This window comes from Rhineura floridana, chromosome 1 (genome assembly GCF_030035675.1).
Source record: "Rhineura floridana isolate rRhiFlo1 chromosome 1, rRhiFlo1.hap2, whole genome shotgun sequence".
NCBI lineage: Eukaryota > Metazoa > Chordata > Lepidosauria > Squamata > Rhineuridae > Rhineura > Rhineura floridana.
This window is the reverse complement of record NC_084480.1, coordinates 18681375-18803270: the sequence shown is the minus strand read 5'-3', so window position 1 is coordinate 18803270 and position 121896 is coordinate 18681375. Positions and strand designations below refer to the sequence as shown.

General features: G+C 44.0%; 1 protein-coding gene across 1 annotated transcript; it reads left to right on the top strand.

Annotated features, from left to right (window-relative positions):
- The first annotated feature begins 466 nt into the window (after positions 1-466).
- Positions 467-70897, top strand: MBD2 (methyl-CpG binding domain protein 2). Its single transcript, XM_061614684.1, has 7 exons — positions 467-1125; positions 40804-40963; positions 42892-43029; positions 51385-51475; positions 54738-54915; positions 66910-67054; positions 69796-70897. Exons 1-6 carry the CDS (start codon positions 1010-1012, stop codon positions 67037-67039), a joined length of 813 nt encoding a protein of 270 aa, XP_061470668.1. The 5' UTR covers positions 467-1009; the 3' UTR covers positions 67040-67054; positions 69796-70897.
- Positions 70898-121896: the final 50999 nt, after the last annotated feature.

Here is a 121896-nt window from a genome sequence, read left to right as displayed (position 1 = left end):
AACCATGGATGGGGGCCTGTGGCCCTCCAGATGTCGCTGGACTCCACCTCCCATCACCCCGACCACTTGCCGAACCGGCGGGGCTAATGAGAGTTGTAGCCCCGCAACATCTGGAGGGCCACAGAATCCCCAGCCTGGCTCTAACCCAGGGACAGACTACTAGGTGCGCTCCCGATGCTGTCGGGCTGTGGTCAGGAATGATGGGCTTTGTGGTCCAGCAGCAACCTCTGGCGGGCACCACGTTGGCTACCCCTGCTCTGGACCCCACTGGACGGCGGCGCGGTCAAGAATCAAGCCTTGGGAGGGGCGGAGAGCCGGGGGGGGTCCGTTTGCCGCTGCGCTTGTCCCCAGCAGAGGGGAGCGCACAAAGTTTGAGCGGCTCCAGCCGAAAGCGCGGAGGGAACAGGAGGCGGTCTCAAGGGCGACGCCGGGTGGGTCCGCCTGGCTTGGCTGGCTGCCGGCTGGCTGGCCGGCGCGCCGTCATCCATCCTCCCTCCCCAAGCACCCCGCCTCCCTTGGCTGCGGCGCGCGGGCTCTATGACCCCGAGGTTCTGAGCGCCGATGACACGGATTCCGAGGCTCAGTTACGGAAGCAGGAGGAGGAGGAGGAGAAGGCACTGCCGCCGCAGCCGCTGTCGCCGTCGCCACCGGGCAAAAGGAGAGCGCTGCGCGCGCAGCCCCAACTCTGCCTCCCAGCTCTGGCCGAGAGAGTTCAGCGGTGGCCGCGGCGGTAGCAGCAGAAGAGAAGGAGGCGACGGCGGTGGCGAGTGTAGTTGCTGCTCCTGCTGCGGCTGCTGGACAGTCGCCCCGGCGTGCTCCCGCTAGCGCCCCTCGCCGGCCGCGCCCCTCGCCGGCCGCGCCGCGCTCCGCCGCTCTCGCTCTTGTCCGCTCTCCACCCGTGCCCCGGACTAAGGTGGTGGGGAACCGGCCGGCGGGCAGCAGGCCTCGGCTCCGGAGCAACGCTCGCCCTGCCTTGGCTCCGTCGGAGGGGCCCCGCCGAGCCCCGCGGATGGAGAAGCGGGGGAAGAGGGTGGACTGCCCGGCGTTGCCCCCCGGGTGGAAGAAAGAGGAGGTTATCCGGAAATCGGGGCTCAGCGCAGGGAAGAGCGATGTCTACTATTTCAGGTAAGCCCCCGACGGCGGGGAACTTCGAAGACCAGGGTGGTGGTGGTGGTGGAAGAGGGGTCAGTCGAAGAAGAGGAGTAGGGAGCAAAAAAGGGGGGATTCTCTCCTCCCTTCCTTCTCGCTCCCTCGGAAGTGCAAGCTTCACGGCTGAAGTCAGGGCGTCACCCCGGAGGCTGTTTCGTAATGCTCGGGAGCCAAAACTTCCAAGAGGAGAAGCGGAGGTGCCCCTGAGCATGAGGAGAGGGACTTATGTGCAAAACTGCAAAAGAGGTCACACGATGGATCTAGAAGGGAAGGTTGAAAGGGCGGAAAGAGTTGTGACTTTTTGGCGGTGCCTCCTGAGCATGTGTGGAGGGGCTTCCAACTCCCCAGGCCTTCTGGATTCCCCGCTGTGGACAATAGGGGAGAAAGAGCTGTCACTTGTAGGCAGTGCCTCTGAACATGTGCTGAGTGGCTCCTCCTCCTCTTCCTGATTTCTGGAGAACTCTAGGCTCCACACCTCTAGATTTTAGGAATGCATGTTTCTGTAGGACAGAAAGTTCTAACTTTCTGAGGAATTTGAAACCCAGCACAGCTAATTTTAGAAACAAAAGACAGTCTGCATAAATCATATTGGCTTCAGGAGATAGGCCAATCCCGTGAGTTGGCTTAAAGTGTAGGGTAGCATTCTGTGACCTCTTCTCCACCCTTATTTGCTTCCCAGCATACATCCTGGCACTATTATATTTGGGTGCCTCTTCCTAGTCTCTCTCTTTTCCATCTAGTCTCCTTGCATGGAGAGAGCCACCTCTTCCTTTTTCCAAACTTACAGCAGGATGGCTGACTGGTGAATCCAGCCCAGTCTCCCAATTGGCTTGAACTGGCCTCTGGTGACCCTACCTTGTTTTCTATATTTATTATGCTGGTATCTTGGCCTCCCTTTCTGGGGCTCAGAGCAGCACTTTAGCCTGATGAGTACTCTGGGGAGGTGTGATAAAACTTCTGCCTGCAGTTCCACTCGCCAGGCAAGGGAAACATGTGTTTTCAAAGTTTCTAGGCAGGAAAAATACACCTCCCTTGAACATTAATCTCTCTCTCTCTCTCCCTGGATTGTGTACATCATACTCTGAGTGCGTGTGGTTCCCACCTGCTGGGCGGGATGACTGGATCTTGCAGCCTGGCTGATAGAAAGGGCTTGCTTTGTTTGGCCATATCCATTTACCCACTGCCTGGAAAAGTGACCCCAGAAAGCAAAGAGGTTGGCCCTTCCTGCCCTGTAAAGTGGACTTGGGTATCTCTATCTGGCAGGGGTAGCCAACTGGGGGGTGCCCTCTAGATGTTATGGCCTGCAGCTCCCATTCTCCATGAGCATTGGCCGTGCTGGCTGAGGAACATGGGAGTTGTCGTCCAAAAGATCTGGAGGGCACCAGTTGACTCCCCCTGCTTTACAGAGTGATGTTTTTCTTCTGGCCACATGTATTCCTGTGCCACCCACGCAGCAAACTCATGCCTTTGCTGCTCCCTCTTTAAGCTGTCCTCTCAAATCATGTCTGCTTCAGATTTTTGGAGGACAAGAAGCCCTGAGTGGTTCCCCGCTCCTTTCTCTTGTGACCGCTGCATGTTCACTTGGCCTCTCCTTCCGGGCCTGAGATGAACCACTTTCCTGAAGAAGCAAATACAGGTAGCTGCTTGTCCTTGCTTGCATTTGAGAGGTCAGGTGAACAAGCAGCAGCAGTGAGAAAGAGGAGGAACAGGACCAGCAGTTTCTGGTGGGGGTCACTGGTGGGGGTCCCCTGCTTCACTGAGGGCTTTTGCCGAAGCCTGATTATACCAGCCTCTGGCACTGGCCATGCCCTTATGAAAGTGGCATGTACTTGAGTCCATAATCTGGTGCCATCTCCCCTCGCAGAGGAGACCCTGCAGACCGGCACTGCCCTGCCTACGCAGCTTAAAAGGGCAGTTTAGGGCATAGTATTCTGAGGGCAGTTTAGGGCATAAAATTGCTACTTGTTCCCATTCCCTGGTGGGGGAGCATGAAGGATTTCTTCCTGATGTCAGATCCCCAAGATGAAAACAGAGTACTCCGCCTCCTAGGCTGGTAGAATCATAGAATAGTAGAGTTGGAAGGGGCCTATAAGGCCATCAAGTCCAACTCCCTGCGCAATGCAAGAATCCAAATCAAAGCATTCCCAACAGATGGCTGTCCAGCTGCCTCTTGAATGCCTCCAGTGTCAGAGAGCCCACTACCTCTCTAGGTAATTGATTCCATTGTCATATGGCTCTAACAGTTAGGAAGTTTTTCCTGATGTCCAGTCGAAATCTGGCTTCCTGCAACTTGCTGTATACTCGCAGCTTCCTCCCTCCACCAGTGCAGTGCGCTGCCCCTGATGTCCTGAGCCGGGACACAACAGGTAGTGATGGGCAGCAATGTGGATGGTTTTAAAAGAGGATTAGACACATTCAGTGGCTACGCCAAGATGGCTGCGTTCTGCCTCTGCTGTCAGAGGTAATATGGGCCTGAATTGCAGGTGTGGAGTGTGTTGTTGTGTTTAGGTCCTGCTTGTGGGCTTCTCAGAGTGGCCAGCCAGATGCCCATGGGGGCAGGATGCTGGACTACATGGGCCATAGCCCTGATCCAGCAGGGCTGTTCTTATGTTTACGCTGGCACTTTCCGGTTTTGTTGGGCAAGTTGCACCTGGAACTTTTCCTCTCTGTGGGCCTGGCAAAACCACACAGCCTAGCTCTCTCATTTCTACTGGGAGAGAACAGCATATACAGTAGGCTTCTGTGAATCCCTCTGTTTGCTTGAGTGTGCCGGGAAACCAGGCAGGCTGTTCCTCCTTGTGCATTGCCTGCTTTGAACATGCACACCGTAGACCAGCTCCCTTCCATGGATAGGATCTCCTTGCAGGCTTTCAACTGTTTTCGCGTCTCCCTCCCCTCCCTGTCTTTTTCCCCAGGTGACAGACATAATCATTCCCCACACCCTTTTCTTCCTTCTGCCATTATAGTACTTTTTTTTCTTGCTGCTGCTGTTGTTGCTACTGTTTCCACCGCTGCTTGTTACAACTGCTGTGTTAACAGGCCCTTTCAAATTGCAAGCTTTTAAAAACCTTTTTCTTCAATATATTGAGGCTGTTGCAAAATTCCTGTGAGTTTATGAGCTCCATGCTACAAGTTACACAAAGTTTTTTGTGACTCTTTCCTGACACTTTTTTTTTACAGTAAAAATAAAAAAGTACTGGAGGCTGCAATTGTTGTTGTTATATGCCTTCAGGTCGAGACCTCCAGTAGCATCTGTTATAAGCCACCCTGTTCAGATCTTGTAAGTTCAGGTCTGTGGCTTCCTTTATGGAATCAATCCGTCTCTTGTTTGGCCTTCCTCATTTTCTACTCCTGTCTGTTTTTCCCAGCATTATTGTCTTCTCATTAAGTGTCCAAAGTATGATAACCTCAGTTTCATCATTTTAGCTTCTAGTGATGGTTCTGGTTTAATCTGTTCTAACATCCGATTATTTGGGTGCAATTAGAAGCAGAGAATGAGCGCATGGGGAGGGGATGTTTGACCCTTACCAGTTGTTCTTACATTCCCCCCCCATGTTTTTTTCTCCTCCAAAAGGGGAAAGAAAACAAAGTGAGAGTACCTTTTATGTAAAAGGAAAATCTGTGTGTATGTGTGGGGATGTTTAGAACCGGGGTGGGGGGAACTGTTGGACCGTGGCCAGTTGTGGCCCATGGTGGTTTTGGATCCAGCCTGTGACCTCTCCTCCTCACCCTCCCCTTAATATATAAAAACCTTTCGTTCATGTAAGGAAGACCATTTCCCCACTGATTGCTGCGCAGGGGGATTTTCAGCAGAGAGAGAAAGGTGGAGACGGAGGGAGGGGAGCAGAAAGAATATGGGTGAGCCACTGCCAGCTCTGTCCTGGCCCAGTTTGGGCTTCTGCCCCATGGCCATCTCTACCCCTGGTATTTATTTACTAAATTTATATCCCGCCCTTCCTCCCAAGGAGCTCAGGGTGGCAAACACATCTATAATAATAATAGTAAAAAAAATTAAAAACTTTTTCAAAAACATTTAAAAAGAATAAAACACAATGAACATCTAAAACAAATTTAAGAACAGATGTAGGCAGATCATACTTCTGGATAGGTGGGCTGAAACACAAAAGCTTTCCGTATGCGACCTCAGAGAGATTTCCCCCAAAGGGATGCAGCCCTCAGCTAAAAAAAGGTTCCTTGTGCCTGGTTTGGAGGAGGAATGGCTGGTGGGGAAGAAGTTACACACCCCACATCAAACTCATTTCCCCTCTTTCTAATTGTAGCCCCCGACAGCCTGCTCTCATTATATATACATGAGCACACTTCCCCTGAAGTCATCTTCTTTTGTTTTTATGTCAAATACCATATAACATCCAGTTTGGCCTGAGTATTGCTTTAAAATATGGTTAGCAGATGATCAAGTACTGTCTGAACCAGAGCACTTCTGCAAGCTACTCCCCTGGACAAAAATTAGGGTGAGAGACAATGGTGTCTCTCCTTAATGCAACCGTCCGATCGGAGGTGAGCTTTGAAAGTGCAGATTGGACTGTGGGCTGGACATAATTAAGCTGTGGGCCAGGTCGGACCCATGTGCTTTAGGCTCCCCAATTGTGGTCTGAATTGACATCAATTGTATAATTCCATTTTACAGCAAGAAAGTGACTTCCCTGAAGTCACACAAGGAATAGATGGTAGACGTGAAACTTGAACTTGCTTCTCTGGATAGAAGTGAATTTCTTGCACTCTCTCTCTCTCTCTCCTCCCACGCCCTACAGCAAATATAGGGAACCTCAGGCCCAGGGCCTGAAAGCGGCCCTTCAGGCCTCTCTGTTTGGCCATCAGGACTCTCCCCCAGGCCACACCTCTCATCTGCCTTGCCTCAAGCCTTCCTTGAGTGTTTTGGCCTGGCTTGACTGTGTCGCTCAGTTCTGATGAGGACTCTTGCTTTCCTGGGTAGAGAATGGAAAGGGGTGTGTAAGTGTGTGCAGAAATTAGCCTGCTGTACGATGGGCAATATTTGAACTCAGTGCTCTGGCCAGCCCTGGCAAGTGGCCCTCAGGAAATTGCCCAGAAGGAAATGTGGCCCTTGAGCTGAAAAAAAGAGTTCTGTACCTCTGCCCTACTGTCAGGAAAAGGGGGATGCTTTTATAGGATTCCACCCCATCAAAATTACTTTTCTTGGTGTAAACACAAAACCTTTTAGCTGTTTAATGCCATGCTTTCCATGCTTTTTCAGATTTTTGGAATTTGTGTCATATGTGTGAATCATTCAGATGCATGCATTCTGGAATGAATCTTACCTACCAAACTGATGGTAGATGAGAGTTGCATGCTACTGCTTCATGTTACATACTCTCTCTCTTCCCTCCTGCCCCCAGATTTTGCATGGAGGGAAGCCACTCTCTTCTTTGCGTATGCAGGAGGGGGAAAGAGAAACATATCAGGCCACCTTGATTAAGGAGATACTTTCAGTTCTGTAGCTAGCTATTGAGAGGAAGTAGTAGAGGCAGGCGATAGCCACAGGCCCTCGCTTCCCCCATGCTACTTTGCATGTACAGAAGGCATGTACGGCTGATGTAAAGGCAGCTAGCTGTCTTGCCTGTGAATAGCAGGATATGACCCCTCCTGGCTTAGTACTCAAGTAGCCAGAGTTTCAGCATAAGTAGGTAGAGTGATGCAGTAATCAAGTCAGCTGTCTGAGGAAAGAACTATATGGCAGGAGCTGCCCTGTCCTCTTGGCCTGGATGCTGTCACCAACTCTGACCTTGGGGTGGGGTTGGGGGGAGAAGAGCATTTCAGGGCAGGGACTGCTCTTTAGCAAGAGCAGGATAGCTGAAACTGCCAATGACACTGGCTGTAGCTTTCAGAACTTATGCTTGAGCTTGCGTTTTCCCTCCTCCCTCCTGTTCCTTTTTCCTCAAGTGTCACATCTTTTTAGAATGTGAGCTGAGGGCAGAAACGGTCTTTTTACTGATTTTTTGTAAGCCACTCCAAGAGCCTATTTGGCTAAAGGAGTTGGGGTATAAATGCTGTAAGTAAACAAATAATTTAATTTAATTTTAGGCTCTGGACTTCATGATCTGATGCCCCCCCCCTTTAAGATGGTAATGTGTGATTTACTTAAATTAATTCGAAATGTGATAACCTCTCCCAGATGCATTTGGAGACGCTCCTGCTGAGTGGGGCCCTGGACGTCTGCCCCAAGTCCTAACCTGATGGCACCACTGTCTAGGAATGCGGACTTGTTAGGACAAAACATTCTACACCCCTCCTCTGAGTCAACCGTGCTTTGTTCTTGTTGATGATCTGCCTTGAACTCATTCACAACTCATGTTGTTGGCATCTGAGAATCAGGCTGCATTTATTTATTTATTTGCTAGTGGTAATATTTCATGCTCTTTAGAGACTAGGGTTATAGGGGATAAAGGCACATGTCACTTAGGAGTGAATCTAGATTTCATACAGGCCTTTGTGCCTTTGTCCTTGTGTGACCCCACAACGATTTAAGCTTGCATTTTGAGGTGAACTTACTGAATTTGCACTTTGTAAACCAACATGTGAACCAAAATACAGCCATCTGTCAAAATTCACACTTCTCCAAATTTTCCCATGCAGTCTTCCTGTCAAGCAGTGTGTACAAAAATGCATATATTATGGCAAAGTGTGCATACAAAGGGGTGTGTTAGTGCAAATAACATACAGAATTCATTATATTAGGGAAAAGTGCTTGCAAAAATGTGTATTTGTCAAAGCTGTACACAAAAAGAAGAAATTCTCACTGAAATGCAGAAATGTAGAAATGCTTCCTGATACATGCAAATACAGGTGTGGTTCCTGCCCTAAGTGGGAAGGGCTAGATGTGGCCCTGCCCACCTTTGCCAGAAGCCTCAACAATGGTGCATGAACTCAACACTGTTGGTGGAGCTTGATGCCAAAATGGAGGCAGGGATTATGGCCAGGGCACCGCAAGTGTGTACTTCGTCTAAAGGGAACTTGGATCCTCCAGATGCCATTGGACTTCAATTCCCATCAGCCCCAGCCACCATGGCCAGTGGTCGGGGATGATGGGAACTGGAGTCCTGCAACTCCTGTGGGGGTACGGGTTCCCCATACTTGGTCATTGCTTTTGCTGGATTCTCCTGGACGTCACTCAACCCACCACTGCTTCTTTTTGCCCTTTCTTTCTTTAAAAATATTGAATCTCAGCTTTCCATCAAATTGCCTGTGAGGTAGCTTTCATCGCGTTCAAAGCAAACTACATTAAAAGCCAGCTTAGCAGCAGTAACGGCACAGAACAATAAGACATTAACAAAGCTAAGAAAAAGCAGGAAGGATTTCTCCTTGAAACAGTCCCAAAACTGGTTGTCAATCTTTCTATATTTCTTTTTTATTTTATTTTAAGAATTTAATAAAATGGTTCAATAAAATTAAGAGGAATAAAACCATTCAACCAGCAAAAAATATGATGGAACATGGCTTGGAAAATACAAAAAGGTACTAACCTAGCACTGAAAAGAATACTTAGGGGGGCATTCCATAGTTAGGACATTACCACAGTGAAGGCCTTTACTTTTTTGTGCATACACAATATACTTTTCCTAGAGATGGGAGATGGATCCTCTGATTATTTTAGTGCAGGAGTAGCCAATGTGATGCCCTCCAGATGTTGTGAATGGAAACTCCCATCATCCCTGCTCATTGGCCATGCTGGCTGGGGATGATGGAAATTATAGTCCCTGACATCTGGAGGGCCTATGTTGGCTACCCTGGCTTAGTGCATGGGCAGGCTGTGATGGTGAGAGGCACTCCTTCAGGTATTTGGGCTCCAAGCCATTTAGGGCTTTAAAGGCACTTGCAAAAGTACTCCTGCATTGAGCAGGGGGTTGGGCTCAATGGTCTTCCATGCCCCTTCCAACACTGCTATCCTTTGATTCTTTTTGAATTGGGCTCAGTAGTGAATGGGGAGCCAATGCACTTTATAACTGATGTACTTCTACTGATCAAGAGCTGCTACTTCCCACATGAACCTGACTCTTCTATGAGGCCATCTATGGAGAGAGTTCTTCAGGCACCCTGACTACTGAGGTTCAGCGTATGGGGAACAAGGCTTGGATTTTCCCTGCAGTGGCAGCTGGGGCTGTGATTGCAATGCCTGTCCTTGTAAGTTGTGCAGTGTGATCCTAAGCATGCTAATTCAAAAGTAAGACCCACTGAGCCTTGGGCTGCAGTCCTGTGCACATTTACTTGGGAGTGTGTCCCATTGGGACTTACTTCAGGGTAGATATGGGTAGGATTGTGCTGTTAGCTATCAGTTAGGAAGTCTTGAGTTTGAATTTTGCCTCTGCTCAGAACTTGTTAGAAGGTCTTGAGCAAGGGGCACTGTCTCCATGTGTGCTGGTTGGTGTTGGTGGCTGTGCTGGGTGGGGATTTGAACCCTGGTCTCCCAGGTCCTAGTCCAACACCTTAACCACTACACCACACTGGCTCTCAAAAGATCTGGAGGGCATCACAAAGTTCAAAAGATCTGCAGGGCATCTGGTTGGCAAAGTATTATCTAAAGCAGGGGTGAGGCACCTGTGGCCCACCTGATGTTGCTGGAGCCACGAGCTGCCATCGCTTGCAGAAGAAAAGACTGGGTTTTTTTTTTCATGGTAACACTCTTCAAATGTATAGTTTCAGATTGTAGGAGCAGGCTGAATCTTATGTTTTAATGCCCCATTTGCAGTCTCAGTACTACAGTCCAGGAAAGACTCCATCATATGCTATTCCTCTAGGTTTGAATCAATTTATATTGGTAACTTAAGTTGTATATTATGTTAATACAGTAAAATGTGGAGTAACATGTACTGATGGACAATAATTAGTCCTTATCCCTTCTTTATCAAAGCAAGCAATGAAAGAAAAAGGCCATGAACCACCTCAGGTGTGTGAGCAGTGGTCCCAGATGTAGGTGCATATTCCCATATGCATCTGTTGGATCCATTACATTCAGTGGCGAACTAGGTGAGCATTGCAATGCACATCTGGCTGTATATCTCCATCAGTTGCACATGACAATCTCCACTGGTAGTTTTTTTTGGGGGGGATGTAAAAATTGCTATTAGTTAAAGCTAGGTCTAGTCATGCATACAACTTTGTACTTTAGAATCACTTAGTTCTGTGTTCCCAAATTTCACATGCAGTTTTATAGGTACTTTAAAGTACTCCATTTTTTATCTTGTAGACTTCAAAACATTTTAATAACTTCAGAAAAGTGGCTGCTAATAAATCATTGTTGCAATTCCTTTTGTGGCAAACCATGGGAAATTTCCACTCCCTTTGGGCTTTGGAGAATCATTTATTTTTAATGACAAGTAACATGAGAAAACTGCAAGAGGAGAGTTTTAATAATAATAAAAACCCTTTGAAATACTGCTAAAAACAAACAAACAAACAAACAAACAAAAAACAAATAAAAGAAGGGCTGTCCTGTAGAAGAGGGCAAAAATTTGTTCTCTGCTGCCTCCTCTTAACCCTAACCCTACTCCTTATAGAGTAGCTGCTCCAATCCCTTGATCATTTTGGTTCCTCTTTTCTATACCTTTCCCAGTCCCCCAGTATCTTTTGTGAGGCGCAGCGACCAGAACTGTATGCAGTATTCCAAGTGTGGTTGTGCCCTGGATTTGTACCTTGTTTCTGTGACCCTCTGCATGTTGGGGCTGAACATCGGCACTGGGGATCCTTTGCTTGTATAGGCTTCCAATTGCGGCTTAGAGCTTTGGAAGATTGGGCTGGCTCCAAGTTTGCAATTTAGAACCCTGGGAGATCAGGATTCTAAATCGTGCGGCAGGGCTGTATGCTTACACCTGGATCCCTGCAGCAAAAGTTAACTCTTAGAATACATGAGAGGCACACAGACCAGGTACTGAAGACATGACAGAGGGGTCGGGAAGTGCCACCCTAATCTCTTCCATTGCACGATTGTAACCATGAGAAGAGGAATGCCAAAATAAGTCTGCTGTTGCCTTGGAAAGATTGTAGGTTGCTCCTGGACACTGAGCACATCCCCTACTAGGAATCAGTGGCAACTGCTCAAATATTTATCCCGTATCCCAATGTCTTTGGTTAGAACAACTTGGAAGACAGGGTCAGCTTTATTTCTCTTGCACGCAGTGTCCTTAACAACAAGTCAGTAAGCTTTCCATATCTACATAAATAAAAACACCAAAGAACTGCTTTTTTTGGGGGGGGGAAGCTGAAAATTTGGGAACAGGCTTGGAATTTCCCTGTGGATGCTAGTCATCTGTAGCACAAACCTCCCCCTCCATGTCGGTTTGGTCCTTGATAACCTTGTCTGATGTGGACCTCGTGATTCCTCATCACACTCCTCATTTTTTAAAGGTGTACACTTTAAAAAAAATGGTTCACCTTCAGGCAGCTGAAAGGGAGCTGGGATTGGCTGCATGTTGAGTGGTTCTGTACCCAGTTGGTTCTGTAGAATGTGTGAAACTGCCCTTTATTCTTTAGGTAACATCCAACCAAAATGATTATATCATGGCTGTATACTATAGCCAGCGTGGATTTTTTGCATTCTGCAGTGTTAAATTGAAAATACCCCCCATGCCATTCTGTTGCTTCCCATAACCTCATCTTGAACAAAACCTTACAAAACTTATAGTCTTGAACTCAGAAAGGCTTGTTTAACCACCTTCTAAGTTTTCATGGTGATTCACAAAACACCCAGAGAGAATCTGCCTGAAACACAAGTTTAAAAAATCCAGACCCTTGTTGGACTTTTTTCTGTCAGTGGTCTCATAATCTGTTGAAATTAATTAAAAATCAGCCATGTTCACAGAGTACCTGTAATCCTGTTACTGACCTTGGCCCATACTCTGACCTTCATCTTCTGCAGTTTAAAAGTAAAAATAATAATAATGCATGGCTGATTTTTAATTAATTTAAGATTGATTGTGTAGGCATGCTTGGTCAGAAACAACTGTCAGTGTTCTAAAGCCAGACTCACAGCTGCTGGGCTTGGCTAATCAGGTGCCCACACACCCTGGACATTTATTCCACTTTAAACAGTCATGGCTTCCCCCAAAGAATCCTGGGAAGTATAGTTTGTGAAGGCAGCTGAGAGATGTCAGGAGACTCCTATTGCCCTGATAAAGCTCCAGTGGCTAGTGTGGTTTAACCGTAAGCCCCTCTTCCCAGAGATTTCTGGTGATTGTAACTCTCAGCACCCTTCGCTAACTAAACTTCCCGGGGATTCTTTGGGACTGTCCAAAGTGAAATAAAGGCCTGGTGTGGATGTGGCCAGCGACAGCTTTGGTTTAAATTTGGGTGGGAGGCTACGTGTGCCTGCTGTAGAATAAATGTTGCGCTGTGTGTAGCTGTGTTGCTTAATTTCATTTAAAAGCAGCGCCACAGCAGCAGAGAGTAACAGCAGATGTTGAAATGTGAGTGTGCCAGCGTGTGCGTGCGTTTGCCTAAGAAAGCAGGCTTTTACCCTGCAATGGCATCACTGAGACTGGAGACTTAGTAAAATAAGAAAAGCTACTTTATTTAGAGAAATACATAGTAGATAGAAAAGGCATACCTAGTTCTAACTAACTAGCTAAGTTGGAGGCATAACTCCCAGGTGTAGGAGTCAGCCCCATGCTCGGAGAGAGAGCAGAGACAAAGGGAGTCTCCTCTCTCCTGGACAGCCAGAGGACAAAGGAATGAAGTGGAAAGGGCGGAAGGAGGAGGGGCAGGTAAGATTCCCTAAAGGCGTCACAATCTAGCGACAGAAGGAAGTCAGTCAGAGCATCACAGGTAAAAGGTAAACAAAGCCTATCCATCTGGAGGACCCTAGCTCTATCTTCCCTCTGGAGCTTAAACAAAAGAACAAAACAGGAGTTGCTCTTGCCCCACTTCCAACAATAAAAAGGTGGGGGAACTCCCCCACCAAATACTGATACTGTTAACAGTGTTTTCGTTTTGGAAAGGAAAGGGGCTTTCCCTCTGCCCAGTGCCCACCTACCCAATCTCCTTACTCCCTGCTACTCCTCCCCCTCCCCTTCCTCCCCTAGGTCAATTTCACCTATCCTAACCGTGATTTCACAGGAGTAAATCCCATTGAACTCAGTAAGCATGCAGATAATCAAACCTGCTCTGCGCTTACCATGAGCTCAGAGGCACATGTTACCAAATTCTTCCAAGCGACACAGGAAGTGGATTGGACTGTGAAAGACCAACCCAAATGGTGTTTGCATTTTGACAAATTTGTAGGGCAGCACAGTATCTCAGAGAGGCGGTCAGGTCTCCTGCTCCCCTGGTGCATTCGCTATAGCTGCCCAGTTTCCCTGTTTTTAAAGTTTGATAGAAATATCTGTTGGCTATAGGTACCTTCTTAAACCACAACAGTTTTTTTTTTGCCGATTAGTGAATGTAGTCTGTCAGTCTAGACAGACACATAACTTTTTACCCCAGGGAAGACAAGCTTGGGAAAGGGGTGGGGGCAAATATATGTTGTTTGTGTCGCAAAAATGAGTCCTGAGATGTGCTTACAAATTCCATGTTGAGGAAGAGAATGGGAAGCGGTTTTACAATCTTAATGGATACTCAGCATTAAGAAACTGTTCTGGTTTTATTTTCACCTCTTCCTGTCCCCAGCAGCAAAGAAATCATGGTTTAGGGTGCTGTTTGGGTCTCCTTTATGTCAGTGATGTGACCAAGTTTTGGGAGTGTTGCCCCATTTCATTCTTTCATCTTCTGTAAAGAGCGGGAGGGAAGGAGGAGATAGAAACTACTTTGTAATTTTTGAGGGCTCTATCAGTTCAGTTTCCCTTTATTGCCCAAATTCCTTTTGCTCTGGCTCAAGTAATGAGCTGCAGCCAAAAGGCCCTTTGCTTGCTTTGTTTACTGTGTCCTGTTGGGTGTATTTAACAAGCAAAGGCATTTAGCCTTCCTCCCCCCCCTCTGCCCTGCCTTTGCTGTCTTGGGAAAAGGAATCTTTCATCCCGTTCACAATTGTCAGAACTGTCAGAAGGCGCCTGTGCGGTGGCTGCCTAACAAGAGAGCAAGAGGGAGCTGACAACAGTCTGTCGCAACTGGAGGGGGGGAGGAAAGGAGTCTATCTTTTGTCTCTAAACTACTTCTCACCATCAAAGCCCTCTCTTCCCCCCCATGAGTTGTTTCCGCATTACTGCCTTTGTTTGACCTCAGGTGCCACCCGTATGCAAATGCGCTGGCCTGCAATTGGCCAGCATTGGCCACCAGTTCTCAACTTTGCTCTTGATGTAACACAGGCTGGTTAGAAAGCCCGCCTTGAAACGTGAAGTCTCGGTGGTCCAGAAGGTTGTCCTAAGCCTGGAGTGATGATGAAGTGGCACATTTTTTTATACTTGTAGCAGTGTGATGTTTTTATGGTGAAGGTCAGGCCAGCCCTCTTGAATTCAGTGTGGCTTTTCCAAATAACTGCATAGGATATTCCCCTGACGTGACTTTAGTTCCCACCCTTTCATTTATTTTCTTCTTCTTCTGGAAACCTTGAGCCAAAGGAATGTTTCGTGAGTTCTGGAAGCCTCTGTTTAGTTTGGATCTGGATATTACAAAGGACACGGACCTCTGTCCAAACCAGAGGAAAGTGTCCTCTTTCCTGTCCATATCCAGTTCATCCTGCCCATGCCCCGATGTCACTGGGGCTATTCAGATCCCCCCCCAATGCATTTTCAGTGAAAGTACAACATGCAAGTAAGTTAGCAGAATGCTGCAGCGAGATTACTCAGTGGAGTGTCATATCGTGCGCGTGTTACACCGCTCCTAAAAGAGATATGTGCTAGCTGCTGATAAGCTAATGGGCCAAGTTCAAGGTTTGGGTATTAACCTATCAAGCCCTGGACAACTTGAGACCAGGATATGTGCAGGACTGCTTCTTTCCCTATTGCCCTGTCTGAGCATTGCCCTTGGCTGCAAAGGCTCCATGGGCATCTGTGGGGCGGGAGGGGGAAGGGGAGCAATTGCTCCTACTCCGGATGAACCGTAATCCTAAGATTCCCAGTTTCCTTCTTTGAAAAAGTTTCTAGCATTTGTAGAACCTGAGATAAGAGGCAAAATGTACAGGTGCAGTTTCTTGGTGAGAAACTAGCCTGCTCCTCGTGAATTTCATTGTTTTACTGTATCCCCAGGAAAACTTCCTGTGGACACTGGTGAGAAGCCCTCTTGGTTGCACCACAGTCTTGGTTAGTGGCAGCCAGGAGGGCTTTTTTTGTTGTGGCCCCCTTCTTTTGGAATTGCCTCTCCTTGGCACTTAAATAAGCAGCTATGCTGATGATATTTTGGTGCTCATTAACAACGTGCCTGCACACTCAAGGCTTTTCTGGCGTTTAATGTCAGGAATTAATTCATTAATGGTGCTCTTGCATTCTGTTTATTTTATTGTGATTTTACTGTTTTTATTAGGTTATCATTTTAACTTGTACACCACCTTGAGATGGATTGTAATGGGTGATATATATAAATGCTTTTTATAAAGCCCACAAATGAATTAAAACAAAATAAAAAATCACACCCACTAACTATGCTCCCTGAAACTGATGGGCTTGCTGGCTCTGTGCTGCCTGACTGGCTGCTGATCCATAGCAGTGCACACTGTTGTTCACATATAGGGCTCCTTCATGTGAGCAAGAAGTCTGATTGACCACTGCATGATGGGGGCAGGTGTTGTAAAACCAGTGTCCTTCAAGCCCCCCAGATGTTGTTGGACTCCCATAATTCCCAGTCAATATGACAAGTGGTCAGGGATGATGGGAGCTGTAGTCCAACAACATTCAAGGTTAAAAAATGTCAGTATAAGCAATCCTGTTGTGTGGCAGCTAATGATGTAGAACAGGGGTGATTTGAGGGCAGATTTGAGCAGCTTATGGAATGTGATTGGGAAGGGGGAAGTTGCTTGTCATTGATTTGCACTGAACAAGTTATGCTCTAGCCTAACTCACACGGTTGTTGGGTAAAAATAATCATGTGAACACTTGGGGGAAAAAGAAAGATATAAATGAAAAAAAAAATCCTGCTGTTCTCCCCTGTCCTGTAGAAACACATAGTAGTTTGCTGTCCTGGGCTCCTTGGAGAGTAAGGACAGGATCTAAATTCAATAAATAATAATAATAACCCCCCCCTGAAAGGTGGTCTCTCATCCACATGCTGATCAGAGTATCACTTCTATGTTAGTCACCTTCATTGGGTTTATTCTCTGCAACAATCTTGTGTAATAGATCACCATTATGTCCATTTTGCAGATAGGAAGCTGAGGCTTAGATGCTGTGACTTTCCCAAGACTACAAAAAAGAGCCCAAAGTAGGGATAGGTCTCTAGAGTCCCAGGTCTCCCAAACTCAAAAGTAAGTGTTACATAGGTTTGGGACCCTGGTGCTAATGCAACTCTCCCCAAAGTGTGCTTATGTGATTGGGAGCATTAGCATCTTCATTGGGCCTTGGAGATAGGGGTAAGGCAAGTGAAACCGAGGACGAGATTTTGAAAGCTTGTCAGTTACGAAGGAAATCTTATGTAAGCCCAGTAGATAAAAGGCAGACTTCACAAAATTAGTGTGTTGCAATCTGGTGTCATCTACATTTTGAAATTCTTTCAGGATTGCACGACATAATTTTCCCATTAAAATTATAGATGAGTTCACCATGTGGATGGGTGTAATAGGCTGTGTATAGAACCCTAAGGCAACGCAGAACAGGATAAACAGAATTTCCCAGCCTTCAGATATGAAACACTGATTAGGTTTACAATCCCGATAGTTGGGTTATCAGAGGCAGTGATCTGACGGTTATTAAAAGGTGGTTTTGGAATACTGCTAGACAAAAACTATCCAGGTTAGTTCTCCATGCTATAAATATGTGACGTTCATAGTCCTGAAAGCTTTAACCAGCACATTATTCAGTGAAAGTACTAGTTGATTGGTGGGACCAATTTTAAGTGGGTAAGGGCTCCCCATCATATCTGGGCCTATATTTGTTTGAAGCGTGTTGCAAGAATATGGAGTGGAAAAGATATTTTTAAAAATGGCCTTTCACTGCATTCCATCTCTCCACGTTGTACTTTTAGTAATACAGGAATTTAATTAATCCATGAAAAGGAAGATGACTGATCAAGTAAAAAGTATATGAACAAATATATATCCTGCTGCTACTTTACAGGAACCCTCTGAGTTGCTCCCAGGTGGTCTACCATCCACACAGCGGCCAAATCCAATTCCACTTAGCTTTGGAGATGACACTGTTATGTGTCAGGTTGACAGCTCTAGTTGTTCCCTGTTGTAGGTGGTGAAATCTGTCTAGTCCTGATTCTGCAAAGGCTTCCCCTTACTATTCTGTAGAGCTAAATAAGGGTGGTGGAGAAGACCAATGTGTTCTTCTGTCATGGCTGGAGGTGCACAGAACAAGACATTGTATTCAGCCAGTCCTTTTCTTAATCCTAGTGTTTCAGTCTTGGGGAGCAGTGTCTAACGATGTAGCCAATATGAAGCTCTTTTAAAAGAAGACCTTATTGATTTCAGTGGGAGAGCTTTAAATGTGTGCTTAGTGCTCCCACAGAAAAGTGCATTGCTTCGATCAGATCGTTGGCTTGTGCTTTTTGAAACAGTGATCCCGAAAGCTCAGGATCTTCACTTCAAACTGTATTCTGTGCTTGCATGGAATTGTGGAATACATACACGGGGCCTTAGTCATAACCTTAAAAGTACAGCGATAAAGTGCAGGACAAAGGCTTAGTGGTACTCCAGGTTCAGAGGCTGTGTGCATACACACACATTCAACACACATGCTCATTTAGGCTGCATCTGATTTGCTGGTCTGTTGTAAGAGAGAGACTTTAACCTTCTCCATCCCAGCAATTCCACTGAAGCCAAGATTATTGTTCCTGCACTATGGAGAGCAGGGATCTTTTCCCTACTGATGGCTGATCAGCTGAACTAAAAGGAAAATTTGATGGGGCCTACAGGGGGAAGCCAAGAACCACATGCAAAGTATGGGCTGCCCACTAGTGGCTTAAAACTGTAATCATGTACACTCTTGCCTGGGAGTAAGTCCCATTGTACTTTTGAATAAACATGCATAGCATTGAACTGTAAGATTGCAATCCTGTACACGCTTATTCAGGAGTAAGCCCCATGAAGCTGGATGGATCTTAACTTGCAAAGGTTTTGAGCAAGGCTGCCATTTTAAACAGGCGTGTTAGGGAGTAAGGGCCATTTTACTTCTGAGTAAATATGTTTAGGATTCCTGAGCAAGAGACCTTGAGAAACCACTTCTGAGCTGACTGTTGGTGTTTCACAATAAATGCAAACATTTCCCACTCAAGGAAGCTAATTTTTAATGCTTCTTAATATGTATTTTAAATCCTGGCCAAGATAATTTCTGATATTGGAATTCCTCATGGGAAAAAATGGGCAATGAATGGGTTCAACCCAAGGCCCTGAGCAATGAAGTCGGTCTTCTGCCAAAAAAAAAAATTGAAATGAAATGCAAGCTAGGCAGCTTGGGGCTTGTTGTTTGACATGTTCTTTTTCATCTATGCCAATATATCAGAGCGAAGGTCCTGATCTTGCAAAACATCTCTGTATATATTTAAATGCTAATTGTGAGTTAACCCAGGGAAGGTGCATAGAGAGCTATTGAGTGTGTGTGTGTATGTGAGGTTAGGGGGAAGCACACAACTGCTTAACTAGACAGAAAAGGGCATAGGATGGACGGATCATTATTTAATTAAATTTAAAATTCCACCACTATTTACCCCTTCTACAGGAAAGAATCCCATTAAAATGATTCGTCCAAAAAGATTATTAAATCCAACAACTTTTTTATCTACTGCTGAAAAACTCCTAGTTCCTCGACCTAACGAGTCTATTGTTGATCTAGTAGATTTCTGGAACAATACAATGTCCAGAACTATAGATATTATTGCTCCGTTACGCCCTCTCACACACTCTCGATCTAAAGTTGCCCCATGGTTCTCTAAGGAGTTGACTGATATGAAACGGACCTATAGGGGCTTGGAACGCCGTTGGCTGAAGACACGGAGCCCCTGCGACCATCTTCAGGCAAAAAATTTTCTGAAACACTATATGTCATCTAGAATTACGGCTCAAAGAACCTTTTTCTCGGCCACCATTGCATCTGCTGATGGCCGACCAAAAGAACTCTTCTGGGTGGTTAAGAATTTACTTGACCAAGACCAGCATAAGCCGAATCCTGATCATTCTGCTTCTCGCTGCCAAGAACTAGCCACGTACTTTAGTACTAAAATTGCTCAGATCCGTTTCGACCTTGACACTAAGAATATTATAATTTCCAACCCCTCCCTGCCACTCATGTCTGCGTTGCCACTTTAGACTCTTTTCAGATCGTACATCCAGCAGATATAAATAACCTTTTGGAAGGGATGAGACCTACCACTTGTCTACTTGACCCCTGCCCTTCCTGGATTATAAAACAGTCCAGAAAGGGACTCGCAATTTCGATCAGTGAGTTGATTAATGCCTCCCTCCAGCAAGGTCACCTTCCAGGAAGCTTAAAAGAAGCAATTGTTATTCCATTATTAAAAAAGCCTTCCTTGAACCCTTCCTGTTTAGACAGTTTTCGTCCTGTTTCTAACTTACCTTTTTTAAGTAAAATCATTGAGAGAGTTGTAGCCGCGCAACTCCAGAGTTTTCTGGAGCTGACGGATTACTTTGACTCATCTCAATCTGGTTTTAGACCAGGTCATGGAACTGAGACTGTATTGGTGGCCTTAGTAGACGATCTTCGGAAAGAGTTAAGACAAGGGGAATGTGTCCTTACTAGTTCTCCTCGATCTTTCTGCAGCGTTCGACACGATCGACCATAACATCCTCCTAGACCGCCTCTTCGAGATGGGCTTGCGAGGCACTGTTTTTCAGTGGCTCCGCTTGTTCTTGGAGGGCAGATCACAGAGAGTATTGCTTGGGAATTTTAGTTCTGATCCCTGGCCGTTATCATGTGGAGTTCCACAAGGCTCGGTGCTTTCACCGACGCTATTCAACATTTACATGAAACCGCTAGGAGAGATCATCCGGAGGTTTGGAATTCGATTTCACCAATATGCTGATGATACCCAGCTTTATTTTTCCTTTCCTCCTGATACGAAAGATGCCATCCTCCCATTAAACAATTGTCTAACAGCAGTAAAGACCTGGATGACGCAGAATAAACTTAAACTAAACCCAGATAAAACAGAGGTGCTGGTGGTTGGACATCGAACTGAGTTGGAAACAGGGAATGTTCCGATATTAGACGGAGTTGTACTCCCTTTAAAGACTCAAGTCCGTAGTCTCGGTGTTCTCCTAGACTCGGCCTTGACTCTAGAGGCTCATGTTCTTGCAATCTCTAGAAGCGCTTTCGCCCGCCTGAAGCTAGTTCGCCAATTGCGTCCTTTTTTGGAGCTTTCTGACCTGACCATGGTTACCCATGCCTTGGTCACGTCTAAACTAGATTATTGTAACTCACTTTATTTAGGCCTTCCCCTTAGAATACTCCGCCAATTGAAATTGGTTCAGAGAGCAGCTGTTAGGATGCTAACTGGGGCGAACGTTCGAGCTCACACTACTCCGCTTTTAAAACAACTACACTGGATTCCAATCTCCTATCGAGTTCAGTTTAAAATCCTGGTTTTAACGTTTAAAGCTCTATCGGGCTCAGGTCCTAGTTATCTATCAAATCGTTTGTCATTTTATGAACCGGCCCGTCCTTTAAGATCTTCTTTAGACCCTGGTCTTAATATTCCCTCCTTTTCCCAAATTCATCAGACGGGCATTATGAATAAATTGTTCTCAGTGGGGGCACCAACTCTTTGGAATGCTCTTCCGCAGGAAATTCGTTCTTCCCCTTCTCTGTTTAGCTTCCGTCGCCATGTTAAGACCTTTTTATTTCGGTTAGCTTTTGAATTGTAATGTGTGATATATTGTATATTTTTTATAATGTTTTATAACTTGTTTGGTATGTTATACTGTACTATGTTGTTTTATTATGCTATTGTTTGCCGCTTAGAATTCCTTGGAACTGAAGCGGGATATAAACTTTTTTAAAAAAATAAATAAATAAAATAAATGTATTATTTATTTATTATTTATATTTATTTATTAATAGCATTTGTTAGTCGTTTTTTTCCAAAAATAGGACTCAAAGCGACGTACAAAAAGGAAAACAAAAACACATTGCATATGAAATAGCTTACAGCAAGTCAAACAATGGCAAAAACAATTTCAAGCGAAATAACACAACAATAATAAAGAAAAAACAAATGGCAGATATAACAGATTGTAAAAACTGAAATAAGCAAAGTAGCTGTACAAGCAAAGATGTACAGGAATCTCAGTGAAAGGGACTTCAATTTTCTTGCTTCAAGGTGCTTGAGATTTTCTTTACAAGTTTGATGGATATGCGATCGAGTTTACCATACTTCTGAGAGGTGGCCGGGGTGTTGTATGTGTGTTTTTCCTCCCATTAAGCATTTCTCCATCACTCTGCAGCTTCTCTGGCTGCCTGCACTTCCTGATCTGAAAGCTCCTCATGGGAGAAGACCTTATGATGCCTTTGCCTGAGTTTTAATTAAGGTTGGGGATGCGTGCTACCTAGTCCCAGAGATCTGTGTGTTTGCTAATTTCGTTTTTAAGGCAAGTCCTTCCTGAAGCCTTTTAAATAAAATCTTTCCATGTTGATTTCCTCAAAAAGACAATGCTTTGATGAACAGTTGTCAGGTACACAGTAGGCAGCCTCCCTGCTTTCCTGTTATTGCTGGAAAGCCCAGCTTTCATGTCATGGGGTTTTCAGGAAGTGCAGGTACCCAGGAAGGCTGCAGAGTGTAGACCGCTGGAGAGATGACATGCAGAATGAAAGAAAGGACACTTGCAATACCCCTTAGCGAAACACAAGAGAAACCCTGTAGCTCACTTAACTGAAGTTTTCTCTTCTGCTTTGATATATTTTTGAATGCAATGTCTCCCCCATTAATTGATGGAGAATGGCAAAAAGATATGCAGGATACATTTTTGGCACAGTATTACCTTAAAGCTTTATCTCTGCCGTAACTGTAGATTTTGCTAATGTGCACTACCATTTGAAGGTGCTGTAGTTGGCAGCTGTTAACAGAGCTTGTTACTGAATGTGATTGCTCTGGGCTTTTATTTTTATTCTGCTTTTAATCACATATATATGTAGCGCTGTCGAGTGTTCAAAGCACTTTACATGCATTATCTAGTTGTAACCTTTGCAACAATCCTGTATTAAGACCATCGTGTGAGTTCAGGGCAGGAGAGATTTGAACTGGGGACTTCCTGCTATGCAATTCATCTGTTAGCTACTTCGCTACCCCATGTCAGCATAGCTTTCCGTGCTGTGTTGGGTGGCCAGATGCAAAGGAAGATGAAGTTTCATGGTTGTATGGAAAAGGGAATTTTGGCAAATAGCAGCTGCTTACTTGAACTGCCTGCTTTCTGTTGAACTGTTAAAAGCAGGAGTGGGGAACCTTGCTCAGCCTGAGGGCCACATTCCCTTCTGGACAGCCTTCTGAGGGCCACATGCCAGCGGTGGCCAGGGCCGGATGCAAAACTGGGCGGAGCAATAAATGTTAATTCTACCTTTGTACAATAGGCTAGTTCCTATGCATGCTCATACACCTCTCTCTTTTCTCCATCCGGAGAAGTGAGCAGCATTATCTGAGTTCAACGGCACTTTGCAGCCAGGCAAAAACATTTGGGGTGCAAAGCAGGGACAGTGAGAGGTGTGGCATGGAGGAGAGGGGTGATGACCTGGGAAGAGTTTCAAGGGCCAGACAGAGAGGCCTGGAGGTTATTTGGTCCCCGGGCCCTGGTTAAAGGTGTGTGTGCTTTATCTTTGCACCTGATGTCTTCCTCCTCCCATACACAATGGTCTCCCTCCCTCCCTCCCTCCTTGGGTTGGTGAATGACCCAACCTGGGATCTTGATGCACTAGCTCAGCACCAGTTTAACAATGCTGCCATTGCTACTCCTGAAAAAGTCAGCATGCATGTGTGCTCCTGTTGCTTGTTGAGTCTGACTGTGTATGCTTCATGCTCTTTTGTAGTGAAAGATAATCTGAGCAGGTTACATGGCAGGGAGTGTGTATGTTTTGACTGTTAGGTAATGGGTCTGGCAGCGAGGAAGCAAACTTTAAAGCATCCTTCTACTTGAAAAAAAGTTTCTCTTTCAAGCTTGGTTCCTTCTGGCTGAACAAATCCATTGCTTTTGAGTGTTGGATTGTGCTTTCCTAGTTGCAAAGACGACATCTGAAAACACTTCTGGCAATGGCATTGTGGCCAGGGAAATGTCTCTTGGCAAGAGACTTGCTTCCCTTCTGTGTCAGTTATGCTGTGCAAACTCCTCCAAAGGGGTGAGATTACAGAGTTGTTTAGTTCAGTGGTGGTTTGAAAAATAACTCTCTTGCCAGAAACTCCCAAAGGGTCTTTAGAGGAACCTTTGCCAAGCTGGTGCCTTCCAGATGTTTTAGATGACAACTCCCATTAGCCCTAGGCAAAAAGGAGTGGTGGTGCTGATAATATACGACCAGGGATATTTATTTTTCCAGTCTGGTATAACTGAGAGGGTGTTGGAATTGGACCAGGAAGATCTGAGTTCAAATCCTTGCTGTGATGCTGAGTATATGACCTTGGGCTAGTTACTGTGTTTGACCTGTTTATTATTATTTATAAAGAACCTACATTTTCTATATACGGTATACAAAAATAAAGTGCAGGCCCTGCCTACAGGCTTGCAGTCTAATATATAGAATATAAAAGGAGTTGGGAGGGAAGAAGAAATATAGCAAACTGAGCTGTCAGTTCTTCGGTTTGTCATTTATTTAAAAATTTATACCCTGCTTTTGGAGAAACTTCCTCCACAAAGCAGCTTACAATCACCAATAAAAACCCAACTCGGGCTCAGAATAAACTGTAAAAATATAGAAGAACTAAACTATAAAAAACCAGTATAAAAAGTGAAATAAAGAAATAGAATATGCATCATGTTGTTGTTATATGTCTTCAAGTCAATCATGACTTATGATGACCCTATGAATCAATGACCTCCAAGAGCATCTATTATAAACTACCCTGTTCAGATCTTGTAAGTTCAGGTCTGTGGCTTCCTTTATGGAATCAATCCATCTCTTGTTTGGCCTTCCTCTTTTTCTACTTCCTTCTGTTTTCCCCAGCATCATTGTCTTTTCTAGTAAAACATGTCTTCTCATGATGTGTCCAAAGTATGATAACCTCAGTTTCATCATTTTAGCTTCTAGTGATAGTTCTGGTTTAATTTGTTCTAACACCCAATTATTTGTCTTTTTTGCAGTCCATGGTATCCGCAAAGTTCTTCTCCAACATCACATTTCAAATGAGTTGATTTTTCTCTTATCCGCTTTTTTCACTGTCCAACTTTCACATCCATACATAGTGATCAGGAATCCCATGCTCTGAATGATCCTGATTTTAGTGTTCAGTGATACATCTTTGTATTTGGGGACCTTTTCTAGTTCTCTCATAGCGGCCCTCCCCAGTCCTAGCCGTCTTCTGATTTCTTGACTGTTGTCTCCATTTTGGTTAGTGGCTGTGCCAAGATACTGATAATCCTTGACAAGTTCAATGTCCTCGTCAGCTTTAAAGTTATAGAAATCTTCTGTTGTCATTACTTTAGTCTTCTTGACATTCAGCTGTAGTCCTCTTTAACTTTCATCAGCATTCGTTTCAGATCATTACTGGTTTCTGCTAGTAGTATTATATTGTATGCATATCTTAAATTATAATTGATATTTCTCTCTGCAACTTTCATACCTCCTTCATCTTGGTCCAGTCCTGCTTTCCGTAGGATATGTTCTGTGTATAGATTAAATAAATACGGTGATAAAATACACCTCTGTCTCACACCCTTTGTGACTGGGAACCAATCGGTTTCTCCATATTCTGTCCTTACAGTAGCCTCTTGTGCAGAGTATAGGTAGTGCATCAGGACAATCAGATGCTGTGGCACTCCCATTTCTTTTAATGGATTCCATAGTTTTTCATGATCTACAAACTCAAAGGCTTTGCTGTAATCTATAAACCATAGGGTTATTTCCCTCTGAAATTCCTTGTTCCATTCCATTATCCAACATATGTTTGCGATATGATCTCTGGTTCCTCTTTCCTTTCTAAATCCAGCTTGGACATCTGGCATTTCTCGCTCCATATATGGTAAGAGCTTTTGTTGTAGAATTTTGAGCATTACTTTACTTGCATGGGATATTAAGGCAATAGTTCGATAATTACTGCATTCCCTTTCTTTGGAAGTGGGATATATATTGAACGCTTCCGGTTTGTGGGCCATTGTTTTATTTTCCATATTTGTTGACAGATCTTTGTCAAAATTTGGACAGATTCAGTCTCAGTAACTTGTAGCAACTCTATTGGTATGCCATCTGTTCCTGGTGATTTGTTTCTTCCAAGTATTTTAAGAGCAGCTTTCACCTCACATTCTAAAATTTTTGGTTCTTCATCATACGGTTCCTCTGTGAATGAATCTGTCATCCTTGCGTCTCTTTTATAGAGTTCTTCAGTGTATTGCTTCTGTTTTCCTTTTATTTTATCTCTGTCAGTCAGTGTGTTCCCCTGTTGATTATTCAACATCCCTACTCGTGGTTTAAATTTCCCTTTAATTTCTCTAATTTTTTGGAATAGGGCTCTTCTTCTTCCCTTTTTGTTGTCCTCTTCTATTTCTATACAGTAACTATTGTAATAGTTCTCTTTGTCCCTACGTACTAGTCGCTGTATTATTGCATTTAGGGTTCTGACCATGTTTCTATCTCCTTTTGCTTTTGCTTTCCTTCTCACTTTAACCATTTTAAGTGTTTCTTCAGTCATTGAGGTCTTTCTCTCTTTTTAACTCAAAGTACTGTCTTTTTGCATTCTTCCTTGGTAATGTCTCTGACTTCACTCCATAGTTCTTCTGGTTCTTTGTCAACTAAGTCTAAAGCTTCAAATCAGTTCTTTATTTCATCTTTATATTATTCTGAGATGTTATTTAAATTGTATTTTGGCATTACAATTGCTTTGTTCTTCTTTAGCTTTACTCTGATTTTCGATACAACCTGTTCACAGAGCTTGGAAGATTACTTTTAAAAAGTAATAAATTACAGTTACAATTACTTGGCCCAAAAAGTAGTAATTACCGTTACAATTACAACTGCTCTGAAAGTAACTGATTACTTTACTTTTTCTCAAAAGTAATCACTACAATTGCATTTCAGTTACTTAAAAAAAAAACTCCTACAAGGTGCTGGCCTTGGCTGCTGCACATCTAAGAAGCCTAAAACAATATTAAAAATAAACACACACACACAGGGGGTAGTAGAATAAAAAAAATTATCCATAAGATTAACATAATGGCATAACAGAATCTCACATCCCCCCAAGCAATGAAGATACCCCAACTCTTGAAATCAAATTTTACACTTGAAATGCTTTTATAATATGTTTCTGTTATGTCTCAAAAGAACAAGATGCTCAAAGAGCATGTCAGACAAGGAATGTCTTTTTACAGTCATTACGTTGCCACCAGTACTGAACAGGCGTTCTACTGCGGCGCTTGAAGGCATGCCTGTGTTGTGCTGCAAAAAACACCGCAGCACACGTGGAAAGCCATGGAGTAATGACACTTCCCTGCTGGGAGACCTCAGGTACCTCACCAGTTCCTCCTCAGCAGTGTCCACTGCTGACTTCTTGCCCTGGGGCAGAAAGTTAAAGAAGTCATCTTCTAAGTCATCTCCTTCCTGGTCTTTATCTGAAGACTGATCACTGTCCTCATTAAGCACACCCATCTTTATTTCGGCTTTCAGCAAGGCTTCCATTGTGTATCTAAGAAAGAGAGAGGATATGTTAACATATATATGTTAGGAAACCATCATCTGCTCTTCATTTCCTGATGCTTGTCATGTTCCCTGGTTCAGGGTCCAGCCTGAGCCTGTGGATGATGACATGGAAGGTAGGAAGGTGACCAAGTCACCACACTCATGGGGCAGCACAGCAGACCCTTAAGGATTACCTGCAGCAACCCAAGGTTGTGATGAGGAGCCCCAGGAAGAAAAGGACCAGCCCCTGCCTACCACCTTAAGCCCTCTGATGCCTCCCTTGAGACAACATTTCCCTTGGAGTAATCCACCCAAAGGGCTTCCCTAATGTTCTTACTTGTTGGTATGGGTGGTGGCCTGACACGATTCCAGCCAATCTAGTTTGAAGCGAGGGTGTAGGCAGGCTGCCAGAAGAAGCCTCTTGTCCTCCCAGATAGCTGCAAACCGCTTTCTTAGGGCTTCGCACACACCTCTCAGCAGCTGAAAACAGTATGTGTACCTCTCAGGTTTGTTTTCCAGTCCTTCTAACTTGCGGTCCAGATTGCAGAGCGTTGGTAGCAAATACCCCATGAACATGCCGTTCTCCCGTTGCAGGATATCTAGGGACTGGGCTAGTGGCTCCATAATCTCTGTGTATTCCTGTACCACTTCAATCTCAGCAGCTGTGATCCTGGACAAGGAGCAGCGGTCCATTATGGCATGCATTTTTAGTGGCACAGTTGACAGGAGCTCATGTAGTTGCTTCAACGCATCAAAGGTGGAATTCCACCTGGTCTTATTCAGTACCTTCAGATACACACCACATTGCGCATGGATATACTCAGCAATCTGGGCTGACTGGTTCTGCTTGGACCACAACTTGCTGCACTTTCCCATCAAGGAACAAAACTGTTTCTTGAAAGGACCAAGAAGACTACTTTTGGAGGAGTCAGAAAGCATGGCCTCTATGTCTTGTGTTGCCACAAGGTTGAGGGTGTGGCTAGCACATCTCTGGTGTGGTGGTAAAACAAAATCCTCTCCTGAGTCTGCAGCTTCTTCCTCTGCCTCAGGTCCTGTGTCCAGGATCTCACAGATAGGCACAAACTCCACCTCAGCCTCCTCCTCCTCTTGGTTATCACCATCATCATCACTGGTGCCTGCAGCTTCCACTGGTTCTTTGGCCATGAAAACTCTGAACGCTTTCACAAAGTTGGAGCCATTGTCTGTAGTAGTGCACATAACTTTGTTGTGGATCCTGTACTGCACATGTACATCATGCAGTGCTTTTGAAAGGACATTGTATGTATGGCGCCCCTTCAGACGCTTACAAGCCAAGGCCCCGACCTCACGTTTCAGGGTAGTTGGGTTGATCCAGTGGGCTGTTACCCCAAAGTAACTCTTCATGCCATTGGTCCAACAATCTGCAGTGGTTGCTATATATGCCACAGCACCCATTCGGTTTGCAAGAGTTTCTCTCATGTGGCATGCTCTCTTCTCAATTCTGTCTCTCAGAGTCTTGGCACATATGATGGTGAGATCTTTGGGGAGTCCAATGCGAACCAGATTAATGAATGATGGTTTGTCCACAGTCTGAAGTGGTAATGTCTCCTCTACAATGAAATCAATGATTCTCCTGTCGAGATTGCTCTGGGTGACAGGCTCCCTGCCAGATCCCCACCTCTCAAGGGTTGTCTGCTGCTGCTTCAGCATTTTGGGAGGAGGGGTGTCATGCATTGGTTCAGGAAGGTCACGTCTCCTTGCCTTTATTGCTTCTTCAATTGCTCTCAGCTTCTCAGGGTGTGCCCTCTGAGGAAGAAGAACAAAGCATGAATCCAAGAAAAAATGGAAGAGGAACTTCACAATTTAAACATCAATAGACAATGGACACTCTTTGAGGACCAGCATGACAAAGGCTTACCTCAAAATGTTTCTTCACATTGGATGAGGAGGAAACAGCTGATCTCAGATTTTTGATCTTTGGAAGGCAGTAATTGCATCGTACAACAACATTTTTCCCACTCTGGCTCACAAATGTACAAGCTTTCTCAAAGCCAAACCATGGTACTTGCTGTTCTGCAGATGTGGCTGTGGGCAACTGGCACTGCTTCATGCCCTCCTCCTCCTCGTGCACAGGGCCTCCTTTCTGAACCTCACTTTCTAGTTTTGCCTCCTCAGGATCAACAAGCTGTGACTCAAGTGGCCGCACTAACTGACTGCTGCTCTCAGCAGCAAAACCTGCAACAGGCGTCTCTGTAATAAACAAGAGATAATGCTCCTATATGGGTGAACTTCAGCTGTGATGTGCCCCCATCTCTTCCCCATGCTGCAAGATGCCCCAGTCAGAGTGGAAGTAGGCAGGTCGATAGCACAATTAAAAGAGATCCTATTTGCATCATTTTTGCTCACTAAATAACCCTGCCTGGGCCAGTCTAACCTACTATCTCACAGGGTTGTTGTGAGAACAAAATGAGACTAGGGTTCAAATCCCTACATAGCCATGAAGCTCACTGAGTGACCTTGGGCCAGTCACTGCCTCTCAGCCTCATGAAAACCCTATTCATAGGGTCACCATAAGTTGGAATCAACTTGAAGGCGGTACATATATTTTTTATTTTGAATATGATGATTATGATAATAAATATGCAGCATTTCAAATTAATTCTGTATGAGAAGCATTCCATGCCCAGCTTGCAAAACCAAGGATGAGGTATAAAATGTAGACAAAAATACTTTTGACAAAATGCCGTTTATATTTTATATATATGAGCCTGGGTAGGGAACATTTAATCTAGCCTACTTGCTTTCAGCAAGAAGGGTTAAGTGCCTTCAGGCTAGGGCAGTCATGCGCTTTAAATGTGAGTTGGATGTGCTTTACACATATTGTGTGAATCCACTTAATAAATTTTGCCTGCATGTAAATTGTTTTAATTAATTTTTCAAAATGAAAATAAGCTATAAAGTGTAGTGGGTGACCATGGGCTACTCACCATTTCTCAGCCTATCTGCCCCTTAGGATGAAAACAATGGAGAACCATGACTACCCCAAGGCATACTTAAAATGTAAAGGAAGTATTGTACAACCATAGTATGCAATTGGATACTTATAGGGACACAGCATGACAAAACTGGGTGGAAGTAAAAGTTCTACACTTAGGAAAAAGAAACCAAATGCACAGTTATAAGATGGGGGATACTTGGCTCAGCAGTACGACATGCAAGAAGGATCTTGGAATTGTTGTTGATCACAAGCTGAATATGAGCCAACAGTGTGATGTGGCTGCAAAAAAGGCAAATGCTATATCAGGCTGCATTAACAGAAGTATAGTTTCCAAATCATGTGAAGTATTAGTTCCCCTCTATTCAGCACTGGTTAGGCCTCATCTTGAGTGCTGTGTCCAGTTCTGGTCTCTGCACTTCAGGAAGGATGCAGACAAACTGGAACAGTTTCAAAAGAGGGCAACAAGGATGATCAAGGGACTGGAAACAACGCCCTATGAGGAGAGACTGAAGGAACTGGTCATATTTAACCTGGAGAAGAGAAGACTGAGGGGAGATATGATAGCACTCTTCAAGTACTTGAAAGGTTGCCACACAGAGGAGGGCCGGGATCTCTTCTCAATGATCCCAGAGTGCAGGACACAGAATAATGGGCTCAAGTTGCAAGAAGCCAGATTTCGACTGGACATCAGGAAAAGCTTCCTAACTGTTAGAGTCATACAACAATGGAACTAATTACTAGAGAGGTAGTGGGATCTCCGACACTGGAGGCATTCAAGAGGCAGCTGGACAGCCATCTGTCGGGAATGCTTTGATTTGGATTCCTGCATTGAGCAGGGGGTTGGACTTGATGGCCTTATAGGCCCCTTCCAACTCTACTATTCTATGATTCTGTGAAAATATTTATATAAGCATGACTATCAAATATGTTTATTTATATAACCTGTAAAGATATTTATAGTGCAATCCTATGTTTGTTTACTCAGAAGCAAGTCCCAATGTATTCAATGGGGCTTACTCAGCCAGGGAAAACTGCAGCCTCAAGTGATAAGGAACTTGTTCTTTTAACAAGTCCTTTAAGTTGAGAGCTTATCCCAGTCTGCGTCTGTGTTGAAATTGCTTTTTAATATGTTTTTAAACCTTTTCTTAAAAAAAATGTTTTTAAAGCTTTTAAAAATGTTTTTAAAGATGTTTTGTTTTAATATATTTTAAAGTCTGTTTTTATGATTTTTAAAGTGTTTTTAGTGCTTTTGTTTGCTGCCCTGGGCTCCTACTGGGAGGAAGGGTGGGATATAAATAAAATAATAAAAATAAATAAATAAACTTCATTCATTTTTTTCAAAAAATGAGTATTACTTTCCTACATAATAAAAACTGTGATAAACCCTGCCTAATTTCTTTAAAAATAGGGTTGGAGGGAGAGAGATTTACAACACAAACACAAGTCTGCACTTTACTCACAATCATGAAAGGGCGGGGTTGCAGCCAGAGCTTTGAAAAGTTACTTTAAACTACAACTCCCATCAGCCCCAGGCAGCATGGCCACTGGATTGGGCTGATGGGAGTTGTAGCTAGAGCATGAATCTGTTTAAAAAAAAGTTGTGCAGGGGTTTTTTACGTTTTGGTGTATATCTTGGGAATTAGACCACCTAGAAACTTAATTTTTTTTTTAAATTGAAGCGGAGAGTCCAGAGAATAAGGGGTGGTAGCCACAGAGCCAGAGCCCCCCCCAAAACCAGAGTCTCCAGCCGAAAACACACACACCGGGGCACACACACACACACAAATCATCGTCACTCACCTCCACAGCTCTTCGCCATTCTGCTGCAGCCTTCTCCTCCGTTGTTGTCTGTGCCCTGGCTTTTTCCTCCGGCATCCAATTTTTCCTCTCAGAGTCAGACGCTAGCAGGCTCCCCCTGCCTATTCAACCTCTTCCCTCGTGCCTCCTAACACAGATCACGAGGGAAGAGACAGTCTGCGCAGAGGTCCAATCAGTGTGAGGCACATGTCTTGTGTTAACCAATCACAGCCAGGAGCTGACTTCCCCTTGTTCCCGCCCCCAAGTAACGTCCAACCTAACGTGGAAATGTTAAAGTTGAAGCTGAAAAGTAGGGAAATTACTATTCGTTCCATTACTTGCCAAATGTAATGGAATTACCCACTCGTTAATTAAAATTGTAACGAATTAAAAGTAACTCGTTAAAAATAACGAGTTACTTCCAAGCTCTGCCTGTTCATGATCTGTAATAAAAACACAATTAAGATATTGAAAACCTCAACCAGAATGAAAAACTGCAGAAATGAAAATAGTTTCAGTTGGGAATGCTTGGGGGCTGAGGTGGGGTTGGGTGGAAGAGAAGGTTTCCAAAATAGTGGAGAGCATCTTGGCTCTTTCTACACTTCTAAGGGAAAAGGCTGTCCGGAGGAATGTTGTTATAACAGCCAGGTGGAATGATCAGTGACGGAGAGCTGTGGGAGAGCCAAACTGCACAGTTGTTCCTCCCCCCCCCTGTGCTGATGGAGCAACATTGGCCGGTTGGAAGTATTTGTTGCTAAAAGCAAAGAGTGCATTGGGCCTGTCGAAACTCGCCAGCTGTTGGACAGTCTCTCCTCCCCCCAGCTCCAGTTCTGCAGTCTCAGACAAGAAGCAAAAATGGGAATCATATTAAATGTGGGCCACCATTGCTGGGAGGATGCGTTTAACGTGATGGATCACACAAATTGTGCAGGCTCAGAATAGATGGCAGTTGTTCTGTGAGCAGAGCTGGAAACAAATTTGGGAAGTGCACTAGGTGAAATGTCTATTTATGTCATATTCGATGGTCTTTTCGCTTGCAATGGAATCAAAAGAACTATTAAGGCTGCAATTCTGTGCATGCTTACTTGGGTGTATGCCCCATTGAGCACCAAGGAGCCTCCTCCTCCAGTGTATTGCATTTAGAACAAGAGTCACATTTCCTTCTGGGCAGCCTTTAGGAGGGGGGACATGCCGGGAGTGGGTGGGGGCAGAGAGTGAATGTAAATGGCTACTCTCCAAATATACTCACACATCCCTCTCTATCCTCTATTCAGCAAGAGTTTGAGGGCACAAGGAGGATGTGAAGCAAGGCCAGTGATGATTCTGGCCTGGGGAGAGAGGGTGTGGCTTGGGAGGTGGTGTGGCTTGGGGAGAGCCCCAGGGACCAGGCAGAGAGGCCTGGAGGGCTGGATTTGGCTCCCGGTCCTGAGGTTCCCCACCCCTAGACTCAGGAGACCCAGGTTTAAATCCCTACTTGGCCCTAACACTCACAGAGTGATCTTAGGTTGACTAGCCAAACCTACCACGCAGGGTTGTTATGAGGATAAAAGCATGGGGAGGCCACGTGTGCTTCACTGGTGGAAAGTCAAGACACAAAGTGTAGTAGTAGTAGTAGTAGTAGTAGTAGTAGTAGTAGTAGTAGTAGTAGTAATGACCTTGGCATGGTCATTGGAATTACTTTTCAAGCAGTCTTCAAGTACATGAAAGGTTGCCACACAGAGGAGGGCCGGGATCTCTTCTTGATTGTCCCAGAGTGCAGGACACGGAATAATGGGCTCAAGTTGCAGGAAGCCAGATTTCGACTGGACATCAGGAAAAACATCCTAACTGTTAGAGCCATACGACAATGGAACCAATTACCTAGGGAGGTAGTGGGCTCTTCGACACTGGAGGCATTCAAGAGGCAGCTGGACAGCCTCCTGTCGAGTATGCTCTGATTTGGATTCCTGCATTGAGCAGGGGGTTGGACTCGATGGCCTTATAGGCCCCTTCCAACTCTACTATTCTATGAATCTATGGAAGTCTGCTGTTCAAGGGAAACAAAAGATCAAACCATCCCATTAGGGCAGGCTTCAGCAAATATGCATGCTATGGTGAGGAGGGTGACTGGCTTCACACCACTGGACTTTCCTGCTTCGGAGGGTGAGGGTTGGACGCTGTTGTCTGCAGAAGCCCTGCCCTTCTACCTGCCCTTCCCCCTCAGGAAAGACCCAGGTGAGTTGAAGCAAACTTCCTCAACCCTGGTGCCCTACAGGTGTTTTGGATTCCAGCACCCTTCATCCCTGCCACTTTCTGTGGTGGCTAGGACTGATGGGAGTTGTAGTCTGAAACCTCCAGAGAACACCAAATTGGGAAGACTCTGTTGGAGCCATGAGTGCCGCTTCCTGAAGGTGCTCCTTGTGCCTTTGGGAAGTGGTGCCCAACAGCACATGTTTTTGGGAGGGACTCTGTGAAGGGGAACTTGATGGGTTAGGGGCTTGGAGACTGCAGCCAGAAATTATAGACCCCTACCCATTGTAGGATTCTGGTTTGCAGTCCTCTAGGAGGACTGTGAAACAATAGTGGTTTAATCAGCAAAACAAAAGAGGAGGGGGAAACTGTCTTAAGGTTTAGTCATATATTTAACTAGATGTGAATTGGAACTTGCAAATGCAGTTTAATTTTGAATTGCCTATTTTAAGACTCTGCTACTTTCATTCTGACTCTTTAGTGTGAGCCTAGGAATCCTACTGCTCTGCAAAAAGCCGTGCCCCTTCAGCTTGACTCTTGGCACTCGTGGCTTTGTGAAAGCTTCAAAGCCGAGTTGCAAAGAAAATCCCTGGTCTCTGGGTGGTTGCTGTTAAGAACGAGCTTCTGTACTGTGTGCTTAAAAGGCAGAATCCTTTTGAACACTGGAAGATACCCGCAATCTTTCAAGAACAGTTTTAGCTGAGCTGCAGAGATGCTGAAGACATTTTATGAGAATGAGCGCATCCTATTGTTTCTGTAGGCTGGCTCACCCAACTGTGGGTCTGGTTTGATCCCTTTTCACTCAGTTGCTCATTGATGTGCATGCTCATTGTTTGATAATGGCAGCATGTGTGAATGGTCCCTGATGGATTTTATACACCCACTCAAATACAGTGTTTTCCAGTGGCTGTCAGTTCATGCATTCGATTGCCAGTTGTCAAGTGTATGGAAACTGAGTGATGGACAAGCTTGTGTGAATGAGGGCTTGGTGAATTATAAATGTGGCAACTACCTGCATTAGAAAGATGAAGAGCCTCAAAGAGGCTGTGGGATACATATGTGATGAGATGAGATGCCTCCCCCAAGGTTGTATAGCTTTGCAGAAAATGTTGAATTGAAAAATTTTCCTGTGCAAATTGTCCTTGGGGTAAGTTGGATTGGAAAATTTTCAGTTTGCATTGGAAAATTTTCTGAAGCCCGAGAGTGATCTCATTTAGCATGTTTATTTTATGTTGTATTTGGTAAGAGATAAAAGATGTTGAAACTGCCAAGTTTGCGTAATATTTATGTGCAGTTGGCATCCATTCATTGCTACCGATGAAAGGGGGGGTTGGGGATGGGAACTGCACAGAAAAATAAAACACTGGAAAACTTTTTGCCACACAGCACTGCTTTCCCTGACCTTCTCCTCCGGTGTTTATATACTGTCTATAGGTGTCTGCAGAGAAGAAGCTTATGTGTATAGGGGAACTCTCTGTGACATGGATTCAAGCTTGTGGGAATGTGTGTCTGTGTTGTACTTACAGAGATCCAGGCTTCTCACCTACACAGGTCAACTTTGACAGATGAGTGGGACCAGCACCTATCAAAGGTCCAGGCTTCTCACCTGCAGAAGTCCATGCCTAATGCATGGATGCTGGAGGTGGGGTTGGGAAAGTCATGTGACCTTGGGATGGAGCCAGCCATGGGCCTTTGGAACTGTGTGAGGGCGGGGCCTCTCTCTCTCTCTCTCTCTCTGTGTGTATCTCATAAGAACATAAGAACATAAGAAGAGCCTGCTGGATCAGGCCAGTGGCCCATCTAGTCCAGCATCCTGTTCTCACAGTGGCCAACCAGGTGCCTGGGGGAAGGCCTCAAGCAGGACCCGAGTGCAAGAACACTCTCCCCTCCTGTGGCTTCCGGCAACTGGTTTTCAGAAGCATGCTGCCTCTGACTAGGGTGGCAGAGCACAGCCATCACGGCTAGTAGCCATTGATAGCCCTGTCCTCCATGAATTTGTCTAATCTTCTTTTAAAGCCGTCCAAGCTGGTGGCCATTACTGCATCTTGTGGGAGCAAATTCCATAGTTTAACTATGCGCTGAGTAAAGAAGTACTTCCTTTTGTCTGTCCTGAATCTTCCAACATTCAGCTTCTTTGAATGTCCACGAGTTCTAGTATTATGAGAGAGGGAGAAGAACTTTTCTCTATCCACTTTCTCAATGCCATGCATAATTTTATACACTTCTATCATGTCTCCTCTGACCCGCCTTTTCTCTAAACTAAAAAGCCCCAAATGCTGCAACCTTTCCTCGTAAGGGAGTCGCTCCATCCCCTTGATCATTCTGGTTGCCCTCTTCTGAACCTTTTCCAACTCTATAATATCCTTTTTGAAATGAGGCGACCAGAACTGTACACAGTACTCCAAATGCGGCCGCACCATAGATTTATACAATGGCATTATGATATCGGCTGTTTTATTTTCAATACCTTTCCTAATTATCGCTAGCCTGGAATTTGCCTTTTTCACAGCTGCCGCACACTGGGTCAACATTTTCATCGTGCTGTCCACTACAACCCCGAGGTCTCTCTCCTGGTCGGTCACCGCCAGTTCAGACCCCATGAGCGTATATGTGAAATTCAGATTTTTTGCTCCAATATGCATAATTTTACACTTGTTTATATTGAATTGCATTTGCCATTTTTCCGCCCATTCACTCAGTTTGGAGAGATCTTGTTGGAGCTCTTCGCAATCCCTTTTTGTTTTAACAACCCTGAACAATTTAGTGTCATCAGCAAACTTGGCCACTTCACTGCTCACTCCTAATTCTAGGTCATTAATGAACAAGTTGAAAAGTACAGGTCCCAATACCGATCCTTGAGGGACTCCACTTTCTACAGCCCTCCATTGGGAGAACTGTCCGTTTATTCCTACTCTCTGCTTTCTGCTTCTTAACCAATTCCTTATCCACAAGAGGAGCTCTCCTCTTATTCCATGACTGCTAAGCTTCCTCAGAAGTCTTTGGTGAGGTACCTTGTCAAACGCTTTTTGAAAGTCTAAGTACACTATGTCCACTGGATCACCTCTATCTATATGCTTGTTGACACTCTCAAAGAATTCTAATAGGTTACTGAGACAGGACTTTCCCTTGCAGAAGCCATGCTGGCTCTGCTTCAGCAAGGCTTGTTCTTCTATGTGCTTAGTTAATCTAGCTTTAATAATACTTTCTACCAGTTTTCCAGGGACAGAAGTTAAGCTAACTGGCCTGTAATTTCCGAGATCCCCTCTGGAACCCTTTTTGAAGATTGGCGTTACATTTGCCACTTTCCAGTCCTCAGGCACGGAGGAGGACCCGAGGGACAAGTTACATATTTTAGTTAGCAGATCAGCAATTTCACATTTGAGTTCTTTGAGAACTCTCGGGTGGATGCCATCCGGGCCCGGTGATTTGTCAGTTTTTATATTGTCCATTAAGCCTAGAACTTCCTCTCTCGTTACCACTATTTGTCTCAGTTCCTCAGAATCCCTTCCTGCAAATGTTAGTTCAGGTTCAGGGATCTGCCCTGTATCTTCCACTGTGAAGACAGATGCAAAGAATTCATTTAGCTTCTCTGCAATCTCCTTATCGTTCTTTAGTACACCTTTGACTCACTTATCATCTAAGGGTCCAATCGCCTCCCTAGATGGTCTCCTGCTTTGAATGTATTATAGAATTTTTTGTTGTTGGTTTTTATGTTCTTAGCAATGTGCTCCTCAAATTCTTTTTTAGCATCCCTTATTGTCTTCTTGCATTTCTTTTGCCAGAGTTTGTGTTCTTTTTTATTTTCTTCATTCGGACAAGACTTCCATTTTCTGAAGGAAGACTTTTTGCCTCTAAGAGCTTCCTTGACTTTGCTCGTTAACCATGCTGGCATCTTCTTGGCCCTGGCGGTACCTTTTCTGATCTGCGGTATGCACTCCAGTTGAGCTTCTAATAGAGTGTTTTTAAACAACTTCCAAGCATTTTCGAGTGATGTGACCTTCTGGACTTTGTTTTTCAGCTTTCTTTTTACCAATCCCCTCATTTTTGTGAAGTTTCCTCTTTTGAAGTCAAATGTGACCGTGTTGGATTTTCTTGGCAATTGGCCATTTACATGTATGTTTAATTTAATAGCACTGTGGTCACTGCTCCCAATCGGTTCAACAACACTTACATCTCGCACCAGGTCCCGGTCCCCACTGAGGATTAAGTCCAGGGTTGCCGTCCCTCTGGTCGGTTCCATGACCAACTGGTCTAGGGAATAGTCATTTAGAATATCTAGAAACTTTGTTTCTTTGTCATGACTGGAACACATATGCAGCCAGTCTATGTCCAGGTAGTTGAAGTCACCCATCTCTCTCTCTCCACATGCAGAACTTGCACTGCTGAGCATAAACCTCCGTCCCTTCAATTTCTCCCTTCCCTCCCTGATATTTGTTGCTTTTCCATCGCATGTTCTGTGCATTCCCTAGCTATTTTACCAGTACAGATCTCCACCTCCAAAAATCATCAGTTCCAGTTTCCAAGTAAAAGAATAAAAAGTATGCAGGTTAATCAAATGGATGCAAATGGTGACCAGTCTACCCAGTTTAGGTGGAGGATGCCCCCCCTCATGTGACACCATGAGTAGACAGCCTTCACCAGCCCAGTGTCCTCCTAATGTTTTGGACCACGACTGCCATCAAGTCCACCCAGCACAGCCTTTCTGCCGGGGCTTCTGGGAACCGTAGCCGGAAACATCTGTAGGGCACCAGATTGGCAAAAGCTACATTATACCGTTGGATCAGGACTTGGAAGACCCAGGTTGAAATCCACCCTCAGCCATGCAGTGTGGTGGGTGACCTTGGGCCTGCCACTGTCTCATAAATCAACCTACCCCACAGGGCTGTTGTTAGGATAAAATGAGAAGGGGCGGTGGTGGCTGGTGCCCATTGGGACTGGTGGAGTGGAAGGCAGAGGGGCCAGCAACAGAAGGACCCAGAACCAATGAGAGGCAGAGCCAGCTAATTCTAGTTTTGCCTCCGGCCTCTTCCCTGCTGAATTCTAAAAGGACACTGAGAAAAAGGAGGAGGAACCTGACAGTGCTGTCCCCTGGACTGAATGTAAGTGAGGATGGAGGCAAGTGCGCCCTGACTGAGGACAGAATGAGGTTGGTGGGAGAGCGCCGCATTTGCCCTCATGGACCGGCCTCTGTTGGGAGGTAGGAAGAGACCCATGTCTACTGTCCAGAGCGCCCTTGAGGAAAGAGGATAAAAATGTAACCAATGAGTTGTCCAATAAGTGCAGTGTTTTCAACCCCTTTGTTAAGGTATTTGTCTTGCTTTTAATAACTTCTCTTACTCTCTTTCCCAGCAGATAGTTGCGCTAGCCGGAGAGGTAGCTTAGGCTAAGAGATGGTGCCTTGCCAGAGTCCACCCACTGAGCTACTTGGCTCAGTAGAAGTTTGAACCTGAACTACTCGCGCTGCCTTCACTGCAGCACTGGGCTTGCTGGACATTTTATGGCTGCCAGCTTGTGGCATTCTTACACTGGCGTTTCATGTGAAGAGCGTGCAAAGTGCAAAGGAGAGATGTGTGTACTCCCAAACGTGCATTATGTGCATGCCGGGGAGACACGGCTTAATTATGGGTCCTCAGATTGTGTCCTGTCACCTGAGCTCCCCTCCACTAAAAAGCTTCACAAGTGCGGAGCATTTGGGGTGTGATTAAGCACCATGGTCTCGAGGCTTGGTCTGAAGACACATGAGGCTGCCATCTTGCTGAAGCTAAGCAGGTCTGGGTCAGGACAGTACCCGGAAGGATGACTGCTTAGAAACCTCATGTATGCTGCCTTGGGTTCCATGATAGAGGAAAGGTGGAATTGAAAAGTAACAGATTTCCTTTTTTTAAAAAGGAAGTCATGGAGTGGGGCACAGTGGAGGGCCGAGGAATGATGGAGTTTCCAGACTGATCTCTTCAAGTGATTTAGACCCTAACTGTGCTATACATTTAAAGCAGCATCATACCACTTTAAATAGTCACGACTTCATCCAAGGAATCCTGGGAACTGTAGCATATTAAGCATGCTCAAAGTTGTTAGGAGACCCCTGTCCCCCTATAAGGAAAGGTTACAACGCTGTTCTTCAACCTTGGGTCCCCACATGTTGGTGGACTACAACTCCCATCATCCCCAGACAGCATGGTCAATGGTCAGGGATGATTGGAGTTGTCGTCCATCAGCATCTGAGGACCCAAGGTTGAAGAACACTGAGTTACAACATTTAGGGCTTTTTAGCTTAGAGAAAAGGTGAATAAGAGATGATATGGAGAATGTGGGTAGAGGCGTTTTTCTGACTCTGCCATAATCCTAGAACTCCAGGACATCCAATGAAGCTGAATGTTGGAAGATTCAGGCAGACAAAATAAATTACTTATTCACAAAATACTTAGTTTAACTGTGGAATCTGGTCTGACTGGAGGCAGTGGTGGCCACCAACTTGGATGGCTTTAAAAGAGGATTGGACAAATTCATGGAGGATGCGGCTATCAATGGCTACTAGCCCTGATTGCTATGTTTTGCCTCCATGGTTGGAGACAGCATGCCCCTGAATACCAATTGTTGGAAACTTCAGGAGGGGAGAGTGTTCTTGTGCTCAGGTCCTACTTGTGGACTTACCACGGGCACCTTGTTGGCCACTGAGAGCGGAATGCTGGACTAGATGGACCATTGCCCTGATCCAGCAAGGCTCTTCTTATGTTCTTAATAAAGCAAGTCTATTATTTTTCTTTATGTTTGCAGTCCAAGCGGGAAAAAGTTCCGAAGCAAGCCCCAGTTGGCAAGATACTTGGGGAACACTGTTGACCTCAGCAGCTTTGACTTCAGGACAGGGAAGATGATGCCCAGTAAATTACAGAAGAACAAGCAGAGGTTAAGGAACGATTCGCTCAGTCAAAATAAGGTTTGTTCACAAATACACTTTATAGATGTGTCATTTCCACAAACTCTGACACCTTTTTTTTTTTTAAAGGAACAAACATCTGTTTGTTCACAACTCCCTGCAGCATCCCTGGCATCTTTGCATTTATCTTGATCAGTGGTTGTGTGCGTGTGTTTTGCAAGTCTTTGGGGATGCCAAAATAAATAGAAATAAGTCTGGAACATAAAATTCTATGTGTAACATCAAAGGTGTGTTTTCTGTCTGCGCGATGAGCAACGATGAGGATGACAAAACATTTCTAGGTAATGTTTTGTTGTGACAGGTGGCGCTGAGAGATTACCTGGTGCATTTTCAAAATGCTGTCTTTGCTGCATCTGGGGAGCAAAAGTAGGTGTTTGGGAGGAAGGCTGCCTTTTGCCAGTGTTTGTGCATTAATCCTCAAACCAGGATTCCAGGAGTTAAGGGCTATAGCTTCAGTGTCCTCTCCTTCCCCTCTGTTGCAAACAGGAGACAAACATGCATGTGCTTGACTGCAAAATGGGTGTCCTGAAACTGTTAATGGCATTGTTTCTTCTATGACTGGAGCCATAGCTTTCTCCTTAACGCCGCTGTTTAAGTGCTGCAGCTTCCACTTTCTCCTTCCTTCGTAACCCCAGCCCGTCAGGAGTCATGTGATGAACGTCATGTAGCCAGTCAGATTTAGCTGCATGACTGTGTCACTGAGTGCAAGCAAGAGGCAACTGTGGGGATGTTTTCCAGGACTAGTCACAGGGTGATGCCTGCCAATTGGATCATTGATCGACCTCACTCTAAATTGGCTTTGCAAGCACTTTCATCCCCTTTTGATGTGATCCCTGAAAATCGCCCAAAGAGGAGGAATCCTTTTGATACCATGAAAATATTAATGGAAAGAGTCTCTGCTTTCATCTCAACTTTTGATCCAGGGACACTTTTTATCTGAATGCCCCCATGTCAGAACCTTTCCCTTGACCCTGCTAGTTTTCATATTAAGAAAGCTTCTGAAAGCCTTGCAAGGAGTGAATGTCCAACTTGGCTTTTTTAAAAACCAGTGAAAAATAGAATGTATGATATGGCATGACTTTTGTGTCTTTTGACATCACCTAAGAGATGTTGACCTAAATCTGACATAGAAGCCAACGGGTTTAAGTGTGTTGGTTTGGGCTAATTTAGGTTTCAAGAGAGACTGTGAGGACTTGTGTCCATCAGGATGGGGAACCTTGTTGTTTAGTCGACGGGCTGCATTATTTTCTGGGCAACCTTCTGGCGGCCGCTGGAAAAGCAACACATGTACATTTTATCTTCAGACTGTAGATTAGTGTCTACACATCCTCACCTGCTCCTGTCTATCATCCATCGAGGCAAGCAAAAGGCATTACCAGAATGCAAAGACCCATTCTGGCCAGGCAAAAATAATCATGGAGGATGAGAAGCAGGACTGGTGCTGGAGACTGGTGGCTCCCATGTCCGTGGCAGTGAATCCGCTGCAGGTTTTAGTCGGACCTTTTCAAGGAGCTGTCCAAGGTGCTTTCTGGAGCAGATTCACTGCCCCACTGGCATCGGAGCCACCAGTCTCCACCAAGGACTGGGGACGGGTGTGGCTAGGGGAGGTGTTGTGCAGGGAGTCCCAAGGGCCAGATAGAGAGGCTTGGAGGGCCACATTTGCCCCCCAGCCCTGAAGTTCCCCACTGTTGTTGTTCACGCATGGGTAAAGCGGTCCATCAAATTGCCAAAAAGCATATTTTGTTAGAGCAACTCCTTGTGTAAAAGACATTTGGTATTAAGGGCAAAAATATGAAGGTGGGTGGGTGGGAAGTAAAGTCTTATATGTCCCAGCACGATTATTGGCTATCAAACAACTTTTGATGGTTTCCTGTCTCCTGTGTCTGCTGTCTGCTAATGTGTGCCTTTCTTTTTTTTTCTTTGAATAGGGTAAACCTGATTTAAATACCACACTGCCAATCAGACAAACAGCATCTATTTTTAAACAGCCTGTAACCAAAGTTACCAACCATCCAAGCAACAAAGTGAAGTCCGATCCACAGCGAGTGATTGAACAGCCCAGACAGGTAAACTGGTGTGGTGGTTGATACATTTCAGAAAGGTAGTGGTTAAAAATTGCCTAGTTGCAGAGGAAATGATCTGGAATGCCCCAACACAGCTGGGACACCTTGCCAGTGGAGATCATGCCATTCTGTTGTGATCACCTTCTTGCCAAATGTCCATTAAATGTCCATTATTTTATTTATTTTACAGAAATACTGAATCAGTGATATCTAAATATCAATGAGATGCTAAATATGCAAGATATTTCTCATTGATACATCATATACTATCATCATCATTTATTTATTTATTTATATAGCACCATCAGATGCACATGGCACTGTAAATGTTGCTCTAAATTGTAAAAACACAATTTAGACAAAGAAATACATTTCTATAAAGAAAATTATTAAAGTTAATTTATTTTTATTTGTTGCATTTATATTCCACCTTTCCATCAGGGAGCTCAAGGTTATGTGGTCCCTCCCTCCTCTCACCCCCAACCCCATAACCCTGAGAGGTAGGTTAGGTTGAGAGATGGTGACTGACCTAAGGCCATCCAGGCATGGCCAAGTGGGAGTTTGAACCCAGGTCTCCTTGGTTCTAGTCTGATAACTCTACACCACTACTTATTGTGTTCTGGGGCACCATTGAGGGCTTCCCCTCAAAACTGTTTTTACTCTAAAGTTTCACTGATATTATTGGGGCTTACATTTCCTATTACGTATGCTTAGGATTGCAGCCTTAGGACCAGATCACAGTTTCTTTGTACTTGAATAAGTATATCTACATTTCAAAGATCCTGAAACCCCATACTCTTGATCCATCGGGAGTTTTGGGGTGACTCAAAGGCTTTTCTTGGATGCCTGTTTCCTTTTCTGCCTCCCAGAAGCATAACATTGGAAGTCTTCATTTACACTCCTTTTGATCTTTCTGGACAACTAGCCCCTCCTAAAATAGGTTTATCCTTGAACATGACTTTGAATACTCATGGCAGAAATAGAATGCTTTCTCCAATAGAAGGCACAATCTGAACCTCTTAGGAAGGAAGGGATGTGCAATGCTGGCTGTTCTTTGGATCCAGCTATTATATTTTATGTTTCTGCAGCACTGTTTCTTTGCAAGAAGACTTTAGGGGTGTTCACAGATAGTTGTGCTGTACACTCATACAGTTACTTACATGTAACGTTTAACAAGCGTTCAGTCTGTGTAGCTGTGCACACAGCAGTTGAGCTGTACAAATTGACAAGGGCACAGTCTTTCACACAACTGTTTGTGTGTGCCTAGAGACTGCTTGTACCTGTGTTTTCAGTGTAACACATGAACAAGCTTAATGAACACAAGGTGGTGCTTCAGCTGCTGTTTCTGATAGTGTCACTTGTGACTGTTGAGAAGCGAGTGAGTGATATCCTTCATTGTTCAGACCCACAATTCAACACAAATAAAAATACAAGTCATTATCACATATTTCAACAGACACACACAGAAAAGAACTACAAAATAACACTCCCCCTCCAAAACACTGACAGAAATGGACTATGGTGTGCTTAAAATGTTTCTCTTTCCTTTCTGACTGCTAAAAGAATAGGGCATTCTTTTTCTTTCAACCCATTTGACCTGAAAATGCCGAAGGGCCTGTGTCATGTCCCGAGGAGTGGCCAAAATGGGCGAGTGGGAACATGACGGGCCTGGCGTATGGAAGAGACGAGGCCAAGATGCAGTTTGCCAGGACTGCGTTTGCTCTCCTACCCATGGGGAGGAGGCAGTAAAGGGATCTAGGAGGGAGGGAGGCAGATGGCGAGTAGAGCCTGTGTCCTTCAAGTGGGATGTCAAGGCCACTGGAATTCTAGAAAAAGAAATGAACGTAAGAAGGTCTGATGTTTGTGTGTATGGTGTGGTAGTTGAAAAGCATTGCTTCTGGAACCAGCAGGGAGGGGATAAAATTGTGCTGCTAGCGGTTTTGACTTTCCCGCATCCTCCTTAAGTCTTCCCACAGCTGGTACGTTGATTAAAAAGAACTGGGCCTTTGGGGCTGTGAAATCTTACCTATTGCTGCATTAGGGAAACAGGACTTTTTATTTTATGCCAGAACAGAGTGGTGGTGATGATTTATTACATTTATATCCCGCCTTTCATCCAAGGAGCTCAAGATGGTGCACACGGTTCTCCTCCCTTTCCATTTTATCTTCACCACGGCCCTGTGAGGTAAATTTGACTGAGAGGCCCCCCAGCAAGCATCGTGGCTGAGTGGGGATTTGAACCCTGGTCTCCCAGGTCCAAGTCCAACACTCTAACCACAACACCACTCTGGCTCCCATTCAGCCCAGCATTGCCCAAAGCAGGGGGAAGCCAAAGGAGAACCAATATTACATGTACCTCCCTTCCTAACAGGTTTAGATTATGCCTTCATCTGGAGAACTGAAAGGGTGGTGCCCTCCAGAAGTTGTTGGATTACAGCTCCCATCAGCCCCAGCCAGCAAGGCCACTGGTCAGGGACAGTGGGAGTCATAAGCAAGCAACACCTGGAGAGCATCACGTTGACTTTCCCTGGGCTATGCTGACTGGCAGTGGCTCTCCAAAACCTCAGACAGAGGTCTTCCTGGTCATCTGCTGTCTGGTCCTTTTTACTGGAGATGCTGGAAATTGAACCTGGGACTTCTGCCATGCAAAAGCAGGTGTTCTCCCATTGAACTACAGGCCCCTCCCCTTGTCTGGTGAGGCCCCTCCCCTTACTTAGTATTTTTGTGCATTGTCTTGTCACTTTTGTTATACTTTTAGCAATATATTTAATGATAAAACAGTAATATAAATAGTATTGTATTATACTGTATATAAGAATTGTGATTTTTTTTTTGCAAACTGCATTGTAGATGGAAGGGTGAGGTGCAAATATTTTAAGTAAATAAATATTGAAGTTAATGAGTACTCTTGAGGAGGGCCCTCAGTGGTAAAGCAGACCCTTTGCCACACAAAGTCCCAGGTTCAATCCCTGACATTAAAATAGTGGTGAGGAACCTCTGACCTGCAAGCCTAATTAGGTCTGCCAGGATCTTTTGGGCGAGCCATACCCTGTATGGTGACAGAACAAGTTGTCAAATTTGGAATAAAATTCAAGCTGCAGTTGCAAAGGAACAAACACATTCCTAAGTGCAGCCCTGATTGCTGTTTTGGAACTGCAGTTTAAAAAACAACCGAATTCAAGCTAGGGCTGCAGAGGAAAAACTGAGAGTGTTCTAAGGCCACATGCACATAGTAGTTTAAAAATCACTTCCTCTTCCAGAGTACTCTGGGAATTGTTGCTCTGTGGGTGGTCTCCTAACAACTCTCAGCACTCTTCACAAACTACAGTTCCCAGGATGCTTTGGGGAAAAGCCATGGCTGTTTTTAAAGGGGCAGGGTACTGTTTTAATTGTAAGATGCGAGTGATTCTTCCTTTGCTGCCATGGTTTGACATTTCAGTTGCCTGCTGTCATACGACGTCAGCTAATTGACAGGCGGGTGACTCTTCCTGCCAAACAAAAGTGGCCCAGGAAGGGATGACCACTGCAGCAACTGACCCTCTGATGGGATCCGATTCCTCACTCCTGAGTTAAAAGGATCTCAAGTGTGTGGGACTGGGAAAGACCTCTTCCTGACAAGGCCTTGAAGAGTCGCTGCCAGCCAAAGTAGATGAAACTGAGCTGGTTGGATAGGTGGTCTTTTATAAGGCTGCTTCGTATACTTTCATAAGGACATGTCAGAGGCCATACCATGCACGAAAGAAGGAATAACATTTGATGCGGGTTCTCTCAAGTCCAGCAACGTTCTCTGGACCCTACTTGCTGTTTACCAGATTTTGAAATGGGTATGACACGTTCCGTGGCCTAGTCAGAAAATCTAGTAGTCTACTCTGGATGCCACCCTGTGCCAGGAAATTCCCACCCTTTCCTACTGGCCCTAGCCCAGTGCTCCCAGCGCAAGGTCTTCAACATGGATTTCTTAAGTGTTCTAGAACTGAAAATGCATTATTACCGCAGCCACAGATGCAGGGGCTTTTGGGAAGCCTGTGCCAGCTGCTCAGAAAACCTCACAATGAAGATGCTGAGCTGAAACTTAAGAAACGGCCTAAAAATGCCCATAAGGGAACATTTTTCGGTGTCGCATTAAGTGAGCTTCCCTCCTCCTTAGATGAATGGAGTGAATAGGGAAAGGGTCCTTTTCAAACATTCAGACCTGCAGTGAAATCCTTCGTATAGCAAGGAGCCAGCCCTTGGTCTTGGGAGCAAGGCTCAGCACCACGCAGACGACATCTTTGTGAGTACAGGCAGTTTGCTCGATATGAGTGAGCTCCCCATTGGTCTCCCCCAATGGTTAGTGGGACCATGGAATCCGCACCAGGTTTTAGCCTGAACTTTCAAGGAGCCCAGGCTAAAACCTGGAGCAGATTCCACGCTCCCCCTGACATGGAGCCACCACTGGCCTTCACAGTTGCTCAACATCATTTGTGCAGTGCCAAGCTCTGCTGAGGTCCTGGGGTCTCAAGCTCCAGCATCTTGAGTAAAAACAGCAAAAAAGGATCACGTTGTAGGTGATGGGAAAAGAAGTCAACCTGGCACCCTGGTGACTCCCCGCCAGCCACAGTATATCATAATGGGCTAAATAGTAGTTGCCTTATACCAGATCAGACTGTTTCTCTTCCTGTGTTCCCATCATGCAACTCATACTGCTGCAGGCCTAAATATTTTTTACAAAGCTATTCATTTCTTTTCTCCCCTGCACTCCCTCCCAACTCCTCTAGCATTTCTTTTACGAAGGAGGCATCTGGTAAAGTGCTGTGCACCCATACTGTGGAATATCTTGCCCCCTGAGGCTGGGGCGACTGCCTCTTGAACCCTCTTCCACCTGCTAGGAAAGGCATTTTTATTTATTTATAAAAGTATTTTTATGCCGCCAATCCATACGATATAGCAAAGGAGCGTACAGCAGAGTATGCAATAAAGCATGGAACGCCATAAGTCGTAATCGACTTGAAGGCATATAACAACAACAAGGGAACGTCATAAAAACAGTTCAAAATGACCATTAAAATGACTGGCTGATGAGAGAAATTAAACAACTGCATAGGCCTGTTGGCATAAACAAGTCTTTAAGGGGCGCCTGAAAGTCAGAAGCAAGGATTCTTGTGGAATCTGTGCTGGAACAGTACTCCACATCATGAGACCGGCAACGCTAAATTCCCGACTTCTGGTGGAAGCCAGTCTGGTCTCTATAACATGGAGGATAACTAGCAGTGCTCTGAATTATCTCAGTGACTGAGTTGGGATATAAGGGTTCAGACAGTCCTTAAGTATCCTGAACCCAAGTTGTTCAGGGCTTTGTATATTAACAGAAGAGCTTTGTATATGGCCCAGTTTTTTCTTGAAGGCTTTTTGTCCTCGGGAAGACAATATTTTCCTCTAAATTTGGTTTGTGTTCTATCTACGTGTGCTGAAAGGGTGTTCTCATGCTACATTTGACATGTGTAGTCTTACAGGAAGAGTTGAGCTGTACACTCAGTTATCCGCATGTAATATTCAATGTGTGTACAGTCTGTATACCTGTGTTCACAATAGCTGAGATACAGAAATCAACAAGTGTACAGTCTTTCATACAAATACTTGCACATGTGTGGGAACACCTTCTACCTGTGTTCAATCAGTGTAATGTGTGAACAAGCTTTGTATTCTGTTGATGCGGTTGTTTTTAGGAAGACATTATGATTTTGATTTAAGCTGCTCTGAGTGATCCATATGCATTAGAAGGGAAGGGATGATAATATATAAAATTGTGTGTGTGTATTGTTGTTGTTGTGTGCCTTCAAGTCGATTATGACTGCTCAAACTATGAATCAGCAACCTCCAATAACATCTGTTATAAACCACCCTGTTCAGATCTTGTAAGTTCAGGTCTGTGGCTTCCTTTATGGAATCAATCCATCTCTTGTTTGGTCTTCCTCTTTTTCTATTCCCTTCTGTTTTCCCCAACATTATTGTCTTTTCTAGTGAATCGTGTCTCCTCATGATGTGTCCAAAGTATGATAACTTCCGTTTCATCATTTTAGCTTCTAGTGACAGTTCTGGTTTAATTTGTTCTAATACCCAATTATTTGTCTTTTTCGCTGTCCATGGTATCCACAAAGCTCTCCTCCAATACCACATTTCAAATGAGTTGATTTTTCTCTTATCCACTTTTTTCACTGTCCAACTTTCACATCCATAGAGACCAGGAATACTGTATAAACATATGCATTGACTCATGCACACACATGCAAGATGAGGTACTTGGCTGCCTGTGATTTAAGAAATTGTCTGCCAAAGGAAAGCAGGAGTGAATTAATTGAGTTGTCTTGCAAAATGTGTAAATACGGAATGAGACTGCCTGACCCGACTGGTCACTGCAATGATTGTCTTAAAAGTGATCTTAATTGGACAACCCAGTATTAATGACTTGGGTGGGTAACACTGAAATGAAGCAATTATGTTACATACAAAGCTCATCCATCACATTATAAATCTGAGCATGTTCTACAGGGATCACCTAACTTATCTGACATAATTGTAACCTAAATGGATTTTAAAATCAGCTAAATGGGAATGTTTTATAAGGTTCTCCAGTAATCATGCAGATGGTATCATTTTTGTTTCTATTTATGCTAAATTAAATGTGTTAAAGAATTTTACTGTCATTTTCATAATGAACAGTTATTGGAGGTCACACATTCCTCCTTTGAGGTAACAAAAAATTGCTCCAAATATTGCTTAAGGAGTTACATTTGAATGTGTTGACTTTCACAAAAGGGGCACGTTTCAAAATAATTTGATTAGATGCTATACATAAGATCCCCATTTGCAAAATCTTTACACTCTTACTACTTAGGATTACATTTTTATTATTTTTTTCCTGAAGTAGTTCAGGCTGTCCCCCCAACGCAGTTATCTTTACATCAGCCCTATGAGATGAAAATATAGTAACTGGCCCAGGCTAAGAGATAGTAACTGGTACAAGCTTACCCAGTAAGCTTTGTGACTGAGCACAGATTTGAACTTGGGTCTCCTTGGTCTACATGTGACTGACAGTCCTTGTCTATACCTGCATGTGCCAGTACACATGTGCCCAACCAACACGTGTATTTTCAGGTCCTGAGCTCAGTCATGGCAAGTGAGACTTACGCCGGGGTGGGTGGGTGGGGGTAGCAATTAAGACACTATCCCAGAGTTAAGAATCAGTAAGTCTCAGTGGGGGATTTCCAATGCAGATAGCACCTTCTGAGAGGGCTTTTCCTCAGGACAGCAGCAAGGAAGGAGAGGGTTAAATTCTCCCTCTATGCCTGCTGTGATCCTGATCAATCTCCTTCCCCGCAACTGATGCTATCTGCATTTTTAAAAGATCACAAAACCCCCTGTACATTAATACAAAGCTGTGTTTAATGTTGCACCTAGTTTGACACCCTATAGCCCATCTTTAAAAGCTATCCCTTTTCAAGTTCAGTAATCATCAGAAGCAGATTGAAAGTAAGCAAGGTCTCAGGTTGTTCCAGGCTATGGTCTGAAGGCAGATGAAGCCAGCACAGGTCTGGTCAGTGCCTGGATGGGAGACTGCCTGGGAACTATATGTAAGCCGCCTTGGGTTTCTATCATGAAAAGAAAGATGGGGTAGAAATGTAATAAATAAATAATCTTAAAATGAAAGGATATTAATGATGAAGGAGAATTCAAAGTAGCAAAAAGTAGGTGTGTGTGTGTGAGGGAGTGAGCGAATGTGGGGGAGATGTTTATTGTTTTTGCACAAGTTTGAAGTAGGCAAATGTAGTTGTCGCTCGGCTACATTGGAGCAATCAGATGGATCATTCATCCTGAACACGTCCCATTCAAATGAATGGAAAGCAGTTGTGGTCTTGGGCAACTTTATTCATTTTGTGGGTCTTTGTGCAGGAGAACTTTCCAGAGGATTGTTTATCCTTAGTAGCAAAGCTCTGGTAGGAATCGGCATCCAGAATCTGCCTTAGAAGTAACCTTTCTTTTCTTTTTTTAAAAGGTATTTTGCTTTAGTAATTAAAGCTCCTACTGGGAGGAAGGGCGGGATATAAATATAATAATAATATGATGATGATGAAAACTGCTTTTGAGAGATTGCTTCTGTTGAAGGCATGGTGTATAAATATTTGAACTAAACCCACAAATAAACAATAAACAATTCCTTCTGCTTCTAGTCAAGCTGGCAGAAGCACTCTGTAATCTTCCACTGTTGTCACAGAGGGATAAAGTTAATGCCTATACAATGAATATTCTGTCTCCCCCCATCCCCAGGCAGTGTTTTGATACTTTTCCATTTTGTATTAATCGGGTCTTTCCATCTTTCAGCTTTTCTGGGAGAAAAGGCTGCAAGGCTTAAGTGCCTCAGATGTGAGCGAGCAGATCATAAAATCCATGGAATTGCCTAAAGGCCTTCAAGGTACTCTTTGCTTCATTGATGTTTAATGCACTCTAAGAAATCTGTGGTTCTCAAACGGGGGTGCATAGGAACAGTTCACACATGCATGGATGCCCCTGGAAATGTGTTGATGAGGAAGTAGGGTCAACCTGCTGGCCCTTTGCCCCAACATCGGCATTGTCTTTAGCCCTGAAGGGGGATAAACCCTGCTGGATCAAAGCGAAAGCCCACCTAGTCCTGCATTCCGTGCTCACAGTGACCAACAAGATGCCTGTAGGAAAAGCCAAAGAAGGACTTGCGTGCAGTAGCACTCTGAACAGGATGCATTTGGCTGAATGCACTTGGAACCCTCCCCACATATGGGAACCCTGATTGCACAGGATGCCAAATGGTGGAGAGACTTCTGAGCACATTCAGCTTACACGCACTTAGGGTTATATGCATCCAATGTGACCTTTATTGCACGAGTGGAAGAGACTTCTGCTTATGCAGTAAGAGTTCCCCTTCCTCTCCCTCCCAACGATCACACACCCTCAAAATCTGCTCTAAAATCTTTGGAGGGTCTCCAAACTCTCTGGAGTAGTTCTGGGGGGTGGATCAGGGGCTGCAGTGGTTAGGAGAGGAAGGGGAAGTCCAGTTGTGCAAGCAAAAGTCCACTTGCACAGCATTGGTTACAACCCTTAGTTCTCTCCCACTACCACCACCACCTTCAGACCTTTCAACTTAATTCAGGCAAGTTGAGCTAATGTTCCCCAACACGCTCTTTCTCTCACCCAACTTTGAATGTCCATACACAGCTTTGGTGACTTGTGTAAGTGGCATCCATTCACAATCGCTCATTCACATAGGCAGCTATCGAGGGTTGATCAGGCAGGTGCGAACCACTCAGGCTGGATATTTCAGAGTGGTCTCTACAGCTCAGTGTCCTGTCTGTTGACAGGAGCCCATCAATGGCCTTATAGTGAGGTCATCTGTCTCTTTTGCTGCTAACTCTCACATTAATTAATTAATCAATCAATCTATCAATCAATTAATTAACTAATTAATTGGTTAATTAAGTAATTAATTGATTAAGTAATTAATTAAGTAATTGATTGATTAATTGATTGATTGATTTATATCCCGCCCTTCTTCCCAGCAGGAGCCCAGGGCAGCAAACAAAAGCACTAAAAACACTTTAAAACGTCATAAAAACAGGCCTTAAAATACATTAAACAAAACATCTTTAAAAACATTTTTTTAAAAAAGCTTTCAAGACATCTTTAAAAAACAAGGTTAAAAACATATTGTTTTTTTTAAAAAAGGTTTAAAAACATTAGAAAGCAATTCCAACACAGACGCAGATGCAGCAATAGGCTTCTTCTGAATGGGGTCATTGTTGTTATTATTTTTGTCTTTTGGTGTTTATGATGACTAACCAGTGATGGAGATTCACTGCCCTCTTCCTTCCTCCCTTCTGTACAATGTGGCTGGCTTGCTAGAGCCACTGGGAATTCATGCACATATAGCCAAGTATGTCTCAGTCCCTCCTATTTCTTGTTTTCGGCAGACGGTATGGAACATGCTTTTGTTTCATAGTGAATGAGAAATTGAACTAACTGGGACCCACTGGGTTGTTATCAAAACAAATGCTAACAGTCACAAATATGTATGAGTGGAGTTCGTTTTTGTTACCCCACTCATCACGCATCCATTGGAGCTTACCTTTTCTGATAGCAGCAGAGGGCCTTTGTATTGCTATCCCCTTGTGGCTTCTGTTTCTGTTTTCTGAAATTGCTCCTGACACTGTGTCGTTCCAGGGCATTCTGGGAAAAGAATGGCAGCCACATTTTTTAAGTCTTTGTTGGTGGGGGGGAGTGCTGTCCAGGAGTGATGTGGGGTGCAAAAATTTCCATAATTGAACATTTTCTAGTGTTTTATTTTTCTGTGGTATTCTCTCTCTCCCCCCCTCCCAGTTTCATTTCAATGAATGGATGCCAATTGCAAATACAATATTAGGCTAGTTTGGTAGTTCCAAAGGTTTTAGTTTTGTTTACTAAATACAAGTAAAGAGGCTAAATTAGATCACTCTATGGGGAACATTTGGACCTCCAGATGTTACTGAACTAGAACTCCCATCATCCCTTGCCATTGGCCAGGTTTGCTGGGGTTGATGTAGTTCAGCAACATCTGGAGGACCAAAGGTTCCCCACACTTGCTCTGGGGCAGGGATAGCCAGCATAGTGTCCCCCAGATTATTTTTTGTAGTACAATTCCCATCATTCCTGACCATTGATCATCTTAGCTGAGGCTGATGGGAGCTGTAGTCCAACACCATCTGGAAGACACCACCCTGATCTAGGGCATCAGAAAATTTTCCAGTGCAAATTGATCCATGCAGATTTGCATAATTTGCGTAGGAAAAATACCAGAAATTTTCCAATTAAATGTTTTCTGGAAAACTTCATAATTGCTGGCCACCATTGCCTCTTTAGAATGCCTTACCCAACCTTGGGTCCATAGATGATGTTAGACTACAGCCCCCATTGTCAACCCTGGCCATTTTCTCTGATCAGGGATAATGGTGTTTTTTTTTTAATCCCAACAATATTTGGGGATCCAGACCTAGATGAGCACTGCAATGTTAAAGGCATTCTGGTAAAATAAGACGGTGGATGCCTGAGAGGCAGATGGAGAAAAGATCTTGGTTGCCACCACAAGTAGCTGCAAAACACATTGTGAAAACCTAAAATGAATGTAATTTTAACAAATGGGGAAAAAATTCACACGTAGGTGTTTTATATTGTTAATTTATTTATATATAAAGTACATTTGGCTTTCCCAGCTGGATGAACAGGTCTCTGCCGTGTCTCCTGTTTTTCAATTCACTTGCTGTTGTTTTCTGTGCTCTTTTTAACTGGGTTTCTTTTTTGCTGCTTTTGTTTTATTGTGTACATCGCCTTGAGATATATATACGTGGAAGGTGATTAATACTAATTATAATAAAGATTTTGCAAATAAAACGATTAAAACACAAATGTTTTTATAATGAAAACAAATTGAATATTAGTTTATTCCTCCAAAGGATCCCAGGGTGACAAACATGTTAATGCTAAAACAGTACGATCAAAACTTCTAAAAACAAAAGCAACGTTCTAAAAACAGTTTGAAAACTCCTTGGGAAATTCAGGAAATTTGGGTCCAGGCCTTGGGTAAGAGATCTAGTGTGCTTAACATCTAACCCCTGCCCTTTGAATTCTACTGCGTTGAATCTTAACAGTCAAGTATTGCATTCACATTCTAGGAGTTGGCCCAGGAAATAATGACAACACCCTCTTGTCTGCCGTCGCCAGTGCGTTGCACACGAGTTCTGCCCCCATCACGGGGCAACTCTCTGCTGCGGTAGAGAAGAACCCAGCTGTGTGGCTTAACACATCCCAACCTCTCTGCAAAGCTTTCATTGTTACAGACGAGGATATTAGGTAAGTCATCCCCCCACCCCACCCCAGTAAAAAACCCTTCTCCTCCTGCAACACTGTGCTCATTCTCTGTAGCTGACGTCATTCTCTGTTTTTATTATTAATGTCCAAGCAGTCTGCTCATATTGGATACTTAACCTCTCCTCCTCCTGGATTGATCTCTGGATGTAACTATCTTTTTCTCAGTTCGGACAAATGGTGGCTGGTGGCTCCATTTCAGTGGGGTAGTGGAATCCACTCCAGGCTTTCGTCTGAACTTTCAAGGAGCTGTCCAGGCTCTCCACTGTCCCACTGACATGGAGCAACCACCCACTACTGCTTCAGACCTTTGAGCCTTACCACCCTGTGGTCTTCGACGTGACTTGGACAAGAGCATGAGGAGCCCTTACATCAGGAGTGGCCCAAGGGCCACAGCCCTTTGGGGAAAGCTTTTAGGAAGCCAATGGTGGGTAGAGCAATGGATGTGACTCCTACCTTTGTGCAGTAGGCCATGCATGCCCAGCCATGCAAAAGTCAGAGACCTCAGTCAGGCAAGCAAGAGGCTTTATTTCAGCCCACGGATACATTCCAGCCCAAAATGGAGCAGGGCCACTGAGAGATGTGGTCTGGGAAGAGTCCTGAGGGCCAGACAGAGATGTCTGGAGGGCCGCATTTTGCCCCTGGGGCCTGAAGATCCCTAGCCCTGCCGTAGATGAACTCATTCTCCCAGAGCCAGGATTCCTTGGTGAATGATGGGGAGGACAGAAAAAGGCAAAAAAGGCAAAATTAAACCGCCATTTTGTGTCTTGTCCCCACTGACTCTCTAGCTTAGGGGAGTGGGGAAGGAAGGAGGGTGGCAGAGGAAGATGGGAGCGCCACCTTCGGGGTTGCCAACGTGGCACCTGCAGGTGCAATTATGCCCACAGCACGTTCTCCTAGTTTGAAATGTGAAAGGTAGGCATCCCCTGATTAAACTCCTTTATTGGCTTAGAAACGCTTCCAGATTCCCTCCAGCTCTTGTGAGAGAAAAGCGGGTGGGTGAGTGGGACCCAAGCAATACCAAGCTGAGCATTTTAGGGTTTCTTCTGTTATTATTATTAAATGCAACTGGTAGGAATTTCAGGAGAGGCAAAAGGAAGTACAGGGTGCATAATGAAGTAGCAGAATTCACTGCTGCAAGGTGCAGTGATAGTCAGGTTAGATGGCTTCAGAAGGGAATTATACAAATTCTTGGAGAAAATCAGTGGCTACCAAGTCATGCTATATGGTGTCTTTGGAATCAGAGTCAGCATGCCTCTGAATATCATTTGCTGTTCCTGCTATTATTATTATTATTATTATTATTATTATTATTAAATCCCCTGCCTTTCTTCCCACATGTGTGGCAAACATCAATAATAAAACAACTTGTTAAAAACTCTTGTAAAAACAGTTTAAAACTTTCAGCCAGTGATTTTGGGTTCCTAGGGTGTTTTGGCCATCAAACGGGAATGTTTTTAAATTCTTCCTGAGAGTCAATAATGAGGGAGACAGGACAGACCTCACCAGGGAGGGCATTCCACCACCACTTAGAAGGCCCCATCATGGGTTAACTTTATGGTGCTTGTGTTCTGTTTGTGGGCTTCCCAGAGGCGTCTGGTGATCTGGGAAACAGGATGCTAGACTAGGTAAATGGTATGGGTCCAGCGAGTTGGGTTTTATATGAAACTTTTTCTTCCCTGTAGTGCTTCAAATCCTGTTAGACCTGAGATAATAACACAACAGAAGGAGTGAGACCAAACTAAATGTGCTGGTAAATGTGCCTTTACAGGTAATGCGCAGATTTTTTCAAAGGCAAACAGCATCAAATGGGAAAGTAGGACAATAAGCATTGGAATTCTAGCAGGTGCTGTCCTGAACAAATCCCTTCTCTGAAGACTCTGTTTACCTTAGGAAGAAATTACCCCAGTTGGTGTCAATGGGGGATTGTCCCCACCCCAAGCACAGTCAGAAGCATGACACCTGCAACCTGCATCCTAGCCTTCCTTCACTTCTTCCAGATTCCAACATCTTCTCCAACCATTGAGACATGACCCTGTCAGTGCTTGGAATTTTGCACCTGAAAATATTTTGCAGAGAAAACTTCACTCAATTTTGCGAGCGTGCTTTTTTTTTTAAGAAAAGGTGTACCCTTCCCATGCTATTACACCCCAGATGTTAAAGGGTTATTTTGAACTTCTGCTACATCAGCAGCGATTCACTGTTCCTGGGGCTTTGTGTATTTCTGCTGACACAACAGTGCAGAGCTGTGCTGGTTCATAAACAGGGACGTAAATCAAATGGGGCCTTGTTTGGCTTGTGCTGTGTGAAATATGAGAGAGGGCACCTTCCCCATTGGTGTTTATACCATTGAGTCCAACTTGATTATGTCTTTCATGCATTGTCTTTGTTTTTTTAAAATGTTCAATTTACATGTAGATTTTGAGGCCCTATTCATACATTGCTAGAGTAGTGAGGGATCAGGTTCACTGCGATCCTGTTCCAAATCTTGGTATGAAGGGTTCTCCGGGGTAGGTTGGCCAAATCATATGATTCCTTTCCATCCCCTTGAAAAATACATAAATATAGGTTTACAATAAGTATGTAATTTGGCCCCCTGGTGAATGATCTGTGGGCACATGATGCCACAATTATGACTGCTGGAGGAACTCTGTCTTTGCAAATTCCTGTTGAACTGGCCTGATCCTCGCAATTAAAATGTGAATTGAAATGCAGCTATTCTTCAGAAGGCGGGTTCAGAAACTTCAAATGGTCCAAGATGTGGCTTTCAGAATCCTGGTGGGGATGAGGCAGTCAGCATCGCTGACATCGTTGCTGTGCCAGCTCCATTGGCTGTCAGCGAGCTGTTGGAGGCAATCTAAAATGCTCTTTCTAACATTGAAAGCTTTAAACATTTTGGTCCCAAGTTATTTGTTGGATTGCCTGCATCAGTACAGTCCTGTTAGCACAGGACAGAGTGCTGTTGTGCTCTGGTCCTGCCTGCAGGTCTCCACTGGGCATCATTGTGAGAACAGGATGGGCCACTGGCCTGATTCTAGCAGGGCTTACGTTCTTATTGTGAACATCATCAGAGTCCCTTCCCAGGTGTACACTTCCTTAGTGGCTGAGATGGGTGGCCACCAGGGAACAGGCTTTCTCTGTGGTGGCCCCATGGCTTTGGAATTCCTCCTCTTCAGCTCTCGGGAGATGGGGAGGGCTCTCGCCTAGCCTTTTCCTGAAGTGCTTCATTTTTACATGCAGGGATTTTTTGAATGGGGAAACATTGTGAAATCTAGCCCCCTCCCGACCTCTGGAAGAAAGTGGCACAGCGTAGACCACCTTTATGGCTAGATCTGTGTTCCTGTTGACTGGTCCTAACGCAAAACAGTTTCACAAAAGCTCTTGCAACCTTTTGCTCTATCTTTGCGAGCAAAGTCAACTAAACAGATTTTCATAGAATCATAGAATAGTAGAGTTGGAAGAGGCCTATAAGGCCATCCAACCCCCTGAGCAATGCAGGAATCCAAATCAAAGCATTCCCGACAGATGGCTGTTCAGCTGCCTTTTGAATGCCTCCAGTGTCGGAGAGCCCACTACGTCGCTAGGTAATTGGTTCCATTGTCATATGGCTCTAACAGTTAGGAAGTTTTTCCTGATGTTCAGTCAAAATCTGGCTTCCTGCACCTTGAGCCGATTATTCCGTGTCCTGCACTCTGGGACAATTGTGAAGAGATCCCTGCCCTCCTCTGTGTGACAACCTTTCATGTACTTGACGAGTGCTATCATATCTTTCCTCAGTCTTCTCTTCTCCAGGCTAAACATGCCCAGTTCTTTCAGTGTCTCCTAATAGGGCTTTGTTTCCAGTTCCCTTATCAACCTTGTTGCCCTCCTCTGAACCTGTTCCAGTTTGTCTGCACACTTCTTGAAGTGCGGAGACCATAATTGGACGCAGTATTCAAGATGAGGCCTAACCAGTGCTGAATAGAGGGGAACTAGTACTTCATGCGATTTGGAAACTATACTTCTGTTAATGCAGTCTAATATAGTATTTGCCTTTTTTGCAGCCACATCACACTGTTGGCTCATATTCAGCTTGCGATCAATGACAATTCCAAGATCCTTCTCACGTATCATATCGCTGAGCCAAGTATCTCCCATCTTAACCAAATTTAACCAAAATAGGTTAGCAGAGTTGTTGAATACTGAGCAATCCTGGAATTGTTTGAACTTGAGAGACCAATGCAGCTGCTTGATGTGAGAAATCTGTTTTTTCCCTTCGAAAGTTAGCTTGGCATAATAGTCTCTACCATCTTCTTAAAGTTCAGGACTAAGTATTTTTCAGCTTTACTATGTCTTGAAAGACGTAATGGATTCATAAAAAAGTTAAAACAGCATGGTTCACCCCCTCTTATTTCTGCTTCCAGTAGGAGACGGCAAACACATAAAAAGAAATGTTCCAAAAGTGTTTTTTTTCTTAAAAAAGCAATTGATAACCCTGACAACCTCCAGCAGAGGGCACTCTTGAATCACAGTTCTCTAATCTGGAATCCTGATCTCTCAGAAGAAAAAATAGTTTCCAAGGTTTGCTTGCTTTGAACAGTCACCCTTCCTTCCTTGTCTTCCATGTCACACCGACATATTTTTTTTTAAAAAAACTGGGTATTATGCATGCATGGGACACTGTTGATTTAGCTGTCTATTCAGAGACTTTTATTTCCAGCGTGCTGCCTCTCTGCAAATTAGCACAGGAAATCAAGCTGAACGTTTTAATAGCGAAGTCATTTGCACCAGGCTTGGAGTTCTTATTTAACTTGTAATGATGCCTTTTCGCGTAAAGGTAGTTCTGCTAAGTGCAAGTTGGCCTCCGTCTTCATTTTACACTGCTGAGTACCCCCTCTCTGGTCAGTTTCATAAGTTGGGGGTTAAGTTGCGTAGTTCAGTCACACTAGCAGGGAAATGTTTTGTGGTATTTCCCCAAAGATCTGTGTTCCCCTTCTCACTTGGCAGACCTTTGTGCTTTCCCAAGTCTGTGATGACATGTCCAACCATACCGTATCCAGGCATAGCAGGAGGGCCATACCTCAGTGGCAAAGCATTTGCTTTGCATGTAGAAGGTCCCAGGTTCAATGCCTGAGGAGAAATCTGAAATCCCAGGAAGCTGTTGCCAATCAGTGTAGACAGTGCTGAGCTAGATGGGCCAATTGTCTGGCTTGGTATCAAGCAGCTTCCTGTGTTCCTTTGCAACAACTGTTGTTGTTGTTGTTATGTGCCTTCAAGTTGACTACGACTTATGGCGACCCTATGAATTGGTGACCTCCAGTAGCATCTGTCGTGAGCCACCCTGTTCAGATCTTGTAAGTTCAGGTCTGTGGCTTCCTTTATGGAATCAATCCATCTCTTGTTTGGCCTTCCTCTTTTTCTACTCCCTGCTGTTTTTCCCAGCCTTATTGTCTTTCCTAGTGAATCATGTCTTCTCATTATGTGTCCAAAGTATGATAACCTCAGTTTCATCATTTTAGCTCTAGCGATAGTTCTGTTTTAAATTTGTTCTAACACCCAATTATTTGTCTTTTTCGCAGTCCATGGTATGCACATAGCTCTCCTCCAACACCAAATTTCTAATGAGTTGATTTTTCTCTTATCTGCTTTTTTTCACTGTCCAACTTTCACATCCATACATAGAGATTGGGAATACCATGGTCTGAATGATCCTGACTTTGGTGTTCAGTGGTACATCTTTGCATTTGAGGACCTTTTCTAGTTCACTCATAGCTGCCCTCCCCAGTCCTAGCCTTCTTCTGATTTCTTGACTATTGTTAATGACTGTGCCAAGGTATTGATAATCCTTGACAAGTTCAATGTCCTCATTGTCGACTTTAAAGTTACATACTCTTCTGTTGCCATTGCTGTAGGCTTCTTGATGTTCAGCTGTAGTCCTGCTTTTGTGCTTTCCTCTTTAACTAGTAATGAGGATTCTGCTGATGCGAAATACTGAGCTCAGTGCACAAATACAGAATTGACAAGGCCCCTCTCCCATTGGCCTTACAAGCTAGGACTTGATTCTATGCTCTGTTGTGAGAGGTGGCCACTAGTAATTAGTTCATGTGCAGCAGGGATGGAGAATCTCCAGCCTGCAGGCCAGCCTTGGCCCACCCAGTGGGTCCAATATGGCCCACAAGGCCTTTTCTCAAAAGCCACGGCCCCCTGCCTATAGCTGATGCCACTGGGTGATGTCAGCTAATGGGCGGGCAGGAGGTTCAGTCCCACTGCTTGGCTAGCATGTTCCCTGCGGGGAATGCACTGACTGAAGTCTCTGCTCTTCAGCTGATGAGTACAGTCTTGCCGGGAGCTGCCTCTTCAGGGTGTTCTGGCAAATCAAACCCCTCCCACCCTCCACAAGTCAACTTTGACAGGTGGGTGGGACTGGCCACCAATCAAAGTTGCCTCCCCTGGGCCGAAAAGATTCCTTGTCCCCGATGTCCTTTTAGCAGGGGTTGGGAACCTGTGGCCCTCCAGATGTTGCAGGACTCCAACTCCCATCATCCTTCCCTAGCCTTTGGCCAGGCTGGCTGGGACTGATGGGAGTCAGTCCAGCAATATCTGGCGGGCCTCGGCCTCCCTATCTCTGCCTTTGGGACACTGTTCTTCTTGGAAGCGTCCCTGGTGGCCTTTGACTGAGCAGCCTGGATCCTCGAGAGGAGCAAGGCAGGCAAAAGAATGAGAAGGCAGTGGAGATGGGCTTGAAGCTTAAGGGAAAAGCAGGGGGTCTCTGGGTTGAGAGAGTGCTTTCTCCAAAACAGGGGCCCAAGGGCCACATTTCCCCTTAGGGAACCTCTGAAGGGCCACATGCAAGTGTTAAGCAGAGCCAAAGGCTAAAGGTGGCCAGAGCAAGGGATGTGACTCTCGCCTTTGTCCAAGTGGGCTGCATTTTAGCCAGGCACGGAGTAGTGCTGGTGAGGGATGGGGCCTGAGGAGAACACAGAGGGCCAGGTGAAGAGGTGAGGAGGGCCACATTCGGTCTACCAGGGCAGAAGTTCCCCACCTCTGCTCCAGTGGGGTCAGAAGAAAAGGGGGGAACTAGAGGAAAAGAGCTGAGAGGGGAAGGACAACCTGGGCGATGGAACGAGCCTGGCTGAGAGCATCGGAGGCGCAGTTAGCTGGTGTATGCATATTGATCTGAAAAATCCTCTAGTGTGGACATAAGGCGAGGGAGCATAGCTCAGTGGTAGTGTACATGGTTTGCACACCCAAGGCCCCAGGTTCAATCCCTGGCGTGTCCAGTTTTTTTAAAAGGAACAGGTAGCAGAAAAGGCATTCTGCCAAAGGCCTGGGAAACCCCTTCTCAAGCGGAGGGGGCAATACCGGCTACTAGTCTGACCTGGTAAAAGACAGCTTCCCATATATGTTGCATCGGCTTTAGGGGAAGGGCTGTGGCTCAGTGGTAGAGCAGCTGCTTTGTATGTAGAAGATCCCCGGCATTTCCAGGTAGTGCTGGGAGAGACCCATGTTGAAAATCCTGAAGGGCTGCTGCCAGTCATTGCAGACGGTAATGAGCTAGATGGACCAATGCGTCTGACTCGGTATAAGGCATCTTCCTAGGTTCCTTTTCACTGGCCGTCCTTCCTTTCTTCTGGAAGTGCTGCTCATACATGATTCACACTTCGAGCGCTACATTTTTTGTGCAAATCCACCTCCGTTACTGTCTGCCATTTGTTTAATTTAAGCTCACTCTATAAATGCCATGATTTGGTGACCCTCTCGTAAAGCAGTCTTGGCTCTTGAATCTGGTGCATTCCGCCCACCCCTGCTCTTCTGCCAGCTATTCCGTATGCACGGGGTACCCCTTTGGAGCTCCCCGACCTGTATTTGGCAGAACTATCCTCACGTTGCCCTTGTGCTGCTTTAAAAATAAACCTCATTCATCACCCTTGACGTTGCTGTCCCCCAACACCACTAAAGTCTGACCCAGTGCAATGTACTGGATGGAAAGATAAAGTAAAAGATATGTATTAACAGCAACATAAAGCATCTTTATTATTTTGTGTGAGATGCTTGTGACTGGGCACATTTGTAGTCTCAGCGTGAACATGATCCAAGAGTTTTGAAGTAAATGAAAAAAAATGTGACAGTTTCCTGTCCCATGATAAAGAAAGGAGCTTTAAAAGTCATCAGAGCCATGGAATGTTAGCCTTAGAAGGGACCTTGGAAGTCACCTGGCCCAGGAGTTCCCACGCTGCGGTCCGTGGACCACCAGTGGTCTGCAAGCTTCATTTAGGCGGTCCGCAGCATGCCCACGTTAAATATTCATATTGATTTTTTAATTGCGTTTATATTGCTTTTATTTCTTATATTGTCTTTGATTGCCTTATCATTTGAATTCCATGGAATGCAAATTGTTATACAACAAAAGTTGTAAAAGGAAAGAATAAAAGCAATAAAAGAAGCAATAAAATACGATTTAAAATCATACGGCATCTAGCACAGCCCATTAACAGGGAGAAAAACCATTCCGTGGTCTGCCAAGACCCTCAGCAATTTTCAAATGGCCCAATGGGGGAAAAAATGGGAACTGCTGAGCAATGCGGGCTCAAACATTCAGCATGCAATTATGGCATCCCAGTGCAGTATTTGCACTTGAAACCTATCACTGCCTTAAAAAAAAACAACACTTGATTTAAGAGACCTTGTTTTGGCCTGGTCGTGATGGTGGTGGTGATAGCCTTGCTAGGGTTGCGTTCAGCCAATACTTCAAAGTAAGCACTGTCTAATTTGTGGGGGTTGTGTTTTGTCATTCACATGGACACCAAACTTGATGATGATCATCTCATGACGGTTTTCTCTCATAACGGCAATGCTTTAAAACAACTTATTCAATATTTGATCATTTGATTGGCTGAAGTTCTTTTACTGTGGGTCAAACACCCATCCGTGCAGGATAAACATCTGGCTTGCTTCCTTTCCCCTTATTGTTGCATCCTTGAATGGTGCAGGCATGTGGCGCTGCTTTTGTCAGTCTCTTTTTCTGAAGCAGGGCTTATTTTACTTGTCAGAGGGGCTCTGGCAATGGAATAAGGTCAGGCTACAGGTTGGGATTAAAAACTTCACATGCTCGTTGAATGTCTTGGGTCTGGGTTAGGGACCCTATGGCCCTCCAGATCTTGTTGGACCCCAACTCCTATTATCCCCAGCCAGCATGGTTAATGGTCTGCAGTGACAGGAGTTATAATCCAGTAACATATGGAGGGTTACAGGTTCCTCAGCCCTGTGTTAAGGCATCAGCTTCCACAAGGGTTCCTACAGGGAGGAAAGGTGGGATATAAATTTAATATTAATATATAATTAAATATTTATTAATAGTTATTAATATACATATTAATATATAATTATATATTTAAAATTAATATATAACATAATATAATAATAAAATTAAAGTGGAATTACTAGTAGTAAAGCATAGTCATCTTTAGGCAGCCAACTAGAATAATCAGTTTTAGGTTTTCTTTTCACTTCATGTGTTTCAAATATGGCCACTGGGATCGTGAAATGTTACAGAAGAACGTTTGAACATGCGAGCTCCTTACTCCTTTCAGATATTTTATGTTCATTGAACTTTTACTTTTTTTTCTTGCTTTTTCTTTTTTAGAAGAACCTGGTGCATATGAACAAAAAGAGCATATTTGGAAAAGTTTAGGAGACTTTGGTTCAGTTCTTCTGCCTAGCTTTATTAAAGCTTTACAGACCTTTACAGATCTTAGCTTTTCATTGTTCCTCAACAATGGAAGTGTGACAGAATCACAAGAGATTTCACCCCTCGGTGATGATGCTCAACATTTGGTTTCAAAGTTCCCCTGTGCCTTCTTTGTTCCTGAATTCAGTAGTTCTGCATTTGTTAGTTCCCCCCCCCCAGAAAAAAGATGGTGGATACGTTTTCTTTTTATCCTTAGGCCTCATCTATATGATATCACTTTAAATAGTCAGGGCTTCCTTCAAAGAATTCTGGGAGCTTTAGCTACAGTTCCCAGAGTTCCCTGGGAAGAGGGATTGATTGTTAAACCACTCTGAGAATTGTGAGGAGAATGGGGGGGTCCCCTAACAACTCTCAGCACCTTTAACAAACTACTGTCCCCAAGATTCTATGGGGGAAGCCATGAGTGTTTAAAGTGATATGATACTGCTTAAAATATATCATGCAAATAGGGGCCATAGTGAGTGGTTCCCAGTCTTCCTTATGGTTAGACATGGTTGGCGGCGGTTGGTTTAGCATGGGCATTGAGCATTTTCGCAGGGGGAAACCAGATGACCTATCTCCATTTATCTGCTGTTTAAGATGCCCTTAAGGCAGGGGTGAGGAACAGGATCTGTCTGTTCCCCCACCTCCTGCAGGCCAAATTTGACAGTTGGGTGGGGCTGCACACCTGTCAGTCACCTGACATCACAATGACATCAGATGACCTATGTGAAGAGCTGTAGCTTAGTGGAAAAGCATCTGGCTTACATACAGGCCATTGGCCCATCTAGCTCAAACGATGACTGGCTGTGGTGCTTCAGGGTTTCAGATGGGAGACCTTCCCAGCCATATTAGAGATGGTAGGAATTGAATCTGGGATCTTCCGCATGCAAAGCATGTGCTGCACCACTGAGACATGGCTCTTCCCTTGATCACTTACGAGAGGATGAAGGATGAAATCTAGTCATAAGTTCTTGGAACTTGGTGGGTTACCTATTTCATAGGCATATTTAGGCAGATTTATAAAGCAATGGTCCAAATCCAGAAGTTAGTCTTGCTCAAATACTTCTGACATCAGCTAACTTATGTCCCTTTGGTTTCAATGTGACTTGACTAAACACAAAACATTCCTGGTAAAGGTCGACAGTTGCCATGTTTCTGAAACTCTTGTGACATTAGGTAGTTAGGTGCCTGGATGCTTAGATCATCTATTGAAACTAGTGCTGGTCCCAAATATTTGGCTCAGAACTAGTTTCAAGAGATGATCTGAGCATCTGTCCACCTACCTAGTGTGGATGTAGAGGGCAGAACACCCTCCAAAGACTGGTTTAATTTTGGGGGGCAGGGCAGAATATTTTAAACTTTTAAGGGGATGTTTTTTTCTTCAGTCCACTTAATCCTTAAAGGTAAGACTATCCCAAGAATTCTTAGAATTCCCACCAAAAGTTGCCAAATATCCCCCCCCCCATTTTCATGAAGAGCAAATGTTCCCGTGAAGTGGGTTGGATATTCAGTCTGGCTTTAGCTGAAAGACTTTCTCCTCATCCCCTAAATCAATGAATGTCAATGAGATTAATGGTGAACCAATACTGAGTTAACTATGAAGAGTCTCATTAAAAGAATCACATAATTTGCCTCAGCAGGGAGCGTGGATTTTGCAATGAGAAATATTGTATAGAGATAGTGGTTAAAGTGTTGGACTACAACCTGGGAGACCAGGGTTCGAATCCCCACACAGCCATGAAGCTCACTGGGTGACCCTGGGCCAGTCACTGCCTCTCAGCCTCAGAGGAAGGCAATGGTAAACCCCCTCTGAGTACCACTTACCATGAAAACCCTATTCATAGGGTCACCATAAGTCGGAATCGACTTGAAGGCAGTACATTTACATTTAGTTTTTGCATTGGCACCAGCTGGGATTTTTCTTGATGTGAAACTCCTCATCGCCCCAGATGTTTGTACATTACTTAGGATGTGAAACTGGGTTCTCTTATGAAACCTACCAATCCTCAGCAAAAGTTATCCATGTATCAGTAGTTTTGAGGGCTGTCATTTAGCAATTACGTTTTTCCAGCCAGTAACACCTTTTAGATTGGGGTGGGAAACTCCGGCCCTCCAGAAGATGTTGGTCTCCCAACTCCCATCAGTCTCAGCCAGCATCTTATTTATAGGAGTAGTTTTGGCCTGCTGCTCAAATTAACCATGTGCTAAACTCACTGGGTTTTTTAGTTGCAGAGGTAATGTTTCAGTTTCCCCTGGATTTTTTTTCATAGGAGACAAGAGGAGCGAGTGCAGCAGGTACGCAAAAAACTGGAGGAAGCGCTAATGGCAGACATCTTGTCACGAGCCGCGGATTCAGCTGACCAGGATGAGGTTGAGATGGACAATGGCGAGGACGCATAAGAGGCAACAAATCAGGTACAGGCAGAGTTTCCAGAAGGCACTGTGTGCAATGCCCCTAGCTGCCATGGGTTGCTGTTGCTGCTAAGTATGAACTGCCAGCAATTTGGGAAGTGCTTTACAGAGCAGAGACGCAACTTGGTCCCTCCTCTCCAGACTGATTGGCAAGAGGAGAAAAAAGAGAGAAAATAGATCTTGAGAAAGGACTCCGGGAAAGGGCCGGAGCTCAATGGTAGAGCATCTGGCTTTGAATGCAGAAGGTCCTTTGTTCAATTGCTGGCATTTCCTGGTAGGGCAAAGAATGTCTGAAGCCCCAGAGACCCACTGCCAGCCAATCTAGACAGTACTGAGCTAGCTGGTCCAACCAGTAGTGGCTGGTGGCTCCACGTCAGTGGGGCAGTGGAATCTGCTCCAGGTTTTAGTCTGTACTTTCAAGGAGCTCTGCAAGCTCCTATCAGCACCTTAGATAGCTCCTTGAAAATTGAGACTAAAACCTGGAGCAGACTCCACTGGCCGACTGACATGGAATCACCATCCAGGTCAGTATTGTCCACACTGACTGGCAGCAGCTCTCCAGGGTTTCAAACAGGGTCTCTCTGTGCACTACCTGGAGATGCCAGGGATTGAACCTGGGATCTTCTGCATGTAAAATGTGTGCTCTGTCATTGGGCTAGAGCCCTTTCTGTAGAAAAGGCTCTCCGCTGCAGATGTTCAACTAGAACACTGGGAAGCTGGTACAAGCCATGGAATACCATCATCATCATCATCTGCCCTTCACTCAGAAGTCTCTGGGCAGGTTACAACAACTTTAAAATACGGCACTAAACCCATTAAAAACAACTCCAAATCACAAAATAGGGTGGGTCCTAAAAAAGTATCTCAGGTGTCAAAGACCAGGGTGAACAGGTGTGTCTTCAGCATTCACCTAACAGTGCATGGTGAAGTTTTCAGACCTACCTCAGTGGGGAAGGAGTTCCACAACTTTGGGGCAATAGCACAGAATGCCCTCTCCCAGGCCCCCACCACCTGGAGCTTCTGAGGGTGGCAGAACTACTGAAAGGTCCCCTCTGCTGATCTCATCACCTGAGAGGGTCTGTGGGGAAGGAGGTGGTCTTTCAGATAATTGGGACCTAAGTCATTTAATACTTTAAACACTAGCACAAGCACCTTGAACTGGGCCTGGAAACAAACTGGCAACCAATTATGGTGCCAGGGCTAAAGGTCCTCACAAACCTTTCCAATTTGTGTTGCCCCATCACGGCAATAATGCCTGAAGAAGCTATTGTCATGTCGAATGTACAGCCTTCACATTTCATCTGGTTCAGATACACAAGTCCTGCATTAGGATCCTCTGCATCTCTCTGGTCATGAAGGGTGGGTGGATAGGTGCGTGGGCAGTACTGGAGACTTATTTTCTGACACTTTTGTGAAGGAACAGGAGGCGTGGGCAACTTGTGCTGCTTGTTCCTATAGCTCGAAAAGTCTTTGGATTGTGGTGGGTTATTGAATTTGTAAAATCAGAGAAAAAGTGTGGTTGACAGTTTTTAGAACAGGTGATTCTACAAGGCTGTTGCGATACCTGTTGATCTACTACTCCTATATTAAGACGATGGTGGTGATGGTGGTAGTAGTAATAATAGTAGTAATAGCAACAGAAGCAGCAGTAGTAGCAGCAGTAATAATAATAACTCTAATCCCATTTGCACGTACCCGTGGTAGCATCCTGGGAACTTTCAATGCACTGTTATATAAGATCAGGAGCCATAGTACCCAGTACATCTGTCTTACGCATTCTCTTTTAATCTTGAATTCTGGATGTTTTGGGAGGTAAGTATCTTTTTCTAGAAGGCCATGAAAGTTCTGTGCTAATAATGGAAGCCTCAACCATGCCTGTGGAACTCTGTAAGTTTCCCTAATATTGCCCAAAGTCTGTCCAGGAACTGGAAGTTCCTCCTTGGGATACTGAATGGATATAAAATATTCTTTCCTTCTTTCCTTCCCCTGTTCTAAAGGGTTTTTTTTTTGGTGTTTGTCTTGTGTATCAGTTTTAAAATGAGTAGGGTCACTCCCTAACTGAATGCCTCAACATGGTGCCAGTAGAGGGTGGACAGAATTACCATGATAATTAGATAGGCAGATATATTTATTTCAGTCATTGTCCAGCTTATGCCATTATAATTTATAGCTGGTTCAAACAGGAGCCCCTGAAAAAGCCTCTATGGGGTCTGAAGCCTCCAGGTAATAGTAGTTGCTGTGGCTTCTAATAGTTGCTACAACCAGCTGCGCTGACATTCTTCCAGATCTTTCTTAGTGCACCCCATCTCCTCAACCGCTCAGTCACCCTCAGGCTATGTCTTATATCTTGCAGTACAGAGCGACAAGTAAGCCTCTCTGGTTTCCTGGTTCATTTTGTTTGCTGCAAGTGGTTGTCAGAGGATGAATGGCTGACAGCTGACTCCTGTATATGTCTACTCAGAAGTCAGTCCTGTTGTCATCAGTGGAGCTCACTCCCAGGTAGTGAGCCAGTGGATGAGCAAGCAGCAGCCCTGAGGGCAGACTAGAAGGGGGCTGCAGCATTATTCAGAACCAATGAAACTGCTACAGGCATCTGAGGCTTCTGATTATGTGCATGCGTTGTTTTAGAGCTCCTGTATGAACTTGTGGCATAGATTTTCACCACAAGAAGAATAACTGACTAACCATTGTTATCCGTTTCACTCTTTTTAAAATAAACCTCTTTCCCTGCTTTCTACTTACAGGTACTTAAAACAGAATTATCCCCAGAGGAAATTTCTGGAAGCTGGAGGCGCTTTTTTTCATTTTGTTTTTCCGTTGGTCTTTTATGATAAGAAGAAAAGGACCTCTGCACATTTATATAGCTTTCTAATAGCATTAAAAACCAATGCCTTTTTCGGGGGCTCTTATTTTTTTGATGTATACATCTTGTTTGAAAAAAAGAAAAAGAAAAAAGAAAACAGAGACAAAGAAAGAGGGGGGAAACCCGTTGCTTTATTTTGTGTCTTATGACTTCAAAAGTCTTGTTTTTATTTTTATTTTGTCAAACAATTCCCTAAACCTGAAGCTGAGCTTTTGATGCCGGGCTGCAATCTGAAGCTGTATGACTAGCACTAACTATTTGGAGTTTCCCCCTTTGCCTTCTCTCTTTTCCTTTTGTGTGTATGTTTGTGTGCTTGTAACGATGGATCAGGCAAACAGAATGTCCCTCACCCCAATTAAAAAGATATATATATATATATAATGTGACATGTGTTGTACATATATTATATAGTAGATTTTTTTTATATACTGGAGTGGAAACATCTGTAAATTTACCCATCCTCATTCTCTAAAGAGAAATAAATAATTATATTTGGAGCAACTAAATTTGTAGACTGTGATGTGCTGTAATTAAGACAAATTGATAATTGCCACTCGTGCCCAGATCACAATACTCGGTGGTTTTCATGCTAGTCCTAACTCAGGGTACAATCATTGACCGACATGACTAATTTAGGTTCATTAGCTTCAGTGGATCTACTCTGAGTAGAACTTAGTTGAATGCAACCCATAAAGTAGTCGTAGGCAAAGTCCAGTGAGTGGAGTTGTGTCCAAGATACTTGGGTTCAAGTCACTGACTCCGATTTGCACTTGTCAAGGGCACAAGTGGGGATGGGCTTCCCCATCAGAGGCAATTATTAAGTTCAATGGGAATTGGATGAGCACTGTGATGCAAATATGAAAGCACATCAGCTGAGTGTGCGGATCAGCCTCGGTTCTCCATTTGTAAAATGGGAATGTGTGACCTACCTCACAGGGGTGTTGTGAGGATAATAAAGATTATAAAGCACTTTTCAAATTAAATGGTCTGCACATATATGTAGCAGTCAGTCAGTACAAGAAGATACATAGCAACTGGTGATATGAGGAAAGGCTATAGCATAGTGGTGGTGTACTTGCTTGATACTTCAGAGGTGGGGCACCTGTGGCACTCCAGATGTTGTTGGACTGCACCTCCTTTTATCCTTGACCATGCAGGTGGGAGCTGATGGGAATTGCAATCCAGTAGCATCTGGACATCCACAGGCCTTGCCTAATGGCTGGAGAAGTATGCCAGAGGAATTAGATCTTCATGAACTCTGCCATGAACTGACCTAATCTGCACCCCCTGGGCTAACATATCACTGAAAAGGGGGGCTATCCACCAGATGTTGCACTTTTCCACCTCAAAAGATGCATTTTTAGAAGTTGAAAGAAAATACAATATAGATTACTATTTTGAGAGAGAATTCATTTGGAAACGTGTATTTAAATATCTGTCCTTCTGTGGGTTTTTGCTTTTTAAATTACAGAGCAGTGTGGAAATAGGTCAAAACAGACTTAAGTGTGAATGCATGTGAAAGTAACCCCCCAAAGGCTAATTAGTGCAACCCCTAGTTTGGAACGGGGTGTTCATTGCCCTCTCCGGCTGCCTGCCCACCATTCATGGCTTTGTACCATACTCCCCTACAACATAATTGCTTCCTTGGAATCCACACCAATTATAATCAGGCTTGCTGGTGGCTAAAATGAGAGAAATACCAATTGTGGAAGCCAGTCCACAGGAGAACATTCATCTAGTAGAGTCTGAATCAGATGAGCCTTTCAAGGCTTCTTGGTAGCAGGGAAGATAATGCTCATTGCATGGTGATTTTTCATAAAAGTTGCCTGATAGACACTGTGGTGAATAGATTCTAGTGGCTTTGTAATAACGTGCATTGAACTTCTGCTGTCAAAGCCGTTTATCTTGGACTTCGCAGTTTCCAGCAATCTCTCGTGGCCTAAGTTGTTTCCAAATAAACCATTGATCATTGGACTCCTCAAAGTCTAGCAAAGCAACCTGCTCTGTAGGTTTGCCTCCCTTGGTACTGATCGGTAATTTATTCTTGTTAAAAAGTCAAAATGGGAAGCCTGATAAGCATGCATTGAACTGAGACCTTAAACATAGGGCTTGTACTTTTGCAGAGAAATGGACTGCTATGATGCATTTAGAGTTGGGTTGCAACGTTTAACCAATTAAACTTTTAAATCGACCAAAAAGATGCTCCCGATTATTGGACAGTAAATGTTTATTTATTTATTTTTTTAAAAAATGCATTTTAACACATTTAAATTTAGATGGTAAATACCATCTTAAAAGAGGCATTCCTTTCTCTTGCATAGGAGGGAATGCCTCTTACCTCAGAAGGGAATGCCTCTTTTATGTGTGATGGTACTATGATTGTTGTTAATGTGCCTTCAAGTCGACTACGACTTATGGTGACCCTATGAATCAGCGACCTCCAATAGCATCTGTCATGAATCACCCTGTTCAGATCTTGTAAGTTCAGGTCTGTGGCTTCCTTTATGGAATCAATCGATCTCTTGTTTGGCCTTCCTCTTTATCTACTCCCTTCTATTTTTCCCAGCATTATTGTCTTTTCTAGTGAATCATGCCTTCTCATGATGTGTCCAAAGCATGATAATCTCCGTTTCATCATTTCAGCTTCTAATGATAGTTCTGGTTTAATTTGTGCCAACACCCAATTATTTGTCTTTTTCGCAGTCCATGGCATGTGCAAAGCTTTCCTCCAACACCACATTTCAAATGAGTTGATTTTTCTCTTATCAGCTTTTTTTCCACTGTCCAACTTTCACATCCATATCTAGAAATCAGGAATACCATGGTCTGCATGATCCTGCCTTTGGTGTTCAGTGATACATCTTTGCATTTGAGGGCCTTTTCTAGTTCTCTCATAGCTGCCCTCCCCAGTCCTAGCCGCCTTCTGATTTCTTGACTATTGTCTCCTTTTTGATTAATGACTGTGCCAAGGTATTGATAATCCTTGACAAATTCAATGTCCTCATTGTCAACTTTAAAGTTACATAAATCTTACTTTAGTCTTCTTAACGTTCAGCTGTAGTCCTTCTTTTGTGCTTTCCTCTTTAACTTTCATCAGCATACATTTCAAATCATTACTGGTTTCTGCTAGTAGTATGGTATCATCTGCATATCTTAAATTATTGATATTTCTCCCTCCAATTTTCACATCTCCTTCATCTTGGTCCAATCCCACTTTCCGTATATTTTCTGCATACAGATTAAACAAAAAGGGTGATAAAATACACCCCTGTCTCACACTCTTTACGAAGGGGAACCAATCGGTTTCTCCATATTCTGTCCTTACAGTAGCCTCTTGTGCAGAGTATAGGTTGCGCATCACGACAATCAGATCCTGTGGCACCCCATTTCTTTTAAAGCATTCCATAGTTGTTCATGATCTACACAGTCAAAGGCTTTGCTGTAATCTATAAAGCACCAGATGATTTTCTTCTGAAATTCCTTGGTCCGTTCCATTATCCAACAGATATTTCTATCAAACTTCAAAAAGCAGGGAAATTGGGCAGCAGGAGACCTAACTTCTTCTCTGAGATATGGTACTGCATGCAACTTTGTAAAAATGTAAACATAATTTGGGTTGGTCTTTCACAGTCCAATCCACTTCCTGTGTAGCTTGGAAGAATTTGGTAATGTGCCTCTGAGCATATGGTGAGTGCTGGCAACACCTGCAGTCAGAGCTGCATCTCCAAAGATGGAGAATTACATTTTTGTATGTTTGTTGGTGTTTTTACTTTGCTTCTTTCTTGTGGAGAACCTAACCTAGAAAATTATATTTCACTCATTATTCATTCTAGAAATCTGTCAAATTTTTAAAATCAATTTCAAAGCCTTTTTATTGGTCAATGTCGTATGATGGTGAAGACAGCCTTTTGTGTTTTGAATTGGAGATTATATACTATTTCTTTTTGGGTGCATTAACAGTTGAATCTGAAACTGCAGTTTTAATGTGAAATTAGACAGATTACAATACGCTGCTACTTAAGCAATGAATTTAGCTGTTGGAAAACATAAACTTGGCCTGCCAAAGATGCATGTTTTCAGCCTGCTATGCTTAAACTACTCCACTGAAGGAAGGATGGATTTGGTCAATTAAAAACAGAGCACACCTAGAAATTTGCTAGAATATATTTTACCTCCTATTATTTTATCTTCTGCAAACTGAGACACTCCTCATGTTTACTGGAGACTATTCTGCAGTAAAGTCAGTGCCATTACTCCACAATTATTTTTGGAGTGTTTTTAGTGTAAATTATGCAAAATGCCCCTGTACTTCACATATTCACAGAAAAGAAGCAAATGAAAATAATTTATGATAGGAAACATCACTAAAATTGCAAAGTAAATCAAACATGTTTAAAGTGACTATCAGAACTATATCGACTGTCTTAATATAGTTGCTTCCTCCCTGCTAAAACAAGATCAGCATAGCACATGCCTTTTTTCTGTTGTTTGGGCTGATTGCAGGTGTTGCCATCGCTCACCATATGCTTACAGGGATATGTTACCAAATTCTTCCAAGCTGCACAGGAAGTGTATTGGACTGTGAAAGACCAACAGAAATGGTGTTTGCATTTTGCCAAATGTGTAGGGCAGTACAGCATCTCAGAGAGGAGGTCAGGTCTCCTGCTCCCCTGGTGCATTCACTATAGCTGCCCAATTTCCCTGCTTTTGAAAGTTTGACAGAAATATCTGTTGGCTATGAGAACGTTCTTAAACCGCAAGGTTTTTTTTTTTTTTTGCCTATTAGCGACTATCTATTTAGTAACTGAATTTCCAGGCCTATAACTTTTTGTCTCCTAAAACTGACAGATTCAGGTTGGGCAAAAGAATATGTGTTCTTTGTGTGGCATGTGTTTGATTTATGAAACTTGCTGCCACAATCTGTGGCAATGGTCATAGCCTTAGAAGGCTTTAAAAGGGGATTAGACAAATCCATAGAGACCTGTCAGTGGCTGTTAATCTTGATGGATATATGGAACCTTTAGGCTCAGAGGTGGCATGCATACCACTGAATATCAGCTGCATGGGGAATAACAGCAAAAAGACTACTGTTGCTTTCACATTCTGATCTGAGTCTTCTGGGCCATCTTTCTGACCATTATAGGAAGCAAGATGCTAGACTAGATGGTCCTTTGATCTGATCCAGAATGACTTAAGGGAAAGGCAGCAGCTCACCCTTTGATGTGCCATCCAGTACCAAAGGTATAAGGCTCTCTAAAGGGCATTGGTGGTAGGAGGGGGTTACCTCCTGCACAATTTTGACAGGCTCTCATAGGGAAGTATGAAGGCCTTATTTTCTGTTCTGCCCCACATTCAGTGCATGCAGCACTTCCATTCCGCTGCAATTTGTCCTCTGCCCAGTTGTCATTATGTTATTCCACCCTGTTCGTTCCAATGGGAAGAGCCGTAGTTCAGTGGTAGAGCATCTGCCTTGCATGCAGAAGGTCCCAGGTTCCATCCACGGCATCTCCAAGAAGGGCTGGGAGAGACCACCCTGCCTGAAGACCTGGAGAGCCTCTGCCCGTCAGTGGAGACAATACTGAGCTAGATAGACCAGTGGGCCTGACTCAGTATAAGGCAGCTTCCTGTGTTGCTATGTTCGTAAGTAATGCCCAGAATGCAAATGGGGGAGGATGTAACCAATTACATATTTGCAGCCTGAAAGCAACAACCACAAACACTGATCTTATTTGCTGGACTGGTTTCTGTTCCAGAGATCGGATGATTAAGGGAATGTTGGCAATTCCTGCTCCACTTCAACAGAATTCTCCAACGTCCCTAGACTCTTAGCTGCAATAAGCTCCAATTACGTGTCTCACCAGTGCTGCCATCATGTTGTATTAGCGCTCTAAGCTTAACAATGAATTTTGAGTGAAATATTCTTCAGAAATCCATAATGCTTTGCTGATACTCTGGGCTTACTCTCATCCTCGCTTGGCCCTCAGTGGGATAAGTTGAGATTGGCCAGGAAGAATAACCATCTGTCCAGAAATTGTACAGGTTTGACAAGCAACTCTTTTGCTGTTGCCCAAAGGAGGAAGATGTAAAAAACTAGGGGGGGGGGAATCATTATTGAACTATTTGTTTTGCTAGTGTTAGTATCATAATGCATGTGCACGTATCCAAGTGCTATGTCTAGAGTGCTTGCATGGCTGCAGTTGTGATGCAGTATTAGTGTATGTGCTGTTCATGTAGGCACACTGTTACCACATGGAAATGTGCTCTTCTACAAGAGGGGTGTGGCGATTTTGCGTGGAGCATCAGTGAGACTGTACAATTGTGGGCCTCGAGAAAGCCTTTCCACACCAGCACAAGGAGCCGGCAGGAATAAGCAATGCTGTCGTGTAGACCATGTGAATAAAGTCAATGCAAGATTTGTTCTAGTAAAAGCTGTAACAAAGAAAGCAAGGGGACTCTCAGTGGGAACAGACTGAGCCATGTGACAATCCAATTGCAAATATAACAGCCCCCATGTGGAGCTGCTGTCACCACATGGAAATGGATTTCAGTGGCTGCTAGCAGCAGCTCCACATTTTACATGGCAAGTGTGTTTGTTGTGCATAAGCCAGTGTTTGCAGAAGAATGTTCAAGATCATAGACGTTAAGTATGAATGACAGACTTGGATTCAAAGAAATAATATATATATTTTTGCCCCATTCTTGTGTAGGGATTTTCAAATCCTCATAAAAAAGGAAGATTCAAATTGGTGATGGGGCAGAGTTGAAAAAAATGGGGGTGATCAATATAGGATCCGACTGAGATGACCTCTGGGCTGAGTCTACATGAATTAATGTTGGTGCCTGCGCTTCCACATAAAAGGCTGCTACTGGGAGGAAGGGCAGGATATGAATTTTATCAGCAGCAGCAGCAGCAGCAGCAGCAGCAGCAGCAGCAGCATGACAACAACAACAACAACAGTTATTATTATTATTATTTAATAATCATAATAAAAGGCAAGGATGATTTCATAACAATACATTGCTGTCACAGGCAGGAGATTCAACACAGTGCCAAACCCTGTTAGATACTACTACAAATGATTGATTGATTGGTTGAAACTTTATTTTTACCCCGCCCTTTTTCCAAACTGGAACTCAGGGCGGCTTACAAATAGAACTACATGTAGTTAAAAACATAGAAAAACATTTTAAAACATTTAAAAACATAATAATTTTAAATCCCTAAATCAGAAAGAAAAAAACAGAATGAAAACAAAAAGGCAAGGAGACAGCAAAGGAACGCTTGCATGCACTGTTGGTCCCTGTGTTGAGAAGACCTGGACACTGTTGCACATGCTACAGCACTGGCAGCATCTTGGGATGCCAACTACATTTTTCAGACATCTCAGTGCATTTGAACACTGCTATGTATGTTGGTACCTGCATCCAGACCTCAACCTGAGGCCTGTTGCTTTCTGCAAATTCTCCCCACTCGCTCCACCTGGGCTTTGGTAAATTTAGGAAAGGAGAGAACAGGGGGAATTCAGGGCTAGGAGAGGGATGACAAGGAAATCTTTTTTGGTCCTGTTCCATGTACAGTGATATCAGACTGCAACGGGGTTTGCAGGCCTCACCCAATAGAAGGTTGGGTTAGCAGGTAATGGAGGGCAGAATGAGGTGTGGAACCTGCCCAGGGTGGTCTGTGCAGACCTCAGTTCTGCTCACTGCAATTCAAACAGGAGTAATTGCATTGTCAGGCAACCCTCTTTGTTTTTTTGCCTCCATTCTTAATCACCTCTTGCTTGCTCACCCATTCTGAGGCAAGAGGGATGAGAAAGCAGGCAGCAGCAGGGAGGAAGAGGAGCAGATGAACCAGGAAACTCTTGATAGGGAAAATGGGTGTGCACTGACCACATGATTTGGTTTGGTCCCCAGTTCAGTGCTTTGGAAAGCAGTCCAACTTAGCCTGCAACACTTTATAGGCTGACCAATTCAGGTTAGGGTCTATCCAAGTCTACTTGGTTCCACTCCCCTCCAATTTCACTAAGAAAAAACACAGCTACAACTGCCCCCCTTTAACAAAAGTGGATAAAATTTGCAGGAATTCTAGCTCCTCCCGAGTAGATAACTCCTGACAAATTTGGGATGACCTCTGATTGCTCATGGGCCTCAACAGGCACCCAACTATGCCTATACCTGACACTGGCCTTGTGGTTGAGATTTGGATTCACCCATCCCTAATCCAATGTTCCAGTCTTCCAAGCAGACTGGCTCCACTCTTTGCCAGTCAGTTACGTTTGCCTTGTCCAGGTACTCCAGTGCATGTTCACGGGTGTTTATGGGTACACAGTTGTTCATGTTGTACGTGTTCACTCCAAGAACAATCTATTCTTAATGTGTTTCATATGAAAGAGTCCCAGAGTAGTTGCCTTTTGTTTTCATTCTGTATTTTCTTTCTGATTTAGGGATTTAAAATTATTATTATTATTTGTAGTAGTATCTAACCGGGTTTGGCACTGTGTTGAATCTCCTGCCTGTGACAGCAATGGATTGTTATGAAATCATCCTTGATTAGGAAGTAGCTTTCTGGTGCTATAGGGGAAAAAGAACCCTCCTGTTTTAAGTGGTGGTGCACGATTTTGATGTTGTTGCTGCTGCTGTTGCTGCTGTTGCTTGTGACTTGAGGAACATGACTTGTTCATTCTTTTCAAATGATGAGATAAGATAATTAAGTAATAATTGTCTCTTCCCCCCCCCCCTTAGGGAAAGATAAATGGCTCAATGATAAATAATAGGGGCACAGGCTGAGAGCTGATTCACAAACAGTACCTCCTAGCTCAAGAACCTAATGATCTGTTAGCAGTACTAATTATTACAGCTGTTTATGTAATTGTTGACATTCCCCCAGCTACAGGGAGAAAAAAGAACAAATAGGTCATCTCATCGCTTCCTAATGCCAGGGCTAGATAGTTTCCTGCGATTTTAAACGAAAGCTGGGTTTTTAATATGCAGATTGGACATAATTGTCAGCTCTTCACTGAGACAGCAGTGTCGGTGGGGGTGCAGGCAGGGCTGGAGATTCCTTGGTAATTGCCAGGCCGTAAGTCCTCAGCCGGCAGCTTGGCTATAAATCTGCCAGGCTAGCAAGGAGGAAGCAAGATAAGGGCAGAGGCCGTTCGAAGCTTACGTGCCAAGCCAGAAATCCAGAAGAGATGTCAGTGAAGGTCCGGGTCTAGTTTGCCGAGAGATCAGTCCAAGTCAAGGTTCAGGGGATAGGAAGACACACAGTGGTCACGCCTGACGTTGTAGTCAGCAACAAGCTGAACCCAAGGTTTGACTTTTAAGGAGCAGGTTTGTCAGCAGGTGTGAGCCATCAGCGTTTTGGCCTTAAGTGGACAGGCCTGCCCCTCTTCTGCCTGACCTTCTGTTGTCTACGTTCTGCAGGTGAGGGGGCAGTATCCTGTTCACTGTGTGCGTCTGGCTGAAGGGCTTCAGCTGTGTCTGGGGTGCTCTGCAGCTGAGGGGGAGAAGGAGCTGGGTTCTCAGGAGTTTCCTCCATTTCTCCTTCTGGGTCTGTTGCTTCTGGGTCTGCTGCTATTACTCCCGAGTCATCCTTGTCTGATGAGTCCACTGACGGGGCCATGACAATAATGACACTTAAACGACTTCCTCTAAAGCTGGTGGGATGCCTTTGGCCATCCCAGCCTCTGTCATGTCATGTTTTGTAGTTCTATGCCTCTGCTGATACCATAGTTTGTCACAAGGTTGAGTGCTGAGTGCCATATTGGCCTCAGGCTCAGGGCCCCAGTGCAGCCCCCCATACACCTCTGTCTGGCCCTTGGAATGTGTCCTTGAACTATGCCACTTTCTTCCCTGGATGGAGTATGGAAAGGGGTAGAGGGGTGTGTGTGTGTATAAAAACCCGATTTCTGTGTGGCTGGAATGTAACATTTTATATATAAAAGAGACTGCCCCAGTTGCCCTGCTTGATGACCTACACCAGGCATCAGACAGGGGGAGTGCATCCCTGTTGGTGCTGTTGGACCTCTTGGCGGCCTTCAATACCATTGACCAGGGTATCCTTCTGGGCCATCTGGCTGAGATGGGATTGGGAGGCACTGTTTTACTCTGGCTCCAGTCCTACCTGATGGACAGGACCCAGAAAGTGGTGCTGGGAGACTACTGCTTGACCCCCTGGCCATTGGCCTACAGGGTACCGCAGGGTTCCGTTCTGTCTCCCATGCTCTTTAACATTTATATGAAACCACTGGGAGAGGTCATCTGGAGCTTTGGAGTACAATGTCATCAATATGCTGATGACACTCAACTCTGTCTCTCCCTACCACCTGATCGCAGGTAGGGAGTGCTCATCCTAAACTGGTGCCTGGAGGCTTTGAAGGGCTGGATGTGGGCTAACAAACTGAAACTTAATCCAGACAAGGTGGAAGTGTTGCTTGGCAAGGGGAAAACTGTGCCAGGGATAGGGTTGCAATCTATTCTGGGTGGGGTTGCTCTCCCCTTGAAGGAGCAGGTCTGCAGTTTGGGAGTTGCATTTTATGTATTTTAATTTATTTTAATGTTCTTGTGATCTTTATTGTGTACAATTTTTATTATGTACATGTTTGATTTTATTGTAAGCCACCCCGAGTGCCCTATTATAGGGTAGAAGGGTGGGATAGAAATATTTTAAATAAATAAATAAATAAAAATTTATAAATATTTATAAAGTTAGATTTATGTAACTTTAACTAATGAAAGTTAAAGAGGAAAGCGCAAAAGCAGGACTACAGCTGACCATCAAGAAGACTAAAGTAATGACAACAGAAGTTTTATGTAACTTTGCGGATACCATGAACAGCAAAAAAGACAATAATTGGGCATTAGAACAAACCAGAACTATCACTAGAAGCTAAAATGATGAAACGGAGGTTATCATACTTTGGACACAGCATGAGAAGACATGATTCACTAGAAAAGACAATAATGCTGGGAAAAACAGAAGGGAGTAGAAAAAGAAGAAGACCAAACAAGAGATGGATTGATTCCATAAAGGAAGCTACAGACCTGAACTTACAAGATCTAAACAGGGTGGTTGCAACAGATGCTATTGGAGGTCACTGATTCATAGGGTCGCCATAAGTCGTAATCGACTTGAAGGCACATAACGCAACACATGGAAGGTAGCCTACTGTACAAAGGGAAGAGTTGCATCCATTGCTCCAGCCACTTTTGCCTCTGCCCCTGCCCACTGCTGGTATGTGGCAGCCCTCAGGTTGAAGAAAGGCTCCCTATCCCTGACATAAAGCATGGAGCTCACCAGGGATGGGTGTGTGATTGCAGGTGGCAGGAGCACTGCCTGGTGCTCTGATGCAGTCCAGGTGATTCTCAGCAGTTCTGCTCCCTTGCACATGCTCAGATGTCTACACTGAAATAAGGGGTTAAACAGAATAGCCTTGCTCAATCAGCCATAGGCTGTTTTCACACACGAGACCTTAACACTAATGTAAAAACTGCACAATTGTCTTTTTCTGAGGAGACTTCCATATTAATAGCATTTATCTATGTCACAGACAGTGAACAAGAGGCTCAGATGCATTTTGTTTGCTCTGTAGCAGGGGTCCCTACATTTTTTGGACCAGTAGGCACATTTTGAATCTTGAGAGAGTGCTGTAGGCAACAGTAAAAAAAAGGCACTTGTCATTTGGGGATTGGGGATTCTTCAATATCCACCCACACTTGTTGTGCAGTAGTATTTGTAGAAAATAACCTCTAGGGTGTACCTGATCTCAGATGAACCCAACACAGAAACTATGCTCCCTGGCTGCTAGGAAAAAAGGAAGGGCAAATCCCAAGGACTAGAAAATGAGACAGAAGCAAGAAAAGTGCACTAAAAGCTAGGGGGAAACAGTAGTGCTTTAGGACCCAGGGATTCCTATTGGTTGTCCAAACAACTCACTTATCAATCATGGCTTTGACTTCACCCCCTAGCTATAAACACTGACAGGCAGGAGCAGCCAGGCTGGCTTATTTCACAGAAATCACTTAGAAACGTAACTTCACATCTAGCTTCATAACTTTCTTTTTAGGAGGGCTAGAGACTTACTTTTAAAAAAAATGAAAACTCAGAGTCTGGGACCCCTGCCTGGGGACACCTATGAAGACTTTCATGGGTGCTGGTTGGCAACTCTTGCTCTATATAATGTCATAGGATCACAGAATTTTAGAGTAGGAAGAAACTTTGTAGACCATCAAGTCCAGTCCCCTGCTTAGTGCAAGGACTTTGCAATTACATCATCCAATGTAGGAGAGCCCATCATATTATTGCACAAGTGTTACAGGCGCTTACTGGCTAGTGCCTGGGACATCAGCAGCAGCACACTCTTCCCTTCCATGTAGAGAACTTAAAAAGTTGTTTTACCTAAAGAAAAAAAAAGATTTGTTTTCCTACCTTTGGTTAGAGACTAAACACTACCAAGGCAAAAACAAAATTAAACAAATTCAAATATAAGATCAAGCAACAGGGCCGGCTCCAGGCATGCCAGGGCCCTTCGGCATCAGCTTGCTCTGTGCCCCGGCATGTGCACGCGTGTGCATGTGCGGCCCCCCATGTCCCCCCACCTACCTGTCTCCTGTCTTTTACCATTGCCATTAACCAAGATGGCAGCCACGGTTTCCCTAAGGGGGTGAAGCCTCTGCCGCCATCTTTGTTGATGGCATATGTGCATGCTATGCACGCGCATCTCTGCCATCAACTAAGATGGCAGCAGGGGCTTCATACCTTAGGGAAACCATAGCCGCTATCTTCATTAAGGGCAATGCTAAAAGGCAGGAGACAGGTAGGTGCAGCGAGCGAATGGTGGGCAGGCGGAAGCTCCTGCCCTGCAATCCGCAGCTGCTGCTGCAGATCACAGAAAGGAAGCAGAGGGGCCGCTGAGGGGCCCCCTGTAGCTCCAGGAGCCCTCGGCCAGTGCTCCACCTGGCCGCCCTTTACAACCTGCCCTGTCAAGCAAATCTGATGGTTGATTGTGATACTGTCTTTACCTGCCCATGTCGTTATTATGTCTGTTGAGAAGTAGGAGGCAAATGGTTAAATCTCTGGACCTTTGTCATGTTGGAATGGCAGGCTGTGAGACTGGCACTCACAAATGGCAGTCTTCCTCTAAGAATGCCTGCTTAATGCTTCCTACCAGAGAGAGACTGCATGCACATGTGCAATAGTAGGTTTCATCAAGGGGCAGGACCATAGCTCAGTGATAAAGCATATGGTTTGCACAAAGAAGGTCCCAGGTTCAATCCACCCTGGGCTCCTACTGGGAAAAAGATGGGATATAAATCTAATCCTCCTCCTCCTCATCATCATCCCTGGCACCTCCAGTTTCAAAAGCTAGCAAGACCTCTGAGAAAGATCTCTGATCCTGGAGAGCCCCTATCAAGCAGAGTAGAAAGCACTGGGTTAGATCAGAAATGGGGAAGTTTGTGCCCTCCAGAAGTCACTGGATTTCAGTTCCCATTAGCCCCATCCAGCATGGCCAATGGCCGGGGATAATGGAAGCTGGAGTCCAGCAATATCTGGATGGCCACAGGTTCCTCATCTCTGTGTTAGGTGGACAAATAGCCTGACCTACTATAATAAGGCATCTTCCTACTTTCACATCCTCTGTACTCATTTAATATATTTCTGGCCCACCTTTTTTCCATGTTGAAATGTATATGTAGAGGTCCCAGTCAGCCTCCCATCCAGGTCCTGAAGAGACCTGCTAAACTCCATCCAGGTAGCTACATTGTGTGGTTTCACGCCATGCCCTTAAGGCAGAACTTCTAGAGATCTGGGAAAGGGAGCTCAGACCTGAAGAATTCCTGTGTACATGTGTGTCTCCTAACATCAATATGGAGAGGCATTCTCCAAATTGCCCCAATGGCAAAACAGAGGAAATTACAGTCAGAAAGTTACCAGCAACAATTATCAGAAAGCCTATGCTGCTCCAAGCTTCATCAATCTTTGGAAGCCTAAAGATGCCAGGGAGATCACCTTATCTTATCACCAATATAACTTGGCTCAGGGGGGATTGTGTGTCTAAGAAAAAGTTCTAAGAAAACAACATGGAGGACAACCATTTGTGACATTCTCTCACTGAGCTGTTGGATGGGCAAAGGCCAGCATTGTGTCCTATTCCACAATTCCGTTTTAGCAAGAGGAACTTTTGAAAGGTCCTCTCTTAGTAGAGTGATACGTCATCAGGGTCACAGGGAGGACAGCAGAAAATATAGGCCTTTGAGAAGAACAGGAGATGAGTAAATGGTCTGCTGCTTTTATAAAAATAGATTTCCTAGCACTGCTAAAGTTCAGTGCAAAATATAAATGTAGGAAGCAGCCTTATATTGTTGTTGAAACATCAGGGTTTTTTGTGATTGAAATGTGTTTAAAAAAATCTGCAAACATGATCAAGATTGCTTTATTACTCTGATTTTTCTTTTCCTCTGAGACTTCTGAAATTCAAAGGCTTCCATTCCATTTTATCAGCAAATGTTAACAGAGGTAGTAAAAGGCACCACACCCCACTTTGTACAGAATACTGACTAATTTGTTGTAAAGGCAAAGGACTGATTCTAAGAGCTGCAACAGATGAAGATGACTGAAAAAAGTGTTCTTATGTATATTTTTTCCATTAAAGGTAAAGACAGATGAGGCAGCATTAGGAAAGTCTGAAGCCATATGGATAATTGTACATTGATATTTTCCTGTGGGAACTATCTATTTTGAAATAAGGTTCTGCTCTACAAATTATTCGATTTGTTCCATACTGCAAACGGGGAATGGTTGTAGAATCAAACATGTACAACAGCCAGTCAAAATATAACTGTCTGGTTAAGTTATGTCATGATAAGAAGTCACTGAAGGCATTGTGTGCTGGAGCTGGTCTGTTTCTACAGTCTGTGGGACCAACACAAGGTTAGGAGTGTGTGCCTTCCCACCCCAGATATTGCTGAACTACAACTCCCATCATCCCTGACCTTTGGCCATGCTGGCTGCTGGGGCTGATGGGAATTGGAATCCAACAGCTGTCTATGCATTTAGAATATTTTGGTGAATTCACAGTTAAGAACTGTTAAAGATGATTTATGGAACTGTTATGGTAAAACTACATAAATGTGAAACAATATGATCCATCAGGATAGAGAGACAAGACACTTTTACTGTTGTGCCAAGATGAATATGAGATAGAATACTCATTTCGCAGAATAAGAGTTGGAAGGGGCTCATAAGGCCGTTAAGTCCAACCCCCACTCAATGCAGGAATCCAAATCAAAGCATACCTGACAGGTAGCTGTCCAGCTGCCTCTGAATGCCTCCAGTGTTGGAGAGCCCACCACCTTCCTAGGTAATTGGTTCCATCATGGTATCGCTCTAATTGCAAGTTTTCCCTGATGTTCAGCCGAAATCTGGCTTCCCGTAACTTGAGTCCGTTGTTTCGTGTCCTGCACTCTGGGACGATCGAGAAGAGATCCTGGCCCTCCTCAGTGTGACAACCTTTCATGTACTTGAAGAGCGCTGTCATCCCCTCAGGCTTCTCTTTGTAAGGCTATGCATGCCCAGTTCTTTTGTTGCTTTTTGTTATACTGAGCTGTTTAAGGTTTATCAATTACTTTGTAACAAATACTGTAATACTTGCATGAATAATAATAAAAACAACAATATAAAACAACAATAATAATAATGAGAACAAATATTTAAGTCTGAAATCTTGGGTCAAAAATTGTAACTTTTCAGAACATATGATTTGAGTTAGCCTCTAGAGGTCACTGTAACTTAAACAATGGGTGGTACTTGCCGCTCCACAGCTACTCAAAATTTCAGTCATGAATTTGTTCTTCTCCTTTTGTCCTAACGAGAATGTAGACACTTTCTCTTACAATTCCTTGTGATAAGGCCTTTCCCTCCCTCACTTTATGGCAGTGTCTTGCATACATTTGAAACGTTTGGAATCAAAGGATGATCTAATTTCAGATTAAGTGCTTCTTATAGGCATATATCAAAAATGCTTCTTGACAGTTTTTTCTGCTTGGATGTTTAGATCACACTTTTCTGTTTGTGATCTTCTGTCCTCGTGGGTTCCCCACTTAGCAGGTGGCATTCTGGAACTCATTGTTGTGACTGAACACAGTGGTGACTATTCCTTTCTTCCTTCCCCCATTGTTTTCAGTACTGGGATATTCTGGTCTGTAGGAGTTTGTTTCTTCTGCAAAAGTGCTACCTTTTTTTTGGGGGGGGGAACTCCTTTGAAAAAAAGCTTTGTTATGGATCTTGTTATGGATGTTCACCACTATTGATAGCCACTGATTATCTCCTATGCTGCTCCTTAATTACCTTTTCCCTCCATTTCATATCCACCCTATATGGTCCCAGCCAATCAATAATGTCTTCTGTGTGATCCCAGACAATCAGGGCTCCTGCTGGGAGGAAGGGCGCAATACAAATTAAATAATAAATAAATAAATATAGTACTACATCTCAGTACTATGTGGACAATTCATTTTGGGTTAATGAAGCTTTTCATAGTGAGCCCTGGCTTCCTGTACTGGACACATAGGTGATCCTAGTAAATTGGAGACCTCTTTAAGAACCAAACAGGTTCTCGACCTTTCTTAATGAAGGCTAAATTGCCAAGAGGGAAAATGGCTTTCTATACTGATGATTTTTCCATGAAATGGCCCATCCCCTCCTCCTTTTGGCACAACACTACTACATGTTACAATCACCATGGGGATTGGCATCCCTGTGGTGAGTTGTCCATCCTACAGCTGTAACATTGACAACTACCTGCCATGTGGAGAGACATCTTCTGCTCCACATCAGTAGCAGCTTCTGGGGAGCAATGATGTTGCATTATATGCCTGTGCTTATAGATGTTGTAGTTAAGGATGTGTAAAGCCTGTACTTTATTCCCCTCTCTTTATTTTCACATAATTTACCTCTGTTCTGCTTCTCGGATATCCATGGAAACTCTTTGCATAGTGTCTCCGATATGCTTTTAGGAACTACAGACATAAATCAGGACATTCATTTTGATGCTGTTTGTTGCTTTCAATCTGAGGAAGGGCCATAGCTCAGTGGCAGAGCATCTGCCTTGCATGCAGAAGGTCCTAGGTTCAACCCCCAGCATCTCTATGTAGAGCTGGGAGAGAACTCTATCTGAAACCCTGGATAGCCGCTGCCAATCAGTGGCGACAATACTGAACTAGATGGACCAATGGACTGACTCAGTATCAGGTATCTTCCTATGTTCTTTCTACGGATGTGCATTCAGCTGCACATTCAGATGCACATCCAAATGTTGATTCTGCTCATTACTTTCAAGGGCATGCCTATGTGGAAATAAATGGAGATGCTGCCCTTTGTCTTCAGAGGGATGTGCATCCAAATATGCATTGCCATTCTTAAACCTCTGGCTTTCTGGATATCCAGCAATATATACTTTTTTGTTTTCATGTTGGAAAGTAAAGATTTTTTTTTTAAAAAAAAGGTGTAAGCCCTTATGGTAGAGATGCTTGTCAATGATTAAGACTACATTCACACCATACCACTAATAATTCCACTCATTCCATTAAAAAGTCACAGCTTCCCCCAAAGAATCCTGGGAAGTGTAGTTTATGAAGGGTGCTGAGAGTTGTTAGGAGACCCTGCTTCCCCTCATAGAGCTATAATTCCAGACTTTTCTGGGAAGAGGGATTGACTGTTACATCATTCTATTGCCCAGTGGCAAATATCCCCTTTTTGGGCAAGATGCTTGAGAAGGTGGTGGTCGTCCAGCTTCAAGCATGCTTGGAGAAAACTGATTATTTGGATCCATTCCACTCTGGCTTCATGCCTGGCCATGACACTGAAAGTGCCTTGGTCGCCCTGGCTGATGACATCTGTCAGAAGAGAGATAGGGGGAATGTGACCCTGCACATTCTCCTTGATCTCTCAGTGGCTTTTGATATTGTTGACCACAGCATCCTTCTGGAATGTCTCAAGGAGATGGCGTTGGGGGCACTGTGCTTCAGTGGTTCCACTCATACCTCAAGAGTTGCTTCCAAAAAGTAGTTATGGGAGGCTATTGTTCAGCACCATGGGAATTATCCTGTGGTGTTCCACAGGGTTCCATTTTGTCCCCCGTGCTATTTAACATCCATATGAAGCTACTGGAAGCTGTCATCAGGAGATCTGGAGTGAGGTGCCATCAATATGCAGATGACACCTAGTTCGACCTCACTATTCCATCTGAATTAGGAGAGACAATTGAGGTGTTAAACCAGTGCTTGGAGGCAGCGATGGGCTGGATGTGGGCCAATAAATAAACTGAGGTTGAATCCTGAAAAGACATATGTGCAGAGCTTGGAAAAGTTACTTTTTTGAACTACAACTCCCATCAGCTCCAGCCAGCATGGCCACTGGATTGGGCTGATGGGAGTTGTAGTTCAAAAAAGTAACTTTTCCAAGCTCTGCATATGTGTCCAGAGTACTCATGTCCAGCAGTTGGGGAGATGGCCTGTTCTGGATGGAGTTGCTCTTCCCTGAGCGAGTCTACAGCTTGGGATCTACTCCTGGATCCAACATTGTCACTGGAGGCTTCAGTAGCTAGGAGTGTTCTTTTTCCAGCTCCAGCTGGTTGCCAGCTTCAACCTCTTTTACACAGAGATGACTTGGCCACAGTATTCCATACTCTGGTAACTTCCAGACTAGATTGTTGCAATGTGCTCTGCATGGGGCTGTCCTTGAAGACAACTTGGAAACTACAAGTGGTTCAAAATTCAGCAGCCAGATTACTGATTGGGATTCCCTTTAGAACTCATGTAACCTCTGTTTTAAAACAGCTGCATTGGTTGCCAATTTGTTTCCAGGCCCAATTCAAAGTGCTCACATTAGTGTTTTAAAGCTCTAAGTGACTTTGGCCACAAATATCTGAAAGACCTCCTCCGTCCCTACAGACCCTTGCATGACTTTGTAGAAGAGTCTCCAAGACAGCTTCTGGTGCTACTGTTTGGGTGACCTTTTACTGTTGACAGATCTGTCTCATGGACTGCTAAGAATGCCAGAATATCCAAAGGAACCATGGAAGAACCATAGCTCAGCAGTGAAGCACATGGTTTGCATGCAGAAGGTCCCAAGTTCAGTCCCTGCCGTCTCCAGTCAAAAGAAACGAATAGCAAGTGATGGGGAAGAGCTCCATCTGAGACTTAGGAGAACCTCTGCTGAATCAGTGTAGACCAGCCTTTATCAGCTTTTTCACTCCATATGTTCTGGATTACAGCACTTATCATGCCTGACTACTAGCTGGAGCTAATGGGAGTTGTAGTCCAAAATATTTGGAAGGCACCAGGTTGCAGAAGACTGGTGTAGATGATACAGGCAAGATGGACTAATGATCTGACATTGTAGAAGGCAGCTTTCTGTATTACGAAGCTACGAAATGCGTTGCTGAATTGGACAAAGTGTCCTTCTAGTTTGGCACGTGCTAGTTTCAGCAGTGGCCAAGCATGCAGTCTTGAGAAGCTCACAAGGATGGCATGGCATGACATTCATTTGGAATTATCAACTTTCATCAAACCATGGCCATTCACTAGAGTATACTAACATTTCCCAGAAGGTAAGACAGTGCTTTTGAATTTGATTGGTTCTAGAGGAAAAAGTGGGAACATAAGAAAAGCCTGCTGGGTCAAACCAAAGGCACAGTATCCTCTTCCTACAGCGGCCAACCAGATGCCTAGAGGAAGGATGCAAGCAACATCTGAGTGCCACAGCACTCTTTACACCTGTGGTTCCCAGCAAGTGCATGAATATCTGTGCACGCTTCCCTATGCAGTCAATGGCTACTAGCCATGATGGCTGTGTTTTACCTCTACTATTGAAGGCAGTCTTCAATAGTAGTGGTAGAACTCTGCCATCATGGTCAGTAGCTATTGATTGCATAGGGGAGCGTGCACAGGAGCAGAGAAATGATTAGCTTTAGCAATGCATCTTTTCAGTGTCTGAAGCCAACAGGTTCTGTGACAAACAACACACCATGTTTAGGGACATGATGTAGGCTCATTTCCCTCACATGACTCTGCTTCTCCAGCACAGAATCGGTGCTAGCGGTATTTCATCTCTCTAATGTATCTTGCTGAAGACACAAACCGCCAGGGGGCAATGGCAGCAGCAATTAACATATCTTGGTAATTATCTTAATTTTTCTCATCATGGCCAAACTAGAATAATAAAAGGGTAGTAATTACTATTCCAGTCCATGGACTGACAGAATAAAATTCTGACAACTGGTACTTTGAATGCCTAATGAAAATGATACACGATTGATGGAAATCATGCTAGGTCCATTGCCTTGTTCTGCTCTGTTTCCCAGTACATGATCCAACTTCAAAAATGTTCATATTGACTTAGTTGAGAAATGTTGGTATGTGGTGGTAGGACATAATTTAGGAGAACATTACTTTGTTTTTCAGAATATATCCTAGGAATAGTTGGTGAAATTCACACCAAATCCCAACAACCTTTGGAGGGCCATAGCTTCCCTCCCTGCTGTAGAGAAGCTAGCTCTATCAAAGTGTTCTTCCCCGCCACTATCATGTGAGGGGAGGCATGCTCCTTTTCCTTGCCCCCCTCCCTAATAAGAACAGCCCTGCTGGTTCAGACCAAAGGCCCACCTGATCCAGCATCCTATTCTGACAGTGGCCATCCAGATGCCTTTGGGGAGCCCTCAACCAGGACCTGAGTGCAACAGTGCTCTCCCCACTTGTGATCCCCTGCAAGTGGTATTCAAAGGCATACTGCCTCCAAACATGGAGGTGGAACATGGCCATTGTGGCTAGTAGCCAATAGCTTTATCTTCCATGAATTTGCCTAACACTTTTTAAAAATGTGTCCAAGATGGTGGCCATTGCTACATCTTATGGGAGTGTATTCCATAGTTTCACTATGCGCTATGTGAAGATGTACTTTCTTTTGCCCATGCCTTAGGCCCTGTGGTCAATATTTTAAAAATCTGACCAAGTATTCAGGGCATCTTACAAGGGGGTTGGCTTTAAATGGTGAACACAGAGGCTTCATTTGAGCCAGGGATCATTCTCCAACTTATTTTGGAGTTCGGGTCTCAAAGCCTGGCGTATGTGAAGGAAATAGGCTCCATCTGCACTAAACATTTAAAGCAGTATCATACCACTTTACACAGTCATGCCTCTCCCCAAAACATCCTGGGAGTTGTTTATTTTGGGGAGTGAGAGTTGTTAGATTCCTGTTCCCTCCCCAGAGCGACAACTCCCAAAGTGGCTTAACAATCAATCCCTCTTCCCAGAGAACTGTGGAAATTATAGCTCTGGGAGGGGAATAGGGGGTTTCCTAACACCTCTCTGCACCCTTAAGATCCCAGGATTCTTTGGTGGGGGAAGCCATGACTGTTTAAACGTCTAGCGCAGATGTTTTTCCTCACTGTCATTTGGCTCATGGCACGCATGCATGCTATGTGCTCGCATCCCTGCCATGAGCCAAGATGGCGGCAGAGGCTTCAGCCCCTTAGGGAAACCTCAGCCACCATCTTGGTTAAGGGCAGCACTGTGCATGGAACCATACAGCTGCTGAGAAAGGTAGGTTGCAGCAAGGGAATGGTGGGGTTTTTGGAGCCCTTGGCAGGCGATCCACTGCAGCGATCCTGCCACGTATTGCAGAAGGGGAGGGGCCCGGGGCAGGCTTGTGCCCAACGGCCCCGGCATGTCTGGGGCCGGCACTGCCAGTGTGACCAGCGTGGTGTAGTCGTTAGAGTGTTGGATTAGGACCAATCCCCACTCAGCTATGAAGCTCACGGGGTGAGCTTGGGCCAGTCACTGCCTCTCAGCCTAACCTACCTCATAGGTTTGGGGTGGGGATTAAATGAGGAGTGGGAGAACCCTGTATGCCACCTTCAGCTCCTTGGAGAAAAGGTGGGATATAAATGCAACAATAAATAAATAAATAAATAATGCAACCTAATCCTGGCATGTGATGCAATGTGGGTATGTTTAAGGGGACATGTACAATGGAGAATGGAGGCTGAGCCAATACAAATAGGTACTGAGCAGGAAGAGTGAAGAATATATTGTGTATTGTGTGTGTTTTCAAAATGGGATATATAATCAGACCTTTTGTGGGTCCCAGAGCAGATACTGGTGGACACTCTGGCCATATTGCTGACCCCTGTTCTGGCCTACAATGTAGGACTGTATTACAGATTAGGACCATATTACATATTACAGATTGGGAAATATAAAATGGAGAGGCAACGTCTTGCAGAAGGTCACCCAATGATTTCATGGCTGAGATTTCTTTGAGATGTGGACTTCTCATAAACTCTACATTAGCTCAAACAGTGTATTGAGCCAGTGTGGAATAGCGGCTAGAGAAGCCTTCCCCAACTTGGTGTCTTCCAGATATTTTGGACTGCACTCTCCCATCATCCTAGACTATTGACCATGCTGGCTAGGGATGATGGGAACTATAGTTCAAAATGTCTGGAGGGCACCAAGTTGGGGAAGGCTGGGAAAGAGATTTGGCCTTGGACCGAGGAGATCAGCATTGAAATTCTTGCCATAAAACTCACTGGGTAATCTTAGGCATGTCTCCATCTCACTGCCGGGCCTACCTCACATGACTGTTGTGAGACCAAAATGAATGGCCTATGCTCCATGAAGGAAAGATGGAATAAAAATGGGCTCCTGCTGGGAGGAAGGGTGGGATATAAATCAAATAAATAAATAAATATCTAAAATAAAAATGAAATGAAATAAATAATTGGAATGTAGTAAATACAATCAATGCTAGGGTGAAAAAATGCACTAGCATGGGCTAGGGATGGAAAAGAAATTCATTTTTCATTGCATTTTAATGAGAAACTACCTAATTCACACTTCTCTAACTAATATGGAAACCAAAACACACATACCTTACAAAATTTGTACTTCTTTTAACTTTGTGATACAGTTCTCCAACCAAACATTATGTACAAAAATGCATATATTTGGGGGAAATGCACATTATATATATATATATATATATATATATATATATATATATATATATATATATATATATATATATAAGTGAACACATCATACAAAAATGCACTACATCAGGGAAAATTGCTTGCAAAATGTGCATATTAGCCAAAACTGCATACAAAATGTGTTTCTTATGAGACATTTGCACTAAAATGCTGACAAATTTTCATGGGGATTTTTTTTTAATCATAAATTGCTTTGGAAATGTGGAGAACTGAATTTAAGTTTAGAAAAATTAGAAACTTGAAGAACTCTAGCTCCACGAGCTAGAGGGAGCCCCAGCTGACAAAGCGTCAAGGCGAGTTAAGCAGCAGAGCGAGTTCAGCAGCAGGGTGAGGAGGCCAGGGCCCCCCACTCTGCCCGTCTGTTCCCTGACCTCAACTAAACCGCAGTCTCCAACCCATTGACGTAATAAACCTTAAACAAAACTATGCAGGTAAGAAGCCAGCAGGGGTGTGGGGGCTTTCCAGTGTTTTGCACCGCCTGCAGCATGTACGACTATCTGCCTGTTGGACAGGAGTCTGGGTATGCTCTCGGTGCAATGAGCTCCTGGCTCTCCGGGAACGACTTCATTTCCTTGAGGCCAAGGCGGCAGACCTGGAAAAGCTGAGAGAGGCAGAGAGGTGTGTGGAGGAGGCCTTCAGGGACGTTATAGCTGTGTCCCACTCCAACGATGATAGCTCTCCTGCTATCATGGAGAACGATGGTCTCGGGGAAGGAGAGCATCCAGCTGAGGAAGAGGGAAACGATCCCTTAGAAGGGACCCATTCCTTGGGGGATGAGCAGCTATCCTCTCGTGCCGAGGATATATCTCCAGGGGGTGGAGGGATCCTTGTAGTGGGTGATTCAATCATTAGGAACATAGACAGTGGGGTGTGTGATGGGCGTGTAGACCGCAAGGTGTTTTGCCTGCCTGGTGCGAAGGTTGCGGATATCGCCCGTCGTTTAGATAGTTTGGTAGACAGTGCTGGGAAGGAGTCAGTGGTCGTGGTGCACGTTGGCACCAACGACATGGGGAAATGCAGCCGTGAGGTCCTGGAAGCAAAATTTAGGTTGCTAGGTAGGATGCTGAAAGCCAGGACCTCCAAGGTGGCTTTCTCTGAAATGCTACCGGTTCCACGCGCAGGACCAGCCAGACAGGCCCAGCTTCGCAGTCTCAATGCGTGGATGAGACGATGGTGTCGGGTGGAAGGGTTTGGATTTGTTAGGCACTGGGGAACATTTTGGGACAAGCCGGGCCTGTACAAAAGGGACGGGCTCCACTTGAACCAGAATGGAACCAGACTGCTGGCACTTAAAATTAAAAAGGTGGCAGAGCAGCTTTTAAACTGACTGAGGGGGGAAACCCGACAGGAGCTAAGAAAGGTCCGGTTCGGAATAAACCTCCCCCCTGGGATAAAAACCAAAGAAATGATGAAATTTTAAAAGGGGTAGGCCTAGAAGTAGGCATTGTGAGAGCAGGGGCACAGGATATAAATTCAGAAGAGCAAAATTACCACAGGCCTAACCACAAGTGCCAAAGACACTTGAAAAGAGACACTGCTTACAAGTGCCTGTACGCTAACGCTAGGAGCCTGCGAACCAAGATGGGAGAACTGGAGTGCTTGGTCTTAGAGGAGAGCATTGATATAGTGAGCATAACGGAGACCTGGTGGAATGGAGAAAACCAGTGGGATACGGTTATCCCTGGATATAAACTATATCGGAAGGACAGGGAAGGACGTATTGGTGGCGGAGTCGCTCTATACGTGAAAGAAGGCATTGAATCCAGCAAGCTCGAAACCCCAAAAGAGGCAGACTCCTCCACAGAATCGTTGTGGGTGGTGATACCGTGCCCCAGGAGGGACTTAATACTGGGAACGATCTATCGTCCCCCTGATCAAAATGCTCAGGGAGACCTGGAGATGAGATATGAAATTGAGGAAGCATCCAGACTAGGAAATGTGGTAGTAAATGGTGACTTCAACTACCCGGACATAGACTGGCTGCATATGTGTTCCAGTCATGACAAAGAAGCAAAGTTTCTAGATATTCTAAATGACTATTCCCTAGATCAGTTGGTCATGGAACCGACCAGAGGGACGGCAACCCTGGACTTAATCCTCAGTGGGGACCGGGACCTGGTGCGAGATGTAAGTGTTGTTGAACCGATTGGGAGCAGTGACCACAGTGCTATTAAATTAAACATACATGTAACTGGCCAATTGCCAAGAAAATCCAACACGGTCACATTTGACTTCAAAAGAGGAAACTTCACAAAAATGAGGGGATTGGTAAAAAGAAAGCTGAAAAACAAAGTCCAGAGGGTCACATCACTCGAAAATGCTTGGAAGTTGTTTAAAAACACTATATTAGAAGCTCAACTGGAGTGCATACCGCAGATCAGAAAAGGTACCGCCAGGGCCAAGAAGATGCCAGCATGGTTAACAAGCAAAGTCAAGGAAGCTCTTAGAGGCAAAAAGTCTTCCTTCAGAAAATGGAAGTCTTGTCCAAATGAAGAAAATAAAAAAGAGCACAAACTCTGGCAAAAGAAATGCAAGAAGACAATAAGGGATGCTAAAAAAGAATTTGAGGAGCACATTGCTAAGAACATAAAAACCAACAACAAAAAATTCTATAAATACATTCAAAGCAGGAGACCATCTAGGGAGACAATTGGACCCTTGGATGATAAGGGAGTCAAAGGTGTACTAAAGAACGATAAGGAGATTACAGAGAAGCTAAATGAATTCTTTGCATCTGTCTTCACAGTGGAAGATATAGGGCAGATCCCTGAACCTGAACTAACATTTGCAGGAAGGGATTCTGAGGAACTGAGACAAATAGTGGTAACGAGAGAGGAAGTTCTAAGCTTAATGGACAATATAAAAACTGACAAATCACCGGGCCCGGATGGCATCCACCCGAGAGTTTTCAAAGAACTCAAATGTGAAATTGCTGATTTGCTCACTAAAATATGTAACTTGTCCCATGGGTCCTCCTCCGTGCCTGAGGACTGGAAAGTGGCAAATGTAATGCCAATCTTCAAAAAGGGATCCAGAGGGGATCCCAGAAATTACAGGCCAGTTAGCTTAACTTCTGTCCCTGGAAAACTGGTAGAAAGTATTATTAAAGCTAGATTAACTAAGCACATAGAAGAACAAGCCTTGCTGAAGCAGAGCCAGCATGGCTTCTGCAAGGGAAAGTCCTGTCTCAGTAACCTATTAGAATTCTTTGAGAGTGTCAACAAGCATATAGATAGAGGTGATCCAGTGGACATAGTGTACTTAGACTTTCAAAAAGCGTTTGACAAGGTACCTCACCAAAGGCTTCTGAGGAAGCTTAGCAGTCATGGAATAAGAGGAGAGGTCCTCTTGTGGATAAGAAATTGGTTAAGAAGCAGAAAGCAGAGAGTAGGAATAAACGGACAGTTCTCCCAATGGAGGGCTGTAGAAAGTGGAGTCCCTCAAGGATCGGTATTGGGACCTGTACTTTTCAACTTGTTCATTAATGACCTAGAATTAGGAGTGAGCAGTGAAGTGGCCAAGTTTGCTGATGACACTAAATTGTTCAGGGTTGTTAAAACAAAAAGGGATTGCGAAGAGCTCCAAAAAGACCTCTCCAAACTGAGTGAATGGGCAGAAAAATGGCAAATGCAATTCAATATAAACAAGTGTAAAATTATGCATATTGGAGCAAAAAATCTTAATTTCACATATACGCTCATGGGGTCTGAACTGGCGGTGACCAACCAGGAGAGAGACCTCGGGGTTGTAGTGGACAGCACGATGAAAATGTCGACCCAGTGTGCGGCAGCTGTGAAAAAGGCAAATTCCATGCTAGCGATAATTAGGAAAGGTATTGAAAATAAAACAGCCAATATCATAATGCCGTTGTATAAATCTATGGTGCGGCCGCATTTGGAATACTGTGTTCAGTTCTGGTCGCCTCATCTCAAAAAGGATATTATAGAGTTGGAAAAGGTTCAGAAGAGGGCAACCAGAATGATCAAGGGGATGGAGCGACTCCCTTACGAGGAAAGGTTGCAGCATTTGGGGCTTTTTAGTTTAGAGAAAAGGCGGGTCAGAGGAGACATGATAGAAGTGTATAAAATTATGCATGGCATTGAGAAAGTGGATAGAGAAAAGTTCTTCTCCCTCTCTCATAATACTAGAACTCGTGGACATTCAAAGAAGCTGAATGTTGGAAGATTCAGGACAGACAAAAGGAAGTACTTCTTTACTCATACTCAACTATGGAATTTGCTCCCACAAGCTGCAGTAATGGCCACCAGCTTGGACGGCTTTAAAAGAAGATTAGACAAATTCATGGAGGACAGGGCTATCAATGGCTACTAGCCGTGATGGCTGTGCTCTGTCACCCTAGTCAGAGGCAGCATGCTTCTGAAAACCAGTTGCCGGAAGCCTCAGGAGGGGAGAGTGTTCTTGCACTCGGGTCCTGCTTGCGGGCTTCCCCCAGGCACCTGGTTGGCCACTGTGAGAACAGGATGCTGGACTAGATGGGCCACTGGCCTGATCCAGCAGGCTCTTCTTATGTTCTTATGTTCTTATGTTCTTAAGTTAAAGTGACAGATTTGTACATCTCTAGTGTGGGAATGCACAAATTATGATGTGCAAGTGTCAACCTGCTTGTATGGAAATGCAGTGTGGGAATCAACTTCTATGTAACTCTGCCTCAGTTTCATATTCACAGGTCCCAGCTGACTTTGCCCTAAATATCTGTGCTTTGAAGTTGAAGAAAAGGAAACATTCCACATGTCTTATTTTTTTCTCTGAACACATCACGGGACACATTTCTTTGTTCTCGTGCTTTGCCATGAGAAAATGAGTAATGGTCTCTCCTTAATATCAGAATAATGAAGCAACTGTCTCCCACGGATCTTTGTACAAGGTGTCAGAAAAATATTTATGAAATGTTTTGCCACTCAGCCAGCTGACAAATGATAAACCGCTAATATCTACTCTTTCCCAGGCTCCTTTCAGCACTGTAACAGCCCCTCCGGAATGAGGCTTAACAGAGAAGTATTGATTCCTGCTTTAGACGGGACACATTTGCTCTTGAACTGTATTATATTGACAGATATGAATCTCAGGAGAACTTTTTGCCATTAACAGTAACTACTTAACTTCTCTTTTCAAGTATGACCTCTCCTACAAGGCTTTCTGATGCAGATGTTTTCTGAGTACAGGCCTTCCTAAGCAATAGTGTTGAAATTCATTGCTTAAGAGTGAAGACAGATGTAAGACTGTCGTACCCCATATATGCCCAACCGATCACTGTGCTGTGCAGGAGAAGGCCTACTGCAGAAACCATTTCATCAGAAAGTTAATTCCATATGATCTAGGAATTGGGCCTTTAGTGTGACGGCATCTACCCTTTGAAACATCTTCAGTTCCATATCAGACATTCACTGATCCCAGATTTTTGGTGGCTATTGAAGACATTCCTTTTTTCAACAAGCCATTTAAACAGAGATTTTTTTCCCACAAAAGGGAGAAAAATAGTGTGAGAGTGAGAGTAAGAGAAGGAAAAGGATTCTTAAAAAAGAAAGGAGAAAGAAATAATATATAATAATAAAATACCACCATCAGCTCACATTAAGGATACATTAACCATCTGTGCATCTATCTTAAGTTAAATGTACAAATTAATATAAGCCCTCCAGATATCCAAAGAGGTACCCACACAAAATTGATGTCTGTAAGAAATTTGTTCAAATCTAGCCAGGGCAGTGGGGTCCTTGTGTGACGACGGTGGGTGTTTATCCTTCTAGGCTCAAAGTATAATTCTCTTAGCAACCATAAGGGCTCACAAAATCCACTTTTGTTGTCCTGCCATTATTCCTCATCCTACAGGAATATAGTTTAAAATGTCATGCCCCCCTCAGAGGACTCATCCGAGGAGGAAAAGGAATGGGAGGCCGCAGGCCCAGGGGAGGGGACAAGCAGGGAGACAGCCCTGGACCCTTTGTCAGACCAGGGACAAGCCCCTGAGGGAGCCTGCCTGTCCGAGTCAGGAAGCGACCAGGAGGCTGCCCCTTCTCCATCAGAGAGAAGACACCAACAGGTGTTGCAGCAATGAAGGCCATCAGCACGATTAAGGAGCAGGGGAGCGCGCAAAGCTGATTGGAAGCACCTGGGCCAGCACGCAGAGTACAAAAGGCTGGAAGGAAAGGGCGACTCCTTGCTAGAGTCAGTGTCAAGCCTTACCGCAGGCATTATGCCAGCTCTCCTGTTAAACCTGTGCCTTTCACCCTGCCCTGCCTGATTGGATCTCTTGGTTTCTGGACGTTTGGACCCCCTTAAGGACTTCTCTGCTTCCTTCTCCAGTACCCAAATGGTAAACACACTGGTTCCTCCTGCCTGGCAGATTTATGGTCTGGCCTTATCTGTTAATTAGCTGCATACCTCTGTGAACCCCTGCATTTGACATAAAAGTACATGAGCATCTGCGGATATCAAGGAACCTGAACTAACATTTGCAGGAAGGGATTCTGAGGAACTGAGACAAATAGTGGTAACGAAAGAGGAAGTTCTAAGCTTAATGGACAATATAAAAACTGACAAATCACCGGGCCCGGATGGCATCCACCCGAGAGTTCTCAAAGAACTCAAATGTGAAATTGCTGATCTGCTCACTAAAATATGTAACATGTCCCTCGGGTCCTCCTCCGTGCCTGAGGACTGGAAAGTAGCAAATGTAACGCCAATCTTCAAAAAGGGATCCAGAGGGGATCCTGGAAATTACAGGCCAGTTAGCTTAACTTCTGTCCCTGGAAAACTAGTAGAAAGTATTATTAAAGCTAGATTAACCAAGCACATAGAAGAACAAGCCTTGCTGAAGCAGAGCCAGCATGGCTTCTGCAAGGGAAAGTCCTGTCTCAGTAACCTATTAGAATTCTTTGAGAGTGTCAACAAGCATATAGATAGAGGTGATCCAGTGGACATAGTGTACTTAGACTTTCAAAAAGCGTTTGACAAGGTACCTCACCAAAGGCTTCTGAGGAAGCTTAGCAGTCATGGAATAAGAGGAGAGGTCCTCTTGTGGATAAGAAATTGGTTAAGAAGCAGAAAGCAGAGAGTAGGAATAAACGGACAGTTCTCCCAATGGAGGGCTGTAGAAAGTGGAGTCCCTCAAGGATCGGTATTGGGACCTGTACTTTTCAACTTGTTCATTAATGACCTAGAATTAGGAGTGAGCAGTGAAGTGGCCAAGTTTGCTGATGACACTAAATTGTTCAGGGTTGTTAAAACAAAAAGGGATTGCGAAGAGCTCCAAAAAGACCTCTCCAAACTGAGTGAATGGGCAGAAAAATGGCAAATGCAATTCAATATAAACAAGTGTAAAATTATGCATATTGGAGCAAAAAATCTTAATTTCACATATACGCTCATGGGGTCTGAACTGGCGGTGACCAACCAGGAGAGAGACCTCGGGGTTGTAGTGGACAGCATGATGAAAATGTCGACCCAGTGTGCGGCAGCTGTGAAAAAGGCAAATTCCAGGCTAGCGATAATTAGGAAAGGTATTGAAAATAAAACAGCCGATATCATCATGCCGTTGTATAAATCTATGGTGCGGCCGCATTTGGAATACTGTGTACAGTTCTGGTCGCCTCATCTCAAAAAGGATATTATAGAGTTGGAAAAGGTTCAGAAGAGGGCAACCAGAATGATCAAGGGGATGGAGCGACTCCCTTACGAGGAAAGGTTGCAGCATTTGGGGCTTTTTAGTTTAGAGAAAAGGCGGGTCAGAGGAGACATGATAGAAGTGTATAAAATTATGCATGGCATTGAGAAAGTGGATAGAGAAAAGTTCTTCTCCCTCTCTCATAATACTAGAACTCGTGGGCATTCAAAGAAGCTGAATGTTGGAAGATTCAGGACAGACAAAAGGAAGTACTTCTTTACTCAGCGCATAGTTAAACTATGGAATTTGCTCCCACAAGATGCAGTAATGGCCACCAGCTTGGACGGCTTTAAAAGATTAGACAAATTCATGGAGGACAGGGCTATCAATGGCTACTAGCCATGATGGCTGTGCTCTGCCACCCTAGTCAGGGGCAGCATGCTTCTGAAAACCAGTTGCCGGAAGCCTCAGGAGGGGAGAGTGTTCTTGCACTCGGGTCCTCCTTGCGGGCTTCCCCCAGGCACCTGGTTGGCCACTGTGAGAACAGGATGCTGGACTAGATGGGCCACTGGCCTGATCCAGCAGGCTCTTCTTATGTTCTTATGTTCTTAAGGATTTCAGACCAAAAAGAATATATCACTTAGGGTTGCCAGGTCTCTGGTTTTCACCTGGAGACTCTGGATTTTTGGGGTCCTTTCTAGGTCTCTGGGTGAGTCATCTGAATCTCCAGACTTTCAGCTTTCCTTTTTAAAAAAAATAAGTTTCTAGGTGATCTGATTCAAGGGATATACACCAAAATGTCAGCCACTCCCTGCAAATTTTGTTAAATGAATTCATAACTGGCAGCTCTAACCCCATCCTGGCTTTTAGCCAAGAAGTGGTTAGGTATTATTGACAAGGGTTTTGTTGACCTCCAGGCAATAGCTAAAACCCATTGCAAGTCCAGCAAACTCTTTTTTCCTGCTTATCTGCAAATATCATAAACTGAGTAAGTGTATAGTTTCCAGCAGTAGCAAAAGTCTCTTTCTCTCTTGTGTGCAGGAGATCTAAATGCCATTACAATGTGTTATGCTTTTCTAATTATGAGGAGACAAACAAGTTTAAATTTTCCTGGGCTGTTGAAGAGGGCATTGTTTTGAAAACCTTCCCAATATGAAGCTTTAATCTTATACTCGATTTTCTGGGAGTAAAGCTGCAATGCTAATCCCACATACCGGGAATAAACCCCATTGAATTAAGAAGGACTTACTTTTGAGTAGACATGGTTAGGATTGTGCTGTTAATCAATGGGACTTTTGAATGAACATAAGTTTGTGTTGTGTTGTAAATCTTTCTCTCCTCTTCCAATTCTATTTTTTAAAGCAATTAGGCAGGGCTTATTTAGGTGTGACTGCTTTTATTATGTAGGAAACTAATACTGATTTTATTTTTTTTAAAAAATGTTCTGCAATGACCAACTGGTTTTGACAATAAACTATTATATAGGGTGTATGTATTTTACATCTCCATTGTGTGTGTGTATATTGTCCTGGACATGGTGGGAGCCACAAGATGGAGTCGAAGGTGGGAGTAATTCCTGTTTTATTAAAGTAATTGATACATCAAAGGCAGAACGCTTCATACAGGTCTCTATGCTAACTCACTCAGGTCCCTAACTAAATTCTACACATGCTCTGTGGCATATGGAACAAGTTGACTCAGCACCCAAACCCAGGAGCTGCAGTCTTAAGTAGGAAACATTTTAGAGCGTAATCTCTGACTCCTTTGGAAAACCTCCCTCCACCCCGTTCTTTTCTCATGGCGCCTGGAGCGAGGTGAAGGGGGGCGAGCTTCCATCAAGTCATCTGAAAGAACTGGCTCCTTAACAGCAGGCTTGAGGTCAGGGGGCAGGAAAGTGTTTGAAGCATCCTGGAAGCCGCTTGGCAAAGGGGGAGTGACCTTACGACCTTCGACATGCCTCCTCCCTGTCGAAATGCCTCCTCCCTGTCGAAATGCCCCCTCCCTGTCGAAATGCCTCCTCCCTGTCAAATTTTCGCCAAGCTTTAAAGACCTGGCTATTCAGGCAGGCCTATAGGAACTTGGGGGTGGAGTAGTAATTTTGATGTTTTAATTGATGTTTTGATGTTGGATAAATTGATGATTGTGTTTCAATTATACTATATTTTAATTATTGTTGTGAGTCGCCTAGAGTGTCCATTAATTCGGACAGATAGGCGACCAAGAAATAAAATGTTATTATTATTATTATTATAGTGCTCGCTCCAAACCATCACCCAAGTGCTCTCCTGGCATGTCCGGGGGTTGCGCGCTGTCCTCTTGAGAGGCAGCGCCTTCTGTGGGAATTGGCATGATGTGAAACCCACTCCCTTCCCAAAGGTCTTGAGAAGACTCAACAGCTACTGGTTCCTCCGTGCCTTCTGACAGCTGGGGAACCTGAAACTCATGCGTTTCCCCTCCCTGAACCTCGCGAGAGAGCTGGGGCTCAACAGTATATGGAGTTTTTCCAACATCCTTGTGAAGTAGGTTTTCCGACTGGAAACCAAGACAGCTCACAACAAGAAATAAATCCCTTTAAAATCTAATAACCATAAAACTAGTATGAAACAGTTGCAAAACAGCTTAAAGTGGCATGATTTTGAATTTTGGGTTAGGTGAGTGAAGTTCCTTATCTCTTGAGCTTCCAGTTCTGTGCACACTTCTCTGTTTGAGTAACCCCATTGAATACATCGGGACTTGTTTCTGAGTAAACATGCATAGGTTTGCATTACAAATATCTTTACAAGTTGTGTAAATAATAAACATCTCTAACAGTCATGCTTATATAAATATTTCTCATACGAAGTCCCAATAAATATCTGATTTCACACTATGGTTGTACATTATTATTTCGTCTACATTTTAAGTATGCTCTTCTTGCTTGGGGTGGCCATGGTTCCCCTCTGCTGTTTTCATCCTGTGGCACAGATTAGGCTGAGAGATGGTGAATAGCCCATGGACACCCAGTAAACTTCATAGGTCATTTCCATGTAAAAAAATTAATTAAAATGATTTACATGCAAGCAGGCAAAGTTTATGGAGTAGATGCATATTTTACATTTAAAGCACATCCAACTTGCATTTAAAGTGCATGATTTACCCCAAAGAACTCTGGGAAGTGTAGTTTACCCCCATAGTTCCCACCACCCTTAACAAATTATATTTCCTATGATTCTGTGGTGGGATTCATATGCTTCAAATATGTGTTGAATGTGCTTAAAATGAATGGTGCGTATCTGCCCTAGGTATGCTGTGCATTCATTAGTGAATTGAAGAGAACACTTTTAAAAGATACTTTTTTAAACAGGGGAAGGGTTGCAGCTCAGTGGTAGGGCATATGCTTTGCATGCAAAGGTCCAAAATTCAATTTCTGGAAAAGACTATTGCCTAGATTCCTGGAGAGCCAATGCTAGTTTATGTTCTCAGTGCTGAGCTGGATGGCACCAAATGGCCTGACTCAGTATAAGGCAGATTCCTTTATTCCCCAAAGTGGAAAGAGACCCTAGGGCCACAGTGATTCTGAAATTTATTTATGTATTTTATTTACAACATTTATATACCACTTTATTGTAAAAAACCTCAAACTGTTTACAGAAGGAATTACAACAATAAAAGTATTGGCAAAAACAGTTAAAGACAGGTATTTAAAAACATTCAAAATAATAAAACCAATAATGAGTTAAAAACAGATAAAAAACATAATAGCTTCTACATGCCTGGGAAAGCTTGCCTAAACAAAAATGTTTTTAGCAGGTGCCAAAAAGGATAGAATGAAGGCGCCTACCTAATGTTAATAGGTAGGGAGTTCCAAAGCTTAGGTACTGCCACACTCAAGGATCGATATCTTACAAGAGCAGAAGTACTATGTGGAGCTCGTAACATGGAAAGCACATCTTGAACTTGACCTGGTAGCAAATCAGCAACCAGTGCAGATTTCAGAGCAGAGGTGTAATGTGCTGATAGGGTCTCATTCATGTTAGCAATCAAGCCACAGCATTCTGCATTAATTGCAGCCCCCGGATCAGGTTGTTCTGCATGGGGATTTCTGTGATCTTGGCTGACAAGCTGCCAGGATTTTTTTTATTTTTGGTTTTTGGTTAAGAATCCTGACTATGGGATGCTGAGTTTTCTGCCTTGCTCATAGGAATCTTGCTGTGGTTGGTGTGGTATTGCATTAAAGAAATCATCACTGTCTTTTTCTTTTTCTGTTTGCATTTCATTTACCTTTAACCTCATTCCCTTAAATCCATATAAGCAACAACAGTGGTTCCATACACTCAGCTCAATCCATTTAAACCCACTGATGATGCACCTTGTTGTTTGCATGACTGTTTGTTTCTTGTGCAGTAGTGGTAAAAGAGAATTCACATACTGGAAAGTATGGCTTCAACCCCTATTGTTCCCAAGCTACTGCCTGTGAAGGTAGATCAAACTATGGGTGTTTTCTCTCTGTCAGTTATTATTCACTGGAATTGGGTTGGCTGTCAAAGTATAGCAGCCCACAGTGTAGGCAGAAAAGAGTAGAGAATCTTCTTAGACTTACTCATTTCTCAAACCTCTTTCTGAAGTGAAGGGTCAAATATGTGAAGACATTTGGAGCAGCCATGTTAAAAGGCAGGGGCAGGGCATTACAGGCAGGGCTTTGCCAACTCTGCTTGGATATGGATATTGTTGCAGAGGATCCTTAGGCAAGCTTTACCAGCAACACAATCTAAACTATATCTACTCAGAAGAAAGTCCTATTGAGTTCTATGGGGCTTAGTCCCTTAGTAAGTGTGTTTAGAATTGCAGCCTTCAGGAGCATCCATCTTTACTCCTGAGTGCTCCCATCTCCACAACACTAGGCTCCTTTGCCACCACACCAAAGAAGACTCGTGACACACTTATGGATTAATGTTATATTTATTAAAATATAACAATTATATTTAAATCCAATTTCTGCCAATTACCAAATTAAAGCTACTTCGGGCAGGTGAGGATAACTGACTGAGAGGGATTTATCCCTCCAATTCACTGAGCATGTCAGTCTCTACCGACCATGACTCCCTAGCAAAGAATGTGGGTAAATTATCTCTCCTTGCCAATAGAGTCGATCACGTGTTTCCAACCTCCGCACCCCGGCCCCACCATACAGGAGTTCACCCTGATGCGCAAGTTGGTCCCACAAGGACACCCCCAAGTTCCCCACCAGCCACGCCTGACTGGCGGTTCCCTAGTGAGTGCCCTTTAATACAATGCCTCAGTCACCTATTTTGTACCCCACCTTACCTGCCCGAATTCCATGCCAGCCAAAGCGAGCAACTCAACCCCCCCTAATTAGCCAATTGAATTAAATCCCAGCAGTATGGAGCAGGCAAAATGAAAGGGATGCTGAAATCAGCATCCCCCCCCCAAAATTCCTACTCAGCCCCAACTGGCGACTAGCAAAGCCCATACTGACCAGAGGGGGGGGTGTCGCAAGGCAAAAGAGAGGCAAGAATTAAGGGAGGAGCAGTATTATATACCCTGCTCCTGCCTTCCTTGGATTGGCCCAAGGGGCCCCATGTGATATAATTTTTGAACCCTTCGGGAATGTTCCCGAGTCTTCTAGCAACGCAGGGTGGCGGCAAACATGCCCCTGCCTTAGCGGGAACGGCATTCTTCCAACAATGGCCTTCTGGTGACTGGCCTGGCCTGAGGGCATTTAAACCCTCCTTGCCAGAAGCAAGTAGGCTAGATTAAATGATCCTTACACAAGCTGTCTAAGTAGGTGAGAAGGAATGATCCCGTCACTTCAGTTGGACCTAGGAACACCACCTTTTGGCGAAGATTTCTATCTTAATTTCCAATCAGAGAAATGTTTTTGTTTGAATTGTATGCTCCAAGCAACTGTGATGTTTAATGTATCATGCTTAATGACATCACTAGGGCCCACCCCTGTAACATCACTAGGCCCCACCCCATGACATCACTAGGTGACATCATAAGATCTCAGGGTTTAAGATGCTTCTGACCAGGCAACCCTAATATCACTAGACAAGCCCACATCATATGCCTCAATTAGGCTTTTTGAGCATAACCCCTCAAACATTGATCTGCATTGAACAATGCCTTCCTATGTCTTAAATTGATGTTTTTTAATTGCTTTGAGATGTTCATAAATATATAAATAAAATACTAACATTTTAGCAAATACCTGAAGGAGTGCCTCTCCTTATACCAGGAGTCACCAATGTTTTTGGGCCAGTGGACACATATAGAGTTTTGAGAAAGTGTCATGGGCGCCAGCCACAAAATGGGTGCCATAGGGGCATGGCAAAAACACCAAATGGATGTTTACTGAGACAGTTTGTGGGTGTCATAGGAGATACTGGAGGGCACACTGCCTACCACAGGTGCCATGTTGGTGATCCTTACCCCATACCAACCTTCCCATGCCTTAAGATCTATAGAGGAGGCTATTCTCAGTATCCTCGGCTGAAGGGAAGTTCATTCCATGGTGGCATGTGATAGACCCTTCTCTGTGGAGGTGCCCCATTTGTGAAATGTCCTCCCCTTACAAATATGACAGGAACCGCATTGATATGGTTAAAACCTATTTGTTTGCTCATACATTTTAAGAGTTTTTAAAGTATGGACTATGCAGCCTGTCCTGCTGTTCTTAGCTGCCTGTGCTTATCTGTATTCATCTTGTTGAATGTGAATGTTTAATTTTTGTTTATGTATTAATTAAAATTGTACACTACCCTGGTATCAGTATTTATTTATTTATTAGATTTATATCCTGCCCTTTCTCCCAGTAGGAGCCCAGGGCGGCAAACAAAAGGACTAAAAACACTTTAACACATCATAAAAACAGGCTTTAAAATATATTAAAACAAAACAACCATTAAAAACATATTAAAAACATCTTTAAAAACATCTTTAAAAGCTTTAAAAACATTTTTTTAAAATAAAAAAGGTTTAAAAACATATTAAAAAGCAATTCCAACACAGACGTAAGCTGGGATAAGGTGTCTACTTAAAAGGCTTGTTGAAAGAGGAAGGTCTTCAGCAAGCGCCAAAAAGACAACGGAGATGGTGTCTGTCTAATATTTAAGGGAAGGGAATTCCAAAGGGTAGTTGCCACTCCACTAAAGGTCTGTTTAGCAGTCTGTATTGATCAATAGCAGGTTATAACTCTTTAAAATAAATAAATAAAAAATTATCATTTTCAGAAGTGAGGCACAAGTGAAATGGAATACCTGATAGCTGAACTTTCATATGCTTTGTTGGACTCTGTGTCTGTAATGCAAATTGCAAAGCTGGGATCTATCCACAGGTGAAGAACCCACTGTGGTCATTCATGAAACCTTATGTCTGTTGTCATTCTTTTGCACAATACCATGAGGATTATTTTGTATTTATTTATGATGAAGTGCAGGATTGGGGTTTTTAATTCTATTTTATAATATTATATTGTATACTATATAGAATCTGTGTAATTTGAGGTTCCTATGATCTTTTTTATTGTTATGTATATGCTTGTTTTTACTACATTTTTTTAATATTCATGTTGTATTCTGCTTAGGACACATTGTTGGGAAACAGTTTATAAATTCTAAAAATTAAAAGCAGTAAGGTTTAAGTCCCATTAACTTTACAGTCCTCCACCACCCCCATCCCTCAGAGACATGCCATAGATCAGACGTTCCCGGAGTTGTATTTCTCCTAATAAACACATTTTTGTCTGCACTTTTGACATTTACACACTTTTGCGAGCCATTTCTCATTGTATAATGCATTTTTCCATATTGTTTTCACTCATATACTCATTTGTATGCACACTTTCTCCTAATATATGTATTTTAGTAAATAGTTTTTGGTTGGCAAATTGCATTGCAAAATTCAAATAAGTGCAAATTTCGAAGGATGGCTGTGTTATGGTTCTCATATTGGTTTGGAAAGTGTAAAAATAATAGATGCAAACTGAATCAAAATTTAAATGCAAACAATCAAAATTCTCAACCATTCCTAGACTGCACATGATCTACCTATTCCAAACTTGCTCATCCCAGCAGATCTTGGGTTTGGATTGTGCTGTTAATGTTTACTCAGTAAATGGAAGCACTGCTTTTTTACACCAATTTATGTATAAGATTTTTTTTTTATCACCACTCACTCTCTTCAGTTTTCCTGCTTAAATGACAATATGGGGAAATTGTTTTTTTTTAGGATGTTACTATTCGGAGCAAGAGCACTATGAATAATAAGTTGGCTTTCTTTGGAGGAGGCTTTGGGGTGGGAGGATACATGAGGGATTGGGGGAATATTTGGTGAATAACAATTGATCCTGTCTGTTCAAAGTATTCTTATGATGTTTTATATAATGGTTGCAGTGAATCATATTGTTCTCATTGGAAAGAGAAATATAAGAAATACAAATAACCACTCAGAAAGAAAGAGGTATCGTTTTTTATTTTACAATACCGATCAACAAGGTTTTAATATAGTCATACTACTGAATCTACTGTACATTTTGGAAAGTTGTTTGTCTGTTTGCTATGCTCTCAATAGATCATAACTGAGTTTTGCCTGATGGTTCTTGAGATCAAGGGGCAGATTTTCATCTATGTTTGGATACAATTGGATGCCATTTTGAACCAAGATGGTGGACTGAATCTTTCAACACTGCACTGATTTTAACCACTGATTTCAAAACTGCAGTTTTTTTTGCTTTTGGTTTCTTAGATTTCCTGAGCAATGCCAGAAATGAGGTTGCTAACTTCATATAAAGAGACCAACTAACAAGTAGGTTCTAGTATGAATCAAATGTGGTTGTGTAATTGTTAATATTTTTGAAATGTCAAGAAAAACTGTGAGATTACATCCTATGTGCATCCCCTCCCCTCAATTCAGGCTGGTGAATTATCCCTGATGGATTACTAGTTGGCGAAGCACCCAGAGGTCATGTGACCTAACCTCAGAATAGCTGCATTCAGATCTTTTTTAATTAATTAGACCTTGGAGGGTTTCCCCCTTTCTTTTGTTTTATACTTGCAATTTATGACAAGAGAACTTATTGGCCAATAACTGTAGAATTATTCAAATGAAGCCAGCTTCTGCAAAGGACATATTTTACTGTGCAGCTGCAGGATGAGGGGACCTTATAACTTTATAAGGTTATGTGTTTTAAGGGCTCTAGAACTTTTCAGAAAGTTGTACAGACGCATAAAAAGATGGAATGTTTCTCTATGTGGGCAGTTCCTGTGTTGATAGGAAAACTGTGTTTTGCTAATCAAGGCCACAGTCCTAAGCACACTTACTAGCAAGTATGCAGAACAGGTTTACCACATTTTGAAGTGAAATTATTTCTCACCTGATTTATATATGGCCTTACAGGGTGCCATTGCCTCCCAAGGCGGTGTACAAAATTTCATAAAATACAACAATGAAAATAATAGCAAAGAGCCTTCTGTCACCTTAAAAACTAACAAATTCATTATTGTGTTCACTTTTGTGGACTACAGTCCCCTTCATCAGATAAAGCTTGTCTTTAAGGCAGCCTTTCTCAACCAGTGTGCCTCCAGATATTGTTGGACTACAACTCCCATCTTCCTGACCATTGGCAATGCTAGCTGAGGGTGATGGGAGTTGTGGTCCAACAACATCTGGAGGCAGTGTTATACAATCTCCACTGGCTTCCAGTTGTTTTCCGGGCTCAGTTCAAGGTGTTGGTATTAACCTTTAAATCCCTATACAGTTTCGGCCCAGTATACCTGAAGGAGCGCCTCCAGCGTCATAAAGTGTGCCGCCCTACAAGATCTGCCACTCAGGGCCTTCTCTCGGTTCTGCCGACTAAAGTGGCTAGGTTGGTGAGGACTCGAGAGAGGACTTTTTCTGTGGCAGCCCCCACGCTTTGGAACTCCCTCCCAATGGATCTTCGACATGCCCCTTCCCTAGATATATTTCGCCGGGGCCTGAAACTTGGCTTTTCCATCAGGCCTTTATGACCTTTGAGACCTCCAAGGTGAACTAATTCTAGAACTGGAAAAAATGAACAATCTACTAAATACTGTAATTTTTGTATTGTACTGTACTGGCTATATTGTTTATTGTATTTTATCATGTTTTATTGTACGCCGCCTAGAGTGGCCATTGGCTAGACAGGCGGCCTATAAATTAAAGTTTATTATTATTATTTATTATTATTAAGGTATAGGGTTGCCAGGTTCAGGGCCTGAGACTGAGACTGATCCTGTATCTTTAGGAGAAGAGAAAGTCAGCCAAGTGCAGGTGTTCTTGCAACACTCTAATGGGAAAAACCACAGGGTGGAATTCTCCCCCCTGCACAACTTTTAAAGATACAAAAGACCTCTTGGAGGCCAGGCAGGGGGAATGGAGAATTCCACTTTGTGGTTTTTCCCATTACAGGGTTGCAAGAACACCTGCACTTGGCTGACTTTCTCTTCTCCTAAAGATACAGGATCAGTCTCAGGCCCTGAGCCTGGCAACCTATTAAGGTACCAGAAGACTCTTTGTTGTTTTTGCTGCAAGAGACTAACACAGTGGAGGCTGGTATTTCAGGGCAAGTGGGGCAGTGCCCCTGTGATGTCCCTGTATATATATATTACTGTAAATATGGTAAGTGCGGGTTTATTAGAGAATATGTGGTAAGTAGACTGAGTGAGAGGGGGGAGTACATGGGCTGGAAGGCTGGAGAATGTTGTATTATGATTGGCTGAGCATTTGAGTGTCTGAAGGTATAAATGAGAGGATGACAGAGCTGTTAGGAGTTCTGTTGGTGGGAGTTCTGAGGGAGGTTGGAGTTGGTTTTGTGGATTGGATTGGATTAGGCTGGTAGTGAGGCAGGTTATTGATGACTAGAAACATAAAGAGAAACGCATCTGATGAAACCACACGCTTGTTGACAATACCTTTAAGTAATCTTGTTATTCCCTATGTATATAAATAAATATTTCTTGGTTTACCTAACGCCTGATCCTTGGCTGGGTTTACACAGACCAGAAGGGTGGGCAGGGCATATACCAAGGTTGGGAAACAGTATCAATGGTGGCAGTGGTGAAGAGATAGTGTAACATCATCAGGTATCCAGAGCAACCCAGGGCTGTATTCTTTACAGGCACAAAGATACAGGGGGGTTGTGGCCTGTAAGTGCACCCAGACACAAAGTAGCAATAAGCCAGGAGGAGACTAAGGCACAGTCTCAAGGCAATATTGTTTTACAGGGAGTGTCTGGTGGTGCTGCCTAGCAGTGGGATATTGAGAGATCTTTACTAGAGCCAGTGAGAACCATTTAAAGACCAGGACCCTGAGGTGGGACCGTGACAAGGCGGTGACCACAGGAGAGATCCTAGCAAGTGGCGCCTGAGGTGGGATCCTGACAGGAAGGGTCCTGACAGCCCCACCAAGATCAATCTGCCCTCAGCCAGTCCTCACCTGTCTACCTCCTTACTTGCAACCAGTCTCAGGGGTGGCACTAGCTCTCAGCCTCCTCCTCTGCCTTAGTCTCAGGTTTGCCTTTCTAGAGCACAACAGAGAGGAGGACAGAGGCAAGATTAGAATGGGTTGGCTTCACCAGTCATTGGCTCTGACTCTGGCAACCATTGTCCTCCCTGACCTCCACCCTAGTTCAGCAGAGGGGGCCCTTTTGGTAGTTCCGCCACCCCCGGAAGCTCACGGGGTGGTAGTCTGGGAGAGAGCATCTCTATGGCAGCCCCTCAGTTGTGGAACTCCCTCCCCACTGAGGTGCACCTGGCAATTTCATTGTACAACTTTCGGTGAATGCTGAAGACCAACCTCTGTACCCTGGCCTTCGACACCTGAGGTATTTTTTTTTAGGGCTCACCCAATTTTCTGTGATGTTGTGTAGGATATTTGTAACTGTTCTTAATTATGTGGTTTTAAAATGGTTGTAATCTGCCTGGGACCTTTGGGTGAAGAGCAGGTAATAATAATACCAGCCCCCATGGGCACCAGCTTCCACTGGACTAACATGGCTAAAAGAATATAGTGAAGGCACATTTATTTTACCACTTGCACTGGTGTAGCTCAAAGCATAATGTATGTGGCAATGCAGAAGGAGTGTATTCAGCAAGCATTATAATTTTCTACCTCTGGTACAACGGGAGATCAGACAATACAACAGTCTGGCAATGCTCCCTACCCGAAAAGCCTTCTCTCAAACCTCTTTAATAGAACACATGTTTTGCTGTTAAAAAACAACAGAAAAGCCTTAACATTTTTTTTACAAGCAGCAGGCAAGGGATAGAAAAACCTTTCCTTTGGGAAAAGATTAATGCATCTGGGGCCTGTTGTTGTTGTTGTTATGTGCCTTCAAGTCGATTACGACTTATGGCGACCCTATGATTCAGTGACCTCCAAAAGCATCTGTCATGAACCACCCTGTTCAGATCTTGTAAGTTCAGGTCTGTGGCTTCCTTTATGGAATCAATCCATCTCTTGTTTGGCCTTCCTCTTTTTCTACTCCTTTCTGTTTTTCCCAGCATTATTGTCTTCTCTAGCTTAGGAAAAAAATGACAACTATGGAGAAACGCATGGAGGTTTGTAGTTATCCATGCTTTGGGGAAAACACACACACACAGAGACAACCCCCCCCAATTTCTTATAACACCAGAAGAGGCTTGCTGGGTGGGGCCGGGTTCTTATGTAGCAACCCACCTGCTGGAAAGCCAGGTAACATAGCAGTTTTGCCCCACCCAGACGGCTGCTTCTGCATAACACTAAAGCTCAGGATCACCCAATTGTTGAATGCCTTACACAAGCCTGGTCAAGCTTTTTTTGTTCATCAAGCCCAGTATTGCTGACCCTGACTGGCAGCAGCTCTACAGAATCTCAGGCAGAGAGAGATCTGTCTTTTCACAGGCTGCCTGATCCTTTCAATTGTAGAGATACCAAGGACTGAACCTGGAGTCATCGGCTTGCACAACATGTGCTGCACACCCCTACAAATAACTGGCAGTAGATCCAGGCAGGCAAAATGACTTCTTCACAAAACCAGGGCCGGTTCTAAAGGGCGGCCAGGTTGGGCACTGGCCCAATGGCCCCTGGAGCTACAGGGGGGCCCCTCAGCTGCCCCTCCGCTCCCCTTCCGTGATCTGCGCTCCCCACATCTCCCCAGCTTGCCCTGGGCCCCAGCAAGTGTGCGCGTTCACATTTGTATTTGTGCGCATGCACATGCAGCCCCCCCCACTTACCTGTCTGCTGTCTTTTATCATTGCCCTTAACGAAGATGTTGGCTGCGGTTTCCCTATGGTACTGAAGCCTCTGCCGCCATCTTAGTGTGCCATCAACACAGATGGTGGCGGAGGCTTCATCCCCTTAGGGAAACCGCGGCCGCCATCTTCATTAAGGGCAATGGTAAAAGACGGCAGACAGGTAGGTGGGGGGGCTGCATGTGCATGCGCACAAATACAAATGTGAACGCGCACACTTGCTGGGGCCCAGGGCAAGCTGATGCCCAGGGGCCCTGGCATTCCTGGAGCCGACCCTGCACACAACACATAATAAACTTATGGAATCTGCTGTGGCAGGATGTGGTTGTGGGCCTCTGGCTTACAGAGCGATCCTAACCATGACTGCTCAGAAGGATGTCCTATTGAATTCAATGGGGCTTACTCCCACATCAGTGGGGTTAGGATTGCGGCCTTAGTTTTAAAAGTAGATTATACAAAAATCATAGATGGTAGAGTTGGAAGGGGCCTCTAAAGCTGTCAAGTCCGACCCCCTGCTCAATGCAGGAACCCAACTTAAAGCATACCCGACAGGTGGCTGTCCAGCTGCCTCTTGAAAGCATCCAGTGTTGGGGAGCCTCCTCACAGATAATTGGTTACATTGTCGTACTGCTGTAACAGTTAGGAAGTTTTTCCTGACGTTCAGTCGAAATCTGGCTTCCTGTAACTTGAGTCCATTGTTTTGTGTCCTGCATGCTGGGATGATCGAGAACAGATGCTGGCACTCCTTTGTGTGACAACCTTTCTTTTTTTTTTTTTCAATAATTTTTATTCAAATTTTCATAAAACATACAAGACAAAATCATAAAACATTCAAAGACAAAAAACAAAATCAAAAATAGTTAAACAAAAAAAATAAAAATAAAAATAAAAATAAAAAATAAAGAGTAAAATATTGACTTCCCATTTGTCAAAGATCAGATCAGTTATAAGTCTATAATATATAACAATCCTGTCTCTTAAGTCATATTATAAAATCACTTTCCTCCAATAGTTATCTTACTTAATCATCAAATCTCATAAACATTACTTTATTCTTTCCACAAAAAGTCAAAGAGAGGTTTCAATTCTTTAAGAAATATATCTATCAATTTTTTTTTCCAGATAAGCATATCGATTAACCCATCTCATTACTAATTATGATAATCTTATTGTCATAACCATAGTCAAAATAAACATTTCAATTAATCCATCACATCAGAATCTGTTAGGTTCAGTAATTTCAGTAGCCATTGTTCTATTATCCCTATTAGTTCCATTTTCCATCTTCCATCTTCAGTAGTCTTGTTAAGTCCAGTAATTTCAGTATCCAATCTTCCATTATCAGTATTCCATAATAATTTTGCTGTCAAAGCCATAGTCATATAGTAAGAGTCTGATGGGAATTACCATTCTGAATAGGTTGCTGAAATACTGCTGTAAAATCATATCTCTGTTCTTTTTTTCAAAATACACTGGGTCATCTCTTGAAAGTTTTTCCATTGTCACATGGCTGCAGTTAATTCCATAGATTTCCTCTATATTGGGCTCCATCACATCATTCCAGTCCAGAAGATTATCCATGCCATTGATAACTTTATCTCTAGAATCTTCATTAATTTCTTCAGAGATAACATTGAGTTCCAAACAATAGATTTTATTTCTAAAGTCCATAGACTCCAAATCTTTTTCCTGTTCCACGTTTGTTCCAATCTCCGGGGTCTCCTCTCTCACAGGGACCCCTGTTCCAGTCTCCAGGGTCTCCTCTCTCACAGGGACCCCTGTTCCAGTCTCCAGGGTCTCCTCTCTCACAAGGACCCCTATGTCTTTAATCTCCTGTGTCTCCAAACAATAGATTTTATTTCTAAAGTCCATAGACTCCAAATCTTTTTCCTGTTCCACGTTTGTTCCAATCTCCGGGGTCTTCTCTCTCACAGGGACCCCTTCCAGGGTCACCTCTCTCACAGGGACCCCTATATCTTTAATCTCCTGCGTCATTTTACTCAATTCAATTTTCAGCTCCTTACAACCCTGTCGCAGGTTTTGTTTCGTTATCTCAATCTCATCCATTATTTTCTGAAACATAGTTATTTCCAGATTCTCAGCCACTTTCTTAATTGCCATTTTAAAAGAAAAATATAGGAAAACCACTTCTTATTTCAGCAACAATTGGGTTAATACTCCAAACTTGGTGACATCACAGTATAAACAGAGCAGACAGCCTTATCTCTCCATAGTTAAGTAAACAAAATGCAGTTCCCAGGATCGAAACAATTAATGGCAGTCGTCAGAAAACAGATTCGTCAAAATAAAATAGACCAAAAAGAGAGTAGTCTCAGACAATATAATATTCTTCAAAATAAAAATCTGGAATAGAAATCCCTCTTCTGTGTATATCTTTAGAATGCAAATCCAGGACAGCTTTTTGCAACAAAAACAGAGATAAGCTATTAATTAGTGCGTAGCAGAGAGAAGTTATGGCTCCCCAGTGAGATGTCAAAAACCGATCAATCTGGCAAATCTCTTTTAAACAGCAACAATTTAAGTCAAGTAAAAGAAAAATATAGAAAGAAGGGTGCTTGCCTGTTAGTGCGTTCTCTCTTAGAAGATAAGGTGAACGTTCGCTTTATCAGATAGAGCTTGCTGTTGAAAATCCGTCCCACCTTCGTCGGCTGGACCTCGTCCCATAAATTAATGAGATCTGGTCGTCCCAACAAAAATAGGCTTTGAGGTTAATCTCTTCGTTTCTCCCTACCCGGGAGAAGTTTAATCAGTCAAAAAAAAAGAAAAAACTGACTGATATATCTGAATAAGCTTCTTTTGAGGCAGGAGCCCGTCTCAAAAGCAGGCACAGGCTAAGTCACCCTTCCCGGAAGTGCCCTTTGTGTGACAACCTTTCAAGTACTTGAAGAGTGATATATCTCCCCTCAATTGGGCTAAAATGGAGGATGATAGGGTCTGTCAACAAGTATTAGCTGTGATAGCCAGGGAAACCTCCACATTCAGTAGCAGTATAGCTTTACATAACAATTGCTGGGGGATGAACAGCAGGGAGGGCTGTTGCCTTCATGTCCTGCTAGTGGGCTGATCAGAAGCATCTGGCAGGCTAATGTTGAAAAATGAGAAGCAGAACTAGAATTTTTATTTTTAAAATATGTTATATTGATTTAATTAAGTATTGCTGTACCACCATATCATAAAATATCAGTGCAGTGTACAATGCTAAACATAAAGCACAATTTAAAAAAGTTAATATGCAGATGATTAAAGTGACTGGCATATTAAAAATAAAAGTTAAACAGTTGCAAAAGCCTATTGGCACAAAAAGGTCTTTAAGAGATGCCTGGAAGTCAAAAGCGAGAATGCCTGCTGAATCTCTGTTGGAAGAGCATGTGACTGGTGACACTAAATGCCCAACTTCTAGTTGAAGCCAGTTGGGTTTCTGTTACACAGGGTTTGTTACTCTTGTTGTTGCTTACATTTTGCAGTGCCTTTCTCAAGCAGACCCAAGCTAACTTACTGCAGTATAAAAATGTGTTTTAGATGAAAACACAGTGAAAATCAATTGCTTGTTCAAACAGTACATTAAGTTTAAAACAAATCATAACCACCCTCTGTCTATGCAACACTACACGGGAGGCTTCCTTATACCAAGTCACCCTGGGTCCATCTAGCTCAGTATTGTCTACACTGACTGGCTGTGGTTGTCCAGGAACACAGACAGTGGTCTCTTCCAGCCCCATCTGCAGATGTTTGGGATTGAACCTGGGACCTTCTGTGGGCAAAGCATGTGCTTTACCACTGAGCCCTTCCCTAACTAATGCCACATGAACCTGCAAATGTGAACAGGGTCAGCACCAACACAATAGTTGGTTGCCACAGATACCTTGGGTCTGATCCTGCTGGGTTCTTTGTACGGAGGTCTGTGGCTCCATTAGACCCATTAAACCTTTCCACTAGGCCAGGCTGCTCAGGGGACGCTTTAGCCCTCCAGATGTTGCTCAGCTACAACTGCTTGTGTATAGCTTGGGTACCACTCGTTCTTCAGAGCAATGCATTTGTGTGAAGGTGTGGAGTGAATATTTTCGAAGAAAGGGAAGGCGCTTTTCTCTGATTTCTAGATAGATCATCTCCCTTGGCCATTTTGAAGGCTGCAAAGTTCTAACAAAATGCTTACGTTTGCCCATTAGAAGAATTGGATTGCCTGGGAGCAGATAAAATTACTGTACGAGTTATAAGGGTGCACTGAGGATTTAAAATCTTAGACATAGCCACACCAAGCCTATCCTTTTGGGGTTTTTGTTTGTCTTTAGCAAAAATCAACTTCCTATTTTGGTCCATTTCCTACCTGAAATATTTGTATGTGTTCATTTGGATTCAAATGGTACTGGTCTTTACTGAAGCCCAGTTACACCAACACTTAGCTACATTCCGATGTAAGGTGTCTGCAGACTTTGTGATTTGCTGTGATATCCCCTCTCCCTGGGTCACTGCTAGGGGTGACAACCATAGACCCTTGTGCCCTGTTACTCTTTCCCTTTAGCCTTCTCATTGAGGCATCCCAAATTCCTTTTGTAGCTCGCCTCTCCTCCTCCTCCATCTCTTCTTGTAAATCTCTGTCCTTGGTCTCCAAACCATCTCAGTTTCTTTGCCTGAATTTCTTCTCCATCCCTCCAGTCCCCCTCCTCTTCCTCCTCCTCACTGCTGGAACCCAGAGAGAATGCGCTGAGATGCTACCCTTTTATCTCTTGTAGTGTATCCAATGTAGTGGATAGTTTTGCATTATGTCTCTATTTAAAGCATTTTTATCCCTCTTTTCAGCCAAAATGTCTCTCAGAGTGACTAAGAAATACTAATGTTAAGGCAGGAAAAGATTGGGATGGAGGACGGGATAAATAAAGGCAAATTCAGATACTAGGTCGTAGTTTTAGATTTTTTTGTAATGGCTAATGGAAGGATTTCAAGGAGAGGAGAAACCAGACGTTATTGGTCTTTCAGCAAAGCTGGTGAACAGGTCTGTAGTCCTATCTCCCTCTCTCTTCTATGCGTTTTAAGCTGCCTCTAGCACATTTAACTTGAAAATGTGGGATATACTGTAAATCAGAAGGAAAGGGGAAATAATCCCTGCCTAGACTTGAAGCTCTCTGAGTAACTGACTGTAGACAACTTGCAGGCTCTCAGCTTAATCTACTCAGCTTGACCAGTTGTTGAGGGGGGTGCATGCTGCTCTGAACTCCTTAGAGGACAAGTGAGATGAAAATAAAATATTACTGTTAGCATGTTACACATAGCAGAGCGGTTTGGAGAGGGGGAGATGAAGTCTGCTGGGCAGAGTCAACCAGGTCAAAATGGGAAAACATCTCGGAAGGTATAGTCGAGGTGCGCATTTATAGCCTGGCTTAGTTTGAATGGTTTTAGGTATGCCTGTGCAAGACTGATGACTTTGCATTCCTGCCCTCTTTTCTGTGCCTGTTATCTCCCAGGAAGGTATTCCTCTGTCTGAGCAGAAGAGGAAAAAAAAACTGATAAAAAACCCAACAAATTCTGCATCCAGGATTTGCTAATAAAGCCACATTATGTGCTTTACCATAGAATTATGCTAACTGTACGCCTATTTGTCTGCTTTGAACAATCTTTAGCTCTTTATAAATTGGCAAAGTGAAGCTAACATGTATATCTTGGGGTTTGGGTAGTAAAGTAAAATGCTTAATTTAGAAAGGAAGAAGGGCTGCTAAGATGGAGATGATGTGTAGCCGAGGTTTCATTCAGGATAAATTAGGCAAATCAGTACAGGCAAATCTGCATGTTCTCATTTTGCACCCTTTCTTTCTGCAAATTTATCTCGTTATTTGTGAGCTCCTCTTTCTCCAAGGGGTATGTGAGGTTTCCAACTGGTGCAGTGGAAGCAGGGACAGCACCAAAGGGCAGCCAGGTGCGGCCCTGGCCAAGGGCCCTGCGGCCCACAGGGGCCCCTGAAGGAACCCTTGTTATGGTGGGGGAGTAGCGCTCCTTTTCTGTGGCAGGCTCCCTGCCGTGGATCACAGGGAGGGAGCTGCCCGCCCGCTTGCTGGCCCGCCTGCCCGCGCCTGCTCGCTCACCCTCCACCCCTGCCCTGCCTGCTCACTCTCCCCCTGGCTGCTCGCTCGCTTGCCCTTTTCCCCGCTCGCTCTCCCTCCCCCCTCCCCCACTCTCCCTCCCCTGCCCCCCACTTGCTCGCTTGCCACCATCCCACCTTCCACCCACTTTCTCGCTCACCCAACCTCCCGCTCCTCTGCCCTCCTGGTAGGTAGGTAGGTGAGGCATGCGTGTGCCAGGGCCCAGGGCAGGCTGGTGCCCAAGGCCCCCGGCATGCCTGGGGCCAGCCCTGAGTAGAGGCTAATCCATGAGGGCAAATGCAACAACTTCAGCTTGCCATTGACCATCCCCCACCTGCCTACATTACTACTTAAAACCAGTTCAGGGGATAGCACTACCTACTAGCCTCCTCTTCCTCAGTGTTGCCCCTTGTAGAACTCAGCTAGGAAGAGGATGGGGACAAAAATAGAATTAGTGGGCTCTGCCTTTCTTTGGGTCTGGCTCCAGCCACTGTTTGGGCTCCCTGCCTTCTGTCCTGCCAGTCCCGATGGGCACCAGCCACCACTGACCTGGTGGTTTCCAATCCAGGCACTGGCCTAGCCCATATTTCTTTAGCTTTCAGAGATCAAACAAAAGGAGGTGCTTTCAGACTATTGTTGTCCCCTTCTCCCAATTTACACATGCTGTGTTTGAAGATTTGTAGATTAAAATGAAAAAAGCAGGGAAGTTACCAGAGGAGATCATATGAAGCTGCTTTATTACATTGAGTCAGATTACTGGTCTGTCTAGCACAGTATTGTCTACTCTGACTGGCAGCAATTGCCTAAGACAGGGATGGGGAACTTTGTTTTTGAGCTAACGCTACTTTTCTGCCTGACCATTGACCATGCTAGCTGGGGCTGCTGGGAGTGGGAGTCCAACAAATCTGGAGAGCCTTAGCCTCCCCACCCCAGCTCTAAGGGGTCAGGCAGAGGTGTTCCTTAGCTCAGAACACAGATTTCAGACAATGTTCCGGGACATCCTGAGGTTCCTCAGATGCTTATCATGAGATTTATTTATTTAAAACATTTCTAGTTTGCCTTTCTGGGCAATGCCCGATAGCTTGATCAGCAACTGTGGGAACTGATTGGGCTACTAGCCACGACGGCTATGTTCTTCTTCCACCATTGGAGGCAGTACACCTCCAAGTACCAATTGCTGGGAATCACAAGTGGGAAGAGTGCTGTTGCATTCAGGTCCTTCTTGCAGACTTCCTACAGGCGTCTTGTTGACCACTGTGGCAACAGGATGCTGGACTAGATGGGCCTTTGCCCTGATTCAGCAGGGCTATTCTTATGTTCTGATGGGCACTCTAAAAACTTCCCAGAATCCTCTGCAACATGCTAACGTTCCCCAGCAGAGGTGCAGGGGTTCTTGGTTGGACCAACTAACATGAAGAGTCCCTTGATTATGAGACATCACCAAACCACAGCTCTTGCGCACGGGATTTGGGAAGGAATAGTTGTAATTCTTAGTTCTGGGTCAAGAGTATATTATAGCACAGCTGCCTGGCACTGTGCGCGCACCAAGGGATTTAAACCTCTCAAACAGTCTGCCCCGAGTGTAGCGCCGCATGCTAATTCTCCAGTTATTTATGTAATGTTTTCAATATTTTATAATTAGGATGCTACCTATCCAAGCAAATCTATTTATCTAAGCTTGGGTATTTATAGTGCACCCAGGCACCACAAGGAGCAAGATTCCAGACAGTAAATCACATGCCTATTTTTTAATGCACCACACTTGGTAAGCTATAACACTTGGCTGATTTTGTGTAGGTGATGATTTAGTAGATGTTCCCTTGCGTCCTCTTTACCTGCTGCTGTAATCCTGCAGGGTTGCTTTTCCCTTCCAATTAGTCACTTATCCCCTCTAGGTTTCTTTTTTCTTTTTGGCAACTGAAAGCGCTTAACAAAGGTGTTGAAGATCTCAGCCATTTTATCTGAGCA

Excerpts from the sequence above, each read along its gene's own strand:
- MBD2 (XM_061614684.1), top strand. The coding sequence starts at position 1,010 with ATGGAGAAGCGGGGGAAGAGGGTGGACTGCCCGGCGTTGCCCCCCGGG. Across the intron at positions 40,964-42,891 it reads ATTCGCTCAGTCAAAATAAG|GGTAAACCTGATTTAAATAC; the intron begins GTTTGTTCACAA and ends TTCTTTGAATAG. Across the intron at positions 51,476-54,737 it reads ATTGCCTAAAGGCCTTCAAG|GAGTTGGCCCAGGAAATAAT; the intron begins GTACTCTTTGCT and ends TTCACATTCTAG.